The 144,179-nt window shown below is 42.1% G+C and overlaps 2 protein-coding genes across 4 annotated transcripts; one reads left to right on the top strand and one right to left on the bottom strand.

Annotated features, from left to right (window-relative positions):
* Positions 1–49,202: 49,202 nt before the first annotated feature.
* ciao2a (cytosolic iron-sulfur assembly component 2A) lies at positions 49,203–53,316 on the bottom strand. The gene is made up of 5 exons (XM_055934821.1): positions 52,797–53,316; positions 52,192–52,356; positions 50,671–50,720; positions 50,159–50,204; positions 49,203–49,861 (listed from the first exon to the last, which is right to left on the bottom strand). The coding sequence occupies exons 1-5, from the start codon at positions 52,822–52,824 to the stop codon at positions 49,761–49,763; spliced, it is 390 nt and encodes a 129-aa protein (XP_055790796.1). The 5' UTR covers positions 52,825–53,316; the 3' UTR covers positions 49,203–49,760.
* Positions 53,317–53,837: 521 nt separating this feature from the next.
* spg11 (SPG11 vesicle trafficking associated, spatacsin) lies at positions 53,838–140,309 on the top strand. Of its 3 annotated transcripts, none has more exons than XM_055934819.1 (40): positions 53,838–54,281; positions 54,460–54,647; positions 54,881–55,108; positions 55,292–55,490; positions 55,824–55,961; positions 56,143–56,525; positions 57,680–57,825; positions 57,921–58,053; positions 66,548–66,703; positions 67,897–68,075; positions 68,435–68,611; positions 71,310–71,381; positions 71,816–71,943; positions 72,293–72,468; positions 74,742–74,952; positions 81,296–81,499; positions 85,174–85,280; positions 86,316–86,461; positions 101,011–101,181; positions 101,970–102,036; positions 102,230–102,395; positions 104,851–105,059; positions 110,887–110,989; positions 111,264–111,423; positions 112,831–113,112; positions 113,370–113,570; positions 114,649–114,756; positions 116,292–116,457; positions 118,284–118,498; positions 121,699–122,431; positions 124,773–124,918; positions 125,363–125,567; positions 125,906–126,040; positions 132,627–132,760; positions 134,549–134,656; positions 135,144–135,312; positions 135,743–135,819; positions 139,343–139,498; positions 139,724–139,875; positions 139,955–140,309. In XM_055934819.1, exons 1-40 carry the CDS (start codon positions 54,052–54,054, stop codon positions 140,136–140,138), a joined length of 7,248 nt encoding a protein of 2,415 aa, XP_055790794.1. In that variant the 5' UTR covers positions 53,838–54,051; the 3' UTR covers positions 140,139–140,309. The 3 variants fall into 3 exon arrangements, with proteins under 3 accessions (XP_055790794.1, XP_055790793.1, XP_055790795.1); XM_055934818.1 differs by having other exon boundaries at positions 125,903–126,040; XM_055934820.1 differs by lacking the exon at positions 135,743–135,819 and having other exon boundaries at positions 125,903–126,040; positions 139,955–140,044.
* Positions 140,310–144,179: the final 3,870 nt, after the last annotated feature.

Here is a 144,179-nt window from a genome sequence, read left to right as displayed (position 1 = left end):
CTATACAGAATCTTTCCAGAACCTTGATATTCTTAATCTGCTCTCTTCAATTCAAACCACATGCTTTCAATGGGTTTCAAGTCCGGAGACTGATTTTGTGGCTAATTAATCATTTCTTTGTGGATTTTGATGTGTCTTGCTGGAGGATCTACTTGCGGCCAAGTTTCAGCAACCGGGTTTTTGGTTCAAATATCCTGATACTGGTAAATTTCATTATGCCGTTGACCTTAACAAGGGCCCCAGGACCAGTGGAAGCAAAATAGCCCCATAACATCAAAGATCCACCATCGAAATGAGAATGCATAAGCAGAAAAAAAACACATACCTACTAGGGATGTGACAAATCTTCTTAATGGTCACCCCAGCGTGATTTTCTTATGCGTATGATGTCAGAATGCACTCACTGTTTCAAAATCGGATTATTACGCAACAGGACAGTTAACCCATGCTGCCTGCTAATTATCTATAGGCTATGTTGTCAATTTAAAATGATTTTCTAACAGTTTGAATTGAGGTGTGTTCCGCCTTCTCATTAATGAGCATATAAGTATCCCATTTCACTGTTGCGGACAATTTACGAAAGGCTGTATCCATTAGTGAAGAGAACTGTCTTAGTTTCCACTAATGCGATGATGGCAGAACAAGGGCGACAGGAGGCATGCAGAACAAACCATGGTACGCATCGTTCTTGGTAATCTCTATCTGTTCTCTTGCATGCTTCGCAAATACACCAAAGTAGCCTAAAGTTTGCCTCTTTCTCTCTGGTTTTCTTTCAATTGAACAACTTTCCCCAAGCCTTTGTAGCCTATTGTCTAGTTAGGCTATACCACGGAAAATAATATGTTTTATGTTAACTGTGATTTTAATTGTGGGGATTTTGTTATCGTTAAGAATCCTAATTACAATCCTAACGCCTACTAAAAAATATGGTGGTGGATTTGTGATGTTATGGGGTTACATATCAGTATTTGGGGGTCTTTAACCCCAACCAAAGTGTATTTTATGACCTCGTACATTTTGTAATGATTGTGGAAAAGTGTTTTGTGAGAGGTTGGTCTGGCTGTTATGGCATTCAGATTGTGTATTGACCTGTCTATAAGTGGATAGAAGCAATAGATGTGGTAAAGAGGTAATTGAACTGGACCTAAACAATGGAATGCCATGGAAATGCGAAGGAGAAAGATACCAAATCTCCTTATTTCCCCCTAGCAAAATTATTCTACACTAAACAAACATATAAACACAACATGTAAAGTCTTGGTCCCATGTTTCAAGAGCTGAAAGAAAAGATCACAGAAATGTCCCATTCGCACAAAAATCGGATTTCTCTCAAATTTTGTGCACAAATTTGTTTACATCCCTGTTAGTGAACGTTACTCCTTTGCCAAGATAATCCATTCACCTGACAGGTGTGGCATATCAAGAAGCTGATTAAACAGCATGATCATTACACAGGTGCTGGGACAATAAAAGGCCTCTTTAAAATGTGCAGTTTTGTCACACAACACAATGCCACAGGTGTCTCAAGTTTCGGGGAAGCGTGCAATTGGCTTGCTGACGCAGGATTGTCCATCCAGTAGCGATGAGTGGGTAAAATCACTACAGCCTTAGTCTAAAATTGATTACAAATATAAAAAAAATCCTCAGCAATCCACACACAATACCTGACAACGAGTAAAAACAGATTTGTAGAAAGTTTTGCAAATTTATTCAAAGTAAAAAAACTGAAATACCTTATTTACATAAGTATTCAGACCCTTTGCTATCAGACTTGAAATTGAGCTCAGGTGCATCCTGTTTCCATTGATCATCCTTGAGATGTTTCTACAACTTGATTAGTGTCCACCTGTGTTAAATTCAACTGATTGGACATAATTTGGAAAGGCACACACCTGTTTATATAATGTCTCACAGTTGACAGTGCATGTCAAGCCAATTTGTATGTTGCTGATTCATAAGTAAAGGCTGGATTCGTGCAGATAACCAAGAATTTTATGACGTTTGGAATGAGAACTGATGAGGTAATAATTCATTAATAGAAGACTGTACTCGATAAGATATGAAAATATCTTTAGAGTCGTTTCGGGAAATAGACTCTAAGCATTTTCCCGTGGTGTCCCAACTTCCTAGTTAATTAAAGTGTACATGATTCGTTTAATCACGTCATAATGATTATAGTTCTGCTTTTCTGATGTATCAAATACTTATGTCATGCAAATAAATTACTTAAATCATACAATGTGATTTTCTGGATTTTTGTTTTAGATTCCGTCTCTCACAGTTGAAGTGTACTTATGATAAAAATTACAGACCTCTACATGCTTTGTAAGTAGGAAAACCTGCAAAATCGGCAGTGTATCAAATACTTGTTCTCCCCACTGTATATGGTCATCGTGACATCGAAACAATATAGTGTTTTCTGAAGAGAATCTAAGGGCACACGCTTTTGTCACTCAATCAAGGGAGTTTTACGCGTTTCCTAGAGGCAGCATTCCCATCAACCAAGACTCTTTTTTAAATTCAGTAAAGACACTCATGGTAAAATCAGACCAGAGGGAAGACAGTGATGAATTGAAACAGCCCTGTAAATACAAGCACACAACCCATTTAAAAGGATGCATTCAGAAAGGCAACCGAGCAGAGACTTGAAGGAGACTGGAGGGCAAAAGCTACACTCTTTGTTCCACCTCTGTGCCTCCACGTCAGTGTTTCTCAGTGTGTGTGTGTGAGGGGGTGGGGGGCATTACCATCAGGTCAGGACAGGGTTACAGTGAGACCCAAGGCTTGGCAGTTTGATCCCACATGAGACACTGATGATGAACGCATACTGAATATTTTGTTGCTGGCTTGGCTACTCGTGATGAATACATTGGGCTGTGCAAGCGCTGTGGAGAAACATTATTTAACGGTGTAAAACAGTTACTGTAAAGCAGGCTTGCAAGGGCATTTATTTGATTTAAGTATTATTCATTAAAGGGTGTTAATGCACTCTGTAGAAACATACCTTCATAGGCATCACAAAGATCCTATTATATTCAGTCTTTTTATCATCAGAGATAATCTGATGTTATCTATGCCATTGGTTATGACAGTCCTCTCTACCAACTGAGCAAGAGGGAAAATGAAAGCATCTCATTCCAATAACATTTACTGTGTCTATCTGTAGACGTGTTTTATATAGAAACCCTTTTAAAGCTTTGTCTCTCCTATCATCAGGGAGGGGCCTATGTGCTCCTCCATATTCCCGGCCCAAGCAGAAACAGAGGTTGTGTCCCAAATGGCACACTACTTCCTATAGAGTGTGGCAGTATAGAAGTAAGAGCGGCATCTAGTGGTCAAAACCTGATACTTTCACACTAATTCATGGTAAATTTACATATTTTTTTACATTTAAGTCATTTAGCAGACGCTCTTATCCAGAGCGACTTACAAATTGGAACGTTCATACGTATTCATCCTGGTCCCCCCGTGGGAATTGAACCCACAACCCTGGCGTTGCAAGCGCCATGCTCTACCAACTGAGCCACACGGGACCGCAAATAATGCATGCGACTTCAATTACTAATTTCTCTGAACAGGGAAAAATAACCAGCACCAGATTCACAGAGAATACATGACATATGAAGAAGCAATACGCCAAACTACAGCTTCATACTACTTGTCAGACATAGATAACTGATACTGTATACTGGTTGTTGTGGTGGTATTGGCGTGGTGGGGTCCGTGGGAGGCTTTTGGCAATTTTATTCGATTCCCCATGTCTTACTCACTGGTAGGATGAAGTTTTGTCCAAATCAGATGTTTGGTACTATATGTTTTTAATATCACCTGAATCCTATAAATGAAAATGGCCAATTTGGTTGGAATCATTTAGCTTCATTTCAAAATGTTTCAGGAATGCCACTCTTACCTGTTTCTAACTTCAGAAATGATTTCAGAACAATCTGAGACGGTGGGTGTCATGGCTTGCTGAAATTACATGGAACGACTTAAACACCTGTTGCCATTGGCATTCAGTGGACACAGGATTATGTTGATAAAAACAGTCTGTACAAACAAACAACATGTTCTATGACTTCTTTGACTGCGCCATTGCTATGAAGTCACAAGGTAAACACAAATGGGAAATTCTGCTATAAAAATGGTAATGAGAATGGTAATTAGAACAAACAATTTTCAGTCTGCTACTAACTGACTGTGCCGTTGTCAGTAAACCACAACGTGAACACAACATAAGGTCATTTAAATGTTCTCTCTCCACTCGGACTTAAAAAGTACAAAATGTGAGTATTTACATTGTTGTTCCAAATCAAAGCAATGAGAAGAACAGCTTGCACTAGGTTATAAAAAGAGCATGAAGGAACACGGATCACGTTAATCATTACCAAGCAGGCTCTTACTTGAAACACTTCAACCTAAAAGAGGAAGACCACTTAGCGGCGTCATTCAGAACAAGAAATGATGGGGGACTGACTTGGCCATTTGGCAACATCTCAAACGAATTCGCATTTCTATCTGAAATCTGTCAGGTACACAAAGCTACATCATGGACCTTTTGTGTATTGCATAAGAGATAATAAAGCACGACCCAATTTTCTGTATTAAGGCATTTAATTGGTCCTATTCGTACTATTTATTCCTAGCTGATATTGAGTGTGAATTAGAGCCTACTGGATGAAAAATAGCCTGAATGTCACCCTGACATCCAAAGTCACTATGGTGACCTGGGAGTGCAACGTTACCGTGGAAATATGAGCTCTCCAGATGTGGATTTTTCAGGATGCATGCACACATCAAAGGGCACGTGCACAAACACACAGGCACGAATGCACACAGACAAACACATGCACACACAAACTCCCTCAGACACAATTTCGACTTTCCATATACGTAAGGAGACACACTGGATAATATGACTTTTTAAACCAAAAATGTTGCTGCCAGCTGTCAGTAGGCTATTTACTTGAAGAGAAAACATACTTATTCAATTTAGAACTGACTTTCTCTCTGACATAAGAGATAGCAAATGTGGCAGCTGAGCTGACACCAAACTGAGAGGCAGGGAAGTTTAGGCGCCATAGGGACAACTCAGAACCACTCAGGCAGCACTTAGCTTGACTGATGACCTCATTTCATGCTGCCGTGACAAGAAGTTCACAAAACCCCCGGCAGTTGGATGATCAATTGAAATAGCACAACAGGCTGTTGACATTTACGAAAGCACAGAGATAAACAAGATGACTCATGTAAGGTCTTATTTAAAAAAAAAACAAGATTCATATTGAGTAGTGGGGAAATTCAATAAGACATATCCAACTCATATTAATCCTCTATCCACGGCCCAAATCACACTCCCACAGGAATAACAATAAATAGCTTGAGGAGAAGATTTAGACCCGTTGTCATATTTGTCACGTTTTCCTGGCATGTACTGTAAGCTAAGGGGGATTTGATTCCCCAGGGTGTTGGAGGGAAAACAAGAGCACAGTGTGTGTGTGCATGCGTCCCATGTGTGTGTGGGTGTGTGTGTGTGTGTGTGTGGGGGGGGGGGGGGGTTGGTACAGCTGGGAATACTACTGTACTGTATATTTCTGGAATACTGTTGTGTAAATTGCATCATATCACAGGTTGTGCCCGATATATAAAATTGCTCCTGCTCAGGCAGCGCATTCTGGAACACATATATACACGTGTGTCTCAGGGTTTCTAGTTTCTAGGAATACATTTGAGATTTCGGTTGTTGTGATGTGACTTTCATTAATGTGATGACTGTCATTTAATAATCAACTAACTATTTTACCCGATCAAATTAACCATGTAACAATTAACTCATTAGGAATTTGGGGCACCACGGAATAAGTTGTTTAACGAGTTACTATCTCCGAATTAAACTCAAGATGATATATACAGTGCTGTGAAAAAGTATTTGCCCCCTTCCTGATTTTTTTTTTTTTTTGCACATTTGTCACACTTAAATATTTCAGATCATCAAACAAATTTAAATATTACACAAAGATAACCCAAGTAAACACAAAATGCAGTTAAGTGATCATTTTATTTATTAAGGGAAAAAAGCTATACGAACCTTCATGGCCCTATGTAAAAAAGTAATTGCCCCCTAAACCTAATAACTGGTTGTGCCACCCTCAGCAGCAACAACTGCAATCAAGTGTTTGCGATAACTGGTAATGAGTCTTTCACGTCGCTGTGGAGGAGTTGTCCCACTCTTCTTTGCAGATTTGTTTTAATTCAGCCACATTGGAGGGTTTTCAAGCATGAACCGCCTTTTTAAGGTCACGCCACAGCATCTCAATCGGATTCAAGTCCAGACTTTGACTAGGCCACTCCAAAACCGTCACCATATTTGACTGTTGGTATGATGTTCTTTTTCTGAAATGCTGTGTTATATTTTACGCCAGATGTAACGGGACACACACCTTCCAAAAAGTCAGTCTCGTCAGTCCACCGAACATTTTCCCAAAAGTCTTGGGGATCATCAAGATGTTTTTTTGCCAAAACTGAGACGAGCCTTTATGTTCTTTTTGGTCAGCAGTGGTTTTCGCCTTGGACCTCTGCCATGGATGCCCAGTCTCTTTTTTAATTTTTTTTAATTTTATTTTAATCCCCTTTTTCTCCCCAATTTTCGTGGTATCCAATCGCTAGTAATTACTATCTTGTCTCATCGCTACAACTCCCGCACGGGCTCGGGAGAGACGAAGGTCGAAAGCCATGCATCTTCCGAGGCACAAACCAACCAAGCTGCACTGCTTCTTTAACACAGCGCGTCTCCAACCCGGAAGCCAGCCGCACCAATGTGTCGGAGGAAGCACCGTGCACCTGGCCCCCTTGGTTAGCGCGCACTGCGCCCAGCCCGCCACAGGAGTCGCTGGAGCGCGATGAGACAAGGAAATCCCTACCGGCCAAACCCTCCCTAACCCGGACGACGCTAGCCCAATTGTGCGTCGCCCCACGGACCTCCCGGTCGCGGCCGGCTGCGACAGAGCCTGGGGGCGAACCCAGAGACTCTGGTGGCGCAGTTGGCACTGCGATGCAGTGCCCTAGACCACTGCGCCACCCGGGAGGCCCCAGTCTCTTTCTTATGGTTGAGTCATGAACACTGACCTTAACTGAGGCCTGCAGTTCTTTAGATGTTGTTGTGGATTCTTTTGTGACCTCTTAGATTAGTCGTCGCTGCGCTCTTGAGGTAATTTTGGTAGGCCGGCCACTCCTGGGAAGGTTCACCACTGTTCCAAATTTTCTCCATCTCAAGTGCATCCCTGCGCCTTCTTCCCCCACCACCTCAATGCCACGGAGAGGAACTACGATGTGGGGAATAGTGAGCTTCTCACAGTGAAGATGGCGTTGGAGGAGTGGAGGCACTAGCTGGAGGGGGTGGAACATCCATTCATCATGTGGAACAACCACAAGAACCTGGAATATCTCCGTACCTCCAAGCGCCTCAATTCCAGACAGGCTAGATGGCCCGTACTGTTCACCCGGTTGAACCTACCGGCCGGGATGCAAGGATGTCCAGATAACCGGATGTTCGTGCCTGATGGGGTCCACTCCGAAGTCCTGGAGTGGGCCCACTCCTCCGGGCTTGCCTGCCACCCGGCCTTCTGGCGGACCCTGGCTTTTGTGCGACAATGCTTTTAGTGGCCTACTATGGTTCCTGACATCTCCACATTTGTCGCCGCTTGCACGGTCTGTGCACAGAACAAGACTCCTCGGCAAGCTCCGGCTGGTCTCCTCCAACCCCTGCATATCCCTCACCGTCCTTGGTGTCACATCTCCCTGGACTTTGTCATGAGTCTCCCTCCGTCTGATGGCAACACCACCATCCTGACCATTGTGGATTGGTTTTCCAAAGTCGCCCACTTCATTCCTCTCCCCAAGCTACCCTCTGCTAAGGAATTCATGGTGCAGCACCTCTTTCAGATCTATGGACTGCCCTTTGACATGGTCTCCGACTGGGGTCCTCAGTTCTCGTCCCGGTTCTGGAAGGCGTTCTGCACCCTCATTGGGTCATCGGGCCAGCCTGTCCTCCGGGTTCCACCCACAGTCTAACGGCCAGTCGGAGCGAACTAACCAGGACCTTGAGACTACTCTGTGCTGCCTGACCTCCGCCAACACCACCACCTGGAGCCAGCAGCTTGTGTGGGTTGAATACGCCCGCAACACCCTTCCCTGCTCTGCCATGGGCATATCACCGTTTGAGTGTTCCCTGGGGTATCAGCCCCCGCTCTTCCCTGAGCAGAAAGAAGAGGTCGGCATACCTTCTGCCCAGATGTTTGTCCGCCGCTGTCGTCATACCTGGAGGAGAGCCCGATCGGCCCTCCTCATGACCACCTCCAGGTACTTGACGACAAGCGGATCGTCCCCGGTTTCGTCTCGGGCAGAAGGTATGGCTATCCGCCCGGGATCTGCCCCTCCGAGTAGAATCCAAACAAAGTCTCCCCCTGGTTTATCGGCCTGTTATCCATCTCCAAAATCATTAGCTCCTCTGCTGTTCGTCTTCTGTTGCCCCGAACCCTTCGTATACATCCCACCTTTCATGTGTCCAGAGTTAAACCCATGTCTCACAGCCCTTTGTCTCTTCCCTATTATCCCCTGTGTATTTATACCTGTGTTCTCTGTTTGTCTGTTGCCAGTTTGTTTTGTTTGTGAAACCTACCATTGTTTGTTCCCCTGCTCCTGCCCGTTTCTTGCTCCTTGTTTTAGTCTACACCTTGTGTGGAGATTCAAAGTTCTGAACATTTTCAACCGTTGAGCCACAGCTACACATTTTCTGTTCTTAGAGTTTCAACCATTTGTAAAGTTTAGCTCACGCTTCACGTCTGCTGGTCTGGTATGTTATTTCTTAGCGAGTCCTTTTAAGCACTCAGGTCGAAAAGGGTGGTTCCATCACACTGACAGGTGCTTCTGACATCATTCGGGGCATGGCTTAGTTAATGTGCAAAGGACATAAACTATGATCTTGTTAGAAAACAAAATAGTTTAATTGTTCTTCATATTGTCTTAACATCACATTGGATGGAAACTTAACAGCCGAAGAGGGTTTCCATCCTAAGTAACAGTATTTGGTTCATTCAGTTTTTAATAATATCACAAAATGAAAGCAATATGACATGATTATTCTTTACATCTCCACTGACCATTCGTAGCATTTCTATCTTCGAAATATTGTTCCAAAGTTCACTCTTTGGACGTTAGAGTTTTTGGGCGGCAAAATGTCTCTGTAACAAAGACATTCCAATTGTGATACTAGAGACCAAAAGGAGGTGTCTGCTGCATACAATTTACGATTGGCGTGTGGTGTCATAAAACCCCCACACCAATCCCTCCTCCCCTCTGTGGGTGAGAGGGATTTGTAGACACTGATCCATTGTAACCTGATCTTTGGATCCTCACAGGAGAGTCATGACACTGTGTTCTGAATTTTCAAAGATGTTTGACTGAGGTGGGATAATGTTTGTGTCTGTTTGCACATGTGTGTGAAGGTGTCTGTTCTGCCAGATGAAAAAAGTTCTGCTTCCTTGCCAACACTTTACAGATGGTATTTCAAATGACAGGATTAAAGTGTTTTCTAAATACCATAGCTGTCCTCTGCTATTGGGTGAGTAGATGCAAAAGCAATACCGGAGAAAAACATATTGCAACTTAAAACATTTGGCAGCGAAAACAAGCGTTTCTTATTGGACAAATTCAGGTATACCCCTCCCCGTTTCCTTTGTTTGCTTCCGAGTGAATACATTTACATTTAACATTACCCAGAGTGACTTACAGGAGCAACTAGGGTTAAGTGCCTTGCTCAATGGCACAGACAGATTTTTCACATAGTCGGCTCAGGGATTCAAACCAGCGGAATTTCAGTTACTGGCCCAACGCTCTTAATGGCTAGGCTACCTGAATAGAGAGCAATAGTAACGTTGACTTTTTGTCGGCACTAACACCACCATGTTTTGTTGGACAAAGCGTATGAATTTCTTTTGTTTTGTATGGTTTTTAGATAAACGGCGAAAATAGGTTGGTGGTTGACAAAGGCTTAAGAGATCTTATACATTTGTTCTATGAGAATCTTCATCATCTAACATCACTTTCTGTTAATTTTGAAGCATTTATGTAATCATAAAAAGCACATAAAGGCTTTATAATTCCTAAAGATCATGTTAACTGACTGATATAATACCATTGAACAAAACGTACACTGCTCAAAAAAATAAAGGGAACACTTAAACAACACAATGTAACTCCAAGTCAATCACACTTCTGTGAAATCAAACTGTCTACTTAGGAAGCAACACTGATTGACAATAAATTTCACATGCTGTTGTGCAAATGGAATAGACAAAAGGTGGAAATTATAGGCAATTAGCAAGACACCCCCCAAAACAGGAGTGATTCTGCAGGTGGTGACCACAGACCACTTCTCAGTTCCTATGCTTCCTGGATGATGTTTTGGTCACTTTTGAATGCTGGCGGTGCTCTCACTCTAGTGGTAGCATGAGACGGAGTCTACAACCCACACAAGTGGCTCAGGTAGTGCAGTTCATCCAGGATGGCACATCAATGCGAACTGTGGCAAAAAGGTTTGCTGTGTCTGTCAGCGTAGTGTCCAGAGCATGCAGGCGCTACCAGGAGACAGGCCAGTACATCAGGAGACGTGGAGGAGGCCGTAGGAGGGCAACAACCCAGCAGCAGGACCGCTACCTCCGCCTTTGTGCAAGGAGGTGCACTGTCGGCGCCCTGCAAAATGACCTCCAGCAGGCCACAAATGTGAGCAGTGTATAATATCTATAATATCTCCTAAGCCTGTGTTGACACCTCAGGCCTTATTTTCAGCGTTCATTCCAAAACCTTATTATTCCCGGTTAATTTTCCCCGTATGAGTGACTGACTGAACGAACTAGAGGTAACTTACTTCCATTTTTAGGACTACAAACTGGCGAGTTCTGTACACCACAGATGTCACTGTGGTTCTTCTCTAAATTCTGCAAAACAACCCTGTGTATAGGATCTATATCAGCCTGTAGTGTGCTCTGCAAACTTTCTGTTCTCATCCCTGTGTGTCTTTGCCAAAAAGAGGGCCGGCCAAGGGAGAGCAGCTATGTGAGCCAAGTGTTTGCGTGACTGATGGGTTATTGATGTACAGTCGCTAGTGAAAGTCTACACAACCCTTGCACAGTCTTCACATTTGGCATATTCAATTCGATTTTGTTCTGCAGATTTACACAAACTATTCCATGTTTAGAAAGTAAAAAAATAACTATAGAAAACTTTCCAAATTCAAAATGTTTTTTAAAAGGAAGATTGTTTTCACACCCCAGAGTTAATATTTGGTGGAAGCACCTTTGGCAGCCATTACAACTATAAATCACTGAATAAGATTCTACTAACTTTGCACAACTCTTAAGGCAACATTTATTTTTAAAAAATTGGTAAAAATTGCTCAAGCCAACTAAATTTGGTTAGGAATCATTAATGGACAGCAAAATTTTAACCTCTGACTTTCAAGCAAATTTAAGTCAGAACTAAGACTGGACCACTCAGTAACACTCACCACCTCTTGGGAAGCCATTCTGGTATATCTTTGCCATAAACATTTGTGTAGTTGTCCAGCTGAAAATACAACTATCCCAGGGTTAAGTTTTCAGAAGACTGAGGTGAATTTTCCTCCAACTTTTCCCTAAACTTTGCTCCTTTCAAATGTATTTTTATCCTGACAAACTCCCCAGTCCCTGCCGGTGACAAACATAACGATAACATGATGCTGCCACCATAACATTTGAAAATGCAGTGAACATATTGATTTCACTTTGGAGTAGCTTGTGTACGTCGATAGGAGAAATATAAAATGTTATGATAAAAAAAATGAAATATGTGAAGACTGTGCAAGGGGTGTGTAGACTTTCACTATGCACTGTATGCTATAGGCTTGTGGGCATACATCGCATTCTGGAAGTATTCAGGCCCATTGACATTTTCCACATTTTGTTACGTTACATTCTAAAATTGATACAATTGTTTCCCCCCCCTCATCTACACAGAATACCCCGTAGTGACAAAGCAAAAACTGTTTTTTTAAATTTTTTTTGCAGTTTTTAAACAAAAGCCTAAATGTAAAAAAATATAAACGCAACATGCACCAATTTCAAATAAACTACTGAGTTATACAGTTCATAAAAGGAAATCAGTCAATTCAAATAAAATACATTAGTCCCTAATATATTTCACATGACTGGGAATACATACAGTGCCTTCGGAAGGTATTCAGACCCCTTGACTTTTGTCACATTTTGTGACGTTACAGCTTTATCCTCAAATTTATGAAATCGTTTTCCCCCATCATCAATCTACACACAATAGCCCATACTGACAAAGCAAAAACAGGTATTTAGAAATTGTTGCTAATTATTTAAAAAAATATAATAATCATCTCCCATTTGTCTCTGCAGATCCTCTCATTCTCTGTCAGGTTGGTTGGGGAGCGTCGCTGCAGAGCTATTTTCAGGTCTCTCTAAAGATGTTCAAGTGGGTTCAAGTCCGGGCTCTGGCTGCCAGGTTTCCTCCAGACATGACATTTGGCATTCAGGCCAAAAAGTTCAATCTTGGTTTCATCAGACCAGAGAATCTTGTTTCTCATGGTCTGAGTCCTTTAAGTGTCTTTTGGCAAACTCCTAGCGGACTATCATGTGCCTTTTACTGAGGAGTGGCTTCCGTCTGGCCACTCTACCATAAAGGTCTGATTGGTGGAGTGCTGCAGAAATGGTTGTCCTTCTGGAAGGTTCTCCCATCTCCACAGAGGAACTCTGTCAGAGTGACCATTGGGTTCTTGGTCACCTCCCTGACCAAGGCCCTTCTCCTCCGATTGCTCAGTTTGGCCGGGCGGCCAGCTCTAGGAAGAGTCTTGGTGGTTCCAAACTTCTTCCATTTAAGAATGGAGGCCACTGTGTTGTTGGGGACCTTCAATGCTGCAAACATTTTTCGGCACCCTTCCCCAGATCTGTGCCTCGACACAATCCTGTCTCAGAGCTCTACGGACAATTCCTTCGGCCTCATGGCTTGGTTTTTGCTCTGACATGCACTGTCAACTGTGGGACCTTATATAGACAGGTATGTGCCTTTCCAAATAATGTCCAATCAATTGCATTTACCACAGGTGGCCTCCAATCAAGTTGTAGAAACATCTCAAGGATGATCAATGGAAACAGGATGCACCTGAGCTCAATTTCAAATCTCATAGCAAAGGGTCTTAATACTTATGTAATTAACGTTTTTCTGTGTTTTAGGAAAGGGGTCTGAATACTTTCCGAATGCACTGTATCTGCTCTGATGTATTTGTAATATGTGTGTTCGATGTACTTTAATGTAATATGTGTGTAATATCTACTCTGATATTATATATTTGTCATATCAGATCTGAAGTGGTGGAATTGAAAAGCCATGCTGTTTGTGTGAGAATCCCTGCACGGGCTGTGAGCCCAGGTTGAAATGGTACCAGCTTCTCCAAACACAGCACAAATCACTGCATTGGCCTGTCTTGATTCTCCTGACAGTGGATCAAAAGACCCATCAGCTAGGCAAATGTTTGAAGATAGCCAGACCTCCTCCCTCCCACACAAGAGGGGAAGGGGGGCTGTGCCGGTCTTGACACCTTAACACTGGGTCTTAAATTTAGAGACGTTCTCTTTCTTGCCCTGCAGTATTGGGAAAGAAATCCTTTTGTCTACAGAATTCTAACGGCCAAAGAATAAACTGTGGAACGATAGGAATGTTAAGAATGATTTGTGGGATCTAAAGAATAATCCTGTCATATGGTTTATTGTTTTGTGATGTCATTAAGGATGGTATGACAAAGTAACTAACTCCAAAAGTGTATTCATCCTATGTATCAAGTTTGCATCTAAATGTTGTATAAAATATATGATTAAATATGAAAATACTTTGTAAAGATAGCAATGGGATCTAAATGACACAATTGATTTTCATATAAACTTGTGCCCAGTTAGTAACCACGCCCGTGTGAGCACAGACATTGTGTCAGCGTGATGGAATGCCCCCTTTTGGCTAGAGTGCTTAAAAGGACTCGCTAACGAAATCCACATTAGACCAGCCAACACAGAGCGCGAGATGAATGTGACAAATTGTTTAGACTACAGACCAAGCAGACGGACGGTGTAAACCAGACATCACAAATGGTTAAAACTACAAGACCAAAACATGCCAGGTTGCTGCTGGTATGTAAAGTGGTTCAGGAGCTGAACCCTGAATAATCAACCATTGATACCAAAAGAAGTGAGACGTTAGTCTACACATTGAAATGGTGAGAAACATTGAGGCTCTCAACCTCAACACTAGAAGAGAAGAAAACCTCACCTAGGAGACCAGAAATCTTCACAGTCTGCAGCTGTGCATGTGGCCTTAGAACTTTATCTAAAGACACAAGATGGGAAGGAGAATCCCCACAGACAACCATGGGTACATCTGAAGTATGTGTTCTAACAACCACTCCACTACAAAAGAAACATTGTAACCTCTGGTGGACAACCAGAGTCTTACATCGAGCCACTACCCATAGATGGATCGATTGGTTTCAACAGAGAGATGACAGAGAAAGACAGCTACGCGTAAATGTATATTGCATTCTAATCCGAATGAGCGGTGGTTAGGGTGCTAAGTATTCTGGTTACTGTGAGCGTAGTTTCCAAATGTATGTACGATAAATTGACTCTCTTTGTGTTTCTCCCTCGCTTTATCTTTCCCCACCCACTTTCCATTGTGTAACAAGCCGTCAGATCGTGTCAGTCCACTAGGGACTTTTCTCTCATGTAAGTGTGTATGTGTATTCTGTTTTATTATTTGGTTAGTTAGTAAATACATGATTAAATCAATTTGTGTAGTACTGAATATTCAGAAGGGCTAGGGTTCTTGCAGATATCAAGGATTATGCTTCATTCAGAATGAGACTGATGAGGTAATAATTTGCTGTTATAATAATTAACTGTTATTGATGTAAGGTACAGTCCTCTTCTAAAATCCCCCAATGCTTAACTTTCGCTTGGGCTTTGGCCCAGCAGGGTAGGTGGGGTCATTACATGTCATTTCAGTGATCAATGACACCCAGCATCTCTGATTGTTCTGAAATGGTTTCTGCAGTTAGAAACAGATAAGATAAACTACCCTCCACCATTATTTTGCTGAAATATAATTTTATCTCTGAGAAAGTACGCTAATTGTTTGCACCCAAATTGGACATTTTAATTCATAGGATTCATATAATATCCATTTGGATCAAACTTTTTCCTACCAATGTGTAACACATGAGAAATCCCCAAAATAGTCAAAAGCCACCCACAGACACTCCCACACCAACAACCAGTATACAGTGTCGGTTGTCTATGTCTGACAAGTAGTATGTTTCATGGTGATGATTATTTTCCCATTAAGATGATAAATTAGTCATTGAAGTTGTTAGGTTTATGTCCCATCATACATAGTGATGCTACCAAGTTCTGACAACAAGATGGTGGTGTTCCTGCTATTGGGTGAAAAAAAAAGAAATATCCCCCCTCCCCCAATGTTAAAGGGATAGTTCACCCAAATTACATATTGGTTTCCTTACCCTTTAAGCAGTCTATGGACAAGATATGACAGCAATCCATGCTTTGGTTTTGTTTACCTGGCCACTGTTTCAAATGCAAATCTTTTTATCATTTATGCCACAAATCCGATGCAAGTCAATGGTACGGATAATGGTATTTTCACACTTCATACTTTAGGATGTTTTGACATGAAGCGTGAAAATGCTAATATAGGTACCATTGACTTGCATTGGGTTTGTGCCACCGATGCTAAAAAGTTAGTGTTTGAAACAGTCGCCAGGTAAACAAAACCAAAGCATTGATTGCGTTCATAACTTGTCAATAGGGTAAACCAATATGTCATTTTGTAATTTGGGTGAACCATCCCTTGACATTGATGGGGAAAATCCTTAACACTTTATCCACTTAACAGGAACAGCATCATTTAGTAGTCAGAACCTGGTAATAACAGGATGTACGACCTGGTGGTCCGTGGTGTCAAAGCCTTCTGGGTAATATAGCGGCTCCCATGGCTCAGCCTTCTCCAGACCTCCTGGGGTGTAAAGTCAGAGGATGTTCGCTCATGATAATGTGGAAGACGGACGCTACTCCTGCTGAGATAGAAACAGTGCTGATAAACGGACACCAAGCAAGCACAGCACCATGGCCCATCAGATAAGAGAATTTGGCACAGAAAGTAAACAACAGCTGACAGTACATATTCTTATCGATTTAAACAAGACTATAGTTGTGTCAATCTCAAACTGATCGACAAAGCTATGCTATTGTTAGAATGCTGGTATAGTAAAAGGTGACATTGTATGGTTGGATGCACGTTTATCTACAGTATATCAGCAAACTTGCTTGGCTCAAATTAAAATATTATGGGGTAAAAATGAACCACCACACAGACAAATTGCAATGTCAAGCAATTGACACTCAATAAACAGATTGACTGAGATTAGACTTTTAGATTTGCCAATCTCCCCCTAAATTAGCAAACAAGATAGCTACGACAGTTACAATTATGCATGCACAAATGTATGACGACACACTCTTCTTCTCTGATATAATGGCGTTCGCACTATTTTTAATGTGCATGCATGCTGCCATCAACTGTACGGGTAGTTAACTGGATTATATATTTTCTTATCCATTGCACAAAGAAAAAATGAAAACAGACAAATAAAAAAAAACATCCCCTTCCTTCAGTCATAGTCAATCCAAATTACACTCCTACACAGGTTCAGGGTATTCCCTGAAATACTTCATGCTCATTTGGGCAGTACAATGAATCACTTGCGCAATAAATGCCACAAAATTCACCTTCACTATCGATGTATCTGCACCCTTCAATTGATGAACAACATTCGGAATCTCAACTGGCTGCTGGCTCCTGACACCCAAAAGTACTCGTTACATTTTGAATGCTTAGCAGGACAGGAACATTTTCCAATTCACACACATCAAGAGAACATCCCTGGTCATCCCTACTGCCTCTGATCTGGTGGACTCACTAAACACAAATGCTTGGTTTGTGTAACGATGTGCACTGGGAGTCGGGAAGCAAATTCAGGGAGTGAGTAAATTTAATGAATGAACAAAACATAACAAGAAACACAAACAATGCACAGAAATGAAACTGAAAGAATAGCGCCTGGGGAAGTAACCAGAGGGATTGACATTTATAGGGAAGGTAATCAGGGAAGTGATGGAGTCCAGGTGAGTCTGACGCGCAGGTGCGCGTAACGATGGTAACAGGTGTGCGCCATAACGAGCAGCCTGGTGACCTAGAGGCCGGAGAGGGAGCACACGTGACAGTACCCCCATTCACAACGCGTGGAACCAGACGCAGGACGCCGACCAAAATTATGATATCAGGGTTCAGGAGCGTACCGGTCACCTCTGCTGAGGGAGTCGCGGGAAACCTGTCAGTTCGGCTGAGATGCGGGAGTATGGCGAACTAGAGCGCAGGAAAGAGAACATACGTGACGGTACCCCATCCACGTCGTGTTTGGCTTCAGCCGCAGGACGCCAACCAAAGGGGCGATCCCGGGGATCAGGAGCGGACCGGTCACCTCTGCTGATGCGCGGGAACTTATCACTGGCTGGGGCGCGGGAACCTGACAGACTGGCTGAGGCAGGGGAGCCTGGCGATCCGGCTGAGGCATGAGAGCCTGATGAACCGGTGGAAGCAGGGGAGCCTGGCGATCCGGCAAAGGTATGAAAGCCCGACGAACCGGCGGAGGCAGGGGAACCTGGCGATCTGTCTGAGGCATGAGAGCCTGTAGCGGCTCATTCCCACCAAAAACATAAATTAAAAAAAATCTCCCTGATGCTTCCCTTAGGTGAAGTGTTATTCTGTAATGGTGTGCGCTGGGAGTTGGGAAGTACAAGTACAGGGAGTGAATACATTTAATGAATGAACGAAACATAATACAAAACAAGAAACCCGAACAACGCGCAGATATGAAACAGAAACAATAATGCCTGGCAAAGTAACCAACGGGAGTGACATATATAAGGAAGGTAAACAGGGAAGTGATGGAGTACAGGTGAGTCTGATGCCGCGCAGATGCGCGTAATGATGGCGATAGGTGTGCGCTATAACGAGCAGCCTGGTGACCTAGAGGCCGGAGAGGGAGCACACGTGACAGTTTGTAAATGATGTCTGAGTGTTGTGGATAGCCCCTGGATATCCGTAAATAAAAAAAATCTTCCTCCCTCATCTCAATACCAGGGCTGCTTGGAGTGAGATGTGCTATGTGAATTTCAATGCCCCCTGGCATAACCCCTAGACAGCTATTCCCTCAAGAAAATGGTACTGTTTTAAAGCTAATTTCCTGCAATTCAACTTATTTTGACAGCTTAGGCCCCCCCCAAAAAACACAGAAAAACCACAAGCCAGGTGTATTCAGGATGCTTTGAACATTAAGTAAATGGTTGATGGTACTGGGTAACCAGATCATAGATTGCAGACTCTTTGTCCATAGATGCTTTCACGGTGAGGTCACAAACATTTAGTATTTTGTCATTTGGGTTTAGCATCTCTTTAGCCCATTGATAATAATGAAAATTGTTCCACTGATCCAGACCAAGTAATGTAAATAGATAAAATCTCCTGGAGAAAACTCTGCTTCTATTGTCACATCTGCTCCTGCCACGCCCTCTAGTGCTCATCCTGTGTCTCCTTGACCTGCCGCTACTCCCCCAGTGCTCTCTCCCTCTCCCTCTGTGTGTGTGTGTGTGATTGTGTTTTCGGAGACAGGTGTGCTGGAGTCAGAGCAGTTCGCCACCAGCTACAACCTGTTCCATAATCAAGATCTTTACAAATACTCAGTCCTGCCACTTTCACACTGCCAGATTGTAATCTCTGCTCAGTCAGTCTACGTTTCTAGCCGTTTGTTACTGTGATGCATACATGTCAGGTAAAGACACCAAGGGTTGAGGGAATAGGATATGTTTTTCCTAAACAAATGAGGGATTTCGGTAACAGAACTTTAAGTAAGAAACAAGAAATGGCTATAATTATGTTGCAGCTTCAGCACCACGGACAGCACAATAAAACTGTTGCTATGCAATGTACGGTCCATGGTCGCTGAAGCAGGGAGGAGGGAGAGACAATGTGCGCCAGTCACACAGGCACTAGCTGTCAGGCTCCCTCTTGACTCATTTGTGTCTTCATTATTTCATCAAAGAGTGTGCTTAAAGTATCAGACAAGCTCAGCGCATATAGTTGGTTTTATTAAAACACATAGGGTGTTTTTTTATATGGAAAAATACACGTTTTACATTTTGATTGGTCGAAAGAAGAGACACTCTAGATTGCCCAATATTTTTGTTGTTGTTGGGGACAGCCCTACTCCCTAACTTGTAGGCTTACCAAGTACTAAAGGCTTGGCTTGACAATCTCAATATCATTCAACTTTTTGGTGTTTTGTCTCTTACCATTCATCAAATGACCGCTGCCCATTTGGACATATTGATTTTATCAGTTAAAAAAAGACATATAGTGCATTCAGAAAGTATTCAGACCCCTTGACTTTTTCTTAAGTTACAGCCTTATTCTAAAATTGATTAAATAAAATGTTTTCCTCATCAATCTACACACAATACCCCCAAAACAGGTTTTTAGAAATGTTTGCACATTTATCAAAAATAAACTGAAATACCTTATTTACATAAGTACTCAGACCCTTTGCTATGAGACTTGAAATTGAGCTCAGGTGCATCCTGTTTCCATTGATCATCCTTGAGCTGTTTCTACAACTTGATTGGAGGCCACCTGTGGTAAATGCAATTGATTGGACATTACTTGGAAAGGCACATACCTGTCTACATAAAAGGTCCCACAGTTGACAGTGCATGACCAAGAACCCCGATGGTCACTCTGACAGAGCTCCAGAGTACCTCTGTGGAGATGGGAGAACCTTCCAGAAGGATAACCATCTCTCCAACATTCCACCAATCAGACCTTTATGGTGTAGAGTGGCCAGACAGAAGCCACTCGGTAAAAGGCACATGACAGCCCACTTGGAGTTTGCCAAAAGGCACCTAAAGGACTCTCAGACCATAAGAAACAACATTCTCTGGTCTGATGAAACCAAGATTGAACTCTTTGGCTCGAATGCCAAGCGTCATGTCTGGAGGAAACCTGGCACCATCCCTACAGTGAATCATGGTGGTGGCAGCATCATGCTGTGGGGATGTTATTCAGGGGCAGGGACTTGGACAAGATGAACGGAGCAAAGTACAGAGATATCCTTAATGAAAACCTGCTCCAGAGCGCTCAGGACCTCAGACTGGGGTGCAGGTTCACCTTCCAACAGGACAACGATCCTAAACACACAGCCAAGACAATGCAGAAGTGAGAGGATCTGCAGAGAAGAATGGGAGAAACTCCCCAAATACAGGTGTGCCAAGTTTGTAGTGTCATACCCAAGAAGACTTTAGGATGGAATCACTGACAAAGGTGCTTCAACAAAGTACTGAGTAAAGGGTCTGAATACTAATGTAAATGTGATTTTTTTTTTTTTTAAATCGAAACCTGTTTATGTCATTATGGGGTATTGTGTGTAGATTGATGAGAAAAAAACAATTCAATCAATTTTAGAATAAGGCAGTAATGTAACAAATGTGGATAAAGTAAAGGGGTCTGAATGCACTCTATATACACACTACAGAAAGATTTAAAAGTGAACGGGGTGGCACAATATAGTCGGTAACTTATTTCCATTGTGGTCGCAATTTTTTTTTAACATAACCAGGCCTACATACAATTAGGCTACATAGATACAGACACATTACAGAGATGGAGACAAACAAATGCTCAACCTCCAGATTAGTATGAGGGCCAGTTACTGGTGTTGGGCCAGTAACCAAAAGGTTGCTGGATCGAATCCTGAAGCTGAAAAGGTAAAAATCTGTCGCTCTTAACCCCCTGGTAGGCTGTCATTGTAAATACTAATTTGCTCTTAAGTGACTTGCCTAGTTAAATAAAGGTTACATTTAAAGCAAAAAATGTATTTTAAAAGTATAAATCTTACAAGCTTGCTTGGCTGGTCTGTAGCTAATTCTTCAGATGTTTGGGGCTGCTGGTGAACCATCATGTGAAGGCATAATCAAAGTGACACTGGACTAAGCACACTTGCTTAAGGGTGGTTTCCATCCAACTGGAGAAAGATTTTTATGCACATATATAAAAAATCTGTATAAAAACAATATACGCATTTCAGAGTTTCCTTTGACCGTGAAGGTTTTTATTTACCGAACATTTGAGAAATTTACCAGACATCTAGGATCTGACCTGGCACAGCCAGCGCCATCAATCAACAAGGAATATTGGCCAAATGAGCCACATTAACATGTCCTTAAAAACAACCTTTAACAAATTACAAAAACATTATCCCTTGGATATTTATGTGTAGCATATGCAAAACTTCATAGCCTATTTTCTTTTTAAATAGGTTTTTAGGCTACTTTCTTAAAACAATAATTGTCCACCTCATGGTTTAGTTGTCTGAGATTTGATTACAAAATGAATCAGGGCTTTGCATGCATAGACCAAAAGGCTTAGGTGTCCACTGTTTGAAAATATATAAACAAATAAAAACACTGCATGCATTTCTTTCCTTTTTCCTTATTTTTTTTGGCCCATCCATCACCACCCCCCTCCTCAGAAGACAAAAATATTTTTACAGCTTTTTCTTTTATTTTTCTTTGGAATTTTATTAGGATCCCCATTAGATGTTGCAAAAGCAGCAGCTACTCTTCCTTGGGTTCACATGACATAATACAGAACATTAATAGACAAGAACAGCTCAAGGAGAGAACTACATACAAAAATGTTTAAAGGCACACGTCGCCTACATATCAATGCATACTCAAACTATCTAGATCAAATAGGGGAGAGGTGTTGTGCCGTGAGGTGTTGCTTTATCTGTTTTTTTAAACCAGGTTTGCTGTTTATTTGAGCAACATGCGATGGAACGGAATTCCATACAATAATGGCTCTATATAATATTGTATGCTTTCTTGAATTTGTTCTGGATTTGGGGACTGTGAAAAGACCCCTTGGTGGCATGTCTGGTGGGATAAGTGTGTGTGTGTGTGTGTGTAAGTTGACTATGCAAACAAGTTCAAATTTTCAACACATACATTTTCTTAAAAAAATAAGAACTGATGCAGTCAGTCTCTCCTCAACTCTTAGCCGACAGAGACTGGCATGCATAGTATTTATATCAGCCCTCTGATTACAATGAAGAGCAAGTCGTGCCGCTCTGTTCTGGGCACGCTGCAGCTTAATTAGGTCTTTCCTTGCAGCACTGGACCACACGACTGGACAATAATCAAGATTAGACAAAACTAGAGCCTGCAGAGCTTGCTTTTTGGAGTGTGGTGTCAAGAAAACAGAGCATCTCTTTATTACGGACAGACCTCTCCCTATCTTTACAAACATTGCATCTATATGTTTTGACCATAACAGTTTACAATCTAAGGTAACGCCAAGTAATTTAGTCTCCTCAACTTGTTCAACAGCCACACCATTCATTACCAGAATCAGCGGAGGTCTAGAACTTAGGGAAAGATTTGTACCAAATACAATACTCTTAGTTTTAGAGATGTTCAGGACCAGTTTATTACTGGTCATAACACCTACGTTTTTTTCAACAACAGCTTATGGTAAATAACATCAAGGGCTGCACTGAAATCTAACAGTACAGTTCCCACAATCTTCTTATTATCAATGTCTTTCAACCAATAATCAGTCATTTGTGTCAGTGCTGTACATGTCCTTCTCCATAAGCATGCTGAAAGTCTGTTGTTAATTTGTTTACAGAGAAATAGCATAGTATTTGGTCAAACAATGTTTTCCAACAGTTGATAGGTCTGCTGTTAGAACCAGTAAAGGCCGCTTTACCGCACTTGGCCTCCCTCCAGGACTGAGGACAAAGACTTTCTTCTAGGCTCAGATTAATGATATGACAGATAGGAGTGGCTATAGAGTAATCCACTATCCCCAGTAGCTTTCCTTCTAAGTTGTCAATGCCAGGTGGTTTGACATTATTGATCGATAAGAATAATTTCCCCAACTCTACACACTAACTTTACAAAATTCAAACATGCAATGCTTTTCTTTCATTATTTGTTTCTTTATGCATAAATACGATAGCTCACTGTTTGTAGTTTGTATTTCCTGCATAAGTTTGCCCACTAAGTAATTATTAAAATAATTGGCAACATCAAATGGTTGTGATGAATAAGCCATCTGACTCGATGAATTTGTCTTTCCGCCCATAATTTCATTTAAAGTTCTCCCAAATTTTTCTTGGCTTCATAATACAGTTTCTACTTATTTCTTTTTTAGTTTAGTCACATAATTTCTCAATTTGCAGTAAGTCAGCCAGTCAGATGTGCAGCCAGACTTACTAGCCACTCCATCTATTTCAACCATACAGTTTTTCAATTCCTCAATCCATGAAGCCTTAACAGTTCTAACAGTCTGTTTCTTAACAGGTGCATGTTTATCAATAAATGGAAGAAGCAATTTCATTAATTGATCAAGTGCAGTGTCTGGATGCTCCTCAATCACATCAGACCAACAAATATTTTTAACATCATCCACATAAGAGTCACAGCAAAATCTTTTGTATGATCTCGTATACACTATTTTAGGTCCAGCTGTTAGAACTTTGGCTTTCCTGGATATAGCCAGTATATTGTGATCACTGCATCCAATGGGTACGGATACAGCTTTAGAACAAAGTTCTACAGTATTAGTAAAAATGTGATCAATACATGTGGATGATCTGGTTCCTGTAGTGTTTGTAAATACCCTGGTAGGTTGATTAATAACCTGAACCAGATTACAGGCACTGGTCACAGTAAGAAGCTTCTTCGAGTGGACAGATTGATGAAAACCAGTCAATATTCAGGTCCCCAAGAAAGTAGACCTCTCTGTTTACATCACATACACTATCAAGCATTTCACACATATTATTTAGATACTGACTGTTAGCACTTGGTGGACTGTAGCATATCCCTAAAAGAAATGGCTTTAGATGTGCCAGGTGAACCTGCAACCACAACACTTCAATAACACTTGACATAAGATCTTGGCTCTGAATATATACAACAACACATCCCAAAAAGCATTTCTGTCTCTTCTATAAAGGTTATATCCTTGTATTGCTAATGATGTATCAAATTAATTTAAGTGAGTCTCAGAAATGGCTAATATATGAATGTTATCTGATGTTAGCAAGTTATTGATTTAATTACCGTAACCTTATTTCTAAGGGAACATATATTCATATGGGCTATTTTCAACCCATTCCTGGGTAGCTAAAAAAAAAAAGTAAACAAAGCAAGAGAAAAACATATACATTTAGCAGTCCATTAATCAATTGGTGTGTGTGTGCTGAGATCATGTGACACTTAGATTGCACACAGGTGGACTTTAACACACACACACATACATATATATATATACATATATACATATATATATATATATACACACACATACACAAACAAATTTAAACCTTTATTTAACCAGGTAGGCTAGTTGAGAACAAGTTCTCATTTACAACAGCAACCTGGACAAGATAAAGCAAAGCAGTGCGACAGAAACAGAGTTACACATGGAATAAACAAGTGTACAGTCAATAACACAATAGAAAAAAAGAGTCTATATACAGTGTGCAAATGGCATGAGGTGGTAAGGCAATAAATAGGCCATAATAGCAAAGTAATTACAATTTAGCAGATTAACACTGGAGTGATAGATGAGCAGATGATGATGATGAGCAGATGGTGTGTAAGTAGTGATACTGGTGTGCAAAAGAGCAGCAAAGTAAATAAAAACAATATGGGGATGAGGTAGGTAGATTGGGTGGGCTATTTACAGATGGACTATGTACAGCTGCAGCGATCGGTTAGATGCTCAGATAGCTGATGGTTAAAGTTAGTGAGGGAAATGTAAGTCTCCAGCTTCAGTGATTTTTGCAATTTGTTCCAGTCACTGGCAGCAGAGAACTGGAAGGAAAGGCAGCCAAAGAAGGTGTTGGCTTTGGGGATGACCAGTGAGATATACCTGCTGGAGCGAGTGCTACGGGTGGGTGTTATTAACGTGACCTGTGAGCTGAGATGAGGCAGAGCTTTACCTAGCATAGACTTATAGATGACCTGGAGCCAGTGGGTCTGGCAACGAATATGTAGCAAGGGCCAGCCGACTAGAGCATACAGGTCGCAGTGGTGGGTAGTATATGGGGCTTTGGTGACCAAACAGATGGCACTGTGATAGACTACATCCAATTTGCTGAGTAGAGTATTGGAAGTTATTTTGTAGATGACATCGCCGAAGTTGAGTATCTGTAAGATAGTCAGTTTTACTAGGGTAAGTTTGGCGGCGTGAGTGAAGGAGGCTTTGTTGCGAAATAGAAAGTCGATTCTAGATTTGATTTTGGATTGGAGATGTTTGATATGAGTCTGGAAGGAGAGTTTACAGTCTAGCCAGACACCTAGGTATTTGTAGTTGTCTACGTGTTCTAGGTCAGAACCGTCCAGAGTAGTGATGCCAGTTGGGCGAGCGGGTGCGGGCAGCGAACAGTTGAAAAACATGCATTTGGTTTTACTAGCGTTTAAGAGCAGTTGGAGGCCACGGAAGGAGTGTTGTATGGCATTGAAGCTCGTTTGGAGGTTAGTTAACACAGTGTCCAAATAAGGGTCAGATATATACAGAATGGTGTTGTCTGCATAGAGGTGGATCAGGGAATCACCAGCAGCAAGAGCAACATAGTTGATACACTGCTCAAAAAAATAAAGGGAACACTTAAACAATACAATGTAACTCCAAGTCAATCACACTTCTGTGAAATCAAACTGTCCACTTAGGAAGCAACACTGATTGACAATAAATTGCACATGCTGTTGTGGAAATGGAATAGACAAAAGGTGGAAATTATAGGCAATTAGCAAGACACCCCCAAAAAAGGAGTGATTCTGCAGGTGGTGATCACAGACCACTTCTCGGTTCCTATGCTTCCTGGCTGATGTTTTGGTCACTTTTGAATGCTGGCGGTGCTCTCACTCTAGTGGTAGCATGAGACGGAGTCTACAATCCACACAAGTGGTTTAGGTAGTGCAGTTCATCCAGGATGGCACATCAATGCGAGCTGTGGCAAAAAGGTTTGCTGTGTCTGTCAGCGTAGTGTCCAGAGCATGGAGGCGCTACCAGGAGACACCAGGCAGCACACAGGAGAGGAAAGAAAGGACTCCTGTGTTATTGTTAACAGTGGCAACAAGAGGGAGTTCAGTTTTGTGCCAGACAGGAAACATCCAGACCTGGAATCCCAGAAAGGATGTCCTTTTCTTTTTGATCTTTTATTTAAATAAACACCCTTGAAACTGAGCTAATCCGTGTCTGAAATGGGTCAACATCTTGACCAAACCTCCTGGTTTGCCACAGCACGCTCAGTTCAGTTTTGTCTTGTTTGTTTCACAATAAAAAATATTTAGCATCTTCAAAGTGGTAGGCATGTTGTGTAAATCAATTTTAATTCCAGGATGAATGGCAATAAAATAGGAAAAACGGTGAATACTTTTGCAAGCCACCGTAGTCCTCTATGAGGAAGATATAAGTTCCTATCAAGTTCTTGGCTCTTTCGAGAACAGCTACCTTGTCCTTGAACCTCAGGAACTTGACCACTATCAGCCTGGGCCTGTCACCTGGGCTGGTGGTGGGTATTCCAGTTCTGTGGGCGCGCTCCACAATCTTCCTGTGGTCCATCTTCAATTTCTCAGAGATTATTTTCCCTCACTTTGTCCTCAGACTCCGTTCAGGTCTCGTGGAGATTCTGAAATTCCGTCCACAACCATGTTGTTCCGCCTTTATTGTCCCCTGATTTATCCGTCATTGTTATCATGGATTCAGACACAGAACTGATGTCCTCTCTCAATGACTGACAGATTGCTGTCATCTTGCCGTTCTCCTGTTTCAACTCGTCGAGCTGACCCTGAGAGATGCAAACTGTTCTTCAGGTACTGGACCTCTGGTCAGGTCGTTCATTCTTTTATTGGTTGAATCCACAAGTATTTGGACAAAACACTTAGAGCTATTTTCTTGTAACAACTGCTTGTAGAACTCTTTTTTGTTTGTTTAAAAGATCCTTCACATGTGATAGAGACACACCACTGGCACTGTCCTCAATGGTACTCCCGCCAGTTTTGTCTGTCATGGTTGCAAGCAACGTAGGTTACGCCGTTACTCTTCACAGTTCCAGACAGGGCAGTTCAGAAGAAAGATTGAAAACAAAGAGCAGGGATCTAGACAGCCACAAACCTGGGACTGCGGATTGGATGGCTAACCGCATTGCAAGCTGCGTTCAAGCCCTCAAGAAAACCCCGCTAGCTTGATATACAGTACATAGCAAGAATAAAGTAATTTGATATATATTCCATCTAGGTAGATAACACGATGTATAATGTGTAGCTTTTCAGTCAGAACTATTAAACATGAGCTTTTAAAAACAGCCCCCTCAGCTAGTCTCAGTCCATCCCACCTATCTCCGTAAACCACCGTCTTAGGATTTCCATGTGCCATATATTTTTCAACTGAACCTGTCTAATCGCATAGTATCTACAGATTGTAAGTTAGTTAAATATTTTTACAATGTTGATGTATTGACCATGTTATTCCAAATCTCCCAACAGTGCTATTTGTAGAGTTCATTTTAGATAAATGTTGTGATTTTTCAGCCATTCCTGAACCTGTGACCAGAAACAAGCTACATAGCGGCAAATTAGTGTCTCTTCGTAGCAAAATCTACAGAGCTGAGATGGTTGCATGCCACATATACTGTAAATAACATTCGGTTTGTGGCAAGATTTTATATTATGTAAATTTTAAAAAAACTTTTGAATCAAGCATTGTTTTGCATATGAGCTCATAAACCATGTGCCACTCTGTTCACAACGTTGACAATCAGCAAACCGCCCATACAACACCATACATGGTTTGCGGTTGTGAGGCCGGTTGGACGTACTGCCAAATTCTCTAAAACTATGTTGGAGGCGGTTTATGGTAGAAACATTAACATTCAATTATCTGGCAACAGCTCTGGTGGACATTCCTGCAGTCAGCATGCAAATTGCACGCTCCTTCAAAACTTGAGACATCTGTGGCATTGTGTTGTGTGACAAAACTGCAAATTTGAGACTTTTGTCCCCAGCACAAGGTACACCTGTGTAATGATCATGCTGTTTAATCAGCTTCATGATATGCCACACCTGTCCGGTGGATGGATTAGACAAATGCTCAAACTAATTGGAGAGAAATAAGCTTTTTGTGTGTATGAAACATTTCTGGGATATTTTATTGCAGCTCATGAAACATGGGAACAACACTTTATGTTAAGTTTATATTTTTGTTCAATACAATTACTGACTAATAGCTTACACTGAATTGTAGATTGTAAATTGCACAATCAACTATGTCTTGTAAATGAATCCCTACAGCCAGCCTAATTGGACCAGGGGAGTTGACAATCACAATGAGTTCGCAAAAGGTTGAGCCACTTCTCATGTTTCTCACATTGCATTACATGACACTGTTCTTTTTTCAAGATATACTCATGGAACATATGAAGTGAACTACACAGTTGGTATCAAAACATTGGAGAGTGCTGCAACTTGAGAGAGTGAATGCTGTTGTTTAGACTGCTGATCTCTTTTGACCTACCTACTTTTTTAGTAACTAATTATATAGATAGATCTATCTACTGTACACTGCTTTCCTGTATTTATTAAATTGATATTGCACTGTTTAGGAAGAGCTTGCAAGTAAGTATTTCACTGTACCATTTACATCCACTGCATATATCCTGTGCACGTAACAAACTTTGATTTGTATCCATCAGATACTCAGCTCAAAGGGAGCTGTATTTTCCATTACCTTGATATAGCCTCGTTATAAATCTTTAATAAAACAGATCTATTCAAAAAAAAAAAAAAAAATGGATATGAAAATACTACAAACTGAACTCCAAACTGGAGTTTCAGCTGAGCTGCCATCTCTAAATGTATTGTGTTAATTCTCAAAATCTAAATGAACTTTAGGGAACTCAAGAGGGGATATAGAAGTGACAGGGTTCAGTTAAAATAGCATGTTGTGCTTAGAATAGATTACAGGAGTGTTGTCTGTTATCTTCAGTTAGAAGGCTCTGCTGATCATTATCTATTGTAAGAGTTTGCAGGAGTCTGTTATTTATGCAAGAGCCTGTTTGATGTCATATCGAAGTGACAATTTATATTATTTTTCTTTAAAAAGCCTAGAATAACATTGTGTCCTTAAAGCTGTACATACTGTATATTTTCATAAGTAATAAAACATTATTTTGTTTGTCCTGTTTCATTATCTTTTGAGAATGTAGGCTAAATGTAGTTCCACAGTAATACTTCCAAAAATTCATAAACTTCCATCAATTCAATTCAATTCAAGCTGTTCGTTACGTAAGAGCCATATATAAAAGATTTTCCAAACTTTTGTGAGAGCCTTTTGGAAAAGCCTACGCATTATTCTTAATGGTAAATTTACCAGGAAAAGTAGCTCATTTCCTATGGGCTTCAAAAACAGACATTAGCTAGGTTTCTATCCAATTGGCGACAGGTTTTCAATCTGCATAACATAATGCACATTTTCCCACCAGAGATGTGTTCCCATCAAATTGACTTGTGGTGGATAAAAGGCTGTGCGTGATGACATGGCACACAGAAATATAACTTTGGTGGTTAAATTCCCGTAGTGTAGGCAATATCACCTGCGCCATGCTGATCCTCAACATAGGGGGCCCACAGGGATGTGTGCTTAGTCCCCTCCTGTACTCACCCACGACTGAGTGTCCACGCACGACTCCAACACCATCATCAAGTTTGCTGATGACACAATGGTAGGCCTGATCCCCGGAGACGATGAGAACCCCTAAAGGGAGATCAGTGACCTGGCAGTGTGGTGCCAGGACAACAACCTCTCCCTCAACGTTACTAAGACCAAGGTGCTGATCGTCTTAGTTTTCCCACCAGAGATGCGTTTCCATCAAATTGACTTGTGGATAACAGTCAGTGCTTGATGACGTACAGTAGTGCACAAATATAACTTTTACGGTTAAATGTACAGAATAAAAAAATACAAGATAAATGGGTTTCCAACACATTTTCAACTCTCCTGATGGTTATCACAACTTATATAGCAAATGTGCCCACTCTGATCTTGGCATGTGCTGGGCTCCCGAGTGGCGCCTCCAGCATCGCAGTGCTAGAGGCGTCTCTACAAACACCCTGGTTCGAATCCAGGCTGTATCACAACCGGCCGTGATTGGGAGTTGCACAATTGGCTCAGCGTCGCCCGGGTTTGGCCGGTGTAGGCCGTCTTTTTAAATAAAAATGTGTTCTTAACTGACTTGCCTAGTTAAAAAGGTACATTTAAATAAAAAATGAAATATGTGCACTCTAGCCAACAGCTCACAGGGTAGGCTACCTACATGAGATTAATATGGACAAAATATAAATATTTTTATTTGCCAAATGGCTGCCTCGATTATCATGTAACCAGAATAAGACACAATATTTATTGGAAAGTTGCATCATGCACTTTCACCTTCTGTGAAGTTCATCATAACTTATTTAATCTGTAGCCTAAAACTGCATGCTTTCACCGAGTCATAGTGGGAGGACCACACACCATAGCACCACATGACTCCAAGTTTAACTCAATGTGATCGTTATTATATCAATATTTGCACATCAAGGCATTTCCACTGCCATTTCTCACATACTTAATTTTACCTAAACTAAAAGACACCACCTTGTCTAGCGTATTTTGTTTTGTCATCATTTGGAAAGTTTACAGTTGAATTAGCTGTTTCCATCAGGCTTTAACTTGCATAAAAAAAGTTGGATGGAAATAAATCATAAAACTGCAATACCTCTGAAATTACAGCCTGTTACAGAAAGCACATTGAGAAAAGAGATTTGATTGAGACAAATGTCATAGGCTGTCCAGGATATCAACATGACAAAAGAAAGTAATTAAAAGTACTGTGTATGTTGTTTATTCAAAAGGAACCACTCCTAATTATCCTCAAAATAAAATGGAAAAGTTGGCCACTTTTCAAGCAACCAGCTGGCTGATTGTCCAATTTCAGAGCCTCAAATATGTACAGCATTAGTGAAATGGTACCTGCAAAAACAAACAGATTTGAGCACCCTTTTCCAACACTTGTGACAATGATTGTGTATTCAGAGGGTCATGCTTTTTTAACTAAGAAATATATACAGGATTGTTATTTTAAAACGAGGACATTAAAGACCTAGATAGACCACATGCAAATGTTTCAAATATATTATGCTATAGGCAAACCATATTTGGGCCGCGCTCTTCAGACCACTCTGAACAGTACTCAAGCTGTAGCGAACTCACATTTCATCTGACTTGTCTATCAATTCCTAGAATTCCATTGTTTACGCCATGTCAAATGTATTTTCTGGTTCTGTAAAGACTAAAGCGCTTTCTTTCCTCCCTCTGTATTTACCGATTACTTTTCACTACAGATGCGCTTCATCTCAAAGTCCCTCAAAAACAAAGGCAATCACAGGTTGTTTGTCTGAGTGAAGAATTGTCATTTCTCCTCATCTCTTCCATCTGCTCGGACATGCTGGAACCGTATGTTCTGCTCTCAAGCGGTGGCTTCAGTGTTTATTATGTCCAGGTGGTGCCGTTTATCCTTTAGGCAAGGGGAGGTTTCTAACACATATGGTGTAAACCAGAGGAATTGTGATATCCTCTGCAAAGCAATCAAACAAGCAAAAGGACATTTCCTTTTTGACCTAAATAGTTTGTGTATGCACGTAGGCTACGTGTGCCTTTAAAAGAAAATGTATGTAGTTCTGTCCTTGAGCTGTTCTTGTCTATTAATGTTTGGTATTATGTAATGTTTCATGTTTTGATTGTACGCCAGGAAGAGTAGCTGCTGCATTTGCAACAGCTAAATGGGGATCCAAATAAAATACCAAAAATATGAACAAGATGGAATTCTTAGAGCATGTGGAGAACAGCTGGCAGACACATTCAGTCATGTTCAACCTCTCCTTGTCCCAGTCTGTCATCCCCACAAGCTGACCAATATCATTCATGTTCAAAAGAACACTAAGGCTACCTGCCACAATGACTACCGCCCTATAGCACTCACATCTGTAATCATGAAGTGCTTTGAAAGGCTTGCAATGGCACATATCAAATCCATCATCCCAGACCCAATCCAATTTGCATACCGCCCCAACAGATTCATAGACGCTGCAATCTCAAGTGCACTCCACATTGCCCTCACACACCTACAGTGAGCTCCAAAAGTATTGGGGAAGTAACACATTTGTTGTTCTGGCTCTGTACTTCAGCACTTTGGATTTGAAACAATACACTGACTGAGGTTAAAGTGCAAGTTGCCAGCTTTAATTTGAGGGTATTTAAAAAAAAAAATCCATACCGGGTGAACCATTTCGAAATTACAGCACTTTTTGTCCATAGTTCTCCCATTTAAGAGTTAGTACAAATTGACTTGTGTGCATTAAAAATGGAGCACATTCATGTCACACAATGAATACATCAAGCTTGTAATTCTACAAATTTGTTGGATGCATTTGCTGTTTGTTTTGGTTGTGTTTTGGATTTTTTGGTGGACAATAAAAATCTATGGTAAATGATGTAGTCATTTTAGAGTCACTTTTATTGTAAATAAAAATAGAATGTTTCTCAACACTTCTACATTAACGTGGATGGTACCATGATTACAGAAACCTGAATTAATCTGGAATAATGATGAGTGAGAAAGTTAGACGCACAAATATTATACATCCAAGACATGCTAACCTCACCATTACAATAGCAGGGGTTCACATTTTTGGGGGGGTATGATATTTATGCCTCTAACTAACTTTGACTCATTATTATTCACGATTCATTCAGGATTATCCATAGTGGTAGCATCCACATTAAACATCTGAAACACAACCAAAACAGCAAATGCATCCAACAAATGTGTAGTCACAAGCTTGATGTCATCAAATAAAATGTTATTGGTCACATGTACTGAAAACAACAAGTGTAGATTTAGTAAGTAATACTGATGTTCTGCACAATTATCAGTTTCTATTTAGGTTTATGTCGCCCATTCATTGTCAGATAGACACAGTAGGACCCAAAAGCATAATCAGTGCTCTAACTCCCCCGCTGGTCTAGAGCAATGAAGTGGTGACGCAGGGTATCGTACTAAACCACAAATTACCTCTAAGTCCCGCTGCATAATCACAAAACTTTTAGTAAAGCAACACATAAAACAATTAGCTAAGCAAGGGAAGTTGGCAATGTAAACCCCTATGCCCTTGTTTGTGATCGAATTTGCGAGTGTACCATTCTGAAACACCCCATAATTCAATTTGTGATGATTTTACATCCACTATGAAGTCAGAGAAAACTAAAAACTAGCATCTATATGAAGAAGTCAACATACAAGTGTAAGTAAAAATGAATGTAAATAAGTTAGAAATTGTGCTACTAATGCACATGACAGCACGAACATGTTTCTTTAAAGTAATGATGTTTTTGGTTAGCTTTTGGAAACTTTAGCTAACTTTAGCTAGCTAACACATTGTAATTTTCGATTTACCTGATAACGTCGGATGGCTAGCATTCGATGTCTGCGGATGCGTTGTCTTCTTGCCAAGATATCAAATGCAATCTTTATTGACTGTAGCGCATATAAAAGCACACAACAGCTACCGGTGGTTCCATGATGACTGAAAACAGTGGGACGAACGAGTGACACATTTCCGTACTTCATCTTTTATATCATGGCGGTCCGCAAACAAACTTTTCAAGCGCATGCCGCCACCTACTGTGCTGGAATGTATGATCAATCATGAACTGCCCAATCCAATCCTACCATGAAAATACAGTTCTAAACTAAATAAATCCCTGACTACTTCTTCCCCCTCCCCCATTAAACTTTATATCATGCTGAAACACTGCATCCTTACAGGCTGACCACACCGCTCGCGTCGCAAAATAAATATAGAAATCTATGTTATTCAATTATTGCACCGACACTGCGTACTTGCCAACGAGCGTCTGCGTTGCCAAGGGCTAAAATAGAAATCGGTTCTATTTCTGACGCAGATCACGCTGCAAGTCCTGCCTCTCCCATCTCCTCATTGGTTTATAGAAGCAGGTACCCACGTGCCATCTCCTCATTGGTTATACCCACATGGGTGATTGAAAGACAAACGAGGTCAGTGGCGGTAATGCACCTAATTTATGAAGAGATGACTAGAAACGATTCGGTTGACAGTTTTATGTGTGGATTAATTGGCAAAGTAGGGGACCTTGTGCATTTCAGGTAAAATAACAACTCAATGTTTATATCCCAGCTAGCTAAATTGCCATAAATGTTTAATGCGTTTCAACCTGACCCCAAATTAATATAATTGGTTCAGAGTTTGTTTTGATATTTTAACCTGCGTGTCATGATCGCGTTTGGTGTACATAAATACATTTATGCACGATGGCACACGCGTGCAGCCGGTTTGGGTTCCATGTCAGGATTGTTCAGCATGTCAAACATTTCAACTAGAGGTCGACCGATTAATCGGAATGGCCGATTAATTACGGACGATTTCAAGTTTTCATAACAAATCGGAAATCGGTAATTTTGGACGCCGATTTTGCCTTTTTTCTTTACACCTTTAACTAGGCAAGTCAGTTAAGAACACATTCATATTTTCAATGATGGCCTAGGAACGGTGGGTTAACTGCCTTGTTTAGGGGCAGAACGACAGATTTTTACCTTGTCAGCTCAGGGATTCAATCTTGCAACCTTATGGTTAACTAGTCCAACGCTGTAACCACCTGCCTCACGAGGAGCCCGCCTGTTACGCGAATGCAGTAAGAAGTGTGGAGGATGAATCAGAATTAGTTGGGTAACTTAGATACATAAGATGTTTTATTGACATAATATGCTTATGTGAGATACGTGTCATTAGGATGTCTCCCTTTGGACTATACTGTTGGCAGTTGCACATTTCCCTTCTCAAAAAAAGTCACTTGGGGCCCAGAGAGGGGAGAGGTCAGAATGGAACATTGTCTTCATATGTGAATGTATCTGTTAATCACGCCATCCCTTCACATGGTTTAAGGGGGAACCAATTATCTCTTGGCGCCACAATGTCTGTGCACAAGTCACTCCCCTCAGTGAGCTTGTCCAGGAGTGGGGAGAAGAGAGGGTTTAGTTGAGATGGGAGAATATAGATTTGACAATTGAGTTATGCCTTGGATGAGGTAATGTTTTGGTACTATGAAGTACCAGGAACGAGATTAGAACCTCGTCTTAGAGACCAAACTGAACAATAATTTATAGCTAATGCTATCTGGCTATGGGATACTCCTTTCTCAAGTAAGCGGCCCTTTGTGAAGTTTTCCTAAGATCTGTGGTTGGTCATGTAAGTTGAGAGGGGTGTATCTTGGCTATAAAAGATCTTGGTATTCTTTTGTAGGGACTCTCAGAATTCATTAGAGACACTGAATTGATCTGAGAGTCAAAAGGCTATAGTAAAGCTCACATATTATTAAAGATGAAATTTAAGTATAACTCTGGTGTGTGGTTTGTAACTCTCCTCATTTGGTAATACAGGATTTTGCCACGACAGAAGCCAAGGTAAATTGCTAGCTAGCATTAAACTTATAAAAACAATCAAATCATAATCACTAGTTATAACAACACGTTTGATGAGATTACTAGTTTATCTAGCATGTCCTGCGTTGCATATAATCGATGCAGTGCGCATTCGCGGAAAAGGACTGTTGTTGCTCCAACGTGTACCTAACCATAAACATCAATGCCTTTCTTAAAATCAATACACAGAAGTATATATTTTTAAACCTGCATATTTAGCTAAAAGAAATCCAGGTTAGCAGGCAATATTAACCAGGTGAAATTGTGTCACTTCTCTTGCGTTCATTGCACGCAGAGTCAGGGTATATGCAACAGTTTGGGCCGCCTGGCTCGTTGCGAACTAATTTGCCAGAATTTTACGTAATTATGACATAACATTGAAGGTTGTGCAATGTAACAGGAATATTTAGACTGATGGATGCCACCCTTTAGATAAAAAAACGGAATGGTTCCGTATTTCACTGAAAGAATAAACGTTTTGTTTTCAAAATAATAGTTTCCGGATTCGACCATATTAATTACCTAAGGCTCGTATTTCTGTGTGTTATTATGTTATAATTAAGTCTATTATTTGATAGAGCAGTCTAACTGAGCGATGGTGGGTACCAGCAGGCTCGTTAGCATTCAATCAAACAGCACTTTCATGCGTTTTGCCAGCAGCTCTGCTGTTTATGACTTCAAGCCTATCAACTCCCGAGATTAGGCTGGTGTAACCGATGTGAAAATGGCTAGTTAGTTAGCGGGGTGCGCGCAAATAGCGTTTCAAACTTCACTTGCTCTGAGACTTGGAGTAGTTGTTCCCCTTGCTCTGAATGGGTAACACTGCTTCGAGGTTGGCTGTTGTCGATGTGTTCCTGGTTCGAGCCCAGGTAGCGGCGAGGAAAGGGATGGAAGCTATATTGTTACACTGGCAATACTAAAGTGCCTTTAAGAACATCCAATAGTCAAAGGTATATGAAATACAAATCGTGTAGAGAGAAATAGTCCTATAATAACTACAACCTAAAACTTCTTACCTGGGAATATTGAAGACTCATGTTAAAAGGAACCACCAGCTTTCATATGTTCTCATGTTCTGAGCAAGGAACTTAAACGTTAGCTTTCTTACATGGCACATATTGCACTTACTTTCTTCTCCAACACTTTGTTGTTGCATTATTTAAACCAAATTGAACATGTTTCATTATTTATTTGAGGCTAAATTGATTTTATTGATGTATTATATTATGTTAAAATAAGTGTTCATTCAGTATTGTTGTAATTGTCATTATTACAAATAAATAAATAAAATAAAAATTGGCCAATTAATCGGTATCGGCTTTTTTGGGTCCTCCAATAATCGGTATCGGTGTTGAACAATCATTATCGGTCGACCTCTAATTTCAACAGTAACATTTGTTACTCCAAATAGCTCTTCAGCCATCTCCACAATAACCTTCGACCTGGCATTTGTTTGCCACAACCCGCATTGTATTGATAACCTTACCAACAAAAGCTATGAAGTCAACTTTATTCATTATCAAAGTGTCCTTTGACACAGCACATTCATGAGAACAACATTTCTGAACAGGCCTCAAAACCATGCCAGGACCATTAGAAGCGCCAGCCCCGACAGTCAGTCCACTTACAACAGGTATATCCATGCAAGCGCCATCAGTCCTCACTGTAGTTCTACCAATCTGTTTTACGTCCCCTGCATATGATACATCATGACTGATCCTATATCTCTAAGCCTCTCTCTGTACCTGGCATCCACCAAATGCTGCACTGTGTTCTACCCCCAATTACAGCACTTAACCTTCACACTGCTTCCACATTTACCGTAAGCATGTGCCTCTCCACACATCTTTTCTTTCCTTCACACCGAGCAGCTACATTTGGCATTTAAAACCCTGCAGTGCATATGGGACAAATTTTTCCAGCCAAGACTCTCTCAAACATCAGCATCACTGATAAGCTTTCACTTCGACTCTCCTACTGATCAACCTTTTGGTCTCAATCACTCTGCCTCCCTTCACATTCTCTTTAACTTCATCTGTGGACATAGATATTGGGACCCCAGTGATGACTTCCCTCAATCTAGCATAAGCACCAGGGACATAGATTTGAATCTTCTTCCCATTAAGCGTTTCCATAATCTTCTCTTGCTGAGCCAGTCAACACACAACATTATCAATCTACCATTTCCAATGAACCGAGCTCACTTCACCTACCTCTTTCTCTACGGCATTAGTTAGTCAGGTAGGGTGTAAGTGATGCCCTGTGGTCTCAAACACCATCACCAGATTCCACTCCAACACATCATTACTTCCAACCTTGGCCCTCTTCATGATTTATTTTCTAGACGCTCCGCTGCATCATGATCTTTATTCCTATGTCTTTCCACTACCGACCAATCCGGTCCTTAAGCCTCATCCTCAAGCTCCATAACATCAGAACTGACACCCATATTGTTGGGAACTTCAGCACAGCTGTCGCTTCACCAACTTTCTCAAATTACTCCATTTTGTTCGCACTACTCGTCGCCATTTCCGACCAATTCGTTCCTTTTGCTACAGCTGCCTCATTGGCCGAGAGGACCAGTTTCCAGTCACTTCTGAGCGCTTTGAAGTTAACAAAAAACAAAACTCAAACGCATTGCTTCAACAAAAAAACAACAAAAATCAGTATCAACAAACAGTATCCCCTCTCTGTGCGACCATGATACGTCATCAGAAGAGTCTTTTATGTGTTTGGCATGCAGCCAGAGAAACTGAAAAAAGTGCATCCTGAATAGAGGCAGCAAACAATGTACCAGGCCTGCTGTGACTTGTTTGGACTATCAATAAATGTTTTGGTGAATTACATTAATTATTGTCATGACTCTCCTGTGAGGATCCAAAGATCAGGTTTACAATGGATCTGACTTCCATCAGACCCCTCTCACCCGCAGAGGGGAGGAAGGATTGATGTGGGGGTTTTATGACACCTCACATCAATCATAAATTGTATGCAGCAGAGGACTCTTTTTGGTGTTCAGTAGTGGTGATTGGAATCTCTTTGTTACAGACATTTGCCACCCAAAAACTCTAACATCCAAAAGTGAACACTGGGACAATATTTCTAACATCCGAATGTGGGGAATGATGAGACGGAATATGAGAAATTAATGTCAATTTTGTGACATCACTTTTATACCATTTTTAATGACAACGCAAATATTGTAACTTTCACTGTGTATGTCAGGTTTACATCCTTTACATTGTGTAGGAAATATCAAGGATGAAGAGAATATTTTTGTTTAGATAGAAATGTGATTTTAGTTTTCTAACGAGATCATAGTTTTGATGATACTTTGCCCAGTAAGTAGCCACACCCGAGGGAGCTCAGATAGCGTTTCATCATGACATAAACTCCTTTTTAGGAGTGTGTGTAAAAGATGAGTTGAGAATTAACATATCAGACCAGAAGGACTCAAGCTTTAGCTTAGGTCTCCATTGTTTACAACCCTGAAAACCAACATGAGGTGAAGACGACATAGTAGCCTCTGACAATCAATGTTACGGCTGAGTAGCTGTTCTGAGTACTGTATCTAAGAAAGTTAATTTAAGAAGTACCATCCTGTTATTCTCTTCAAATAATCGTCAACTACACTCATCACCACACTGGGGATCATCGACACGGCTGATTAGCTGTCTTCAGAGGACCCCTCTTCCCTGGGAAGTGAAAGTAAACACCAACCTGTCCTGTAGTCTGAAGCAGACTAACAAGGACATTGTGGACAATCAGAGCCTTACACTTAATTCGGGAGAAGGCCCATCAGAAGGCACTCTGCAGCAGGTTCTCATCAAGGATTTGCCTGTATTTGGCTCCATTCATTGTTCCCTTTATCCTTACCAGTATCCCAGCATCCCCATAGCATGATGCTATCACCACGCTTCACGGTTGGGATGGTGTTAGACAGGTGATGAGCTGTGCCTGTTTTTCTCCAGACATAGCACTTTGCATTCAGGCCAAAGAGTTCAATGCATCTTATTAGATCACAGAATATTTTGCCTTATGCTCTGTCTTTCACGTGCCTTTTTGCAAACTCCAGGCGTGTGGTCATGTACTTTTTCTTTGGAGTTGATTCTCTCTGGCCACTCTCCCAAAAAGGCCAGCTTGGTGAAGTGCTGTAGTTGTCCTTCTGGCAGGCTCTTCCCTCTCAGCCAAGGAATGGTTGTTTTGTCAAAGTGGTCATTAACTTCTTGGTCACCTCCTTGACCAAGGTCCTTCTTACCCAGTTGCTCAGATGACCAGCTCTAGGCAGAGTATGGGAAGTTCCATATTTTTTCAATTTCCCAATGATGGAGATCACTGTGCTTTTGGAAACTTTCAACACTCCAGACATTGTTTTATACCCTTCCCCAGATATATGCCGCATTACAATTATATCTGGGATCTCCACAGACTGTTCCTTGGACTTCATGGTACAGTTTCTCATCTGACATGCACTGTCAACTGTGGGACCTTATATAGACAGGTGTGTTTCTTTCTAAATCATGTCCAAACAATTGAATTGGCCACAGGTGGACTCCAATCAAGTTGTAGTGACCTCTCACGGATTATCAAATGAAATTGGATACACCTCAGCTCAATTTGGAATGTCACAGCAAAGGGGTGTGAATACTTATGAAGGAACTGTATGTGAGGCCAGTGTAGAGTGAACCCATGATCCTGGCATTGCTAGCACCATGCTACAGCCACCATACGCTAGCTGTGATTGATCTACACTCCACTGTATTCCACAACCCCTGTTGTACTGTATGTAAATACACTGAGTTAAAAAAAAAAACATTAGGAACACCTGTCCCCAGAGCAAATCAAACTTCTTCCAGAGGCTGAGCCAAGACAACGCCGGCGAAGGAGAGGTACTCGAGGTGGTCTTCTGGTCCGACTTAGGAAGCATGCACACCACCCACCGCTCCCGAGTATTTTACTCACCAACGTCCAATCTCTGGATAATAACATTGATGAGCTCAAGGCGAGAGTTGCTTTTCAGAGACACCAGGGATTGTAACATATTCTGCTTCACGGAAACATGGCTCTCTCGAGATATACTGTCTTGACTCGGTAAAGCCAGTTGGTTTCTCAGTACATTGCACCAACAGGAACAAACATCTCTCCAGAAAGCAGAAGGGTGGAGGTATACGTTTTATGAATAACGACGTATGGTGTAACTGTGATAACATACAGGAACTCAAGTCCTTCTGTTCACCTGACCTAGAATATCTCACAATTAAATGCCGACCGTACTATCTTCCGAGAGAATTTGTCAATAATAGCCACAGCGGTCTATATCTCCGCAAGCAGCTACCACAACGGCCAGCAAAGAACTTCACTGGACTTTATGCAAACCACACATCCCGAGGCTGCATTTATTGCATTTATTTATTGTAGCTGGGGATTTTAACAAAGCAAATTTGAGGAAAATACTAGCGAAGTTCTATCAACATATTGACTGCGATACTCACGCTGCTAAAACCCTCAGCCATTGCTATACTACTTTCCAGAATGCAAATCGGACCACAATTCCATCCTGCTCCTCCCCTACTATAGGCAGAATCTCAAACAGGAAGCACCCGTGGCGAGGACTATTCAACGCTGTTCTGAGCAATCGGAATCCACACTTCAAGATTGAATATATCCCAGTCCGCATGATCAAAACAGAGTAGCTTCAGAAAATAGACACATATACCGATAAGGTGAATGCGTTTATCAGGAAGTGCATAGGAAATGTTATACCCACTGTGACTATTAAAACCTACCCGAACCAGAAACTGTGGAAAGATGGAAGCATTCGTGCAAAATTGAAAGTAGGAACCACCGCATTTAACCAGGGCAAGAAGACTGGGATATGGAAGTATACAAACAGTAGTAAATCCCTCCGCAAAGCATCAAGCAGGCTAAACGTCAGTACAGTGACAAAGTTGAGTCCCAGTTCAACAGCTCAGACATGAGATTTATGTGGCAGGGGCTACAGACAACCACGGATTATAAAGGAAAAACCAGCCACGTCACGGACACCGACGTCTTGCTTCCGGAGAGACAGAACACCTTATTTGCTCGCTTTGAGGATAACATAGTGCCACCGACGCGGCTCGCTATCAAGGACTGCGGGCTCTCCTCCTCCGTTTCCGACGTGAGTAAGACATTTAAGCGTGTTAACCCTCGCAAGGCTGCCGGGCCCTTCAATTTGCTTACCGCCCCAATAGATCCACAAACGATGCAATCCTCACCACACTGCCCTGTACCATCTGGACAAGTGGCATACCTACGTAATAATGCTGTTCAGTGACTACAGCTCAGCATTCAACACCATAGTACCCTCCAAGTTCATCATCAAGCTCAAGGCCCTGGGTCTGAACCCTACCCTGTGCAACTGGGTCCTGTACTTCCTGACGGGTAGCTCCCAGGTGGTGGGGTAGGAAACACCGCTTCCCTGATCATCAAAACTGCGGCCCCACAAGGGGGCATGCACAGCCACTTCCTGTACTCCCTGTTCACCCATGACTGTGTGGCCAAGCCCGCTTCCAACAGAATCATCAAGTTTGCGGACAACAAGAGTAGTAGGTTTGATTACCAACAACTACGAGAGCCTACAGGGAGGAGGTGAGGGCTCTGGGAATGTGGTGCCAGGAAAATAACCTCTCACTCAAAGTCAACAAAACTAAGGAGATGATCGTGGACTTCAGGAAACAGCAGAGGGAGTACCCCCCTATCCACATCAATGGGACCACAGTGGAGAAGGTGGAAAGCTTTAAGTTCCTTGGCGTACACATCACTGACAAACTAAAATGGTCCATCCACACAGACAGTGTGGTGAAGGTGCAACAGTGCCTCTACACACTCTGGAGGCTAAAGAAATTTGGCTTAAAACCTAAAACTTTTACAGATTCACAATTGAGAGCATCCTGTCAGGCTGTATCGCCGCCTGGTACGGCAACTGCACCGCCCACAACCACAAAGCTTTCCAGAGGATGGTACGGTCTGCCCGACGCATTACCAGGGGCAAACTTCCCACCCACCTGGACACCTACAGCACCTGATGCCATAGGAAGGCCAAAAAGATCAACTACCCGAGCCACTGTCTGTTCACCTCACTATCATCCAGAAGGCGAGGTCAGTACAGGTGCATCAAAGCTGGGACCGAGAGACTGAAAAACAGCTTCTCTCTCAAGGCCATCAGACTGCTAAACAGCCATCACTAGCACATCAGAGGTGGCTGTCTATAGACATAGATTAGGAATCACAGGCCACTTTTAGAAATGGATCACTAGCTACTGTAATAAAGTTCCGTATCTAGCATTACTCATCTCATGTGTGTAAACTGCACTCCACACTATTCTACGGTATCTTGGTCACTTTTAAATTGTTTACATATTGCATCACCCATTTCATATGTATATACTGTATTCTATACTACACCAATGACTGTTAAACAGCCATCTCCAGCACATCAGAGGCTGCTGACTATAGACATAGATTAGGAATCACTGGTCACTAAGGAAATGAAACACTAGCCACTTAACTAATGCAAGATACAGAGACTTTATTAATCTCATGTGTGTAAACTGTACTCTATACTATCCTACGGTATCTTAGTCACTTTAATCGTTTGTAAATATTGCATCAGCCATCTCATATGTATATACTGTACTCTATAATATGCCACTATGTTAGTCTAATGCCGCTCTGACGTGTATGTATGTATGTATGTATGTATGTATGTATGTATGTATGTATGTATGTATGTATATGTATATTTCATTCTTTACTTAGATTTACGTGTTTGTTTTGGGTATATGTTGTGAAACTGTTAGATATTACTGCACTGTCAGAGCTAGAAGCACAAGCATTTCGCTACATCCGCAATAACATCAGCTTACATCACCATCCCTCCCCTTTGCCCTCTGAACAGCCTCAATTCATACGGGCATGGACTCTGCAAGGTGTCAAAAGCGTTCCACAGGGATGCTGGCCCATCTTGACTCAAATTCTTCCTACAATTGTGTCAAGTTGACCGGATGTCCTTTGCGTGGTGGACCATTCTTGATACACACTGGAAACTGTTGCGGGTGGAAAAACCCAGCAGCATTGCACACACACACTCAACCTAGGGGGCCTGGCACCTACTACCATACCCAGTTCATAAGGCACAAATCTTTTTGCCCATCCACCTGCTGAATGGCACACACACTTCAGTTCTCTTCTTCTTCTGGATTTGGTACATGGATCGCATCAAACTTTTAGGTGCATACACCTCCACCCACTGTACTGGTGTGCGAGGCCATTCACGGCCTACCTACATTAAATTCTTTGATACAGTAGTACAAAATCAGGACAATTTGCCCAGCCAACTATTACACAACTTAAAAAAAAAACAAAAAAACATTCCACTATTTAACCCTATCCAGTCCTACTCCAGACCAAAGGTCTGAGTGGAATGAACACTACCACTCAACACCCACTGCAGCTGGTCTGCAGTAAATCCTCGCAATCCCAAGTACTTCTCTGCCGCTGCCACCACAAGCTATTTTCTCTGACTTTCGATCCATTTCTGCAGTACAATTGACAACCATGGCTATAAATGCTAAAAAGACCACTTTACTGAATGAAGCACATCTTCCCATCACTCTGTCTCTGCCTACTCACAGGAATCCTCTCAGGATCCCTCACCCTGTACCCATCTTCCTCAACTACTCTTCACTGCTTCAGCTTACAGCACTATCTGTACCACTAACCCTGGTAACCACAATCTGCCTTTCTCTCAGCGGACACCGATCTCCAGCCCTATGGGCGCCACCACAACTAGCACAAATAACTTTCTTCACCGACACCACACATTCCTTCTTCTCATGCCCTCCTGCACACTTCCCACATCTAGGCATCGCCCTCCTACACACCACATGCCCATAAACTTGACACTTAAAACGCCATATGGTATTTGAGGAACAAAAGCTGTCACGGTATAACTGACACTTCCTACCTTAACCTTATCTGGCAAAGACTCTGCATCAAAACACAGCATGACAAACAACGTCTGTTTCCCCACGCACTCCATCGGATCTACGCCTCACCAAACGGCAGATGTCAGACACAAGGAATTTTTCATTTCAATTGCTCAACACTTAATGCCACCCCCGTTAAAGCAGGTCACAATTGTTGTTGCATAATCCGGAGCGCCCGGTCCCCTCTGGGGAGAGTAAACACAATAAATCATCAGAAGTCCACCAAGTTACCTTCACCAACTCAGCCTCTTCTCCACCCAACCTGATACCACATATGGATCAGACAAATTGCAACGATCCATTTTCTCTACAAATCTCACTCCCACTGGGCCAGAATCATTCTTATCATCCTCGGGATGAGGCCCGAACTTGGCGGTCCTCACCCCAGGTACTTCACCCTCACTCCCGGCAGGTTCCATCTCTGAACTACTAGAGCACGTATCCCTCTTTTTGCCTATCTTCCTCGTCACACTACTTCGCTCTACACTCAATATCTTAGCAGTCATCACTCCACCTGCCACCACAGCTAATTCATTCTCACACGTCATGTTCAATTTCCTCAAGGTCTTCCAAAAGTTCTGTGAGATCCTCTATTCGATATTCAAAGATCCTACTTCTCTCATTTATTTATTATAAGTCCACCATATTCTCCTTCTCCAGATCTTCCAGAAGGCTTGCGCAATCCCAGTCCATATGTTGCACGCTTCCTTTTCGTCTTACAGCCCATGTGCCCAATCATGTCAAGGCTGAAAATACCTTATTTAACCAGTCTCCTCCCCTTCATTAACACCGATTGAAATGGATTTAACAGGTGACATCAGTAAGGGATCATAGCTTACAGGTGGTCAGGTGTTTCTAATGTTTTGTACATCATGGTTCACCTGCATTGCATATTCTCTTTCATATTGGTGGACATGGCAGAAAAACAGACTATTGCTAATGGATGTTTGACTATTGTCCCACTTCAGTGACTCAGCGAACCTTGTTCGACCATGCTGTTCGAGAGTTTACTTTCTGTTTCGCTACACAGATTCAAATGAAAGGAGAGCGCAGTGATCGGAATGGTAGATCAGGCTACCTCTCAAATGTTTGTCATTGTGTAGTGTCATGGCAAGGAAATGTGTATGATTTAAAATAATACTATTCTATTAAAATGTCTTACATGTGTAGTTTCACACCTGCTATGTCCAGTTTCTGCTTCAATCCCAGATATGGTGATTAGCTCAACAGTGCCCTCCACTGGAATGGTACCGTCATTACAGAAGGGATACACAACTATTGAAACACGTTACCTGCACTATATTAGTATATATCCCTCTATGTAACTGTTAATAGAGCATTGTTGTCCTGGGAGCCTATTTATACCAATAGGCAGGAAAAACACGTTAGAATAATTTTCCAGCAAAATTACACTGACTTTCCATGTGGCCAAGAGACACATTATACTTTGAGTGGTGAATTTTTATTTCACCTTTAAACAGGTAGTCCAGTTGAGAACAAGTTCTCATTTATAACTGCAACGTGGCCAAGATAAAGCAAAGCAGTGCGACAAAAACAACAGAGTTACACATGGGATGAACAAGCGTACAGTCAATAACACAGTAGAAAAATCTATATAGTGTGTGCGCAGGTGTAGTAAGATTAGGGAGGAAAGGCAATTAATAGGCCATAGTGGCAAAATAATTACAATTTAGCATTAACACTGGAGTGAGATGTGCAAGTAAAGATACTGGGGTGCAAAAGGGCAAAAAAACAAATGCAATACGGGGATGAGGTAGTTGGGTGGGCTATTTACAGATGGGCTGTGTACGGGTGTAGTGATCGGTAAGCTGCTCTGACAGCTGATGCTTAAATGCTAGGGAGGGAGATAAGTCTCCAGGTACAGTGACATTTGCAATTTGTTCCAATCATTGACAGCAGAGAACTGGAAGGAAAGGCAGCCAAAGGATGTGTTGGCTTTGGGGATGACAAGTGAGATATACCTGCTGGAGCGCGTGCTACGGGTGGGTGTTGCTATGGTGACCAGTGAGCTGAGATAAGGCGGAACTATAACTAGCAAAGACTTATAGATGACCTGGAGCCAGTGTGTTTGGCGACTGATATGTAGCGAGGGCCAGCCAACGACAGCATACAGGTCGCAGTGGTGGGTAGTATATGGGGCTTTGGTGACAAAACGGATGGCACTGTGATAGACTGCATCCAATTTGTTGAGTGTTGGAGGCTATTTTGTAAATTATATCACCGAAGTCAAGGATTGGTAGGATAGTCAGTTTCACGAGGGTATGTTTGGCAGCATGAGTGAAGAATCCTTTTTTGCGAAATAGGAAGCCGATTCTAGATATAATTTTGGATTGGAGATTCTTAATGTGAGTGTGGAAGGAGAGTTTACAGTCTAACCAGACACCTAGGTATTTGCAGTTGTCCACATATTCTAAGTCAGAACCGTCCAGAGTAGTGATGCTAGTCGGGCGGGCAGCGATCGGTTGAAGAGCATGCATTTAGATTTACTTGCATTTAAGAGCAATTGGAGGCCACGGAAGGAGTGTTGTATGGTATTGAAGCTCATTTGAAGGTTTGTTAAATGTCCAAAGAAGGGCCAGATGTACACAGAATGATGTCGTCTGCATAGAGGTGGATCAAAGAATATCACCAGCAGCAAGAGCGACATCATTTATGTATACAGAGAAGAGAGTCTGCCCAAGAATTGAAACCTGTGGCACCCCAATAGAGACTGCCAGAGGTCCGGACAACAGGCCCTCTGATTTGACACACTGAACTGTCTGCGAAGTAGGTGAACCAGGCGAGGCAGTCATTTGAGAAACCAAGGCTGTTGAGTCTGACGATAAGAATGCGGTGATTGACAGAGTCTAAAGCACCCATGACCAGCTCGGAAACCAGATTGTATAGCGGAGAAGGTATGGTGGGATTCAAAATGGTCTGTGATCTGTTTGTTAACTTGGCTTTCGAAGAGTTTAGAAAGGCAGGGCAGGATGGATGACACAAAAGAGGTTGAACAGGCTAGTAATAGGAGTTGCAACAATTGCGGCAGATAATTTTAGAAAGAGAGGGTCCAGATTGTCTAGCCCAGGTGATAAGTAGGGGTCCAGATTTTGCAACTCTTTCAGGATATCAGCTGTCTGGATTTGGGTGAAGAAGTGTGTGTGTGTGTGTGTGTGTGTGTGTGTGTGTGTGTGTGTGTGTGTGTGTGTGTGTGTGTGTGTGTGTGTGTGTGTGGGGGGGGGGGGGGGGAGCCAGCTGGAAAACATGGCCAGCCGTAGAAAAATGCTTACTGAAATTCAATTATCATGGATTTATCAGTGGTGACAGTGTTTCCTAGCCTCAGTGCAGTAGGCAGCTGGGAGGAGGTGCTCTTATTCTCCATGACATTTTGGAATTAGTGCTATAGGATGCAAATTTCTGTTTGAAAAAGCTAGCCTTTGCTTTCCTAACTGCCTGTGTATATTGTTTCTTGACTTCCCTGAAAAGTTGCATATCGCGGTGGCTATTCGATGCGAATGCAGTACAGGATGTTTTTGTGCTGGTCAAGGGCAGTCAAGTCAGGAGTGAACAAGGGGATATATCTGTTCTTAGTAATACATTTTTGAAAGGGGCATGTTTATTTAAGATGGTGAGGAAGGCACTTTTGAAGAACAACCAGGCATCCTCTACTGATGGGATGAGGTCAATAACCTTCCAGGATACCCAGGGCAGGTCGATTAGAAAGGCTTGCTCGCTGAAGTATTTTAGGGAGTGTTTGACAGTGATGAGGGGTGGTCGTTTCACAGCAGACACATTACAGACGCAAGCAATTAGGCAGTGATCGCTGAGATCCTGGTTGAAGACAGCAAAGGTGTATTTGGAGGGAAAGTTGGTCAGGATGATATGAGGGTGCCCGTGTTTACAGATTTACGGTTATACCTGCTAGATTCCATGATAATTTGTGAGATTGAGGGCATCTACCTTAGATTGTAGGACAGCCAGGGTGTTAAGCATATCCCAGTTTAGATACCTAACAGTACGAACTCTGAAGATATATGGGGGGGCCATCAATTCACATATGGTGTCCAGGGCACAGCTGGGGGCTGGGGGGGGGGGTCTATAACAAGCGGCAACAGTGAGAGACTAATTTCTGGAAAAGGTGGATTTTTTTAAGTAGAAGCTCGAACTGTTTGGGCACAGACCTGGATAGTAAGACAGAACTCTAAAGCTAACTCCGCCCCCTTTGGCAGAATAACGATGCATTTAGCCATTTCAGGTGAAAAATAACCCCAGCAGAAAAGACATAGAAAGTACAAATTCCCCTCAAAACAAAATCAAGCTTTTTAGGAAGATGTTTTATTTCCTATTTCAATCATGATGTTAGATAAAGATCAAACAAGACAGAATGCAATATACACTGCTGTCCATTCTGGGGCGATTGTTCGAGGGACGTTGCTCAGAAGTCTAAAAACTAACTGGGAAGTTCTCACATTTTCCTGAAACTCTTCATCTTATCCCTTAGTGATTCTTTCATGATTACAATAAACTTGAAGTTGTAATTCTGTGACAGATTTTGACTTATTTCTTTACCATGGTGGTTATTCACAAAAGGATTTAGGAAATTTGAACAGTACCGATAAGGTAATCTCCGACATATCCTCCAGGCACTTGTATAAAAACACACATATTCCATGATGGCTATGATTTTAAGTTGATGGCTGGGTCGCATTCATTAGGGTACACAGTAGCAAAAGGTTTTAAAACGGAAAGCAAAAACTAGCATTTCTAAATGGACAGCTCCAGCTAGTACCTCCCTGTTTCAGTCCATTTTCTTCCAATTGGTGCCTATTGAATACCTTGGTCTAAAGTCCCTGAGATGTCAGTCCCTTGGCTCAGTCATCAGGTTCAGTAACACACTGCTCCACGATGTCACGCAGGTTGGGGTTCTCCATAGCAGCTGCTACTCTCTCCTTGTCGTTGATCTGTTTGTTAACTGTAAGGAAATTTATAAAATCACAATAAGTTTCCTTCTATTGTCAAACTGCATAAATGGGACCAAATGGGTTTGAACCTAGATTGTCTGAGCGCCACAAGTAATGTTATTCCCGCTGAGAAAAAGCCTGAAGGCTTGTAAAATATTACCAATAGGGGTTAATGGTTCACAGAATTACTGGTTTCATAAGACAAATTCTAGTTGGGCTTTTCGTGTGTAAATAGAAAATGTCTTTTTTATTCAAAATACATTGTCTGGAGATATGGATAAGGTGTTGTTTTAAGTAATAACACTTACTATCTTCCTCTGTAGAATGGGTTCCCTCAGATATGAAAATGTCCAACTGTTGAACAAGAACAGATACAATTAAACTTTAAAATAACAATAAATAAGCAATTCATCTGCATGAAGTTGGGAAAACTAAATGTGTGTGTTCCCACAGACAGGTCTAATCAGGGAGACAGCTTGGAGGTTAGCGCACCATACATACAACCAGAGCCAGAAAACAACCACAATGCATTTTCATAGTTCCAGAGGCACCGCAGTATAAACCAAGGCAGCACAAAAGGGGAGAAGATTTTACAACACTGTTTTCCATTTAAATGATTGGCTTCAGAGACTACCCTTGGAAATAAGACAAAGCGCTATGCATCAAAGGTTTGGAAAATAAGACTTTTCTTAATAATAAATCACTGGATGAGAGAACGTGTTCTTACTAGACAGACTAACATTGTGTGCATCAACATTGATTTAGGGATGTTGTATGATAACACTTTTCCTCTAATGGGTGTAATTCCCTCGCTGCTTACCTTGTGTTTAAACGGCAAGCATCTTTGCAGTTTAACTTGTAAGCACAGGCCTGAAACACACGTTACAGAATAATTTACATTGATGTTTTAAGTAGGCAATTTGTGTTTCCCTTAGGATTTTTTTAAGCAGCGGTGGCAGAGTTAGGGGGGGGGTATACATCTATATTATGTATTTTTTTTAAATAGTGTATATCCATAGAACAGAGTTAATTGACCCTGTGGGAAGAAGGCCATGTTACAAAGAGAGTGAAACGTGGGAGTTTCTCATGAGACTGCCATTTAACATTAGTCCCCTTCAGAGAATGATTGAGAACATTCACTGAGTGTTAAAAACATTAGGAACACCTTCCTAATATTGAGTTTCACACCCTTTTCCCCTCAGAACAGCCTCAATTCGCCAGGGCATGGACTCTACAAGGTGTTGGCTGGATGTTCTTTGGGTGGAGGACCATTCTTGACACATGGGAAACTGTTGTGAAAAACCCAGCAGCGTTGCAGTTCTTGACACTCAAATCAGTGCGCCTGGCACATACTACCATACCCCGCTCAAAGGCACTTAAATATTTTGTGTTGCAAAATTCACCCTCTGAACGTCACACATATACAAGCCATGTCTCAATTATCTCCAGGCTTGCAATTCCTTATTTCACCCGTCTCCTCCCCTTCATCTACACTGATTGAAGTGGATTTAACAAGTGACATCAATAACGGATCATAGATTTCACCTAGAATCACCTGGTCAGTCAGTCATGGAATGAGCAGGTGTTCCTAATGTTTCGTACACTCAGTTTGTCTAGACAAAGTAGCTCTAAGTAGATCAATGCTACATTAAGTCAGACCACCTAAGTCAAGTTAGTTGACAACCTTGTGGAGGTAGAAACTGAAACTTGTGGAAGTATAAATGCAAAGTCTGTTGCACTTCAGTCATGCCAGTCTGAGTGCACTAATATGCCGGAGTATTTTTTTATTTTATTTTACCTTTATTTAACTAGGCAAGTCAGTTAAGAACAAATTCTTATTTTCAATGACGGCCTAAGAACAGTGGGTTAATGGTTGGAGAGGTGCTCCAGTTATCCTTCAATAGCCACCGATGCCAGTATAGCTTCAAAGACAACATTGCCCATTGAAAGCATGGCACTTTATCATGTGCCTATTTTATTAAAAAGATAGGAAAAGGGGCCTCATGGACTCTTACATTCTCTGCCCGTGCTGCCAACTTTGAGGTAGACAAGAATGTAGTGGAGATAGTTGTAGCTCTGTAAGAATGGTAGCCTGAGTGTCAGTCTGTTTATGCTATCATGCCAACTCCTTGTCTCTCGTTATGTTTGGCTTGACAGCAACAGCAATGGAAGCAATGGAGATGTCAACAGCACGAACAGATCTGCGACCAGGCTATGAGAATGCCACTGTAGTGTTGTCACATAAAACATTGTATCAGTATGGATGCAAGAGGCTAAATATCTATTTCTGTTCATGTCAGTTATGAACAGTTGTTTCTTATCTGTTGAAACAGAGACACACCGATTAGTGTTGCCAGAGAGCAGTGTGGGACAGTTGGGGAGAACTTGATAATTATGAGATACTCGTCCTCTCCAAGCTCTTGGACTTCAACACATTCTTCACACACGACATTCAATTCCTCCAACGTGTTTGGTTTCTCTGGGTCTCGAATAGTGCGAATGACATCTGGGGGAAAGAAACTGAGGTTGAGGTGGTGAACAAGCACATCACTTAGAATTGTTAACTATTTCAGCTGGTTATACTGACAACTAGCTAGCCATCAGTTGAAATTAGCAGTTGTCTGAATGTTTCATTATCATAGAGAAAATAAGAAATTGTAAAACAATCTCAGATCTTTTAGTGCGGTCTTGCCAACTCCGTTGGTCACTTAGGAGTGACAACGACCAGACTTGTCAACACACAAACTGTTCTGGGACCAGGCTAGATAAATAGTGTTATATCTAACTAATGCGTTAACTAGCAAGTTTGAAAGCCATAACTTGCCTAGTTAAATAAAGGTTCAATCAAATAAATAAATACTAGCACGCAGCCTAGAAAACCTGTCTTTGACGTTAGCTAACTAGCTCTCTAACTAGCTGTATCAAGATGCAAATAAACCAATTTACCGTATACTTCTAATGCTTTCTCTTCCATCTTTTGGGTCCTTGGTGCATTCGTGGTCTGGCAATCCGGTGAACTGCAATACTTTGTGACTCAATGTAACGAAGTGAGACAAGGCTAGACACTATTTCAATTTTCAAATACTCGAGCTTTTTGAGAGACTTTGACATCAGTGTTTTCACGCTCCCCTAAACCAGCAGTGTATTCACAGTTTAATAAAACATACTAGCATATGGATTGGCTCATCAACGCGGTTTTTATAAGAAGACTTAAGCTTTGACATCTGCGTAGGTTGTGACAAACGAAAAGTCGTCACTAGTTAACACAGTAACAAAGTTAGAAACCCCGCCCATTTAAAAAATGCAATCTTAGTTTTAAACATAACGCTAACCTTAACCACAATACTTAACCATGAATAACCCTAACCTTAAATGAATCTCAAAAAGTACATGTTTGTTTTCATTAATTTTTACGATAGCAAAAATGTTCTTTGTGGCTGTGTTATCTAGTGGGAAGTAAAACGAAAGCCTGTGCTGGCTGTTTACTTCCTCCTTCGCATTCAGACGAAAGCAAACGCTGCAAGATCTATGAAAGTTCGGTTTTCTGCTCTGCATGCATAATCATTTAGGAACTTTTATTTTGTGTATATTCATTTATTAATATTTTCAATAATTTGCCTTTAAACGGCAATTAGTGGTGTAAAATATCAAGTTTTCAACCGTGATGCTATCCTTGCTTCTGCTTTTCTTTTAAGTTTTATGGAAGACTACAGCTACTGTATGGGGTATTGGAAAAAAAAAAAAACATATTCCATTGCAGACATACGAAAAACGAATTAAACAACCATCACACTACTTCAGTCACAGATCAAAACACACCCTTACACAGGCTCGTGTGGCTATGAGCAAGGAGCGTTCATCGACAGGATTCCTTGTAATACCTCTGCAGAAAAATACATGAGCACTATCCTTGCTTGATTATTACTGTCTTTAATATATATTTTTTTTCGTTCTCCTATTGGGCAATAGTTAATCAGCTGATACAGAGAACGCATGTCATGTGATTTGTGTCAGGATGTAGGTAAGAATGTTTACGTGAAAGAGGAACACACACATACACGAAAAAGAGAAAGATAATGTCCAAATTGTATTTTAATTGTTCTCTCATTTGACGACAAGTCGACAGCTGAGTATATACAACTGCAAATAGCTAAATTACATGAGATCGTATCAGTTGTAAGGCAACTGGATCAAATTCGACATGATTATGATAAATATGTTGCACAGATCTGAAACTCGAGATAACTGTGCATTAGAAGTCGCTCTCATCCCGGAGAGCAACCTCTGTGAAAATGTTGTAGACACAGCAAAAGCCAAAATGGCCCAAGGCTGCTCCTTGCTCTGCTGCTTGAGTGGTGCTGGGGGGCTGACAGTCGGCGACATTTCAGAGAGCAAGGCACCGGGGAGAACGGTGGATGGCACATATACAGAGTGAGTAAAGTGAGCAAAAAAAAAATGTAAACTGTCATATGCATTTGTTTCCACATTGATGATGGGATTGGTTCACACATCTCGTGTTTCTGTGTCAGTGTGTGTGTCAGTATGTGTGTGCGTGCGTGCTATATCTTCAAAAAGTTCTCTAATCGAATGAATTTCTCGTTGTCTGTAGCTTTGCCTGGGAGGAGGTGACAGTTTACAATGGAGCCCGTGGCAGCCCTAGACTTCTGGCTGTGAGCGCTGAGTTTGAGCTGACACTGTATGAACTGGAAGCAGAGGGCCCTACCTCTGGCCCTCTTGTCTCTGCCTCGGAGTTCACAGCAGATAAGCTACTGCAGCTGGTCAAGGAGAAGGTCCTGAGTACGTCACACCAATGTCTTTATCATTATCAGTTTAATTCAGATTGAAAGTAGTGGATAATATTTGTCTTAAAGACCACACTAGGGTACGCAGAATTAGCAGTTGTGCCTTAAGTTATACTCATTGTTATTTTCGTAGCTTTGAGTGTTATTTTACATACATTCCAACTTTAATCTATCCATATGAATTCGAAACCTATACTAAACTGCACTGCTTGCATTTTGATTCTGCAGGTGTGGATGAGGTGGTGTCCTTGAGGCTGCTGTCCTTTGTGGATGCCAGAAGCTTTCTCGTGCTCAACTCCAGTGTTGTGGTGCAGTTGCAGTGGCAACAAGGGGCTGAACCGGAGACCCTCTCCTGCTGCAGCATCGTTCTGCCCCCCAAATCCCCCCTGGACACATGCACTGACTACCAGCTCTGCAGAGGCATACTCTTTGTGTTGACCACAGCTGGAGTCATATGTATCCTTAGCAATTTCATGTGAAGTAGTTAGCCCTGAGACACAGGGCTGTGCCGACTTCTATGGCGTCTAGCCATAACTGTCATAGGAGTCTTCAGGCATCTCTCACGACTAATTTGTAGTATCTTACTCTGATCCTGATTGTCATTCAGTATACTGCTCTATCTTTAACACAGTGCTCCAGATGTGTTTGACAGTGCTGAGGGGAGGAAGCTGGCCAGTGTAGACCTGCCCTCGTACCGCACTGCTGGGCTGGGGGAAGACGAGCCGTCCCCCTACCTGGACTCCTTCTGTCTCCTCCAGGTGTCTCCTGACCTGGGTACTGCTGTTGCTGCCACTCAGTCTAACACTGCCTTTGCTGTCGACCTCAACCACTACTTCAGGTATTTCAGCAGTAAACAGGGAAGAACTATCACTGAAACTCGCCAAGATGGTTTACAAGATGGTTTTCAATCTGTTCAGTCCACCTGGATGTCTCACAATTGGTATTTTCTTGATTCCTTGCTTCCTTTTTCTTCGCCTCTTTCCCAAAAGCATTCAAGGAGAACATCCTTGGTTCCTCCCTTGGTACTTTTTCCTTCAATGCATTTTTAGAAGGAGGCGAGGAGAGAGGAAGCGAGCCATCAAGGAAATGCAAATTGAGAAGGGTTTCCGATGAGCCCCTTCTTCCTCTGATTGACAGAAGTTGTTGTGGTTTTTTCCTGTCGTCCTGGTAGGATGTACCCAGAGCATCTGATGTGTCGGGTGGTCCCCAGTCGCCCTCCACTCAGGCCCCAGGGTCCCTGTGACGAGGACAGCCTCTCCAGCTCCACCTACAGCCACACTGTGCTGGGCACCTCTTTCAGCACTGACCGGTAAGAGGAAGAGCATAGAATAGAACAGAATAGAATACTCTATTGTCAGTTTTGTACATTGCATTTTAGTTAAAGGGGAGTGTATTGCATACCATTTTTTGTTTTTATCTTTAATCCCCTGAAAGTTAAATGGGGTAAATAATTCTTTGTTTTCCTCTCTCCTCCTTCCTGTTATCTCCAGGTCCTGGGAAGCTCGGCTGACTTCTCTGTACAACAAGGCCAAGGCTACCCCTCCCTCTTCTCCTCAGACTCCGGGGGCTCCTTGGTTTAAGGATTTCCCCCACATCGAGTGTGGGCGGGCAGCTATCGCTGCCAAGCTCTCCCAGAGCAGAGTCCCATCAGGGGGAACCACCATGCAGTTCTCTGTGCCCGACACAACTGCCCCAGTGCTGCTCTCTGTCTCTGAATTCTCCACTGTGTTGACCTTTGTCTCCCCTGGCAACAGTGAGACAACTGTGGCCTTCTGGGATCTGCAGTCCCAGAGTGTTACCTACCACCGGCCCACCTCGCCCACCGTGCCTATCCAGCGTACCGCAGAGGAGCAGCTCAGCCTGCTTCTGAAGAGTGAGTAAGCTACTGAACAAATATGAGAGGTGTTTAGTGTTCCTGAGTGGTCCTGTATCAGCCATGACTCACATTTGCTTGAAAATCAGAGACAAGGTTTGAATATTGCTGTCCATCAATGATTCCCAACCAAATTTACTGAGCTAGATCAATTTTGATGAAAAAAAAGGTAACTTTTCAGTTTGTCGACCAGTATAACGTACTATGTGCCAGGGTTCGACATTAACGCTTTCCGCTTGCCAGGACAAGTATAAAACCATGGTCAGACAAGAAGAAAATAGATTAAAGTTGTTCGAATGGACAAGTAAAAAGAAAATCACACAAACGCGCAATGTGTTGCACACTGTTCTCCCAATCTCTGCAGAGCGCATCGGACTATAATATTGTAGGCCTGCATTGACAGGGACGAGCAGAGATTCAATCATGCAGTCAGAAGAATGTGTTTTTGTGATCAAAGCGAGCCTAGTCGAGTGTACACATTTGTTGATATTCATTGCTAGTTAGTGAGCCCATTTATAGCACATTTTTTGTCAGAATTAAGGCTTTTTTGTCAGAATTAAGGCTCAGTACCTTTCTCCTCGCTAGGTGAGGTATTGAACACAGGAATGTCAGTTATTTTTGGGAAAATAAATATTACTTGTTAAACAAAATTTCTTTGAGCAATTGTTTTACCGGTATAATAAAATAATATAATTTCCCAATTTTTTGTGTGCATAAAATATAGCTCAGTATTTTTGTTATTTATTTTATACAGCAATTTTTGCTCATCTTTATCAATGGTGTCAATAATTTCAGACCCCACTGTAGGTTGTGCGAAGTTGGTTGAATCTTATTCTAAATGATTCACAGCTGTAATGGCTGCCAAAAGTGCTTCTACCAAGTATTACCTCTGGGGTGTGAAGACATGCAATCTTTATTATTGCACAATTTTTTTGTATTTTTTATTAATTTGGGAAATGTTCTATAATATTCTTTCACTTACAAAATGTGGATTAGTTTGTGTAGATCGGTAAGAAAAAAATCAAATGCAATACTTTTTAGATACAATTTTTACAGAAGAAAACTGCAAGTGGTGAGTAGACTTTCACTAGGCACTGTATGTTTTCGTTATTCATGTGTGTATGGATATTGAGTGTAGCTCTTGTGTGTTGCAGCGTCAGGCCTGTCCCTGGTGCTGTTTGCTGTGTCACAGGAGGAGCTGCTCAACAGACTAATGGTATTTGGCAGTGCTGGCACAGTGGACTCTCTGTGTCACCTTAATGAATGGGGCCGCTGCTCCATCCCCATTCACGCCCTGCAGGTAGGAGGCCTGGGCCTGTTCAGTTGGTTAAATGGTTTGCTTAATTTCACAACAGTACGTACTGAACGACACATGCCTTTGTCTTGTATTTGTAGGCTGGTCTGAAGAACCACCAGTTGGACACAGTGGATTTCTTCCTGAAGAGCAAAAAGAACGTTCTGACTCCACCCTCTGGGTATATTCTACCTGACCAATCAGCGGCCATCTCAACCCAGAGCCAGCTGAAGAGTAAGGCCTTTACAATCAATTTCATATTAGTCACATAAAGCCCTAGAATCCTAATATAAATACTTAGTATTATTGTAATTGTATGCCATAGTAATTAATACTAAGTACAACTTTGACATGCATCAAATCTAATATTATTTGTCACATGCGCTGAATACAACAGCTTACTTACAAGCCCTTACCCAATAGTGCAGTTCAAGAAATAGAGTTAAGAAAATATTTATTACATTTAAATAAAGTAACACAGTAGAATTGCATAACAATAACAGGGCTATATGTAGGTAGGGGTGAAGTGACTATGCATAGATGATAAACAGTGAGTAACAGCAGTGTTAAAACAAGGGGGGGGATTTCAATGTAAATAGTCTGTAGAACTTTTGGAGGATCTGGGGACCCATGCCAAATCAATTCAGTCTCCTGAGGGGGAAAAGGTGTTGTCGTACCCAAGACGACTGTCTTGGTGTGTTTGGACCATGATGTTGATGCTACACTATTTTATGTCTTTGTGCAGGGGCGCCACCTTCCTGTTATTTTAAGGGATTATCAGTAGCCCAGGCTTCTTTAAGATTTCATTACATGCTTTATGAATTTCAATGTGCAATTGATGTTTGTTTATTTTTCAATAATTATTCACTCAATACATACACTTAGGTTGGAGTCATTAAAACTCGTTTTTCAACCACTCCACACATTTCTTGTTAACAAACTATAATTTTGGCAAGTCGGTTAGGACATCTACTTTGTGCATGACACAAGTAATTTTTCCAACAATTGTTTACAGACAAATTATTTCACTGATAATTCACTGTATCACAATTCCAGTGGGTCAGATGTTTACATACACTAAGTTCACTGTGCCTTTAAACAGCTTGGAAAATTCCTGAAAATGATGTCATGGCTTTAGAAGCTTCTGATAGGCTAATTGACATCATTTGAATCAATTGGAGGTGTACCTGTGGATGTATTTCAAGGCCTACCTTCAAACTCAGTGCCTCTGCTTGACATCATGGGAAAACCAAAATAAATCAGCCAGAAAATTGTAGATCTACACAAGTCTGGTTCATCCTTGGGACCAATTTCCAAACCCCTGAAGGTACCACATTCATCTGTACAAACAATAGTACGCAAGTATAAACACAATGGGACCGCGCAGCTGTCATACCGCTCAGGAAGGAGATGCATTCTGTCTCCTAGAAATGAACGTACTTTGGTGCGAAATTGTGCAAATCAATTCCAGAACAACAACAAAGGACCTTGTGAAGATGCTGGAGGAAACAGGTAGAAAGTATCTATATCCACAGTAAAACGAGTCCTATATCGACATAACCTGAAAGGCCGCTCAGCAAGGAAGAAGCCACTGCTCCAAAACCGCCAAAAAAAAGCAAGACTACGGTTTGCAACTGCACATGGGGACAAAGATTGTACTTTTTGAAGAAATGTCCTCTGGTTTGATGAAACAAAAATAGAACTGTTTGGCCATAATGGTCACATTGTTATGTTTGGAGGAAAATGGGGGAGGCTTGCAAGCTGAAGAACAACATCCCAACCGTGAAGCACGGGGGTGGCAGTATCATGTTGTGGGGGTGCTTTTCTGCAGGAGGGACTGGTACACTTCACAAAAAGATGGCATCATGAGAAAGGAAAATTATGTGGATATATTGAAGCAACATCTCAAGATATCAGTCAGGAAGTTAAAGCTTGGTCGCAAATGGGTCTTCCAAATGGACAATGACCCCAAGCATACTTCCAAAGTTGTGGCAAAATGGCTTAAGGACAACAAAGTCAAGTTATTGGAATAGCCATCACAAAGCCCTGACCTCAATCCCATTGAAAATTTGTGGGCAGAACTAAAAAAGCGTGTGCGAGCAAGGAGGCCTACAAACCTGACTCAGTTACACCAGATCTGTCAGGAGGAATGGGCCAATATTCACCCAACTTATTGTGGGTAGCTTCTGGAAGCATACCCGAAAAGTTTGATCCAAGTTAAACAATTTAAAGGCAATGCTACCAAATACAAATTGAGTCTGACATTTCACATTATTAAAATAAAGTGGTGATCCTAACTGACCTAAGACAGGTAATTGTTACTAGGATTAAATGTCAGGAATTGTGAAAAACTGAGTTTAAATGTATTTGTATACTTCCGACTTCAACTGTACCTTTGAAATATTGCATGGTGCAAATAGTGTACGGTTCAAGTGACACCTTTCATCCATTTGTCATGTTTATGTAATGTAGTATTGTGTTGCAAGGTCAATACACTTTACTGAGTTATAAATCCTTCTGAAAATAAGGCATACATTGATAATTAAATTGAAAGCTACAATGTAATGGTTAACAATGTGAGGACACTCTAGGTTGTAAATGCAAGTAATCTGAAAATCCAATACCATGCATGACAATTAAATGCTTGGGGAACACAGACACATGAACAGAAACACGCACAGCACACACATGGGGAGAGTTACGACAGTAATGATTCATATTGTGCATTGTCACATGGGAGCTATTGGGCCGACAGTGTGTCGTATCATCCTCGCCTCCTGAGTCCTTCTTCGATCGTTCTATTGTAGGTAAAGCGTTGGAGCCCCTTAATCTAGCCCACTGGGAGTGGCTGACAAACAGGAAGGAACAATTATTGGTATTTTATTAGGATCCACTACTCTTCCTGGGGTCTACACAACATAAAACATGTCATAATACAAAAAATCTATAAACAAGAACAGATCAAAGACAGAACTACATAAATTAAATAAATATCACACACAGACAAACACACACACACACAAATGTGTATTTAAATGTGTCTGCGTTCCTGTATGTGTGTGTACTAGTATGTAGGGCTGGGCAGTATACCGTATTTTACGATACACCGGTATTTGCACGGACTGGTTTGGGTTTTTACTTTACCTTCTATAATGGTATTTTAATGTTTGGTTTGTTAAATGTGATATGCCGTGTGTAAAGTCTATTTTTATAGGTTACTCCGCTACTTGAGTCATCCCTCTCCGCTCTCTCTCTCCATGCTGCTTTCCACACAGACCTGGTCCCACCCCCTGCCACTCAAGGAGCGCATTTGTTGTTGCTTGACCACGAGACCCTTTCGTTCAGTCTGCATGGTCAATGCAGCACATGCAACAATGTTGACGACAACAATGTTGTTTCTACTTTGATCTTAATATAAATCCACAAGCGTTCTATAATTACAATATTAGTTTGTGTTTCTTACATCTGCAAACAGCTAGTTTGTAATTTCTTAGCAAGTTAAGCTAAACCATGTTAGCCACTAATGCTAATCGCTAGTTAGCTGGCTAGTCAACGGGCTATTAAAAGTAGAGGTCGACCGATTATGATTTTTCAATACCGATACCGATTATTGGAGGACCAGAAAAATCTGATACCGATTAATCGGTCGATTTAAAAAAAATATGTATTTTAATATTATTATTATTTATTTTTTATAATAATGACAATTACAACAATACTGAATGAACACTTTTATTTTAAATTAATATAATACATCAATCAAATCAATTTAGCCTCAAATAAATAATGAAACATGTTCAATTTGGTTTAAATAATGCAAAAACAAAGTGTTGGAGAAGAAAGTAAAAGTGCAATATGTGCCATGTAAGAAAGCTAACGTTTAAGTTCCTTGCTCAGAACATGAGAACATATGAAAGCTGGTGGTTCCTTTTAACATGAGTCTTCAATATTCCCAGGTAAGAAGTTTTAGGTTGTAGTTATTATAGGAATTATAGGACTATTTCTCTCTATACCATTTGTATTTAAATACCTTTGACTATTGGATGTTCTTATAGGCACTTTAGTATTGCCAGTGTAACAGTATAGCTTCCTTCGCTCTCCTCGCCCCTACCTGGGCTCGAACCAGGAACACATCGACAACAGCCACCCTTGAAGCATCGTTACTCTTCGCTCCACAAAAGCCGCGGCCCTTGCAGAGCAAGGGGAACAACTACTCCAAGTCTCAGAGCGAGTGACGTCACCGATTGAAACGCTATTACCGCGCACCCCGCTAACTAGCTCGCCATTTCACATCGGTTACACCAGCCTAATCTCGGGAGTTGATAGGCTTGAAGTCATAAACAGCTCAATGCTTGAAGCATTGCGAAGAGCTGCTGGCAAAACGCACGAAAGTGCTGTTTGAATGAATGTGTACGAGCCTGCTGCTGCCTACCATCGCTCAGTCAGACTGCTCTATCAAATATCAAATCATAGACTTAATTATAACAAAATAACACACAGAAATATGAGCCTTTGGTCATTAATATGGTAGAATCCGGAAACTATCATTTCGAAAACAAAACGTTTATTCTTTCAGTGAAATACGGAACCTTTCCGTATTTTATCTAACGGGTAGCATCCATAAGTCTAAATATTCCTCTTACATTGCACAACCTTCAATGTTATGTAAAGTTACAAAAAAATCTGGCAAATTCGTTCGCAACGAGCCAGGCGGCCCAAACTGTTGCATATACCTTGACTCTTCGTGCAATGAACGCAAGAGAAGTGACACAATTTCACCTGGTTAATATTGCCTGCTAACCTGGATTTATTTTAGTTAAATATGCAGGTTTAAAAATATGGTTAGGTACAGTCGTGCAACGATTGTGCTTTTCTTAACCTGTCTAGGATCAGCGTGGCGCTAGCGGCACACCCCCCCCCCCCCCACTGAAAAACCAGTGCCGCGAAATTCAAAAAAAATATTTTTTTAAAATATTTAACTTTCACACATTAAAGTCCAATACAGCTAATGAAAGACACAGATCTTATGAATCCAGTCAACATTTCCGATTTTTAAAATGTTTTACAGGGAAGACACAATATGTAAAGATGTACATCTATTACCTAAAAACACATTAGCATATTCCACCATCTTTTATTTGTCCACCAACACCAGTAGCCATCACCAATTCGGCTAAACTAAGATATTTATAGCCCCTAACCAACAAAAAAACTCATTAGATGACAGTCTGATAACATATTTATGGTATGGGATAGGTTTTGTTAGAAAAAAGTGCATATTTCAGGTATATGGCATAGTTTACAATTGCACCCACCATCACAAATGGACTAGAATAATTACAATGAGCAACGTGTTTACCTAACTACTAATCATCAAACATTTCGTAAAAATACACAGCATACACGAATCGAAAGACACAGATCCTGTGAATACAGACAATATTTCAGATTTTCTAAGTGTCTTACAGCGAAAACACAATAAATCGTTATATTAGCTTAGCACATAGCAATTAGCAGCCCAGCATTGATTCTAGCCAAAGTGAGCGATAAAAGTCAACATCGCCAAAAGATATTAATTTTTTCACTAACCTTCTCAGAATTCTTCCGATGACACTCCTGTAACATCACATTACAACATGCATATACAGTTTGATCGAAAATGTTTATATTTAGCCACCAAAATCATGGTTAGACAATGTGAAATGTAACTCAGCTGGTCAGAATTTGTCCTTGCGCCACTTAGACAGTGATCTACTCTTATACATAAATACTCATAAACGTGACTAAAAAATATAGGGTGGACAGGGATTGATAGACAATTTAATTCTTAATACAATTGCGTTATTACATTTTTTAATTTATCCTTACTTTTCAATACAGTTTGCGCCAAGCGAAGCTACGTCAAAAAACATGGCGTCCTAAGCCACTAAAATGTTTCGACAGAAACACGATTTATCATAATAAAAATGTCCTACCTTGAGCTGTTCTTCCATCAGTATCTTGGGCAAAGGATCCTTTCTTGGGAGAAATCGTCTTTTGGTGGAAAGCTGTCCTCTTGCCATGTGGAAATGTCAACTACGTTCGGGATGAACTGAAAAGCGTTCCCAACTTTTCACATCGTTGCAAAAATAAATGTCCCAAAATCGCACTAAACGGATATAAATTGCTATAAAACGCTTTAAATTAACTACTTTGTGATGTTTGTAACTCCTATAACGAGTGAAAAGATGACCGGAGAAATATAACAGGCTAAACTAATGCTTGGAACAGGAGAGGGTCGGTGTCTTCCACGCGCGTTACGCAGCAAGAAAAGACTTGCTAGCTAAAGGTTTTTTTCATTTGTAGTGCCTGTGAACGAGCAATCGAGCCCGTTGGAATCGTCATCACGTAAAGGCATCCAGGGGAAGACGTAAGAAGTGTCCGTATAGTCATAGCAACGACAGTGCCCGTTTAAATGACTTCAGAAAAGTGGCCAACGTTTCTCAAATCTGACTCCATGTCAGGGAAATTGCTGTAGAATGGGCTCTGTTCCACTTAGAGACAAAATTTCAACTCCTATAGAAACTATAGACTGTTTTCTATCCAATAATAATAATAATATGCATATTGTACGATCAAGGATTTTGTGGGAAGCCGTTTAAAAAATTAGCCACATTAGCATAAATAGTCTAAACAGCGCCCCCATCCCCAACAGGTTAAATCATCCCCCGTTTGGCGAAGTTGGCTGTCTGTGTTAGGAAGAAATAGTCTTCACACAGTTCGCAACGAGCCAGGTGGCCCAAACTGCTGCATATACCCTAACTCTGTTGCAAGAGAAGTGACACAATTTCCATAGTTAAAAGAAATTCATGTTAGCAGGCAATATTAACTAAATATGCAGGTTTGAAAATATATACTTGTGTATTGATTTTAAGAAAGGCATTGATGTTTATGGTTAGGTACACGTTGCGCACCGCATAGATTATATGCAATGCAGGACACGCTAGATAAACTAGTAATATCATCAACCATGTGTAGTTAACTAGTGATTATGATTGATTGATTGTTTTTTATAAGATACGTTTAATGCTAGCTAGCAACTTACATTGGCTACTTACTGCATTCGCGTAGCAGGCAGGCTCCTCGTGGAGTGCAATGTAAGGCAGGTGGTTAGAGCGTTGGACTAGTTAACCGTAAGGTTGCAAGATTGAATCCCCGAGCTGACAAGGTAAAAATCTGTCGTTCTGCCCCTGAACAAGGCAGTTAACCCACCGTTCCTAGGCCGTCATTGAAAATAAGATTGTTTTCTTAATTGACTTGCCCAGTTAAATAAAGGTGTAAAAAAAATAAAGAAGAAAAAAAAGGCCAAATCGGTGTCCAAAAATACCGATTACCGATTGTTATGAAAACTTGAAATCGGCATATTCTGATTAATAGATCGACCTCTAATTAAAAGTACTCAGTCAGAGCAAACGTAGCTAGCTAATACAGCCTAATCCCGGTGCTGGTGGAGGCTTAAATCAGCATGTTGTTTGTGCAACAGTATCTTCTAAATCAAAGAGGAATAGGCGAAGCATGAATATGTTGGCTATATGAATAAAGATTTAATATAGCCAAAGATTATAGGGTCCCCTAGGAAACACTGAACATCACTTTGGGTCCTACCCTGTCACAATAACTCCATGGCATTTTCATTCATTGTCATGTTTTCACACTGTATTCAAAGTGCCCACTGTTATTTATATTTTAACTATAGGATTATAATAAACATTCTATTTCCATGATTCCAAAAGTTCACCAATCTAAATCGCATTTGGTTAAAAATAAGGCCTAGTATTTTTGCCCATATCGTGGCAGTGTGGATTGATCTCAGATGAGTGCAGGAAATGCAGAAATTGATGGAAATGCAGGAAATTATTTTAGGTTGAAGTTGAATTGAACAGTATAAAACAATCAGAATGGAGAAAGACCCATTTGAAATAATTTTTGAATATATGTGTTGCCACCCTAGGGTCACGCACTACTCATGAAGCAAATGTAGAACTTTTATTAATCAAAATTATAAAATACCGTCAAATACAGTAAAAAAATTGAAAAATACCATGATATGATATTTTGGCCATATCGCCCAGCCCAACTGGTATGTGTGAGCATACAGTTTGTGTGTGTTTGTGTGAGAGAGAAAGGAAAGGGACTATACCGTAAGATACCTCATGCGATGTCAGCTAGAATTACTGCTCCTAATAGTAATTGCCTTCTCACATGATGTCTCACTGTAGTCTCATCACAGCCTAGTAATTGAAATTGTGTGCATGCCCCCCCATGCATTTAATTTGTTTGTGTGTGTGTGTGTGTGTGTGGTTGATGTTTTCTCCTACTGACTAGAATAAATGTGTTCAACCTCTGTAGTGTATTATGGGCTTCATATGAATAATCCTGGCGTGTATATGTATAAAAAAAAATAAAAAATGTATGGGTGCCTTCAATGGGTAGGACATTGTAATTACCAGAATGTAATGAATAGAACAGTAGCAAACACAGCCATTACAATGGCTAAATTTCCCCCGTTTCTTCCTCCACTGCCCTACACATATGACCTAGGTACAGATCTAGGATCAGCTTCCACTCCCCCAATCCTACCCTTAACCATTAGTGGGGAACATGCAAAGCTGAATAAAGATCAGCTTCTAGAGACAACTTCATCCTACTCCAGATATGACAGTATGAGTGTTTCTCTCTGTTCCTGTAGATGTCCAGGATCTGTGTCCGGCTCTGGACCTTCTGCGTTGTGCCATCAGAGACAATCATACTGAGGCCCAGAGCCGACAATTTTCAGAACAGCTGCTCAGCATCACCCTGGCCTTCCTCAACACACAAGTCAGGGGCGTCCTCTCCGCCACAGAGGGTAAGACACTTCTCTCGCCGCGTTCCCCATGCTTTTGAATGCGCTGCTTGCATGTTAAACCCAGTTCCATTGCTACACACGCCAGTAGATTCTGGCTAACAAACTTTCAAAAAACGTTTGGGATAAAATGACATGTACATTTTAAAAAACTTTCTAAAAGGTGAACAATCCCTTTAAGATTTTTGAGGGGACACTGCATCAACCTGCTTAGCTACAGAATCCAGTTGCTGTAAGCATGATGCATTAGGAGTGCTGCCTCACTGAGCAGAGTCATGGTCGAGTGGTATCCCTCCGGCTCTAGGGTCATGTACTACAACTCTGGAGACTGGGGTTGAAAAATATAACAAAAAAATTCAGTTGACATTAGAATTTAGTTTGCTTCCACATGCAACGATATTACGGAGTTACAGTTTATATAAGGAAATCAGTGAATTGAAATTAATTCATTAGGCCCTAATCTATGGATTTCACATGACTGGGCAGGGGCGCAGCTGTGGGTGAGCCTGGGAGGGCATAGGCCCACCCATTTGGGAGCCCAGCCAATCAGAATAGGTTTTTACCCACAAAAGGGCATTATTACAGACAGAAATACTCCTCAGTTTCATCAGCTCTCCGGGTGGCTGGTTTCAGACGATTACGCAGGTGAAGAAACCGGATGTGAAGATCCTGGGCTGGTGTGGTTACACGTGGTTGTGAGGACGGTTGGACCTATTGCCAAATTCTCTAAAACGACATTGAAGGCAGCATATGGTAGATAAATGAACATTCAATTCTCTGGCTACAGCTCTGATGGACGTTCCTGCAGTCAGCAAGCCAATTGCACACTCCCTCAAACTTGAGACATCTGTGGCATTGTGTGTGACAAAACTTCACATTTTTGGGATCTTTTATTGCATCTCATGAGACATGGGACTAATACTTTACATGTTGCGTTTATATTTTTCTAGAAAAGTCTATAGAAATAGAAACTCCAGCACACTGGTGACCTTAATGCTTCATAAATGTAACAGATCTTATATTTCAGTCTCAATAGGCCTTCATCAGGGATTTGTACTGATGTTATTAGGAGATCAGGACCAAACTTGAGTTTGTATGGTCTATGTTGAATCATGATACGGTCTGATGATGGTGCGTGTTTCAAACTTTCAATAACACAGAGGTTTCTCCCTATTCTCTAATGTCTTTCTTCACAGAGCTGGATGAGAACCTGCAGGAGTGTGTGGAGATCTTGGATAGTTATGTTTCGGATCTGCGCACCTTCATGAAGAGGTTTCCCTGGCCAACAGGTGGCGACACTTCCACCCTTGTCCCATCCCCCATACCTGTACCTGAGGAGGTGGAGAATGATGACTGGGGTTCCCTCTCTTCTGAGGTAAAAACACAGTGAAGCTTTCAGAATAGTTACTTTATTGTCGATTCTTCGACTCAAATTAATTAATTTGCTGTCACAATTACACATATATGCACACACACACACACACAAAAGGAGCAGATTGGGCATGAATCCTCAGCGACATCCTAGGTGGGTCATCATGATAACGGCTTGAATTTATGTCACACTTTTTAACTATAGGCCTCAAAGCACTTGCCATTTTGCTAGGGTAACTCTTCTCATCCACCATTCACAACAGACATTTTGCACCAGAATGGTTCTCCCCAATTGGCTATAATTACATAATTATCTACAGTAATGACCAGATATCCAATTTCTGATACTGTGTGTGCGTCAAGGAGGTGGTTGAGCGGGCAGTGCTGACCAAGCAGATTCCCCGGGCCCAGGCCTACCTGAGGAGCCAGAACAGGCCAGATCAGCGGCTGGAGGAGTTGAGAAGTACGGGGCTGCGTCTGGCCTTCGACTGCCTCACACACAAAGACCTGGAGCAGGCCACTGCACTGCTCAGGAACATGGTGAGACTATGGCTACGTTCGGTTGGCTTTCACTAATCCATTCTGGAAGGGTTCTGTATGGAGGAATGGTCTACGATCCCTCCGAATACGTTCTCCAACTCATACAACCTTTTAGAAAAAGGCTCATTGCCGTTATCTCACAAGGTGAGGTATCGAAGGGTTTTGAAAACTGGGGTGTCAAAAATGTTGTCTTCTACCTTTTTGAGAAGAAAAAAATATTACTTGTTTAACAAAATCTCTTTCTCTGAGCAATTGTATAAAATAATTGAATTTCCCCAAAAAATGTAGCATACAATATAATAGCCCAGTATTTGAATTTATTTTATACAGTCATTTTTGCCCATCTTTGTCAAGGGTGTCAATAATTTCAGACCCCACTGTTGGTTGCCCTTAGAGTTGTGCAAAGTTGGTAGAATCTTATTCTAAATGATTCACAACTGTTACGCCCAAAAGGGCTTCCTTCAAGTATTACCTCTGGTGTAATCTTTATCAAGGGTGTCAATAATTTTAGGACCTCACTCTATATGTCATTTAGCACAAGCTTTTATCCAACGGCACTTCCAGTCATGCATGCATTTGTTTTACGTATGGGTCGTCCCGGGAATTGAACCTACCATCCTGGCGTTGCCACCACCATACTCTACGAACTGAGATACAGAGGACCAACTCTATGTAGACAGACATTTTACAATATGGAGATGGTTAAACAATATGACTCAGCATATTCGTAGTTAGACAACGATGAACAATGGTAACGATATAAGAAAAAATAAAATAAACAATATAGCAGCGAGCAGCAATGAACGGGGTTCAGAGGATGATAGAAAGGACTCAAGATCAGTTGAACAGCAAATCAAGCACTCTATCATGTAGGAACAATCTTCCTTTATGTGCAATCATAAGTCTAAATACAACATGTGAAGTGGATCGGATGAACGGTTCATGAGGAGAAGATGATTGCAGATCATATTTAGCATTAGCGTTACATATGCAGTTATCAGTTATTAATAGTTTCCTTGTTTTTTAGATATCAATACCAAATTCAGTGGGCTTCATCTTAGGGATGTCCATGATAGCGATGACAAGTTTCAAGTTGATAGGCCACCGTGGAGTGGATTTCCAATGGTTTAAATTGACACGTAAAATCCGATTTGGATTTGTCAACTCAGACATCTCTTAGCCAATCCCTTGGCTTTTCTCAAACTAAGTTAAGAGATGGACCTGTTACTTATCGTTCATGAGAATACGTTTTCCCAAGATGGAGGAGAATCTTTCCTGATAGAACTTATGAAATGTGGTCAGCATTAGAAAATACACTTACATACAAAGTTTTAAGTCTCTAGGTCAAACAGGGCGGTGAATAGGAGGGTTTAAGTGAGATTGCAGAGCAACCTATAGGCCAGTCGTGCCATTCTTTTTCTATAAGTTATTCATGGCCTCTAGTTTCTGTGTGCCAAATTAGAAAAAAACAATCTATGCTTGAGTTATTTGACTATGTCAAATATATTTATTTTTAATCTAAGAATAGCAACAGCTTTGCTGTGAACCCATAAAAAAAAGGTTTTCAACTTGGATAAATCTCACAATTACCCTTGGACAAAAGAACTCAGGCATATTTAAGGAAGCTGATCTATAACATATTTAGACAAGTTACGATGCAATTTCTACATGATTAAAAAAAAGTTAACCCGTAGCTACAAAGAAAAAATTGTCAACTTATATATGGCTAAAACCTAAACTCAGAAATTATAACCAGATCCAAGAACCTATGATCCAGAACCCTATGTCACCTGACAAGAAATCAGAGAACCTTTTTGAGAACTGGGATACTGCTTCTGGCAATTGAATTAGGTAGGTTCAATGCCATAAATAAAGAAGGGATTGGCTATGGGATTGGCTTATATTGTTGGCAACATGTAAACTATATCCAATGTTTATTGAAAACATAAATATATTTGCACAATGAGCACTTGTTGTCTCTCAAATACATCGTTGCAGTTGTTGGAAAGCTAGCTAGCAATTTTTTTTACTATGTTAGCATAGACGTGACATCAGTCTAACACCTCAGAACCAAGACATTTTATCATCACTAGATAAAACGAGTACTGTACTAGCTCCAGGGTGCCAATAATTCTGTCCATGCCATTTGTCTTTATTTCTTTTATAAAACCGTTAAACTTAAAATAAAATTGGTTCTACAGTGTTGAAAATCCAAAGTTTTTTCAATTTCATCTTGTTTTAGAAGAAATGTGGGATTTCTTTTTTAATGCAAGGGTGCCAATATATTTGTCCGCAACTGTATGTATGTACGTATGCATGTACTTGTGAGCATATATAAGTATGATCATTTTCTTTGGATACAGCAAATACGGTGTCTTATAAGCCCATGTGGGCTGGGCATCATGAAGATGCATGACACTATAGTATAAACAACCAATTAATCAATCATATAACATTACTTGACAGTGGTTACACTGCATGACTATTTTACATAACACACAGACAGAGCTTTGCTATTCAATTGTGCCCAGAGTCTGCGAAAACAGGGATGATGTTAGCATCTCACTCACACCCCATGACCAAGCAGGAATGTTGGTGTGTCCTCCATGACTAAATGGTAATTTCTCATGCAACTGAAACAGGAGTCTCCTTGTTTTTTGTTGTTGTGGATAAAAAAGCCGACGTTCTCTGTTTTCAGGGTTTCAACGTAAAGAAGCAACTGCATAACATATGCCTCTACACAGATGACCGGGACCTAAGGGACTTTGTGGTAAGACCAGCATTTTGAGCAAATGGGATGATCACATCTAACATTGGCTTTCATTATTTGGATGATTTGACTGTTTTTAAAAACTCATTCCAGCCAGACAAGGGGTTAGTTACACTGCATTGAGTTTAAAAACATAGTCCTTGTCTCTTTATGAACTCAGTACCTTTTGCCAGCTTCAAATGCGCTATTTCTTTTATTTAACCTTTATTTAACTAGGCAAGTCAGTTAAGAACAAATTCTTATTTTCAATGACGGCCTAGGAACAGTGGGTTAGCTGCCTTGTTCAGGGGCAGAACGACAGATTTGTACCTTGTCAGCTCGGGGATTTGAGCTTGCAACCTTTCGGTTACTAGCCCAACGCTCTAACCACTGGGCTACCCTGCCGCCCCACTAAGTCTGATTTAGATTTTGGGATTGTCAATTACTGTGTGCAGGTGGAGGAGTTGTCAAAGCAGAGCTATTTGTCTGATGAAGAGACACAGAGGGTGGAATTCATCAAACAGATTGAGGCTTTGTGTGCGGTGCCTGAGACGCGCTCCACAGACCCTGTGGGCAGACAACGGTACGAGGCAAAACAGACTATTTACTGCATTTGGTTTTTCAGTTTTATCTTCATGTACTTTTCTCCTGTCAGGATTTCTGACACTGTATCCACCTGGGTCGTGTTCTTTAGTCACCAAACAGAAGAAAACACATAAAAAGGGAGGGACTACCTGGACTTGCGTGTCCTAATGAACATGGCCCTGGATGCCAGTAGTCATTTTTCTCTGCTTACATGACATGACATTTTAACATGTTAGCAGTAAACAGTTTTTATTTTTTTTGCTCAATCATTTATCTTTAGTCTTGCTCTATGGCAATCACTTCCTGTTTCAATGTAGCTTACTGTACTGTGTACTGCTTTCTCTCAGGGTTCCTCAGATGGCCCAGACAAACCCAGGGTCTAAGAGCCTGCTGGAGGAGCTGGTAGACCAGAGAGGCTCCCAGTCAGAACAGACACTGTGGAGCTCGCTGCGTCTGGACTGGGTCAGACATTGGGACCACAACACCCAGAGAGCCATCCTGCTGTCACGCCTACAAGACTCGGGTAGGACTCCTCTTAACCCTGCATTCACACCCTACATGAGTAATTGTAAGTATGAGATCCCGACTTGGAAAAACATTCAGCTTTCAAGTGGTAAATACAAGTTGGAAACTCGTATCATCTATGGACCCCGACTTTCCCGTCATGCTGAACTCTGACTTCACCTACCACAGAAATGAATATGATGACAGCATTTTCGGCACTTAAACAGATAATCCACTCCTATAATTAAACTCCTGTCAATTTGGTTATAGTCTATGTTCTATGAGTGGGTAAAACATTTATTTTCACCATTATTTAACTTCTAAGTGGTCTGTTTGTGCAATCAGGAAATTGGGTTGTGCCACGTCGTCATGATAAATGAATCATGAGAATTCCAAATGATCACATTTTCATAACACTTAAAAATTAAAAATACCTGCACTCCCGATCGCCATATCAGCTCTGCTTCTAGCTCCTAAGCAACTTTTCACAAGCATTTCGCTTCACCCGCAATAACATCTGCTAAATATGTGTGTGTGACCAATACAATTTGATTTGATTACATGGTATGGGCATACTTGTCTAGAACACATACACTACCGTTCAAAAGTTTGGGGTCACTTAGAAATGTCCTTGTTTTTGAAAGAAACGCACGCCTCAATTCGGTCTTATATAGAAACAGTTTTTATTGTATTTTTATATTTTACAAAAGTAGAGACTCTGGTATGGTATATCATACACTGCAGTTGAGGAACAATGGGAAAGTAATTCTGCTTTGAAAGTTGATAAACTTGTAACCCCACTTTTAAGAAAATGGGCCTTGAATGTTTTGGTACACCTATTGGAGAGCTCTTCTTTGTCTACACCCATTATGCATTGTTCACACCCTCTTAAGCCTTTGTCCCACCCATCTCTTTAAGGATTCACATGTGAAGCCATGTGCTAAACAGAGTGAATAGTGTAGTAAACAACCAAATATTTCACGACTAAAAGTGGTGAAAGTAGTAGCAAAAAGTAGTAGTACAAATACACTTTATCTAGTTCTTGGCCTATCTCCTAATCTGACTTTGGTGCAGGTCATGCTGTTATTCTTATTACAGTCTCTGGTAAACACACTATATCAAATCAAATCTATGTTTATTTGTCACATGCACAGGATACCGAAGGTGTAAACGGTACAGCTAAATGGTTGCTAAAATAGAAAGTGTCCAGATAACAATGATAAAATATTCATACAATAATTGTGTATTATTCTTACCCAGGCACACTTGTCTAAATTGATGGGTCATGTGAAAGAAATACTATAACCACCCCCCCAGCTAAGTGGATGGGTCACTATTGTCTCGACATGTAAACATGTACACATGTTAATGAAATACAATAGATGGCCGTAATCACCAGCAAGCTAACGTTCGCTAGCTACCTAACAGTACGCTTTAACTTGCAATGAAAATGACTTTCTGACTAAATTAGAAACGTATACTATCTGAAAATGTAGATAGACACTTACTCGTAAAAAACGGATGAACGCATCACAGGCAGACTGCTACCCCTTTAACTCCATTTTGTTTGTAGTTACAGCTTGTTTGGCCTGCGTTGTGTCAAGTCACTCCGGTTCACACTCACCGTAGTTGTAGTCCATTACAACAAAAATTCAGGTCAGCAATGTTGTTGAGAGCAGTCCAACGTTAGGTCTTTTTAAAAAACCTGCGGTAGCCAGGAATACCTCCACATACTGAGCAGCTCACGTTATAGACAGAAGCACGCTACATCGCAGACCAGCCCGAACTCCTCTCGGCATGTCCAGCCCATCCATTATTTCAGCCAAATATGGCTAGCAGGAAGGTTCCTCACTTTTTCCATGGCTAAACCAACTAGGCTCATAATTATACAATTGTATTCATATTTACAGATGGCATACACGTTTGTTATTAAGGCACATGAAAGTTTACATGTTCCAGATGGCATTTCTGCCAAAGAACGCATTTTGATTTAAAAAAAATAATATATATATTATTTTAAATTGCCTCCTGTGAAGTAGTGACGTGCGACATACGACTCAATTCTTGAAAAGGGACACAAATTGTACATGTGCAAATCATACTTTACGTGCCCGTACACTTATGTCTCGAATTACTTTCATATCTTCCGCTCATTAACTACAACTGTTGTGTGGAAGGGTGATATTTATGAAATATTACGTTTTTCTTCAAATTCAATACTGTATTGAGCAGTTAAATGAACAGTTGACACTATTTTGGTCAATTCAACCTGTGTTTATGTTTGACCAGCAGCTGTCAGTTCCTGTGACCCAGGGGTCCTGTGGTCATACCTCACCTCCCACCACGACCAGCAGAGGGTCACCGAGTGGATTGAGAGCCTGGCCGCCCAGAACGGTGACCCTTCCAGCGCCTCCCAGTGGCCCGCCCTCACGGCAGAGGTGGTCAACAACAACACCCGGTGCAGCGCCCACATGAGGAACCACATCCTCTACATGTTGGCCAGGTAGACCCTATTCTGGGATCAGCTTTGTCCTGTTTGAGGACAGTAAAGTGTTAACTATCTGTTCATCTCTCGTGGATGCATGTAAGATAGGATGGTATCGTAAGACTCCCTAAAAACACGGTACTTCGCCCGGGTTACGTCTTAGTGGGCGTGGCTTATACTGGGTACAGTGCACTTTTTTGTATTTATTTTTATTTAACCTTTATTTAACCAGGCAAGTCAGTTAAGAACAAATTCTTAGGCGAACTTTGTGCCCGATGCGCATTCATGTCAAAACGTTTTACCAGACACAAACTCCGTCGACACGAAGTGATGGTGAGTTAAGATTATTTACAACAGATATTTTGTAGGCACTAGTGTTGCACTGTACACTGAAGCTTGGTTCATTACTAGAATTTGTGAAATCAACTATAGTGTATGTGATGTAAACAGAGAGGTCTACTTTCTTGGGGACCTGAATATTAACTGGTTTTCAACATGCTGTCCGCTCAAGAGGAAGCTTCTTCACTGTGTGAGAACCAGTGCCTGTAATCTCGTTCAGGTTATTAATCAACCTACCAGGGTGTTTACAAACACTACAGGAAAAATATCATTCATATGTATTGATCACGTTTGTACTAATACTGTAAAACGTTGTTCTAAAGTTGTATCCTTACCCATTGGATGCAGGGATCACAATATAGTGGCTATATCCAGGAAAGCCAAAGTTCCATAAGCTAGGCCTTAAATAGTGTATGAGATCATACAAAAGATTTTGCTGTGACTCTTATGTGGATAATGTTAAAAATACTTTTAAGTCTGATGTGATTAATAAAGTGCTTCCAGACGCTGCACTTCATGAATATATGACATTTCTTCTTCCAACTTTTGATAAACATGCATCTGTTAAAAAACTGACTGTTAGAATTGTTAAGGCTTCATGAATTGATGAGGAATTGAAAAACTGTATAGTTGAAAGAGATCGGGCAAAAGGAATTTCTAATGAATCTGGCTGGACATCTGACTTACTGCAAATTGAGAAATTATGTGACTAAACTCAATAAAAAGAAAAAGAAACTGTATTATAAAGCCAAGATCAATGATATACAGTGCTATCAGAAAGCATTGAGACCCCTTGACTTTTTCCACATTTTGTTACATTACAGCCTTATTCTGAAATAGACACAAAAAAATATTCAGAAATCCACACACAATACCCCATTATGACAAAACGAAAACAGGTTTTTAGAAAATGTATTAAATATTGTTTTTAAACAGACCTTATTTCCATAATTATTCAGACCCTTTCCTATGAGACTCGAAATTGAGCTCAGGTGTACTTTTTCCATTGATCATCCTTGATGTTTCTACAACTTGATTGCAGTCCACCTGTGGTAAATTCAATCGATTGGACATGATTTGGAAAGACACACACCTGGCTATATAAGGTCCCACAGTTGACAGTGCATGTCAGAGCAAAAACCAAGCCATGAGGTTGAATTGTCGCTAGAGCTCCGAGACAGGAATGTGTAGAGTCACAGATCTGGGGAACAGTACCAAAACATTTCTGCAGCATTGGAGGTCCCCAAGAACACAGTGGCCATTTGATGTCTGGTGTGATGAACTTTGCTCGTGTTGAAGGTTTTGTTTTAAAAGGGGACACTACATTCAAAAGCTGTGATTCAAAATCAACCAGTAGTATGTCCTGCTACCATCCATCTCCTGAAGGCAGTGAGGTTCTCTGTTCCTTTTAGTGGGTTTCCCCTGTTCCTTTTACCAGCTAATGGTTTTCACATGGTCTTGGTCAAGTGGCATGCATTAGAACCCGTTTTGTGTTTTTGGCAGGACCAGGAAGTCTGAGAATCTTGCTAATGTTAGATGGTAGAGCTTTCAAGTCTCAAATGTGGATAGGAATCCACCTTGCATAGTTTGTTCTGTCCAGTGCAAAGAACCAATGCCTTGAATGTTCCAACATAAAGACCAAAATCTCTAGTTATGTGTGTACAGACAAAAATCATCACTAGTCTTTCAAATTCAAGAACAATGTTCCAGAACTGGAATGTTGAATACCTGCTTTCCAAGTATGAAAAGAAGTGCATGTGGATTCGAACAGCCAAACATCTTTCAGGAATTTTGACAATGAACATAAAGTAACTTGATGACCGTGCCTGGTTTTGGTCAAGTGTGCTGCCACTCCAGCAAATGTTTACCCAACACCTTACAACGTTCCCTGTTGGTCCCTGACCATTTTCCCTCAGGACGTTAGCTGGGTAGCTGTCTGGAATTAATATTATATGTTGACTGTTTTGTATACCTTTAGCTAGCTAACCAACAAGACCTAACATTTTAAGTGAACAAAATCTGTGGCTAGCTTTTTTTTGACAGAACACCCATGTCTGGTTTAAAGTCTTGTTGCAATTACACATGTTCCCAATCAATTAGCTACATAATGTAACTCCTAGAGTGTGTTGGCAATTCTATCTGTAAGGTTACTCAGTCGGTCGAGCAGTGATTCAAACATAGATTCAACCACAAAGACCAGGGAGGTTTTCTAATGCCTCGCAAAGAAGGGCACCTATTGGTAGATCGGAAGGGAAAAAAGCAGACATTAAATATCACTTTGAGCATTGTGACGTTAACTTGTTAGGGCTAGGGTCCTTTTTTTCTGAATTTCCGCCTGACTGATGTGCCCAAAATAAACTCCCTGTTACTCAGGCCCAAAAGCCAGGACAGACATTAAATATGCCTTTGAGCATTGTGACGTTATTAATGACACTTTGGATGGTGTATAAATACAGCCAGAGAGGAAGTAAACAGCAGAGAGGAGAGGAAGGAAACAGCTCAGGGATTTCACCATGAGGCCAATGGTGACTTTAAAACATTTACAGAGTTTAATGACTGTGATAGGAGAAAACTGAGGATGGAGCAACAACATTGTAGTTACTCCACAATACTGACATAAATGGTAGAGTGAAAAGAAGGAAGCCTGTGCAGAGTTAAAAATGATCAAAAACATGCATCCTGTTTGCAACAAGGCACTAAAGTAAAACGGCAAAATAATTGGCAAAGAAATGAACTTCATGTCTTGAATAGAAAGTGTTATGTTTGGGGCAAATCCAACACATCACTGAGTACTACTATTCATCTTTTCAAGGATGGTGGTTGCTGCATCATGTTATGGGTATGCTTGTGATCGGCAAGGACTGGGTTGTTTAAAATAAAGGTAAACCCTAGAGGAAAACCTGGTTCATTTCAGTCTGCTTTCCAACAGACACTGGCAGACAAATTCACCTTTCAGCAGGAAAATAACCTAAAACAGAGGGACAAATATACAGTCGTGGCCAAAAGTTTTGAGAATGACACAAATATTAATTTTCACAAAGTCTGCTGCCTCAGTTTGTATGATGGCAATTTGCATATACTCCAGAATGTTATGATTGATCAGATGAATTGCAATTAATTGCAAAGTCCCTCTTTGCCATGCAAATGAACTGAATCCCCCAAAAACATTTCCACTGCATTTCCGCCCTGCCACAAAAGGACCAGTTGACATCATGTCAGTGATTCTCTCGTTAACACAGGTGTGAGTGTTGACGAGGACAAGGCTGGAGATCACTCTGTTATTTGAACTCAATCAGCATGACAGACTGGGAGCTTCAAAACGAGGGTGGTGCTTGGAATCATTGTTCTTCCTCTGTCAACCATGGTTACCTGCAAGGAAACACGTGCCGTCATCATTGCTTTGCACAAAAAGGGCTTCACAGGCAAGGATATTGTTGCCAGTAAGATTGCACCTAAATCAACCATTTATCGGATCATCAAGAACTTCAAGGAGAGCGTTTCAATTGTTGTGAAGAAGTCTTCAGGGCGCCCAAGAAAGTCCAGCAAGCGCCAGGACCGTCTCCTAAAGTTGATTCAGCTGCGGGATCGGGGCACCACCTGTACAGAGCTTACTCAGGAATTGCAGCAGGCAGGTGTGAGTGCATCTGCACACACAGTGAGGCGAAGACTTTTGGAGGATGGCCTGGTGTCAAGAAGGGCAGCAAAGAAGCCACTTTTCTCCAGGAAAAACATCAGGGACTGACTGATATTCTGCAAAAGGTACTGGGATTGGACTGCTGAGGACTGGGGTCAAGTCATTTTCTCTGATGATTCCCCTTTCCGATTTTTTGGGGCATCCGGAAAAAAGCTTTTCCGGAGGAGACAAGGTGATCGCTACCATCAGTCCTGTGTCATGCCAACAGTAAAGCATCCTGAGACCATTCATGTGTGTGGTTGCTTCTCAGCCACAGGAGTGGGCTCTCTCACAATTTTGCCTAAGAACACAGCCATGAATAAAGAATGGTACCAACACATCCTCCGAGAGCAACTTCACCCAACCATCCAGGAACAGTTTGGTGACGAACAATGCCTTTTCCAGCATGATGAAGCTCCTTGCCATAAGGCAAAAGTGATACCTAAGTGAATCTGGGAACAAAACATCGATATTTTGGGTCCATGGCCAGGAAACTCCCCAGACCTTAATCCCATTGAGAACTTGTGGTCAATCCTCAAGAGGTGGGTGGACAAAAAACAACACAAATTCTGACAAACTCCAAGCATTGATTATGCAAGAATGGGCTGCCATCAGTCAGGATGTGACCCAGAAGTTAATTGAGAGCATGCCAGGGCGGATTGTAGAGGTCTTAAAAAAGAAGGGTCAACACTGCAAATATTGAGTCTTTGCATCAACTTCATGTAATTGTAAATAAAAGCCTTTGACACTTATGAAATGCTTGTAATTCTACTTCAGTATTCCATAGTAACATCTGACAAAAATATCTAAAGACACTGAAGCAGCAAACCTTGTGGAAGTTAATATTTGTGTCATTCTCAAAACTTTTGGCCTTGACTGTACACTGGAGTTGTTTTCCAAGATGACATTGAATGTTCCTGAGTGTTCTAGTTATAGTTTTCTCTTAAATCGGCTTGGAAATCTTTGGCAAACCTTGAGAATTGCTGTCTAGCACTGATCAACAACCAACTTGACAGTTATAATGTGCAAATATTGTACAATACAGGTGTGCCAAGCTCTCAAACCTTGTTCACATTGCAGGCCTTGATGCTCAAATCCGTTTTGGAATACTGCCTGTCCAAACAGCAAGTTACAAGTGACCAAATCGGATTTGTGTATGTTCAGACAGCAGTCATTTGCTGACATGGCTACCTTAGTTGTCATAGTGACAACAGGTGTGTGCGCAGGGATGTAGGTTAATTGGTGGTGGTGCTCGTGGTTCCTATCACTTAGAAGTTATGTAGCAAGCTTAGGTGGCATCAATGCCTGCCATGAACGTTTGCCAGTTGTTTTGAATGTTAAAATCATAATGTAAGAACACTTTTAAAGTCATTTTTGGCTAGCCACAGCAGTCAACTAGCTAGCTAGGTGGCTGTTTAGCTTTCTGGCACATTCACTAATTTGTTTCTAAACAATTAAGAAGCTAATTGGCTACCACATGTTATTGTCATACTGTCAATAGAGTACCTAGCAACAAACAACATATGCCAAGAAACCGTCTAAAAAAAACACTTCAGGGCAAATAAATCAGATTTGACTGTTCAGATACAAGTCGCATGGCCAGGAATCAGATTTGCCTTCAAACCACCTGCGAAAGTGATCTGAAATAAGGATTAAAATATCAGATTCCATGTGCTTTTTGGTTGTTCAGACTGCAGGAAAAATAACAGATTTGAATCAGTTATGCAAACCTTAGATTTGAGTCACTTCAAACTGCCAATGTGAACAAGGCTTTAGAGACTTAACCCAGAAAGACTCACAGCTGTAATCGCTCCCAATGTCATTCTAACATGTATTGTCGCAGGGGTGTGACTACTTTATGTAAATTAGATTTCTTTATCTAATTTTTAAATAAAATTGCCAAAAAATCTATAAACATGTTTTCACTTTGTCATTATGGGGTAATGTGTGTAGATGGGTTAGAAAAAAACTAAATGTAATCAATTTTGAATTCAGGCTGTAACAACAAAATGTACAATAAGTCAACGGGTATGAATACTTTCTTAAGGCACTGAATGTTTAGTAGGAGAAAAACTGTAGCCAAGACCTCAAAAATAAAGGTAATAATGTATTATGTTGAGCGGCTTCGTTCTGGCTTAGTAGGCTTACTTGCGAGGCCATTGTAGTAGAAGCAGAGAAGCAACCTCACAGCAAAAATGTAGGGAAGTTTCGGCCTCTTGTGGCCAAACTGGTATTGCACCCTACACTGTTGAATACATGTTATGAATAGTCATATACGGTATATTACACTAGATATGTATGAAAGCTATGTTAGCTGCTAACCTCCATCACCCACCACTCTCTTTGCAGGAGAGGAGTGTTCATCCAGGCCGAGGTGGCTGATTTTGAGCAGCTGTTGTGGAGGCTGGGCCAGGCAGGTGGGGTGATGCAGGCCAGCCCACCCATGCCCCAGTACCGCTCCCCTCAAGGACACGACTTACACACACGCTTCATCCACCACTGCCTGGACAACGGCCTTCGCTACCTGCTCTACACCTACCTGGAGCACAACAGGTGAGAAAAGGGACAACCAATACTATTCGCTAGGAGGAGGCTATGACTGAATCTCAAACCGAACACTTGGCCCCTGAGCACTTTCTCTCGAGTGGCCACTTGCTGATGTGTTCAGTGTTTCCAAAAATGTTTCAGTGAGAATTGCTACGATAGCCTGGCTGACCCGAGTCACTCGACTCACAGTGAAGGAGAGCTGTGACACGCTGGTCTGGATAGGAGGTCATTGTAAATGCAGTAATTGCGCAGTCGGTGGTGACAACAATTTTTCCAGTGAGAATCACTATTGGCTCCTTAATTTGTCGCTAGATGACGTTTTGCCATTGCCGCGACAATGTCACAGCACCAACTCGCCTTGCTGCGGCACAGGTGCGGGCGTCAGTTTAGTATGGCAGTCCCCATACCCTAGCTCAAGACCAACAATTTAAAGTAGGCCATTTTTTTGTCGAAACTAAAATCATTCCAATTCTCAATTTAACATGCAACGACTGTTTAGAGTATTTCTTGGCTGGCTAGGACCATGGAGAACATTGCTCGGCCTGGGCTCCTTTTCTCTCACTTTTAGAAAGCAGAGAGTGGGCCAGTTTGTTTTGCCGGTCAGCTGTTTAGGCAGTGCGCCGATTGCTTTGAATATGATGTCGGCAGTGTTGTTATCTGATAGCCAGGGGTTAGTTGAATTGGGAGGTGGGGGAGACCTATTTGGTGACCATTTGAAACCAAAAGCTATTTTATTGATATTAAAATATAGTTTGTAATAGCTGTACTTGATATTTTCATTCATTCACCCAGTAAGTTAGTGCAATTTTGGTTTCATGTATTGGTATGAAAATAAGCACAACTGAACAACTTGCTATTTACAGCATTTCCCAAAAATATACATGTCCTGTTTTTGGCTTCAAAGACAACAATTGTAGGTTATAACATAAACTCAGCAAAAAAAAAGAAACGTCCTCTCATTGTCAACTTCGTTTATTTTCAGCAAACTTAGCAGGTGTAAATATTTGTTTGAACATAAGATTCAACAACTGAGACATAAACTGAACAAGTTCCACAGAACTGGAATAATATGTTCCTGAACAAAGGGGGGAGTCTAAATCAAAAGTAACAGTCAGTATCTGTTGTGGCCACCAGCTGCATTAAGTACTGCAGTGAATCTCTTCCTCATGGACTGCACCAGATTTGCCAGTTATTGCTGTGAGATGTTACCCCACTCTTCCACCAAGGTACCTGCAAGTTCCTGGACATTTCTCGGGGGGAATGGCCCTATCCCTCACCCTCCGATCCAACAGGTCCCAGACGTGCTCGACGGGGATTGAGATCCGGGCGCTTCGCTGGCCATGGCAGAACACTGACATTCCTGTCTTGCAGGAAATCACGCACAGAACAAGCAGTACGGCTGGTGGCATTGTCATGCTGGAGGGTCATGTCAGGATGAGCCTGCAGGAAGGGTACCACATGAGGGAGGAGGATGTCTTCCCTGTAACGCACAGCGCTGAGATTGCCTGTAATGACAACAAGCTCAGTCCGATGATGCTGTGACACACCGCTCCAGACCATGACGTACCCTACACCTCCAAATAGATACCACTCCGGAGTACAGGCCTTAGTGTAACGCTCATTCCTTCAAATATAAACGCAAATCCGACCATCAATAGAAAGGCCTCTTTAGTGTCCTAAGTTTTTAATTGCCAACCGTCTGTAAGCTGTTAGTGTCTTAACGACCGTTCCACAGGTGCATTAATTGTGTATGGTTCATTGAACACGCATGTGTTTAAACCCTTTACAATGAAGATCTGTGAAGTTATTTGGATTTTTATGAATTATCTTTGAATGACAGGGTCCTGAAAAAGGGATGTTTTCTTTTTTTTGCTGAGTTTATGTGCATTGTAGCAGTGACTGAAAGATAATTGAGATAATGCAAATCATTAATGATTACTTAGTTGGGAAAGAAAAAAAATACTTATTGCTGTAGGACTACTTCATCATCACACTGCCTGCATCCCTAATCCCTACCTCTAGCCTACTAGCCCAAAGACAGGCAGATGGCGAAATTGAGTCGTTTCATCTTACTGTACAAAGGCAGTGTATGCAGCTGGCTATACACTCGTAGGGTACAACATCGGGAATTAGCATTAGCCATTCTAGCATGGTGGTGGAAAATAGGGAAATATTTTCCCCGTTTTTTTTTTTCTTCACCGCCATGCTATTAAATTGTGTTAAGGAGAGAATGTTTTCAGTACAAACCGGTACATGGGGGATACGAGTGTATAGCCAGCTGCATACACTGCTTTTGGAGGGTAAGATGAAATGTGGGTAGATGCTCAATTCGCCCGCCTCATTCTCACAAATGTATCCCGCTGAAAAACTATCCCGGAGTTTTTCATTCAACATGTGGCATTGAGAAATAGGTGCTACAATACCTTTTAAGAAATACTGCACCTTCAAGAACAAAACTCCTTAGCTAGATGTAAACTTGTGCGACTAAAGCCGGGCGTGCACTGCACGATTTTGGCACCAATTTAGCTGTCCCAGACATGTTTTTTGAGATCGGAGACAAACTCCCCATGTCGTTGCCTACTCAACGCTCGGCCGTCATCAACGCTTGTTTAATAAGAGCAGGTCAGAGACAAAATCTGAGGGCTACCGATCCCGTCGTTGTCAGCACGATGCTCTTGTAGAGTGAGATGCAACGTGTGACAAGTTTTGAGTACGGTGATCAGAAATAGCCAGTGAACTCGCCAGTAAGATGATGACTTTGCATCACCCAGAATGTGTAGACTGTCAAGCAGGAGCGATGACTACTACTAGTATGCGTTTATACTTTTAGATGCCAAATTGTAAAATTGTTACAGCTCTGAAGTTCACAAGCATTGTTATTACATTAAAATTGTATTGGCTAGATATTTCAACTCTGTATGGCAAGCGTGAATGACTGAAAATGTTTGAGGCAGCTTTGAGCCACAGCTTGTTCTAGCTACGTTAACAATCTATTCATGTTGTCACATCATTGTTTTCGCGAGACAGCGTGGTATCGAGCATCCTCATGATGCAAAAACGTTTAAATAATTACAGATTTCTCGATGATTCATTCAGACTATTTTGAGGGCGGTAGGAACCCCAGCGGTTTGAGCATTGGGCCAGTAACCAAAAGGTCTCTGGTTCAAATTCCCAAGCCAACAAGGTGAAAAATCTGTATTGTGCCCTTGAGCAAGGCACTTCACCCTAATTTGCTCCAGGGGTACCGTACTACTTTGGCTCACCCTGAAAAAACAATTTGCTCTGGTGTGTGTGACAATAAAACAAATATATTTTTCTTTTGTAGTGGCTTTGTTGTTGCTAGGTAACACGCTAAGATTCGTGGTTAGAACTTGCTGCCTCGGGAGCCGAGTTGGCACAGGCTGCCCACTTGGTCGAGAGGCTGCTGAAAGACACAGTGGAGCCCTCGATCACTCGTCAACTAACCGTTGAGATTGACTTGTGTTCGGTTTGAGATTCACCTAATGTATTGTATTACTTGTATTAGGAGCTTACTGATCTTGGTTTTGAAAGTATTTTCAATTGTCAAACAAACAATCTCCAATGGAAGCTATTTGTGGCTCAGATGACACTGCATTTGTGAAATATACTGTATGTTTTTATAGCTCGTGCTCCATCTTTGTTTTCTTTCTTTGTATCAGGTTGACACCCAGGAATTGCCCTGCTCTAGCTGATAATGGTCTATATGAAAGTCACCCGTGGTTTGAAATGCTGGTGAAAATGCAAGAGATTACCAGAGACCTCTCAGGTATGGCAGTTTTAGTGATGTGGTGATGGGTTCTGATTTCTTAACCTTTCAAATCATGAAATATACTTATTAATTTCACTGAGGGAGAGAGGATAATGTATAACGTTTACATTATGTCAGGATATGTTATTGTTAGCCATCGGGGATCCTATGGGAGGAGAAGAGACAGTCTGGTACCAGTCACCATGACAGCCATGAGTTGGGGAGGAGTGAGGAATTTGGGCAGAGGTCAGGTTAGATGAAGTGAGGAAGAATATATATATATATATATCACTAATCTTCTGGATAGCAATAGAGGTGTATTGGCTGTTCAGATGTGTAAGAAGGGGCTCAGCATAGGAGAAAGGGTTAAATGTCAGTGTTTGTGTGAATATGTTTTATGTCTTATGCAGATGTAGGACCCAGTGGGTGAATAAACTTGGTTTGAGCTTGATTAAGCATCCGTGAGTTTTTTAGTCTGTTTATTTTTAACCTAGTAGTGGTATGTCATGTTTTATTGTTGGTTAAGGTTGATTTATAGTCCGTCTTACGAAATGTCTCTAGACCATTAGAATGCGACAATTGTCATTGGCCAAAACTACATTGAATTTATACTCATGCCGGCTGTCTGTAGACTGTCGATGCGACTGTCATTTTCCTTGTTGCATAGGCATGAAATATTTTAGACTTTGAACCTGTCGTTGGGACCATTGTTAGGATAACCTGATTTTGACAGCATCAAGAAGTTCTACATTTCTGTTCAAATAAAAGTTGTCTACAGTCTAAACATTGTCAGATATGTTCGGGTCATCATTTGAACTGTCTAGCAAGCTAACAACGAACTCAAACACTGTTGGAAAATTGCTTTCGGTTTCCTGGCTTGCTAGATTAGCATATCGTAAATATTTTGTTTAACTGATGGGTTTATTGGTATAGAGCAGGTGTGCTATTTGGAACACCAGGCTGCTGATGTCATGCAGTCCTATTTGTTTTTGACATGTAGTTTGACGAGTCATTAATAACCATTAAATAATGGTATGTCTCTGTCCTGTATAGATCCAGAACGCGTGTTCCAGGCCAGTCTGACCAGTGCCCAGGTCCTCATCCCAGGCAGCCAGGCCATGGTTAGCAGCATGCTCCTGGAAGGACACAGTCTCCTGGCCCTTGCTACCATCATGTTTGCCCCGGGTGGCATTGACCAGGTCTGGACCTTTTCTCTCCTTAAAAGCCTTATATATGGTAACTGCGTGATGCTATGTGATAACTGCACGAGGGTATCTCACCTTATAATTCTTCCTTCAGCGATTTCCTAGGCAGGAAACAGGAATTTCATGCATAAGTTTGTTTTATTTCCCACAGTGGACATTTTTGGAATGCGGTGATCAGGCTGGTTCCACCAGGCTATTTGCCAAAAGGTGAACAGCTCCATCAGTGCAAGACACACCTAATCTATTGACTCATACAGTATAGTAAAATGATCACAACAAAACAACCAACTTTCAATGCTCATATTTTTATTGGGTATGCCCATTGACTAGATATGACGTGTGTAAGGTGACACCATTCATTCCTATGTGAAGACTCAACAGTGCATTGAAATCAAATTAAGTCGGTTAAAGGTGCAATATGCAGAAATCACTCCGCTATTTACTGATTGCAAAAATTCTAATAGTTTGCCTAATTTCAGTTTGTGGCAAAAGTAGAGAATCATTGTATCTTCTAAATCGCTGTGCTATATCTTTTCAATAACCAAATATATTGTATTTTTAGCTGTTTGAAGCTAGTGTACAAAACCGAAAGTAAAAAACAAAAACATAAGCATGGGAAGCATAGAAATGGTGCACATAAGAACAGATCTATTGCTTATTAGACTTTCTTTCAATGCGAATGACAGATCTATAATTCCCATTTCTATGTGAATTTGGTCAGGTCAGCCTTAAAGTTACATATTGCAGCTTTTAAGATGGCGTCTCATGGAGACATAACATGCACAATTTGAGGTACTCCAGGTAGTGATGTTTCAGGCTAGCTTAGTGCTGCCCCCTTTCATTGAATAACTCAAGTAGAAGGCCTACCGGGGTACTGCAGGCTGTTATTATATAGTAACTAAATTATCCTTATACAGTTTTTGCCAAATATTTTGGCACCCTTGCACTTTTGTTAAATAATTTCCTATTTGTTTCAAAATAAGTTAAAATGAAATATTAAATATCCATCCACACGTCTTGTTATTGGATTTTCTACATTGCAGAACTATTTTCTACATTTGCATGTCACGAAAATCAATTTTTCAAAACATTGATTCAAGAGTGATTTTTGTTTTGTTTTATTGTGATAACACACCCAGTGGTCAGACTTACCAAGAATAGTTTATCAAAATACATATAGTTATTTCATGGATTTATTTACAAAAAACACTATTCACACGTATGACAGATGCACATTTTGCATAGATTTACAGATAAAATGTCACTTAAAATCAAAATTACACAAGATCTAAAAGAAATCCCCTGGACAGGTCTGGCTATTAGTCCTAAGAACCAGTGTGTGGAATAATGTAAATGTACCTCCTTTGAAGGCTGAGAAAAAATACTTAGCGCATGGTAAACCAGTCATTTTGAGAAAATGGCAGATAAAGATAGGTGAATGCAATTAACATTTATTTTCCATAAATATGTCTGCTTTTGTAACATGAATTCATCTCTTATGTTATTTCTAAATTGACAGTTAATACACGTTTTACAAATACACTAGCACATCTAATACACTGGTTTTAAGTAATAGAGAATGTCTTTTAAATACTGGTTTGTTTGGTAAATATGCATAGTGTTGGGCAAATGCGCATAGCACCTTGCTCAATTTGTCATTTAAAAGGCTGGTGAAATGTAAGGCCCTCTTTAAGTTGTTGCTGGTGCCTGTTGACTTTTTTGACTGCCTTAGGACCTGCACTACGCTTGACACACACTGTTGAAGCAGCATCAGCTCTCACAATACGCATCTCATCATCCTCCCTGATCGCATCCAGTGTCACCAAAGTGCTGTCAAGCCACAATCTGTCCATCACCTTTGATATAATAGTGGTACCCTTGTTGAATGTGGTTACTGCCATACTATGGCTGCTGCATCAATGCGGCTTTTGCCCACAAGGGGGCATCTCGACCATATTACGGAGTTTATGCATTCTGGGTTCCTCCATGTTGCATTCTTTTGAGGAGGTTGTCATTTGACATCCTATGGTATACAGGCACCATTTTCCGTGCAACCTCTCGATTACAAAATGCCTGGCCTGGATGGTTTTTGTGACTGGGTGGATGCTAACCATTTTCTAGGGCTCGCTGGTACCAGCACCAAGATGACGACCATCTGCCGTGATTAGGGGTTTCGTCTGTTGACATGGAATGGAGAAGACCAGCCCAGATGGTAGTCTTCATGCTCTCTACATCACCCTTGATGTCAAGAATTGCACTCCTGTAATAGTTTTGTAGACTCTTACATTTTAGTGAAGTAAGTTTCCCTACACCTCTGCCCCCAAGGTGTATTTCTGCACTAAGTTTACATAGAGACAGTGGCTTGAGAAATATTCACCCCCCTTGGCATTTTTCCTGTTTTGTTGCCTTACAAACTGAAATTAAAATACATTTTTGGGGGGTTTGTATCATTTGATTTACACAACATGCCTACCGCTTTGAAGATGCAAAATATTTTTGGGTGAAACAAACAAGAAATGAGACAAAAAAATGGAAATCTGGAGCATTCACCCCCCAAAGTCAATACTTTGTAGAGCCACCTTTTGCAGCAATTACAGCTGCAAGTCTTTTGGGGTATGTCTCTACAAGCTTGGCACATCTAGCCACTGGGATTTTTGCCCATTCTTCAAGGCAAAGCTGCTCCAGCTCCTTCAAGTTGGATGGGTTCCGGCGGTGTACAGCAATCTTTAAGTCATACCACAGACTCTCAATTGGATTGAGGTCTTAGCTTTGACTAAGCCATTCCAAGACATTTAAATGTTTCCCCTTAAACCACTCGAGTGTTGCTTTAGCAGTATGCTTAGGGTCATTGTCCTGCTGGAAGGTGAACCTTCGTCCCAGACTCAAATCTCTGGAAGACTGAAACCGATTTCCCTCAAGAATTTCCCTGTATTTAGCGCCATCCACCATTCCTTCAATTCTGACCAGTTTCCCAGTCCCTGCCGATGGAAAAACACCCCTACAGCATGATGCTGCCACCACCATGCTTCACTGTGGGGATGGTGTCCCCCGGGGTGATGAGAGGTGTTGGGTTTGCGCCAGACATAGCATTTTCCTTGATGGCCAAAAAGATAATTTCTACTCTCATTTGACCAGAGTACCTTCTTCCATATGGTTGGGTAGTCTCCCACATGCTTTTTGGCAAACACCAAACGTGTTTGCTTATTTTTTTCTTTAAGCAATGTCTTTTGTCTGGCCACTCTTCCATAAAGCCCAGCTCTGTGGAGTGTACGGCTTAAAGTGTTCCAATGGACAGATACTCTAAACTCCGCTGTGGATGACTCCTTCAGGGTTATCTTTGGTCTCTTTGTTGCCTCTCTGATTAATGCCCTCCGTGCCTGGTCCGTAAGTTTTAGTAGGTTTGTTGTGTTGCCATATTCTTTCAATTTTTTCATAATGGATTTAATGGTGCGCCGTTGCATTACAATCTGTAATTTAAATGTATTTTTATTTGGATTTCAAGTAATGGACATACACAAAATAGTTCAAATTGGTGAAGTGAAATGAAAAAAAACTGAAAAGTTGTGAGGGCATTTGTATTCACCCTCTTTGCTATGAAGTCCCTAAATAAGATTTGGTGCAACCAACTACCTTCAAAAGTCACATAATTGGTTAAATAAAGTCCACCTGTGTGCAATCTAAGTGTCACATGATCTGTCACATGATCTCAGTATATAAACACCTGTTCTGAATGGCCCCAGAGTCTGCAACACCACTAAGCAAGGGGCACCACCAAGCAAGCGGCACCATGAAGACCAAGGAGCTCTCCTTCCCGTAGTTGGAAGTGAATCCTCTCTTGTGCCAAGTGCCATCAAACGATAGATAAATGTCTATGACAGCATTGTCATCCTCCCTCAGCTACTCTGCTACGTCTGGATCTACAGTATATCTGTATGTATATCTGTATGCTCTACTAATCTGGTTTGCAGCACTCTCCAAAGATTACATCCCTCTCTGAATCTCTCTAAAGTGGAAAAAAATAATTGCTTATTACGGTATCTATCGTAACTGCAGGAGTAAATATCAGCATGCATTTACCCTATGTTAATATCAGCATCTCAGCATGTATTTCTGTAGGTAAATGTAATATCTCAGTAATCATACAGTAATCTACTCTGTGTGTATGTGACAGTATGTATGTGACAATCTCATTTTTTAACCGAGTTATATACTGCTGCTGGCAGTGAGAGAGTAGCCAGTATGACATGATTTTTGCAGCCCAATATTAATATTGATAATTCAGCAATGCAAGGCCACCCTTATGTTTGAGTCTCTGTAAAAAGGTATTGCGTAATAGAGGGGTCCTTCTATTACAATATGATTCATCCTTAACCTGTCTAGGACTGGGGTGCCGCTAGCGGCACTCCTCCCACATCCCACTGAAAAGGCAGAGCGCGAAATTCAAAAAAAGTTTTTTTTTTTAATATTTAACTTTCAGACATTAACAAGTCCAATACAGCTAATGAAAGACACAGATCGTGTGAATCCAGCCAACATGTCCGATTTTTAAAATGTTTTACAGGGAAGACACAATATGTAAATATGTAAATCTATTAGCTAAACACCTTAGCATAAGACACCATCTTTTCTTTGTCCACCAACACCAGTAGCTATCACCAATTCGGCTAAACTAAGATATTGATAGCCACTAACCAAGAAAAAACCTCATCAGATGACAGTCTGATAATATATTTATGGTATAGGATAGGTTTTGTTAGAAAAATTTGCATATTTCAGGTAGATATCATAGTTTACAATTGCACCCACCGTCACAAATGGACTAGAATAAATACATAGAGCAACGTGTATTACCTAATTACTAATCATCAAACATTTTGTAAAAATACACAGCATACACTAATCGAAAGACACAGATCCTGTGAATACAGACAATATTTCAGATTTTCTAAGTGTCTTACAGCGAAAACACAATAAATCGTTATATTAGCATACCACATGTGCAAACATTACCAGAGCATTGATTCTAGCCAAAGAGAGCGATAACGTAAACATCGCCAAAATATATTAATTTTTCACTAACCTTCTCAGAATTCTTCAGATGACATTCCTGTAACATCATATTACAACATACATATACAGTTTGTTCGAAAATGTGCATATTTAGCCACCAAAATCATGGTTAGACAATGACAAAAGTTGCCCAGCTGGTCAGACAATGTCGTGTGCCATATTAGACAGTGATCTAGTCGTATACATAAATACTCATAAACGTGACTAAAAAATATAGGGTGGACAGCGATTGATAGACAATTTAATTCTTAATACAATCGCTGATTTACATTTTTTAAATTATCCTTACTTTTCAATACAGTTTGCGCCAAGCGAAGCTACGTCTAACAAAATGGCGTCATAAGCGATTAACATTTTTCGACAGAAACACGATTTATCATAATAAATTGTTCCTACTTTGAGCTGTTCTTCCATCAGAATCTTGGGCAAAGAATCCTTTCTTGGGTCTAATCGTCTTTTGGTCGAAAGCTGTCCTCTTGCCATGTGGAAATGCCCATTGCGTTCGGCATGAACTGGAAACCTGCCCAGAGATTCACAGTGTCTCAGAAATAAATGTCCCAAAATCGCACTAAACGGATATAAATTGCTATAAAACGGTTTAAATTAACTACCTTATGATGTTTTTAACTCCTATAACGAGTAAAAACATGACCGGAGAAATATTACTGGCTACACTAATGCTTGGAAAAAGAGCAGGTCGGTGTCCACCGCGCGTCCGGCGCAGCTGGAAAAGAGTTCCTACCTACACGTTTTTTTGTTTTATAGTGGCTGTGATTGCGCAATCGACACCATTCAAAGCGTCATCACGTAAAGGCATCCAGGGGAAGACGTAAGCAGTGTCTGTATCCTCATAGCATTCACAGTGGCCTTTAAACTGACTCCAGATCAGGGGCCAAAATGTGTGAAATCTGACTCCATGTCAGGGAAATTGCTGTAGACTGAGTTCTGTTCCACTCAGAGACAAAATTTCAACGGCTATAGAAACTAGAGACTGTTTTCTATCCAATAATAATAATAATATGCATATTGTACGAGCAAGAATTTAGTAGGAAGCCGTTTAAAACTTACACGATTTCCAGAAATAGTGACAACAGCACCCCCTAGCCTAAAGAGGTTTTAAGAGTCGATTGACACTCACATGCCTCAATCAAATTAACATAATACAAAAATCCCCATCAAAATCTGTCTGTTTAAACTAGAGAAATCTTTTTTTATATATATATATATGGGCAGTGTGTCAATCCACCTCATCCGCCTATGTCGGCCTTCCGCAAGCAGTGGAAAGTGGCAGAGCTACAGCGCCGTTTGTCAGACCAGGAGACATCCTGAAAACGTCTGAACGGTTTGGCCTACAAAATATGAGCACAAACTAATAAACAAACTGATATGAAAGATGAGTCTCACGAACACGATGGTGTTCTCCGTTTTGCTCTACGACCCCGATCAGTGTAACGGGACTTGTCTGAAGGTAACCCGGTACCGTTTTTTTGTTTTCATGTATGGAATTAGGGGTTAAAAAAAAGGGGTTAAATGTGTCCAAAAATATATAGATGTTCCTGAGCTTTCTTATATTGCTGTCACGATCGTGTGGGGGATTGACGGACCAAAATGCAGCTTTTGGAAAATAAGCCATCTTCTTTTATTATAACACGAAGATGAACACGACACAAAACACTTTAACAAAACAACAAAACGACCGTGAAGCTACAAACGTTGTGCACAAACATACAGGCTACTAACGTTCTTACATAGACAATTACCCACAACCAATGAGAGCCTATGGCTACCCTAAATAAGGCTCCCAATCAGAGACAACCGAAATCAGCTGTCTCTAATTGGGAACTCATTCAGGTAACCATAGACTCTCCTAGACAACTAAACATACATAGACAACACTAGAAACATGTACTCCACACAAACCCATATACTATACAACAACCCCTTTACCATAAACACCCAAAACCAACAAAACAAAAACATTCCCCATGTCACACCCTGACCTAACTAAAATAATAAAGAAAACAAAGAATACTAAGGCCAGGGCGTGACAATTGCCTAGATATAGGATAGACACTTCAAAACCGTATTCCTTATTATTTAATGTGTTATTCAATGCGTTTCTATGGGCTATAGTAGTGATGGTCAAATTCAATATTTTATTTTAAAAAATGGGTCCTAAACTTCAAAATCAAATAGCTAAATGATTCATGGTATGACCATTCTTAACAAACACCATATGTTATCTTAGTAGACCATTTGAAGACAGGCGATGGCCTGTTAAATGCATTATTAATCTCTGAATGACCACTTGATATACAATCAGATTGAGTGCAGATTTGTGAAATTAATCGAGATGCAGTAGTTTGACACAGTTGACGGGCTTAAAGTTTGTTTGCTTGTTAACCAAATGACGGATCTTCAGAAGCATAATCTCAACCGGATTTGTTGATAAGAGATCAAGTCCATTTTTTATTTAAGCGTCTTGTTCTGTAGCTCTGGTGAGGGGTGCTCAATGTACTGTTGGTCTGTCAGAAAGATCTCCCTTTTGATATCCATTTTGAAGTCCTTGGATCGCTTTTTATTACTGTTGGCTACATAAATGATTGCCCTCTAATATACACTTTCAAAGTTTCCCATAAATGGCTGGGTGAAGTGTCTTCTGATTTTTTTACTTCTAAGAAAAGCTGTACCTGCTCTGAGACAAAGTTAATGAAATTCTGCTCAGAGAGCAGCACAGAACACCATGTTTTATGAGGCTTATTTTTCATGGTAGTACTGACGGTAGCACTAGGGGAGCGTGATCGGATATGACTAGATGCAGTTTTATCATCAACAACGGAGGAGTCAATATGTGAAAAATAGTGGTGGACTGGAGAGAAAAAATTGTGTTGTTTTTCTGTGGGATTTATCTGCTGCCACAAATTAAAGACACCAAACTGTTCCAAAGAAGACATAATATCCTGAGCTCTGTGGGATAATGGCATATTATTATTTGTTTACGGTGGAGTACCGGATTCAAAAAACAATTAAAGTCCCCACCCAGAATCAGATAGCGGGAGTTCAAATCTGGTAATAGAGAAAATAATGATTTGATAAAGTTGATGTCATCCTTATTCATAGCATAGACATTCGCCAGCACTACAGGCCTATTATTAAGTTATCCCGTAACAATAACACGCCTGCCATCTGGATCGGAAATAACATGTGAGGAGACATTACTCTTAATCAAAATTAAGAGCCCTACTTTGGTAACCTGGGCAGAAAGCCTGCCCTTTCCATGAACTGTTTAACCGGGTGTCGCCTGATGGTCGGAGATTAATCTCTTGAAGGAATTGCTATCTTTGCTTTCAAGTTATTCCCATGAGTTAATACCTTGTAATGCTTCAATAAGTTAACTATTCCCTTCACATTCCATGACACACATGTCATTTCTCATTCTTTGTTACCCTTAATACTGCTTGTGGTCGCCTTGTGGTACATGGCCCTATGCTGGTTCAGCGTAGGTATAAAGCAAAAATATATCAAAGTAGAAAAAAGGCAGTACACATTAGTCTTGCATCGGTTCTGATACTCGCGTTTCCTTGCGGTTAACCCGCAAACAAATCAGCTGGCAGGTGGAATAAAAAATAATTTCAACCAGCGTGTCGGCTCGCAGTTCTAAAAATGTATATTGCCATTTGGAAGCATTTTAAATCTAAATATTATTTAAAAAATGTACAAACCCAGGAGCTTGTTGGGTTGAATAGTGTTGCGAATTCTATTATGTGAATGGTGAGGCAGACGAATGACATCATCAGTGTGCATCATGTGATTTTAACCAATTATGAATAGGCATTGTCTACAAATTGGTTAATGATGCCATTGGAAACACTTATCTTCCTCTATCTTTTTTACTACAAAACATAGAAACGCGCCATTGGTGCTGGAGAGGATGAATATGAAGTTGAAAAAAGGTGAAATTTCCCTTTTAAATTAAAATAATATATTTTTTACAAACCCAGGAGCTTGTTGTGTTGAATAGTGTTGCGGATTCTATTATGTGAGCGACAATGCAGAACTAGCCGAGACTACCAGCCACCTAGCTCATGCGAAAATAGCCAACATAACAGGAGAAATAAAAAGAAAGGTTATGATGGTGGATTACACCATCGTGGAAACAGGTAATGTGCAAGTGAAATCCCCAATTTGGAGGAATTCATTGGATTCATTCCTTCATTCATTCATTCTGTTGTCATTGTGGACAAGGAGGACAACAACCTGGTAGTTGGACAGCCTGCAATAGTACAAGCAGGTATTTGTTTAAAATAATTAAGTTAATTATTACATTCATTCAGGCTTTCGTCCATTTAGACCATACGCAGGCCGTATAAAGTTCAAACCTATGTGGCTGGTTAAAGGCTGACTAGTGTTAGGTTCTAATTTTCCGAGTAAGAACTAGACGGGCACTATGGAAGCTTAAACCAAGTTTATTCTTCCCAAAGGATCGAACAGCTGAACAGACAAAAACATGTTTACATTACTGGTGGTATTTGTACCCCACTTTGGATGGAGTCTCTTCCTCGCTAAACATTGTATCTTCATTGCTAGGCAGGAAAATAAGTGATACGGGCAGTAAACGGTTATTTTTCCCTTAACGTGACCTGACCTGACCTCAACTCCCTTCATCACTAATCCATGGCTCTCTCCCCTTATCAATGCCTGCCACGTGATCGCTTTCCCTACACTCAGTACATTCCAAGCATAATTGCACACACTATATACCTTCCTCCTACAGATTAACACACTATATACACTGCTCAAAAAAATAAAGAGAACACTTAAACAACACAATGTAACTAATTTCCACCTTTTGTCTATTCCATTTGCACAACAGCATGTGAAATTTATTGTCAATCAGTGTTGCTTCCTAAGTGGACAGTTTGATTTCACAGAAGTGTGATTGACTTGGAGTTACATTGTGTTGTTTAAGTGTTCCCTTTATTTTTTTGAGCAGTGTACCTTCCTCCTACAGATAACCATTAACTTCTGGTGTAGACCCTCTAAACCTAAGTGCCCAATATTTCAATAGGATACCTGATAATTAACCCTATCCCAAGTTTAGGAGTTAGAACCCAGAATCCATCAGTAGCCAATAGCCTACTAAATATACAGTGCATTCGGAAAGCATTCAGACCTCTTCACTTTTTCCACATTTTGTTACGTTACAGCCTTATTCTAAAATGGATTAAAATGTTTTCATTCCTCATCAGTCTACACGCAATACCGCATAATATGCCATAAAAACTGAAGTATCACATTTACATAAGTATTCATGCCCTTTACTCAGAACTTTGTTGAAGCACATTTGGCAGTGATTACAGCCTCGAGTCTTCTTGGGTATAACGCTACAAGTTTGGCACACCTGTATTTGGGGAGTTTCTCCCATTCTTCTCTGCAGATCATCTCAAACTCTGTCAGGTTGGATGGGGAGCGTCACTGCACAGCTATTTTCATATATTTCCAGAGATGTTCGATCCGGTTCAAGTCTGGGCTCTGGCTGGGCCAGTCAAGGACATTCAGAGACTTGTCCCAAAGCCACTCCTGCGTTGTTTTGGCTGTGTGCTTAGGGTCGTTGTCCCGTTGGAAGGTGAGCCTTCTGCCCAGTCTGAGGTCCTGGGGGAGGTTTTCGGACTCCGGAAAAGGCGCATCTGCATGAGCTCCGAACAGGGCAGATCAATAGGCGCAACCAACGGACGGGGTAGAGGGTTGCGAACTTGACAACTTCACGATGACTTGCGGGCAATGGGTTCTAAACAACAATTACAATTTTAAAAAAACATGAAAACATGTTTGGGGAGAATTATACCACCACCCAGTGCTTAATGTGTAAATTGGGAGGTGCTGGGGGAACACATTAGAAGAAAAATCACTTTTCTAATAAAGCATTGCTTGCATTATCATTGCTTTTGCATACTGGCATAGACCAGTAGAGTAGAGAGAGGTGCTTGCAGAAGTTGCGCTCATGGGGAACATTTTTAGTGGTCATGGGTCACTTTTATAAAAGCATTTCATACAATTCTACATCATTTTAGATGACTGGAGACTTTAGCACAAAGGATCAAAATGACAGGTTATACCTTGATACTGACAAATTGTGAATCTGAGTTCAATGAAAACGGCCTCGTCTTAAATCCATCAATAGCCTTTGGAGACACACATATTGTACAATATGAGGAGGATTTTATAGTCCTAAAAAAGCTATCCAGTTTCACTGACTCGCCCAATGTTGCGCAGCTCACTCACCGGCGATGGCCAATGCGCTAAGCCAAAAGCTTATCTCTCTCTTGTTTTACTTTGTAAAACAATGCTGTTCTCTCAAAAGGTCTATTTGAAAGTTGATAACTTGGTAGCCTACAGACAGATTAGTCTTCTCTTTTCAGCAGGATCTGTGTTTTCCTGCTGTTGTATATGAAATCTCGCCAAAGGCCTGTATTGGCTGACAGCAGTAATTCCATAACTTTGGCAAATGTATTTCAATTTATCAGTGGTGCTGCGATAGCTCCAGCACCCTTAACGCTGCGATTCTGTAAGTAAATAAATGATTAAGTGCAACGCTGGAGAGATGAGAGTTGCATGCTCATTTCTATCAGAGCAGGGAGAGACATCATAGAACGTGAATCTCATTCTGGTTCGGTGAGAAATACAGGCACACATCTCTCTCTCACCACAGCAATGGCCACGCGTTGGTCTATATAGGCTACAATGTTGTGCAAACCATGAACCCGGGCCAGCCCAACACTATTCAAGTCTTAGAATATCAGGCACTGTTTTCACATTACGTTTTTTAGGGGGCAGCCAGGAGAACTACAGAGGATCAACTTGAATTAACTCTGATTTGTTTTTATTATAATTTTTACTTTGCAAACAGTAAAAATAACGTTTTATGTTACGAGAGGTACCGGATCCTGGCAAATGGATTCCAGAACGAAACGATCCGAAACTGAGGTGCCGAACAGGATCTGGCTCAAATGAAGCACTGCCACCATCCAAAAGGGCACTTTAGATACTGGGAAAGCAAAGGGGCTTGTGCTCTGTACAGGTAGAGCCCTATCTGTGCACTTCCTGACCCACAGCTCCCCATGTACAATATGAAAACAGCATTTCCCACCCCATATGCTCTGTAGCTGGGGTTCGCCTGGCTCCCCCTCCCCTCCGAAAGAAAATCAAAATGGGTTAAATTTACAAAGAAAATGTATACTAAACGTATTTCATAAATTGTTTTTTTAAAGAAGCAAAAACTGTGGAAAAAGGAAGAGAGTCATGCCTATATGTGTTGGCCACTTTACTAATGTTTATCTGTTCCTTTATAAAACAACAAAACAATCGTACAGTGTTATGAGGAAGATAAACCGACACGGAAGTAAACCTCATGGTATGTTTGTCCTGAGAACGGACAGGCACATGGATAGCACATTTAATGTGCAAACAAAACAGTGTATAATTCGCCTACTGTTGTTCGTATGTTCCTTGACCCCACCCACCCCGAGACACACAGGCACAGACACACGCATACAAATACACATTGATTTTGTATTGGAGATACCTGTATGCGGTAGTAGAGTACACTTAATGTGTTATGAAATGTAATGTCATTTTTTTATTGTGTACAGTCATGGCCAAAAGTTTTGAATGACACATATTCATTTTCACAAAGTTTGTTGCTTCAGTGTCTTTAGATATTGTTGTCAGGTGTTACTATGGAATAATGAAGTATAATTACAAGCATTTCATAAGTGTCAAAGGCCTTTATTGACAATTACATGAAGTTGATGCAAAGAGTCAATATTTGCAGTGTTGACCCTTCTTTTTCAAGACCTCTGCAATCCGCCCTGGCATGCTGTCAATTAACTTCTGGGCCATATCCAGACTGATGGCAGCACATTCTTGCATAATCAATGCTTGGAGTTTGTTAGAATTTGTGGGGTTTTGTTTGTCCACCCACCTCTTGAGGATTGACCACAAGTTCTCAATGGGATTAAGGTCTGGGGAGTTTCCTGGCCATGGCCTCAAAATATTGATGTTTTGTTCCCCGAGCCACTTAGTTATCACTTTTGCCTAATGACAAGGTGCTCCATCATGCTGGAAAAGGCATTGTTCGTCACCAAACTGTTCCTGGATGGTTGGGGGAAGTTGCTCTCAGAGGATGTGTTGGTACCATTCTTTGTTCATGGCTGTGTTCTTAGGCAAAATTGTAAGTGAGCCCACTCCCGTGGCTGAGAAGCAACCCCACACATGAATGGTCTCAGGATGCTTTACTGTTGGCATGACACAGGACTGATGGTAGCGCTCACCTTGTCTTCTCCGGACAAGCTTTTTTCCGGATGCCCCAAACAATCGGAAAGGGGATTCATCAGAGAAAATGACTTTACCCCAGTCCTCAGCAGTCCAATCCCTTTACCTTTTGCAGAATATCAGTCTGTCCCTGATGTTTTTCCAGAGAGAAGTGGATTCTTTGCTGCCCTTCTTGACACCAGGCCATCCTCCAAAAGTCTTTTTTGAGTGGTGCTTGGAATCATTGTTCTTCCTCTGTCAACCATGGTTACCTGCAAGGAAACACATGCCGTGGTTTGTGCGTGCAGATGCATTCACAACTGCCTGCTGCCATTCCTGAGCAAGCTCTGTACTGGTGGTGCCCTGATCCCGCAGCTGAATCAACTTTAGGAGACGGTCCTGGCGCTTGCTGGACTTTCTTGGGCACCCTGAAGACTTCTTCACAACAATTGAAACGCTCTCCTTGAAGTTCTTGATGATCCGATAAATGGTTGATTTAGGTGCAATCTTACTGGCAACAATATCCTTGCCTGTGAAGCCCTTTTTGTGCAAAGCAATGATGGCGGCACGTGTTTCCTTGCAGGTAACCATGGTTGACGGAGGAAGAACAATGATTCCAAGCACCACCCTCCTTTTGAAGCTTAACTCTGTTATTCGAACTCAATCAGCATGACAGAGTGATCTCCAGCCTTGTCCTCGTCAACACTCACACCTGTGCTAACAAGATAATCACTGACATGGTGTCAGCTGGTCCTTTTGTGGCAGGGCTGAAATGGTGGAAATGTGGAAATAGTGGAAATGTGGAAATGTTTTTGGGGAATTCAGTTCATTTGCATGGCGAAGAGGGACTTTGCAATTAATTGCAATTCATCTGATCACTCTTTATAACGTTCTGGAGTATATGCAAATTGCCATCATACAAACTGAGGTAGCAGACTTTGCAAATTTAATATTTGTGTCATTCTCAAATCTTTTGGCCACGACTGTATATAACTGCCTTAATGTTTCTGGACCCCAGGAAGAGTAATGGGGATCCTTAATAAATACAAATTCAGCTCCCAACCCCAGCCCACAGGGATTTTCGAAGGACGAAACGAGCACACTCACAAACACCAGGATTGGTATATATGAAGTTTGAGTTTTCCTGTCTGTGTGTTGTTTAGGTGGTGAGTCAGGGGGAGAGGGCTGGGAGCTCTGTGTCTAGGGTGGACCCCCAGCTACTGAAGATGGCCCTGAGCCCCTACCCCAAGCTCAAGGCAGCGCTCTTCCCTGTGAGCGGACCACGAGGGACCACCGCCACCACATCCGATATCTCCGTCTACCACCTCATGCAGGTACTCTACCACATCCATACCGTCCAGATCATGTTTGCTGTTTTCAAATCATACGGTAACTTACCACATGCATAAAGGAACTGAATAATAGGGTTTGATCCTGAGTATACCAGTAGCATTCAGCTCATCACTGAGCAAACAAAGGCCCTAGGCTCTAATCATAGCATTATAGAGAACCACACTAGCATCTTCACAGCACATTACACCCAAACTCTGCATTCACAGCATGGCACACTACACACTATCACAGCTTCGAAGGTAAGCTTTGATTTTGAGTGTGTATTAGCAACACGTCAGCCTTGAAACTCATCAACGTGTCTGCATCAGGTAGCTTATGTCTGGTCTGGCCTGCACTTTTTTGCTGCGGTACGGTAATTGACTTTTCACCGCTTAAAGGTTAAACAGCCAGCGCTCGGACAGCTAGCTTCCCCTCAGGCTACAGACAGCAGGGAGCAATCACGTTAATGAGTGGTGGACATGCATGGCTCCACTTTTATCCTCGTGAGGTATGAAACCAGTGCACTAATATGTTGCTGGAAAATAGGTTGAGATATGTCAGCCCATCCTTCCACAGTTTCAATAGGGTATAATTAAAGTGACGAAACCTGTGGAGTAGGCTGAGCAATGTGCTTTTAAAGGAAATGTTGTTTGTCCGAAACGGAATATTTGTACGGCACTTGTTATGGACTGTGTACACGGTGGTGTTACGTGCAATGTAAATAAAGACTTTGTATGCAGCGGAAGTATTTTTGCAGACAATTTATTTCACTTGTCTTTCCTTTCCTTAGTCTTTACATCCATTGGATCCATCTCGACTGTTCGGGTGGCAGTCTGCCAATACACTAGGCTCCACCGGTAGGTATTTCACTAAAAGAACATGGAAAATATATATTTTTTAAGCTCACTTCTGAATATCAATTTATGCTCTTGTAACTCACCTAGCATAGGATGACGTACCCTAGGGTTTAACTAAGGCTGTAGATTGTCTTGGTAATAATTTGTGTCTTGAAAACATTGTGTGATATGTCATGTTTAATTCCCCCAATAGAGACCTCAGTGGAGCTGCCCCATTTCTCTAGTCCTCACCTCGTCAGTAAATACGCCTTCATTGAGAACCTCGACTTCCTGTACTATCTGCGTCACGGACGACCATCGTTCGCCTACGGAACGTTTCTCGTCCAACAGCTAGCCAACTCCAACGAATTGAAGTCACAGTGAGTATATCAGACTCTGTTAGGAAATATCAAATGACATCAGAGTAACATAGACGTCACACTACAAAGACAGTATGTTTTGCAGGAAGCTGAGTACATCCCCAAAAACATCTTACCTCAGGACATGATGACTATGCCTGGAAACAAATAACGAAGCACTCAGATGTCTACAATGATCTTTGAGGTTTATCAGGGACAAGCAGGCCGGGCTAGATTTCGAAGTGTCAGACGCCTTCCTCCTCAGTGCCTTAACGACACTAACCAAACTATTTGAAACTTGTTTAACATAAAAATAAGAGGCTTGGGCAAGCACTTATCCTTGTTATATTTTCCCCTCTGTTGTCGTTGTTACTCTTAGGTGGCACACATCATTTTTTATATATATATATATATATATACACACCTTTTTTTACTCCCTTTTCTCCCCAATTTTATGGTATCCAATTGGTAGTTACAGTCTTGTCTCATCGCTGCAACTCTCGTACGGACTCGGGAGAGGCGAAGGTCGAGAGCCGTGCATCCTCCGAAACACAACCCAACCAAGCCGCACTGCTTCTTGACACAATGCCCATTTAAGCCGGAAGCCAGCTGCACCAATGTGTCGGAGGAAACACTGTGCACCTGGGTACCATGTCAGCGTGTACTGCGCCCGGCCCGCCACAGGAGTCGCTAGTGCACGATGGGACAAGGACATCCCTGCCGGCCAAACCTTCCCCTACCCCGGATGACGCTGGGCTAATTGTGCGCCACCCCATGGGTCTCCGTCTCCCGGTCGCGGCCGGCTGCGACAGAGCCTGAACTTGAACCCAGAAACTCTAGTAGCACAGCTTTAGACCACTGTGCCACTCAGGAGGCCCTGGTGGCACACATTTTGAACATCCAAGTTCTCTCTTGCAGTTTTTTCACTTCAAATGAACCCCTTTATTGTGCACCATATGTTCTCATTATTTCATTTGAGCCTTTATTCTGCCTGTTGAACATGTTTGCCTGGAACATGATTTTACTTTATGTTATACTGTAGTATGTCGGTCAGGTCGTTTTGTATCAATTCAATCACTTTTTGACCATACACCTTTTTAAATTTGAATGAAACTTTCCATACACGTTTGCCCATTGTTGAAGTGGTTAAAAAAATACTTTTTGGACCTGAATACTGTTAGTTTTTACTCTGTTTATTTAGAACGGACAACTAGTCAAAGCTCAAACCAAGTGTATTCACCCACTGGGTCAAACAGCTGCAAACAGCTGTTTCCCCTAGCACAAGTATTTATATGCCTTTTAGGCAGTCTCCTCCTTTTCTCTAAACACTATATCTTTGTTGCTAGGCAGGAAGTGATGTGTGTAATAAACTGTTCCTTCTCCCTTCCTCTGACCTGACCTCGCCCCCCATTCCTCACTAATCCACAGCTATCCACCCTTATCAGTGACCGCAGCCATGTACATTCCTTCTACATATAACCATTAACTTCTGGTATAGGAACTATTTCAAATTACAACCCAACAATACCAAAACATTCAGGAGATCGAAGTGCTCAAAGTTGACCCATTTTGCATACCCTACCATGTGACATCCATGTCTTAATCACTGAAAAAGATAAATCATTGAGTTTGATATAATTTGAAGGTTTACAAACAGGGTTTGCAAAGTATTAGATGATATCTATTTTTATTCAAGTTTATTAAAAAACATGTAAACTCTAATTTTCTTCATTTTTGCATATGTTGTAGCTCAGACTATTTTACATCATCTGAGGTGTTTGTGTGTTTAATGCCTGTCGCCGGTTAAGACAGTATTCTCTTGAATTCTTCTACCATGGGCAAACATGTATAGAAGATTTCGTTCAAAAAGCGATTGAATTCATATAGGACGACCCAATATAGAAGTCATGTACACTGAGTGTAAAAAACATTTGGAACTCCTTCCTAATATTGAGTTGCACCCACTTTTGCCCTCAGAACAGCCTCAATTTGTCGGGGCAAGGACTCTACAAGGTGTCGAAAGCATTTCACAGGGATGCTGGCCCATGTTGACTCCAATGCTTCCCACAGTTGTGTCAAGTTGGTTGGATGTCCTTTGGGTGGTGGACCATTCTTGATACTCACGGGAAACTGTTGAGTGTGAAAAACCCAGCAGCATTGCAGTTCAACACAAACCAGTGCGCCTGGCACCTACTACCATACCCAGTTCAAAGGCAATTCAATATTTTGTCTTGCCCATTCACCCTCTGAATGGCACACACACAATCCATATCTCAAGTGTTTCAAGGCTTAAAAATCATTCTTTAACCTGTCTCCTTTTTATCTTCACTGATTTGAAGTGGATTTAGCAGGTGACATCAATAAAGGATCATAGCTTTCACCTGGTCAGCCTATGTCATGGAAAGGTGTTCCTAATGTTTTGTGCATTCAGTGCACATTGTATTGTAATATGTTGTATGTCTTTTCCCCACGTCAGGCTCAGTCATGCGGCGGAGCAGGCCTACAGCCTGGCCATGCTGCATTTCAGCATTCCCTCTGTGGCAGCTGCATGTGTGTGTTTCTGCGAGCTCCTGGGTGTGTGTAGCCTAAAGCTGCGGGTGGACCTCAAAGCCCTCAGTCTGATCCTCCGACTCCGGAGCCAGAGGCCGGGAGGAACGAGCACATTCTCCCTTAAAGACTTATTGGGTAAACCTACACATACACACTTGTGTAGGGTTTTTTCGCTGCAGCCGCAATAACATCTGCTAAATAAATATACAGTTAAAGTCAGAAGTTTACATACACCTTAGCCAAATACATTTAAACTCAGTTTTTCACAATTCCTGACATTTAATCCTAGTAAAAATTCCATGTCTTAGGTCAGTTAGGATCACAACTTTATTTTAAGAATGTGAAATGTCAAAATAATAGTAGAGAGAATGATTGATTTATTTCAGCTTTTATTTCTTTCATCACATTCGCAGTGGGTCAGAAGTTTACATACACTCAATTAGTATTCGATAGCATTGCCTTTAAATTGTTTAACTTGGGTCAAACGTTTTGGGTAGCCTTCCACAAGCTTCCCACAATAAGTTGGGTGAATTTTGGCCCATTCCTCCTGACAGAGCTGGTGTAACTGAGACAAGTTTGTAGGCTTCCTTGCTTGCGCACGCTTTTTCAGTTGTGCTCACAAATTTTCTATAGGATTTTAAAATTTATTTTAATTTTCGTTTCACCTTTATTTAACCAGGTAGGCCAGTTGAGAACAAGTTCTCATTTACAACTGCGACCTGGCCAAGGTGAAGAAAAGCAGTGCGTCACAAACAACAACACAGAGTTACACATGGAATAAACAAAAAGACTATATACAGTGTGTGGACTGTGTATGCAGTGTGTGCACCTCAGTGTGCACTGAGGAAGTAAGATAATAGGCCATAATGGTGAAATAATTACAATTTAGCAATTAAACACTGGGGTGATAGATGTGCAGAAGATGAATTTGCAAGTAGAGATACTGGGGTGCAAAGGAGCAAAAAATTATAATAACAATATGGGGATGGGGTAGTTGGGTGGGCTATTTACAGATGCAATGATCTGTAAGCTGCTCCGACAGCTGATGCATAAAGTTAGTGAGGGAGATATGAGTCTCCAGCTTCAGTGACTTTTGCAGTTTGTTCCAGTCATTGGCAGCAGAGAACTGGAAGGAAAGGCAGCCAAAGGAGGAATTGGCTTTGGGGGTGACCAGTGAAATATACCTGCTGGAGCGTGTGCTACGGGTGGGTGCTGCTATGGTGACCAGTGAGCTGAGATAAGGTGGGGCTTTACCTAGCAACGACTTAGATGACCTGGAGCCAGTGGGTTTGGCGACGAATATAAAGCGAGGGCCAGCCAACGAGATTACACAGGTCGCAGTGGTGGGTAGTATATGGGGCTTTGGTGACAAAACAAATGGCACTGTGATAGACTGCATCCAATTTTCTGAGTAGAGTGTTGGAGGCTATTTTGTAAATAAGATCGCGGAAGCCAAGGATCGGTAGGATGGTCAGTTTTACGAGGGTATGTTTGGCAGCATGAGTGAAGGATGCTTTGTTGCGAAATAGGAAGACGATTCTAGATTTAAATTTGAATTGGAGATGCTTAATGGGAGTCTGGAAGGAGAGTTTACAGTCTAACCAGACACCTAGGTATTTGTAGTTGTCCACATATTCTAAGTCCGAACTGTCCAGAGTTGTGATGCTAAACGAGCGGGCAGGTGCAGGCAGCGATCGGTTGAAGAGCATGCATTTAGTTTTACTTGCATTTAAGAGCAGTTGAGGCCGCTGAAAGAGTGTTGCATGGAATTGATGCTCGTCTGGAGGTTAGTTAACACAGTGTCCAAAGAAGGGCCAGAAGAATACAAAATGGTGTCGTCTGCGTAGAGGTGGATCAGAGAATCACCAGCAGCAAGAGCGACATCATTGATGTTAACAGAGAAAAGAGTTGGCCCGAGAATTGAACCTTGTGGCACCCCCATAGAGACTGCCAGAGGTCCGGACAACAGGTTGGTGAACCAGGCGAGGCAGTCATTTGAGAAACCAAGGCTGTTGAGTCTGCCGATAAGAATGCGGTGATTGGCAGAGTCGAAAGCCTTGGTCAGGTCGACTATTACGGCTGCACAGTATTGTCTTTTATTGATGGCGGTTATGATGTCGTTTACAACCATGAGCGTGGCTGAGGTGCACCCATGACCAGCTCGGAAACCAGATTGCATAGCGGAGAAGGTACGGTGGGATTCGAAATGGTTGGTGATCTGTTAACTTCGCTTTCGAAGATAAGACAGAGAATAGATATAGGTCTAGGGTGTCTTCCCCTTTGAAGAGGGGGTTTACCTCGGCAGCTTTCCAGTCTTTGGGGATCTCAGACGATACAAAAGAGAGGTTGAACAGGCTAGTAATAGGAGTTGCAACAATTGCAGTGGGTAATTTTAGAAAGAGAGGGTCCAGATTGTCAAGCCCAGCTGATTTGTAGGGGTCCAGATTTTGCAGCTCTTTCAGAACATCAGCTATCTGGATTTGGGTGAAGGAGAAATGGGGGAGGCTTGGGCAAGTTGCTATGGGGGGTGCAGAGCTGTTGACCGGGGTAGGGGTAGCCAGGTGGAAAGCATGACCAGCCATAGAAAAATGCTTATTGAAATTCTCAATTATCGTGAATTTGTCGGTGGTGACAGTGTTTCCTAGCCTCAGTACAGTGGGCAGTTGGGAGGAGGTGCTCTTATTCTCCATGGACTTTAAAGTGTCCCAGAACCTTTGGGCGTTTGTGCTACAGGATGCAAATTTCTGTTAGGAAAGCAAGGCTAGCTTTTTGAAACTGCCTGTGTATATTGGTTCTTAACATCACTGAAAAGTTGCATATCGCGGGGGCTATTCGATGCTAATGCAGAACGCCACAGGATGTTTTTGTGCTGGTCAGGGGCAGTCAGGTCTGGAGTGAACCAAGGGCTATATCTGTTCTTGGCTCTACATTTTTTGAATGGCGCATGCTTATTTAAGATGGTGAAGAAAGCACTTTTACTTCTACTGATGGAATGAGGTCAATATCCTTCCAGGATACCCGGGCCAGGTCGATTAGAAAGGCCTGCTCGCTGAAGTGTTTTAGGGAGCGTTTGACAGTGATGAGGGGTGGTCGTTTGACGGCGGACCCATTACAGACGCAGGCAATGAGGCAGTGATCGCTGAGATCCTGGTTGAAGACAGCAGAGGTGTATTTAGAGGGCAGGTTGGTCAGGATGATATCTATGAGGGTGCCTGTGTTTATGGATTTGGGGTTGTACCTGGTGGGTTCCATGATAATTTGTGTGAGATTGAGGGCATCTAGCTTAGATTGTAGGACATCAGCATATCCCAGTTTAGGTCACCTACCAGTACAAACTCTGCAGATAAATGGGGGGCAATTAATTCACATATGGTGTCCAGATCACAGCTGGGGACTGAGGGGGGTCTGTAACATGTGGCAACAGTGAGAGACTTATTTTTGGGAAGGTGGATTTTTAAAAGTAGAAGCTTGAACTGTTTGGGCACAGACCTTGATACAATGACAGAACTCTGCAGGCTATCTCTGCAGTAGATTGCAACTCCACCCCCTTTGGCAGTTCTATCTTGGCAGAAAATGTTGTAGTTGGGGATGGAAATTTCAGAATTTTTGGAGGCCTTCCTAAACCAGGATTCAGACACGGCTAGGATATCAAGGTTGGCGGAGTGTGCTAAAGCAGTGAAAAAAACTAACTTAGGGAGGAGACTTCTGATGTTAACATGCATGAAACTAAGGCTTTTACGGTTACAGAAGTCAACAAAAGATAGCGCCTGGGGAATAGGAGTGGAACTGGGGGCTACAGGGCCTGGGTTAACCTCTACATCACCAGAGGAATATAGTAACAGAGCCTATTGAGACCACATCGGGCGATCACGTCGGTAGTCCAGTCGTGATGGATCGGCGGGGCTCCGTGTCGACAATACAGGGTCCAGGCCAATTGGCAAAGGAGATATTGTAGCCCTAGAATTAGCATTGGCCTAGCTTGAGGCTAGCTCAAGGCTAGCTGGTGCTAGCTTCGGGACAGAGGCGTTAGCTAACAGTAACCACTGTTTGCAGCTAGCTAGCTGCGATGATCCGGAGTATTGATCCTGTGTAATGATCCAGTGCGGTAGGAATCCGGTGATATGGTAGAGAGAAGCAGTCTGATATGCTTTGGGTTGATATCGCGCTGTGCAGACTGGCAGGTGATTGTCCGAGCTAAGGCTGTCTGATTCCGGGGGGAAAAAGGCGAGGACCGCTAGCCGTGGCTAACAAAGACTAGTAGCTAGTTAGCTGGCTTGCTCCTGATGGAAGTTCCAGTTATAAGGAATAAAAATAGCAGTTCTGTATCACATTGGGTGAGGCAGGTTGCAAGAGTCTGGTGATATGGTAGAGAGAAGCAGTCCGATATGCCTGGGTTGATATCGCACTGTGCAAGACTGGCAGGTGATTGTCCGAGTTAAAGCAGGCTGATGCCGGGGGGAAAAAAGGCCAGGATCGCTAGCCATGGCTAACAAAGACTAGTAGCTAGTTAGCTGGCTAACTCCTGATGGAAGTTCCAGTAATAAGGAATAAAAATAGCAGATCCGTACCACATTGGGTGAGGCGGATTGTAGGAAAGTATATTTATTTCATAGATAGAAAGTGAGATTAAGATATATACGTCCTACTGCGCTGCCGTCTTGAATTTTGAAAAAAAAAAGATTGAGGTCAGGGCTTTGTGACGGCCTCTCCAATACCTTGACTTTGTTGCCCTTAAGCCATTTTGCCACAACTTTGGAAGTATGCTTGGGGTCATTGTACATTTGGAAGACCCATTTGCGACCAAGCTTTAATATCCTGACTGATGTCTTGATGTTGCTTCAATATATCCACATAATTTTCCTTCCTCATGATGAGTCCATCTATTTTGTGAAGTGCATCAGTCCCTCCTGCAGAAAAGCTCCCCCACAACATGATGCTGCCACACCCGTGGTTCACGGTTGGGATGGTGATCTTCGGCTTGCAAGCCTCCCCCTTTTTCCTCCAAACATAACGATAGTCATTGTGGCCAAACAGTTCTATTTTTGTTTAATCAGACCAGAGGACATTTCTCCAAAAAGTACGATCTTTGTCCCCATATGCAGTTGCAAACCGTAGTCTGGCGGTTTTGGAGCAGTGGCTTCTTCCTTACTGAGCGGCCTTTCAGGTTATGTCGATATAGGACTCGTTTTACTGTGAATATAGATACTTTAGTACTTGTTTCCTCCAGCATCTTCACAAGGTCCTTTGCTGTTGTTATGGGATTGATTTGCACTTTTCACACCAAAGTACGTTCATCTCTAGGAGACAGAATGCGTCTCCTTCCTGAGCGGTATGACGGCTGCCTGGTCCCATGGTGTTTATACTTGCGTACTATTGTTTGTACAGATGAACGTGGTACCTTCAGGCATTTGGAAATTGCTCCCAAGGATGAACCAAACTTGTGGTCTACAATTGGCTGATTTCTTTGGATTTTCCCATGGTTTCAAGCAAAGAGGCACTGAAGGTTGGCCTTGAAATACATCCACAGGTACACCTCCAATTGACTCAAATTATGTCAATTAGCCTATCAGAAGCTTCTAAAGCCATGACATCATTTTCTGGAATTTTCCAAGCTGTTTAAAGGCACAGTCAACTTAGTGTATGTAAACTTCTGACCCACTGGTATTGTGATACAGTGAATTATAAGTGAAATAATCTGTCTGTAAACAATTGTTGTGAAAATTACGTGTCATGCACAAAGTAGATGTCCTCACCGACTTGCCCCTAATCGTTGACGGACCCTTTTTGTTGACAAGAAATTTGTGGAGTGGTTGAAAAACAAGTTTTAACCTAAGTGTAACCTAAGTGTATGTAAACTTCCGACTTCAACTGTATGTATGTGACCAATACAATCTGATTTTATTTGCAAAGACACACACACACATCACACAGTGACGTTTGTTTGACCTTTTCTGTGTTCCAGCTGCTAAAGGTAGTAAGCTGGTGGAGAGGGAGACCGCGGAGGAGCTGCTCTTTGACTTGGAGGAAGCTGTGAAGGACAGTTTGGAGAGGAAGGGCATCAGCAGGTTAGACACAGGCCCATTCCCAAATCCACCTGTGCCTTGTGGAGATCTGATGGGTAAAAGCAATATGGTGAAAGTTACATCTCGCATGTCACAGGGCAAGGTGGAGATGTGACCGTATTGCTTACACCTGTCAAATACTTTCGGATCTCAGCAATTGCATAGGGGCGAGAGGAGGGGGCGAGAGGAAACACTCTCATACGGGAAGGAAATATATCCCATAGTTTTATGCACAATTGGTTGTGTGAGTCTGTTCAACTCTAAATGCCCTCTCCAGGTCATCCTATGAGGCAGGTCAGGAGTGGGCTCTGCCCATACAGTTTTGCCAGCTACATGCCCTGCCCCTGAGCAGTGTGTACCCGCAGGACTGTGCAGCCGACAGCCAGTGGCTACACTTCCTGCTCTTTGTCCAGCTGCACAGCTACCCCCCTCAGCAGGTACATCTCCACCACGGCCAAACACACACATGCTAAATCTTTAAAGGCCCATTCGAACACTTTTGAACCTCCTATTCATTATCTCCAGCACCATACCAATCAGTGTGTGAAAACAGCACATTTCTACATTTTTACGTTAACACTCTGATTTAATGAGTCTGTCATGCAGGGGTTTAAGTTCTCCATCACTGTGACAAATGTCCATCATATGTGACTCACCACCTGGATTCAGTCTTATGAAGCAAAATTTGAAATTGGATTTTTGACATTGGGTAAAAGTAAAGACTCAGAGCTACAAAATGGTATATCATAAACAGAATTTTTGAGGAACAATGGGAAAGTAATTCTGCTTTGAAAGTTGATAAACTCACTTTTGAGAAAATGGCCTTTGAAAGTTTTGGTACCTAGTGGAGAGCTCTCCTTTGTCTACACCCATTCAGCATTGTTCACACTCTCTTAAGCCAGCCCCACCCATCTCTCTAAGGATTCACATGTGAGGTCATGTGCTAAACAGTGAGTAGTGTAGTCAAGATTAAGACTAAAAGTGGTAGTAGCCTACAATAACGATGCAGAAACGTGCCATTTCCACATATGTAAACACTGGTATGGTGCTGGAGATAATGAATATGAGGTTTGAAAATTGGTGGACTTGCCCTTTAACTATCATTAACACCCCACTAGAAAACCCTTCCAATGCAGCCGCGCTTTTATCTCAATTTCAAATCATTTCTGGGTAACAATGAAGTACCTTACTGTGGTTTTGAACATTTTAATTGATAACAAAGAAACAAAAAAACAAAAATAACTCCTTAGCAAGAGCACTTTCTCAAGGCCTAATTGGACAAGCCTAATGGGAGGGATATGCAACCTGAAAACTGACTGTTATTGGCAGAGCGGTATGAAACTCTTTGTTATTGGTCTATTAACTTGCACTGTCTGGTGGTGTTGCCAGGCAGGCTGAAACTCCATCCCACCGAAACAGGATGAAATTTCAGGCGGTCTTTTCAAACAGCTCTTACACTAAAAGGCAATTATCATAATTTTCACAAATTCACAGTGTTATTCCGACCTCGTTGAGTGGAAATGTATATATAAACCACAGGAAATTAATTTTCGACTGCATTGGGCCTTTAATAACCCATACAACTGAAGGATTCTACCATACCTACCTTCTCTGTTCACTCTATAATGGGATGAAAACTGCCCTCAGGTTCTCTTCCTCTGAAGATCCCTATCAGGGAAATATGTTATTTGAATTAAATTGTATAGCTACAGGGGCCTAAACTGTAAGGATTGTTCTCTAGATGGAAAATAAAGACGGGTGATTTCCAATCGCCCCCTTGTCTGTGGTACTGTAGCGATTGTATGTTTTCAGTTCTTCCCTCTTTCCCTACTTGTGATTGACAGGTGAGGTCCCTGGCGACCCAGTTCAGCCCAGCCCTGCAGGCCCACCTGACCCTGGCCTTCCAGAACCTGCAGCTCAGCTCTCAGTGGCGGGTGGGGGAGGTGGAAGACGGGGAGGCCCAGGGTCAAGTCACCCTGCCCAGCGAGGAAGCCTCCGACCCCCCCAAGGAGCTGTTCCAGGTGCTGCTGCAGAGCCAGGAGCAGGTCAGCCCCTGGAGACACCTCCTGGGGGAGGCCCTGGCACAGCACTGCCCCACGCTCACCACACTAGCTGCCTGTCATCAGGTGGGGCTCTGTCTGTAAGGATTCTCTGTCTATGAGAATTTGTATTATACGGCTTGGTATAAAATTCTGAAGTGTATTGACTTTCTCATTGCATTGACATTTGTGTCATCCATGAACTTTGTAAGAAAGTGTATAAAGTTGCACTTTACACGATCTACTTTGTATCTGGACTTTATTTACCTGACTGTGTGTGTGTTTGATTGCGTGCGTCTTTCTCTGTACGGTGTGTGTGTGTGTGCCATGGATTGGATTGACAGGAAGCCGACCTGCTCCAGTGCCTCTGCGTCTGGGTCCTGACCTCTGTGGATGAGGTCATTGCCACAGAGGCTACCGCCCACCTGGAAGAGAGCCCGCAAAGTCATGAGTGGAACCTCCACGACCTGTCAATCATCTGGAAGACACTGCTGAGGAAATGCAGGATCAGGCCTCTCATACGAGGCTTCCAGCTCTTCCAGAGGGTAATTCAATAGAACACGTGTGATACATATCATTGTAGGTCTTGCAAATTACCTGCCCTTGGGAAGAAAAAAAAAATCTCAAATCTCCCATTGACACACATGCATGATTTAGACGAAAGTATGCACACAAATATAAAGTTAGGATTCTGGCCCAAATCTAAATGTTTTCCCCCAAGGGCAGTTAATGTGCAGCAATTTAACTGACAAGGCCTTATTCCATTTTGCGGTCTGAGCACTACCATGCTATAGGCCGAAACTCAACAGATTATTTTAGAATGCATTGTTTTGAATGATAATATCCCAACCGAAGCAGGGCGGGCGGGCAGTGAATACTCTGTCCGCTCAATTAGAACACGTCTTTATCCTTGGCGCTGTAGTCACAAAACAATTATTATTATTTTTCAAGCACATTTGAGAATGACGTGCATCTGAGACTAGAGAATGAAACGAGGCACGACATCACAAATGTATTGAATGTAAGGAAGAAAAAAATATCAGTCGGGTGAACATTTTAAAAACGGTTCTATTATACGCTGAGTATACAAAACATTAAGAACTATGTCATGGAAAGAGCAGGTGTTTTTAATGTATGTTCTTAGTGTATATTGAATAGACTACATGCAAATGAGGTTGCAGCAGGCTTAAGATGGGCGGGACTTTCCACTATTCCCTGTCAATCACTAACCGATGAAACCAATAGAAATGGCTTTAAACTTTCATTTCATTCAAGCGATTGAAAGCACGTAGATGGTTGCTTGCCTATCCAATCCCTCGTTATTATTTGCGTGTCATTTATTGGTGTCCTTCAGGCTTAGTCTATTAGAATACTAATCTACCTGCACGGCAGCTTCCCTCCTCAGAAGTGACCCGAATGATATGTCCTCGTCGGCAATTTTGCGCTGTATGCATAATCTTCAAACAGCTTCAAGGCTTAGACCAGCTCGTCTCATTAACCCGGCAGACATCATGGGAGGTCTGCCTCATGTACTATGGCTGTCATGTCTGGCTCTGCATGAGTTTGGGTGGTCTTTTATCACATTTCTCTCTCTCTCTCTCTCTCTCTGTGTGGGTGTGACAGGACTCTCCCCTGATCCATGTGTTGCTCATGTACGAGCTGTGCTACGACTACAAAAACTACCCTGAAGCCAAGAAGAAACTCATTGAGTTCCAGAAATGCCTGATCACGGTAAGCTCCTTCACCCCTCTGCCTCTTCTTTCCACTCCCATTTCCCACACTCACTGTCCAACTCTCCCGAAAAGGACACCAACTGACTCTGAAGTAGAGCCCGACCGATATGGGATTTTTAGGTCCGATAGCGATTTTAGGGAGGCGAAAAATGCCGATTATATGTTTTTTTTAAGGGTGGAATGAACAACTCAACTAAATATGAACATTAACATTATTTAAGAACATTTTATTTGTGGTTTACATGCTAACCACCAACAACAACGATATCCTCTATAAATACGAAAGTAAACACAAAACACTTGTTCAGTTTATCTTGGTACAACTTAAAGATTTGTCTATCTATGACGGTGAATAAGACTGCATAAGTGTTTGTGCTGAAGCACAACAAGCTAATAAACAAGAACGGTTTAATGAATTGAACATTGTCTTAAAGTAAAGGCCACTCCGGGATGCTGGCCTTCTAGGCAGAGTTGCAAAGAAAAAGCCAATATCTCAAACTGGCCAATAAAAATAAAAGATTAAGATGGGTGAAAGAACACAGACACTGGACAGAGGAACTCTGCCTAGATGACTGGTTGTGTTTATGCCACATTAAAAGGCATAGGATAGGGGAAGCTTTCCCTAAAGTAAATTTAATGAAATTGCCAAAATTATATAGCCTAATTAGCTTTTCTTTCAAAAACAAGGACATTTCTAAGTGACCCCAAACTTTTGAATGGTAGTGTATTTGACTGCAAACCAATTCAGTTTTTTTAATGGAAACGAAATGGACTGTGTGCATGTACTGTAACGCGTCGTGCAGGGCGGATTTGTTAAATATTTTTTTATCTATGTCCGTGCGGATGACGTTCCATTAGAAAAGTAGAGCGTGTCCGTGTCATGTCCCTTTAAGTCTGACAGGTTGGTTATGGGGGAAATTGATGCCCTCCATTGTCAGGACCGGGGGGAATTAAAGGGGTGCGTGTGTCTGACCTTGCCCGTCCTGTTTGGAGATGTCATTAGAGGGATGAATTTGGTGCCACACATGCCAGCGAAGCCACAAGGCCAGGGCCAATTTATCGAGTGTGTCAAGCACAACAGCTCTCATACCTCAGCGGTGACGTTGGCTGTAATCTTGTGTTCAGGGCCTGGCCTCTTGCCGTCTTTTGCTCTGTGTTTTGAGATAGTCACCAGCCCAATTCACATTGTTGCACACAACCTTTTGTGGCCGTAGTCTCACCAAGTCCTCCCTCTCGATGACCATAGTTAACTTTGATGTTCTTTATTTATTTAATTCCTGTATTCACTGTGATCTCCTGTCCTTGTGAAAGGTACATGCCCTCATGTCTGTTACTTTTCATTATCCTCTATTGTAGTTAATGGAAGAAATGAGGACAGGAAGACTTTCTAGCATGAATGTTTGATGTGTTCTGTGTACACGAGAGGTTATACAGCCATAGTTCCTATGAGGTATGTGTGTGTTGCATGTAGGCCAATCTCAATTCTCTTTATTCTTTCATCTTTCCCTTATCCTCTCTCTTTTTCTCTGACAGCTGAGGAGCAGTGGTGCTCATGCGCCAGCAGGCCTCCCTCTCCAGTGGGTGGAGTGCCAGGCCTCAGTCCTCCTGTTGACCATGATGCAACAGTGCTCCACACAATACGAGCTGCGCAGACTACTGCAGCTGCTCGCAGACATGGAGCGCCTGCTCAAGTCTAACGGTGAGACACCAGTATTAACACTGTAGTAACACCGAGTCTTCAGCTGTTGTGTTGGATCATCATATTTAGCGAATTAGCTGTTAATTAAGTGAGACTTAACCTAAATGACGTCCATAAGAGTTTGGTCATTAGTGTTGCATTGTATCCAGAGCAACGATCTCTGTGTTTATTGTAAGCCCGACTTCTCCTCATAACACTGTGCAAACAAAGTGTCGCTTAACATTGACTAAAACTATGAAGACAGATATTTTTACCGTATGATTACCACTGAACCCTCCAGGTATGGTTGTGACGTGAGCAGGCAGAACGCCTTTTCATCAAGGATTTAAATCACTGTCTTCCACTTGTGTGAGGTGTTGAGAATACTGTATTATTTTTTGTAGCTTATTGTCTGACTCAGACACTTCATGTTTGAGTCTGTATCTGTATTAGAGGTCGACCGATTATGATTTGTCAACGCCAATACCGATTATTGGAGGACCAAAAAAGGCCGATACCGATTAATCGGACGATTTTTATTTATTTGTAATAATGACAATTACAACAATACTGAATGAACACTTATTTTAACTTAATATAATACATCAATAACATCAATTTAGCCTCAAATAAATAATGAAACATGTTCAATTTGGTTTAAATAATGCAAAAACAAAGTGTTGGAGAAGAAAGAAGTAAAAGTGCAATATGTGCCATGTAAGAAAGATAACGTTTAAGTTCCTTGCTCAGAACATGAGAACATATGAAAGCTGGTGGTTCCTTTTAACATGAGTCTTCAATATTCCCAGGTAAGAAGTTTTAGGTTGTAGTTATTAAAGGAATTATAGGACTATTTCTCTCTATACCATTTGTATTTCATATACCTTTGACTATTGGATGTTCTTATAGGCACTTTAGTATTGCCAGTGTAACAGTATAGCTTCCGTCCCTCTCTTCGCCCCTACCTGGGCTCGAACCAGGAACACATCGACAACAGCCACCCTTGAAGCATCGTTACTCGTCGCTCCACAAAAGCCGCGGCCCTTGCAGAACAAGGGGAACAACTACTCCAAGTCTCAGAGCGAGTGACGTTTGAAACACTTTTAGCGCGCATCCCGCTAACTAGCTAGCCATTTCACATTGGTTACACCAGCCTAAACTCGGGAGTTGATAGGCTTGAAGTCATAAACAGTGCTTGAAGCATTGCGAAGAGCTGCTGGCAAACGCACGAAAGATAAACTAGTAATATCATCAACCATGTGTAGTTAACTAGTGATTATGTTAAGATTGATTGTTTTTTATAATATATGTTTAATGCTAGCTAGCAACTTACCTTGGCTTCTTGCTGCCCTTGCGTAACAGGTAGTCAGTCTGTCACGCAGGCTCCTCGTGGAGTGCAATGTAAGGCAGGTGGTTAGAGCGTTGGACTATTAACCGGAAGGTTGCAAAAACGAATCCCCGAGCTGACAAGGTAAAAATCTGTCGTTCTGCCCCTGAACAAGGCAGTTAACCCACTGTTCCTAGGCAGTCATTGAAAATAAGAATGTGTTCTTTAACTGACTTGCCTAGTTAAATAAAGGTGTAAAAAAAATAAAAAATAAAAAAAATACGCCAATTGGTGTCCAAAAATACCGATTACCGATTGTTATGAAAACTTGAAATCGGTCCTAATTAATCGGCCATTCCGATTAATCGGTCGACCTCTAATCTGTATGCTTGTTAATCACCGTCTTCTGCTTGCGTGAGGTATTGAGAATACAATATTGTAAACAGGATTTTCTGGTCGACTCATGGACTTGACCAGTCTTTGCTGCTATGTATGCATCGGTCTCTTTCTCTGTGAGCAGGCCCGGACTTCAAGAAGCTCAGCCTCCTCAGCCAGGTTCTCCAGGACACCTCGGTGTCTCTCTCTCCCAGGCTGCTTGAGAGCTATTCCCCTGACATCCTGCAGGGAGAGTGCCAGAGCATGTTGGAGAAGTTGCAAGACAGCGGCCTGTTCCACAAGGCCCGCCAGGTGGCCGAGCTGGCAGGGCTGCCCATTGACAGCCTGGTCATCAACGAGGTGAGCTCGTGGGTCCTCAGTGCTCATCAACTATATCATGTGCAGCCTGTTCAGTGTAAACTCAACTCTCACTGCCCTATACCTTTGGTATATTTAATGTAAGTTGATTTGGTCTAGACTCTACAGTGCCTTCAGAAAGTATTCACATCCCTTGACTTGTTCCACATTTTGTGTTACAGCCTGAATTTAAAATGGATTACATTTAGATGTTTTTGTCACTGACCTACACACAATACCCCATAATGTCTAAGTGGAATTGTGTTTTAAGTTCATTAAAAATGAAAAGCTGAAATGTCTTGAGTCAATAAGTATTCAAACCGTTTGTTATGGCAAGTCTTACTAAGTTCAAGAGTAAAAATTTACGTAAGAAGTCACATAATAAGTTGTGTGAAATGAGTGTTTAACATGTATTTTTCAATGACTCAGATTCAACCACAAAGACCAGGGAGGTTTTCAATGCCTCGCAATGAAGGGCACTTATTGGTAGATGGGTTAAAAAAAAAGTGAATATCCCTTTGAGCATGGTGAAGTTATTAATTACACTTTGGATGGTGTATCAATACACCCAGTTACTACAAAGATACAGGCGTCCTTCCTTACTCAGTTGCCGGAGAGGAAGGAAATCACTCAGGGATTTTACCATGAGGCCAAAGGTGACTTTAAAACAGTTACAGAGTTTAATGGCTGTGATAGGAGAAAACTGAGGATGGGTCAACAATATTATAGTTACCCCACAGTACTAACCTAATTGACAGAGTGAAAAGCAGAAAGCCAGTACAGAATAAAAAATATTCCAAAACATGCATCATGTTTGCAACAAGGCACTAAAGTAATACTGCAAAAAATGTGGCAAATAAATGCACATTTTTTTTCTGAATACAAAGTGTTATGTTTGAGGCAAATACAACACATTACTGAGTACCACTCTCCATATTAAAAATAAATATATGGTGGCTGCATCATGGTATGGGTATGCTTGTAATCATTAAGGACTGGGGAGTTTTTCAGGATAACAAAGAAGTGGAATGGAGCTAAGCACAAGCAAAATCCTAGAGGGAAACCTGGTTTAGTCTGCTTTCCACCAGACACTGGGAGATTAATTGACTTTTCAGCAGGACAATACCCTAAAACACAAGGCCAAATCTACACTAGAGTTGCTTACCAAGAAGACAGTGAATGTTCCTGAGTGGCCAATTTGATAGAGCTTGAAGAATTTTGAAAATAATAGTTGGCAATGTTGCATAATCCAGGTGTGGAAATCTCTTAGAGACTCACCCAGAGAGACTCACAGCTGTAATCGCTGCTATAGGTGCTTCTGCAAAGTGTTGACTCAGGGGTGTGAATACTTATGTGCGGTGCATTCAGAAAGTATTCAGGCCGCTTGGCTTTTAAAACATTTTGTTATGTTAAAGCCTTATTCAAAAATTGATTAGATAGTTTTTTTTCCATCATCAATCTACACACAAGAAAAGTTTCAATTTTTTTGCAAATGTTTTAAAAATAAAAAACAGAAATATCACATTTGCATAAGTATCCAGGCCCTTTACTCAGTACTTTGTTGAAGCACCTTTGGCAGAGATTGCAACCTCAAGTATTTTGGGGTATGATGCTACAAGCTTGGCACACCTGTATTTGGGGAGTTTCTCCCATTCTTCTCTGCAGATCCTCTCAAGCTCTGTCAGGTTGGATAGGGAGTGTCCCTGCACAGTTATATTCAGGTCTCTCCAGAGATGCTCAATCCAGTTCAAGTCCGGGCTTTGGCTGGGCCACTGAAGGACATTCAGAGACTTGTTCCGAAGCCACTCCTGCCTTATCTTGGCTGTATGCTTAGGATCATTGTCTGGTTGGAAGGTGAACCTTCGCCCCAGTCTGAGGTCCTGAGTGCTCTGGAACAGGTTTTCATCAAGGATCTCTCTGTATTTTGCTCCGTTCATCTTTCCCTTGATCCTAACTAGTCTCCCAGGCCCTGCCACTGAAAAACAACCCCACAGCATGATGCTGACATCACCATTCTTCACAGTAGGGATGGTGCCAGGTTTCCTCCAGGCGTGACGCTTGGCATTCAGGCCAAAGAGTTCAATCTTGGTTTCATCAGAACAGCGAATCCTGTTTCTCATGGTCTGAGTGTCTTCAGGTGCTTTTTGGCAAAGTCCCAGCGGGCTGTCATGTGTCTTTTACTGAGGAGTATCTTCCGTCTGGCCACTCTACCATAAAGGCCTGATTGGTGGAGTGCTGCAGAGATGGTTGTCCTTCTGGAACCTTCTCCCATCTCCACAGAGGAACTCTGAAGCTCTATCAGAGTGACTATCAGGTTCTTGGTCACCTCCCTGACCAAGGCCCTTCTCCCCGAATTGCTCAGTTTAGCCGGGAGGCTAGCTCTAGGAAGAATCTTTGTTTGTTCCAAACTTTTTCCATTTAAGAATGATGGAGGCCACTGTGTTCTTGGCGACCTTCAATGCTGCAGAAATTTGTTAGTACCCTTACCCAGATCTGTGCATCGACACAATCCTGTGTCGGATCTCTACAGACAATTCCTTCGACCTCATGGCTTGGTTTTTGCTCTGACATGCACTGTCAACTGTTGGATCTTATGTGAGTGCTTGTGAGTGCTTTTCCCAATCATTTCCAATCAATTTAATTTACAACAGGTGGACTTCAATCAAGTTGTAGAAACATCACAAGGATGATCAATGGAAACAGGATGCACCTGATCTCAATTTCGAGTCTCATAGCAAAGTGTCTGAATACTTATGTAAATAAGGCATTTCAGTTTTTTATAATTAATATATTTGCCAACATTTTGAAAAACCTGTTTTCGCTATGTCATGATAGGGTATTGTGTGTAGATTTGATGAGGAAACAAATTATTTTAATCCATTGTAGAATAAGAATGTAACGTAATAAAATGTGGAAAAAGTCAAGGGGTCTGAATACTTTCCGAAGGCACTGTATATGAGATATTTCTGTATTTCATTATCTATAAATTTGTTGTTTCTAAAAACACTATCAATGTGGGTATTGTGTGTAAATGGGTGAGAAAAAAAAGATTTAAATATTTTTAAATTCAGGCTGTTACACATCAAAATGTAGAATAAGTCAAGGGGTATGAATACTTTCTGAAGGCACAGTACATGATGAATGTTTTGAGACGGGGACCATTGTGGCTTGACGCTCCTTCTGATATCCCTCTTCTGGTAAAGTTACTCCAAGACCTCAGTGCCCTGAAGGCCAAGCGGCACTGGGAGAGGAGGGAGACCCGGGTGTCCTTCTGGAGAAAATGCCACGAGCAGTTCAGGACTAACAGCACTGATCCTGGGGCCGCCTCAGAGTTCTTCCTGGCCCAGGCAGGTGCCTCTGAGCCTCACCGGGGCTCCGTGGCCGAGACAGAGCTGCTGTGTGTCCAGGAGAGGTGCCTTCTCCTCAGCCTGGCCGGCCACTGGCTGTCCTTGCTCACCCAAGCTCCCCTGGTACGTCTCGAGGACCTGGAGAAGCAGCTGTGGACAAGCCGAGTGCGCCAGCAAGTCCTGCTCACCGCCATGGAGAAGGAGAGCATGTTCGCCCTCCCGGCGCCCACCATAGCCCCCGAGGAAAACTCCTACGAGGCCCTGATCAGGGAGTTCTCCTTCTCCAAGATGGCAGTGCTCAACGAGCCCAGGTACCTGAGCTTAGACGGCCTGCCCAGCTTCTCCCCTGAGGAAGAGGGTGGGGAGGAGACTGGGTCGGAGGAGCAGGGTGCTCTGGCTATCCTGGTGGGGCAGCTGTTGGACGATGGGTGTATCCACGAAGCGAGCCGTGTGTGCCGCTACTTCTCCTTCTGCTCCCGGGACATGTGGGTAGTGCTGCACTGCCGAGGCCTGGCCTCAGGCGAGCTCCAGGCTGGCCTGCAGGACATGCTCACCTATCAGGGCCTGCCCAAGAAGAGCATTCCCAGCTGTAAGCTCCACACGACCCTCAGTTAACCTGTTTGATGCATGTCAGAATTGTTCCAAATCAAATCAAATTGTATTGGTCACGTACACATATTTAGCAGATGTTATTGTGGGTGTAGCTTAATTCTTGTGTTCCTATCTCCATCAGTGCAGTAGTATCTAACAATTCACAACAATACACACTAATCTAAAAGTAAAAGAATGGAATTAAGAAATATAGAAATATTAGATTGAGCAATGTCGGAGTGGCATAGACTAAAATACTGTAGAATAGAATACAGTATATGCATAAGAGATGAGTAAAGCAGTATGTAAACATTATTTAAACATTATTGAATTGACTTGTGTTCCATTATTAAAGTGGCCAGTGATTCCATGTCTATGTATATAGGGCAGCAGCCTCTAAGGTGCAGGGTTGCTAAACCGGGTGGAAGCTGGCAAGTGATGGCTATTTAACAGTCTGATGGCCTTGAGATAGAAGCTGTTTTTCAGTCTCTCGGCCCCACCTTCACCACCCAGGAGGGGCCCGTCAGGAAGTCCAGGACTCAGTTCCACAGAGCGGCGTTCAGACCTAGGGCCCAAGCTTAATGATGAACTTGGAGGGTACTATGGTGTTGAACGCTGAGCTATATTCAATGAACAGCATTCTTACATAGGTATTCCTCTTGTCCAGATGGGATAGGGCAGTGTACAGTGCGATGGCGATTGCATCGTCTGTGGATCTATTGGGGCGGTAAGCAAATTGAATTGGGTCTAGGGTGTCAGGGGAGGTAGAGGTGATATGATCCTTAACTCGCCTCTCAAAGCACTTCATGATGACAGAAGTGAGTGCTATGGGGCGATAGTCATTTAGTTCTGTTACCTTTGCCTTCTTGGGTACAGGAACAACGGTGGACATCTTGAAGCAAGTGGGGACAGCAGACTGGGATAGAGAGAGATTGAATAAATCCTTTAACACTCCAGCCAGCTGGTTTGCGCATGCTCTGAGGATGCAGCTAGGGATGCTGTCTGGGCCGGCAGCCTTGCGAGGGTTAACACGCTTATTATTATTATTATTATTAACACGCCATATTCCCAGTCACTTTGCCATGGTTAAATGTGGTGGTTCGCGCTTTCAGTTTTGCGCGAATGCCGCCATCTATCCACTGTTTCTGGTTTCGGTAGTTTTTAAACAGGTTTAATCTCCTATACACTTCCTGATGAACTCAGTCACCGTATCCGTGTATTCGTCGATGTTACTCTCAGAGGCTACCCGGAACATATCCCAGTCTTCATGTGCAGAGGTCACAAGTTAAAAAACACTCACACACATCCAAACACCAGTGCCAAAAATGTTAACAACCCTCTGAAGAATCAAAACGACACTCACATACACCCAAACAATTCAAAGATTGTCAGTAACAGTCACAACACCTACATAGTTTATAGTGAGGTACAAAAGTATTTGGACAATCACAGTTTGTTGGTTATTTTGGCTCTATACGCCAGCACATTGATACAATGACAGTGTGGTTAAAGTGCAGACTGATAGCTCAGGTGAATCGTTAAGAAATTACATCACTTTTTGTACATAGTCCCACCATTTTAGAGAACAATTCACTTATGTCTATTAAAGTAGTCAAAAGTTTAGCTTTTGGTACGATATTCCTAGCATGCAATGACTACATCAAAACAAACTGCAAATGCATCTGTAATTTCTAAACTGTTCAACCGATATGGATTAAAATACCCTAAAAGTGGCCTCCCGAGTTGCGCAGCGATCTACATCGCTGTGTCACAACCGGACGTGACTGGGAGTCCCATAGGGCGGCGCACAATTGGCCCAGCATCGTCCAGGTTTGGGGATGGCTTGGCCAGGGGGGCTTTACTTGGCTCATTGCGCTCTAGCGACTCCTTATGGCGGGCCAGGTGCCTGCGGGCTGACTTCGGTCGTCAGTTGAATGGTGTTTCCTCCAACACATTGGTGCAGCTTCCGGGTTAAGCGAGCGGACGTTAAGAAGTGTGGTTTGGTTGGTCATGTGTTGGAGGACGCGTGACTCGACCTTCGCCTCTCCCGAGCCCGTTGGGGAGTTGCAGCGATGAGACAAGAACGTAATCACGAACTTGGGGAGACAAAGGGGTAAAAAAAAAAATTACATACCCTGAAATTAACGCTGACAGTCAGCACTTTAAGCTCATAGTCATTGTATTATTTCAAATCCAAAGTGCTGGAGTACAGAGACAAAACAACAACAAATGTGTAACCGTCCAAACACTTTTGGTCCTCTGTCTAGCCTTTTGCATTATTGACATATCCCCTCTTTGAACGCTGTCCATCTGTTTCTCTGTGAATGGCCCCACTCCAGCAACCAGTTTTAGCAGCCTGTCCTCCTTTGTGATGGTGCCCTCCCCAGAGGACCAAACGGTGACTCAGCTCCAGATGCTGGTGGATAAATGTCGCCACGGAAAGAGCTACTGCAAGCAGGTCCTGAGTCTCTACGAGCTCTCCAAGGTACTCCCCTGTCTTTTCCGACTTTAACATCGAAGTTGCTGCCTTTTCAGACCTAAACAACAGACTGAGCCTATTTCTGCGAAGTCAATTGAAGTTATGTACATTGCTGTGTGTTCATGAGAGCATTGTTGTTGTGTAGTATTTTTTATAATGTACTGTATTAATACCCTAGATTTTAATATACAGGATCAGTGATTTCACTCTCTAATCTATTCAATTTCTACATGTCGTTATGAGTTGAACTTGGTCGTGTTCATTAGGGCGCACAAAGGAAGATGTTTTAAAAAACGGTTTGGAACGGTTTGGAACATAAAATGAAAATGTGCTTTTCTTATTGTACAAGTGCAGGTATATGCTCACTATTTCAATCAGTTCTTCCATTTGGTGCCCAATGAACAAAACCTTGATCATGGTAACCTTTGACCCTTTGATACCGCTACCTAGGAGCTGCAGTGTTCATACAGTGAGATCTCAGCTGAGGAGCCTCAGGCGGTGCTGTGTAAGGTGCTACTGTCCCAGCAGCCGGAGCGCTATAAGAAGGCCCAGGCCTTCATCAGTGTGCAGGGCCTGCAGCCTGACACCGTGGCCCAGCTTATATCCACCGCCGTGGTCCAGGGCCTGTTGGCCTCTGCACAGGACGGAGAGACTGGTGAGAGGAATGGTGGATTGGTTGATTGATGGATATGGCTGTTTAAATGCAACTAACCGCCCCTCTAGAATATTTTTTCACACTTTTAAATCCCTATTCATATATTGAATATGTTGTGGTTATTTTGCCTACTATAACCCAAATTTTAGTCAGACGGATTCATTTTTAGTCCTACGGTTACAGGAAATGTATAATCGTAGCTAAGAGCTCAGATGATTGGTTACAACGCTTTAATATGCACCTCCTGCGCTATCCTTGCTATTGGACTTTATTACTGTCTTATTAAACCCTGAGTCAGACACAACGACTGTAGTGATTGGTGTGTGTGTTCACAGCAGAGAAGCAGATGTTCAGTCCAGAGGAAGGGAGAGAGTCCTTCTTGCAGCTGGCCAAGCTGTGTGGGGACCCCAACCTGGTGGGCATCAAACTGCTGGACCACATCCCCACTGTGCCACTGGGAGAGCTCGGTTGCAGTAAGATATACTCAATAGTAGGGCTGTGACGATACCAGTATCGCAATATTTTTTTCCATGGCGGAAAAAAAAAAAACACGAAGCAGACCAAACACTTTGGTCCTTTAAAAACCTGCTGTATGTAAAATGTGTGTGCTAGAGCTTGGAAAATAAATACATGTGACTCTGGATGACAACATAATGACAACACTGCGATGCTGATATCATCCCGGCCCTACTCAATACTACAGTAACACTCTCACAGTAGTGACAAACACTGGATAACACAGGCTGTTCTCTTATGGGAATGAAATTATTCCAGTCTATTAGCTGAGTCTTACTTCAGACACTAAATACTAGATAAACACTCTGTCATAGTACTGTAGTGGTAAACAATGGTAATATAGTATTATCATGGAATTATTCCACTCTATTTAGCTAGTCAAGCCATAGTTTTTTAAAAACCCTTGTACTAGTGGGAACTGGCCTATATGGATAGGGCTACATTTAAATGTTTCTTACAGAAGAAATATGAAAAGCATGTGCATAACCATGGTAGCAATCGAAAGGGAACCGTTTGGAGATCATGGAGAAATGATTATACTAAAGGTGAGGACACAACAGTTATTCTGACACTGACTGAATCCAAACGTAACACTGTTGATTTTATGTGCATTTTACATTTACTGTACTTTTCACCGTATTTGTTGGTAACAAAATCTGAAAATACTTTGGATACATTCAATAACATGATAAGAATATTCACGGGAAATTTTGTGGTAGGCGCAACATAAGACAAAAAAACAAAAACGGTTTGAGTGAGCGGGGTAACTGGTGTCTCCAAATGGCTACACACCTCTCCAAAGAGTGCACAGTTCCTACGTACAGTTGAAGTCGGAAGTTTACATACACCTTAGCCAAATACATTTAAACTCAGTTTTTCACAATTCCTGACATTTAATCCTAGTTAACAATCCCTGTTTTAGGTCAGTTAGGATCACCACTTTATTTTAAGAATGTGAAATGTCAGAAAAATAGTACAGAGAATGATTTATTTCAGCTTTCAGCTTTATCGCCTTCCGCAAGCTTCCCACAATAAGTTGGGTGAATTTTGGCCCATTCCTCCTGACAGAGCTGGTGTAACTGAGTCAGGTTTGTGGGCCTCCTTGCTCGCACACGCTTTTTCAGTTCTGCCAACAAATGTTCTATGGGATTGAGGTCGGGGCTTTGTGATGGCTACTCCAATACCTTGACTTTGTTGTCCTTAAGCCATTTTGCCACAACTTTGGAAGTATGCTTGGGGTCATTGTCCATTTGGAAGACCCATTTGCGACCAAGCTTTAACTTCCTGACTGATGTCTTGAGATGTTGCTTCAATATAGCCACATAATTTTCTTGCCTCGTGATGCCGTCTTTTTTGTGAAGTTTACCAGTCCGTCCTGCAGCAAAGCACCCCCACAACATGATGCTGCCACCCCCGTGCTTCACGGTTGGGATGGTGATCTTCGGCTTGCAAGCCTCCCCCTTTTTCCTTCAAACATAACGATGGTCATTATGGCCAAACAGTTCTATTTTTGTTTCATCAGACCAGAGAACATTTCTCCAAAAAGTACGATCTTTGTCCCCATGTGCAGTTGCAAACCATAGTCTGGCTTTTTTGTGGCGGTTTTGGAGCAGTGGCTTCTTCCTTGCTGAGCAGCCTTTCAGGTTATGTCGATATAGGACTCATTTTACTGTGGATATAGATACTTTAGTACCTGTTTCCTCCAGCATCTTCTTTGCTGCTGTTCTTGGATTGATTTCCACTTTTCACACCAAAGTACATTCATCTCTAGGAAAAAGAATGTGTCTCCTTCCTGAGCGGTATGACGGCTGCGTGGTCCCATGGTGTTTATACTTGCGTACTATTGTTTGTACAGATGAACGTGGTACCTTCAGGCGTTTGGAAATTGCTCCCAAGGATGAACCAGACTTATGGAGGTCTACAAAAAAAAATCTGGGGTCTTGGCTGATTTTTTAAAATGTTCCCATGATGTCAAGCTAAGAGGCACTGGGTTTGAAGGTAGACCTTGAAATACATCCACAGGTACACCTCCAATTGACTCAAATAATGTAAATTAGCCTATCAGAAGCTTCTAAAGCCATGACATTATTTTCTGGAATTTTTCAAGCTGTTTAAAAGGCACAGTCAATTTAGCGTATTTAAACTTCTGACCCACTGGAATTGTGATACAGTGAATTATTAGTGAAACAATCTGTCTGTAAACAATTGTTGGAAAAATTACTTGTGTGTCACGCCCTGGCCTTATTATTCTTTGTTTTCTTTATTATTTTAGTTAGGTCAGGGTGTGACATGGGGAATGTTTATGTTTTGTTGGTTTTGGGTGTTTATTTGGTAAAGGGGTTATGGGGTGTAGTAGATGGTTTTGTGTTGAGTGTATATGTCTAGAGTTGTCTATGTTGGTTAGTTATCTAGGAGAGTCTATGGTTACCTGAATGAGTTCCCAATTAGAGACAGCTGATTTCGGTTGTCTCTGATTGGGAGCCTTATTTAGGGTAGCCATAGGCTCTCATTGATTGTGGGTAATTGTCTATGTAAGAACGTTAGTAGCCTGTATGTTTGTGCACAACGTTTGTAGCTTCACGGTCGTTTTGTTATTTTGTTGTTTTGTTAAAGTGTTTTTGTGTCGTGTTCATCTTCGTGTTAAAATAAAAGAAGATGGCATATTTTCCAACTGCTGCATTTTGGTCCGTTAATCCGCCACACGATCGTGACAGAATTACCCACCATAGGACCAAGCGGCATGACCAGCGGCAACAGGAGCAATACAAGGATTTATGGACATGGGAGGAAATTTTAGACCGGGAGGTACCAGGAGAATATAACCGCCCCAAAGCTGAGCTGGAGGCAGCGAAAGCAGAGAGGCGGCGATATGAGGAGCTAGCTCGGAGGCAGGAAAAGGAACCTACAAAGGATCTGGGTTACACTACGTGGGAGGAGATCGACAGGTGGGCGATCAACCCAGGGAGAGTGCCGGAGCCCGCCTGGGATTCTCTGGCGCAGTGCGAGGAGGGATACCGGCGAATGGAGGCAGCACGACGAAGCGGTAGGAAGCCTGTGGGAAAACCCAAAAAATTTCTTTGGGGGGGCTTAAAGGGAGAGTGGCGAAGTCAGGTAGGAAACCTGCGCCTACTCCCTGTAATTACCGTGGAGAGCGAGAGTACGGGCAGACACCGTGTTACGCAGTAGAGCGCACGGTGTCTCCTGTACGTGTGCATAGCCCGGTGCGGGTTATTCCACCTCCCCACACTGGCAGGGCTAGATTGAGTATTGAGCCGGATGTCATGAAGCCGGCCCTACATATCTGGCCACCAGTGCGTCTCCTCGGGCCGGTTTACATGGCACCAGCCTTACGCATGGTGTCCCCGGTTCGCCTACATAGCCCGGTGCGGGTTATTCCACCTCCCCGCACTGGTCGGGCAACGGGGAGCATTCAACCAGGTAAGGTTGGTCAGGCTCAATGCTCAAGGGAGCCAATACGCCTGCACGGTCCGGTATTTCCGGCGCCACCTCCCCGCCCCAGTTCAGTGCCACCAGTGCCTACACCACGTAACAGGCTTCCAGTGTGTCTCCAGAGCCCTGTTCCTCCTCCACGCACTCGTCCTATGGTGCGTGTCTCCAGCCCGGTATCACCAATTCCGGCACCACGCACTAAGCCTTTTGTGCGTCTCCAGAGTCCTGTGCATCCTGTTGCTGCTCCCCGCATTAGCCCTGAGATGCGTGTCCCCAGTCCGGTACCACCAGTTCCGGCCCCACGCACTAGGCCTAATGTGCGTCCCCAGGGTCCAGTATGCCCTGTTCCTGCTCCCCGCACTAGCCCTGAGATGCGTGTCCCCAGCCCGGTGCCACCAGTCCCGGCACCACGCACCAGGCCTACAGTGCGCCTCAGCCGGCAGGAGTCTGCCGTCTGCACAGCAATGACTGAACTGCCCGTCTCCCCAGCGCCATCTGAGCCATCCGTCTCCCCAGCGCCATCTGAGCCATCCGTCTCCCCAGCGCCATCTGAGCCATCCGTCTGCAATGAGTCTGCAAAGCCGCCCGTCTGCCATGAGCCTGCAAAGCCGCCCGTCTGCCATGAGCCCACTGAGCCGTCCGCCAGACAGGAGCCGCTAGAGCCGCCAGCCAGACAGGAGCCGCTAGAGCCGTCCGTCAGACAGGATCTGCCAGAGCCGCCAACCAGACAGGATCTGCCAGAGCCGCCAACCAGACAGGATCTGCCAGAGCCGCCAACCAGACAGGAGCAGCCAGATCAGTCAGCCAGCCATGAGCAGCCAGATCCGTCAGCTAGCCATGAGCAGCCAGATCCGTCAGCCAGCCATGAGCAGCCAGATCCGTCAGCCAGCCATGAGCAGCCAGATCCGTCAGCCAGCCATGAGCAGCCAGATCCGTCAGCCAGCCATGAGCAGCCAGATCCGTCAGCTAGCCATGAGCAGCCAGATCCGTCAGCTAGCCATGAGCAGCCAGATCCGTCAGCTAGCCATGAGCAGCCAGATCCGTCAGCCAGCCATGGGCCATCCCTCAGTCCGGAGCTGCAGTCCTTCAGTCCGGAGCTGCAGTCCCTCAGTCCGGAGCTGCCATTCTTCAGTCCGGAGCTGCCCCTTACCCTGGTGCTGCCCCTTACCCTGGTGCTGCCCCTTACCCTGGTACTGCCCCTTACCCTGGTACTGCCCCTGATCCTGGTACTGCCCCTTACCCTGGTACTGGACCTTAGTCCGGAGCTGTCCCTTAGTCCGGAACTGCCCCTTAATACAATGGGGTTAATGTGGAGGGGGGTCGTTTGGAGGAGGCCTAGGAGGTGGTTAGGTACTGTGGTGACGTGGGGACTACGACCAGAGCCGGAGCCGCCACCGTGGAGGGGAGCCCACCCAGACCCTCCCCTAGACTGTGTATGGTGCGCCCGGAGTTCGCGCCTCAAGGGGGGGGTTATGTCACGCCCTGGCCTTATTATTCTTTGTTTTCTTTATTATTTTAGTTAGGTCAGGGTGTGACATGGGGAATGTTTATGTTTTGTTGGTTTTGGGTGTTTATTTGGTAAAGGGGTTATGGGGTGTAGTAGATGGTTTTGTGTTGAGTGTATATGTCTAGAGTTGTCTATGTTGGTTAGTTATCTAGGAGAGTCTATGGTTACCTGAATGAGTTCCCAATTAGAGACAGCTGATTTCGGTTGTCTCTGATTGGGAGCCTTATTTAGGGTAGCCATAGGCTCTCATTGATTGTGGGTAATTGTCTATGTAAGAACGTTAGTAGCCTGTATGTTTGTGCACAACGTTTGTAGCTTCACGGTCGTTTTGTTATTTTGTTGTTTTGTTAAAGTGTTTTTGTGTCGTGTTCATCTTCGTGTTAAAATAAAAGAAGATGGCATATTTTCCAACTGCTGCATTTCGGTCCGTTAATCCGCCACACGATCGTGACATTGTGTCATGCACAAAGTAGATGTCCTAACCGACTTGCCAAAACTATAGTTTGTTCGCAAGAAATTTGTGGAGTGGTTGAAAAACGAGTTTTAATGACTCCAACCCAAGTGTATGTAAACTTCAATTGTAATTACAATGCACTTTTATGACTCAAAGAAGAGTCTTCAACTATAAGGTACTGGTTTGAGCTCTCCTTCCTGTGCCGTTGAGGAACTAGAACAAGCACACTTGTAGTTGTTTTCTCTGGAACACAACCCTGCGTCCCCGCCTTCTCACAATCACTGTTGTTTACACATTCCAAAATTTCCGCATTCCATTATCAATCGCAATCTGGTAAGGTGGGCGTCATTTGAAAGCGTGCTCTATTGCCAGCATGGTTAGCTACGTTACAAAATATGATCTTACAGTGTTAGGCTTTCGCAAGGAAATTCGGAGAAGCCGATCATAATTTTGGTGCGCATATAATAGTCACGAGTGCATTCAGGTGAGCGTTCCCCACCAACTTTCTTCACAATACGACAAACATAGGCTTGTTCAGAACAACCCAGGGTATGACGCCATGTCATCTTGTAACTGTACATCAAGCATACAGTAGTGATCATAAACGTTGACACTGTATATGACACGTTTTTTGATATGGAAACGTTCAGTGCACATTTGGACTATCGGGTGTTTGACTTGCTTGTATGACATAAAGGCAATATTTATTATAATCCTCAACGTCTCATCTTTCAAAATACATAGAGTCCTCTTTATTTACACTCAGACAACAAAACATTTGCAAAAGTTTCCCAATTAGTGGGAGAGATGGGGGCAACATCTTGTCACGTGCGGTGTTCAAGTTCAGAATCGCTGTCAGTAAAAACCAATATTGAGACATTGAGACCTTGAGCTCTGACGTCATGTGTAGCGTGTTATTGTACAGCCACCGCGTTAAAATTTAGGCGCTTATCAGTGTGCAAAATCTGCTATTTCGAACCTGTATACGGGTACGTATGTAAAGAGCTACCAATGGAAATGAGTCATGCCAACCAGTTACTAATTAATTTGCAGTTTAATGCGTTGCAGTGTATTGGTGGATAATATCATGTATCACGATGCATAATATCTAACTCTCCCTCTTGTTGTATAGCGGTGGAGCTGTTGATTCTGGCCCACGACTGCTTCAGTCTGACCTGTAACATGGAGGGCATAGTGAGGGTGCTGCAGGCCTCCCGCCACCTCAGCCACGCACACCTGGCCCACAGCGAACACTACGGCCTGCTGGTAAATCCCTCTGCCTGGTCACACATGGGCCTCCTTCCCAGTCATTGTATCATAATTACATCGTAATATATGTTGATGGCTTTGCAATGAATTACCTGGTGAGATTTTACTATAAACCAATTGCTCCAAATTAATGTACAGTCGTGGCCAAATGTTTTGAGAATGACGCAACTATTAATTTTCACGAAGTTTGCTGCTTCAGTGTCTTTAGATATTTTTGTCAGATGTTACTATGCAATACTGAAGTATAATTACAAGCATTTCATAAGTGTCAAAGAATTTCACTGACAATTACATGAAGTTGATGCAAAGAGTCAATATTTGCAGTGTTGACCCTTCTTTTTCAAGACCTCTGCAATCCACCCTGGCATGCTGTCAATTAACTTCTGGGCCACATTCTGACTGATGGCAGCCCATTCTTGCATAATCAATGCTAGGAGTTTGTCAGAATTTGTGGGTTTTAGTTTGTCCACCCGCCTCTTGAGGATTGACCACAAGTTCTCAATGGGATTAAGGTCTGGGGAGTTTCCTGGCCATGGACCCAAAATATCGATGTTTTGTTCCCCGAGCCACTTAGTTATCACTTTTGCCTTATGGCAAGGTGCTTCATCATGCTGGAAAAGGCATTGTTCGTCACCAAACTGTTCCTGGATGGTTGATGGTTGAGAAGTTGCTCTCTGAGGATGTGTTGGTACCATTCTTTATTCATGGCTGTGTTCTTAGGCATTGTGAGTGAGCCCACTCCCTTGGCTGAGAAGCAACCCCACACATGAATGGTCTCAGGATGCTTTACTGTTGGCATGACACAGGACTGATGGTAGCGCTCACCTTGTCTTCTCCGGACAAGCTTTTTTCCGGATGCCCCAAACAATCGGAAAGGGGATTCATCAAAGAAAATTACTTTACCCCAGTCCTCAGCAGTCCAATCCCTGTACCTTTTGCAGAATATCAGTCTGTCCCTGATGTTTTTCCTGGAGAGAAGTGGATTCTTTGCTGCCCTTCTTGACACCAGGCCATCCTCGAAAAGTCTTCGCCTCACTGTGTGTGCAGATGCACTCACACCTGCCTGCTGCCATTCCTGAGCAAGCTCTGAACTGGTGGTGCCCCGATCTCGCAGCTGAATCAACTGCAGGAGATGGTCCTGGCGCTTGCTGGACTTTCTTGGGCACCCTGAAGCCTTCTTCACAACAATTAAACCGCTCTCCTTGAAGTTCTTGATGATCCGATAAATGGTTGATTTAGGTGCAATGTTACTGGCAGCAATATCCTTGCCTGTGAAGCCCTTTTTGTGCAAAGCAATGATGACGGCACGTGTTTCCTTGCAGGTAAACATGGATGACAGAGGAAGAGCAATGATTCCAAGCACCACCCTCGTTTTGAAGCTTCCAGTCTGTTATTCGAACTCAATCAGCATGATCTCCAGCCTTGTCCTCATCAACACTCACACCTGTGTTAACGAGAGAATCACTGACATGATGCCAACTGGTCCTTTTGTGGCAGGGCTGAAATGCAGTGGAAATATTTTGGGGGGATTCAGTTCATTTGCATGGCGAAGAGGGACTTTGCAAGTCATCTGATCACTCTATATAACATTATGGAGTATTTGCAAATTACCATCATACAAACTGAGGCAGCAGACTTTGTGAAAATTGATATTTGTGTCATTCTCAAAACTTTTGGCCAAGACTGTACTGTAAGCATGGTGGTGTCAGTTCATGAGTACTGTTTTTCTCTTTTCTCCGTGCATATGTATGTGTGTGTGCGCTCACCTTGTGTTGACCCCTTCAGGTGCGTCTCCTAACTGGCATCGGCAGATACAATGACATGACCTACATCTTCGACCTGCTCAACCAGAACCACCGCTTCGAGATGCTGCTCAGGAAAAAAGTGGAGTCGGTAAGAGGCGCACACACACGGATCTGTCTCTCTCTCACACACACAAACGCAGAAACTGCACACACACAAACACAGATAGAGATCGCTCTTCCCAAAACAGTCTCCGTTGAGTTCTGACAGAACACCCACAGAGACACAACAGACCTGCCAGACCGAGAGGCATCTAGTCATTGTATTTTAGTTGAGACAGGAAATATATATATCACAGGGGTTGTGTGCATGCTGTTTTCCGAGAACACCATGCTTTAGATGTGTAGGACTGTCTCGGAGTACCAGAATTAGGACAATAGGAAAGGATATTTTCCTTTCACGTTGTCCTTTCCAGGACAGCTCCAGCAACTATTGGATGCATAACCAAGCCAGCCCAGTACAGCTCTGCTTGGGTCGGTTCAGTAATGTGAAAGGGGGATAAAAGTTGGTGTGTTTTGTAGTGCTCTTGTTTATACGTACAGTACGCTAGTATCTAAACGGTGTGTGTGTGTTGCAGAACTTCCGGCTGAAGACGGCCCTGCTGGACTACATCAAGCGGTGTTTGCCGGGGGACAGCGAGAAGTACAACATGGTGGCCCTGTGCTTCAGCATGTGTAGAGAGATAGGAGAGAACCACGAGGGAGCCGCCCGCACCCAGCTCAAACTGATCGAGTCCCAGCCTTGGGGTGAGCTATGACAAGGCCTACAGTTATAGTATGAGGATCACTACAGTTACAGTATGAAGTCAGACATACTATATATGTGTGACGTATATAAAGAACATGGTATAGTGGCTGAGGTGAATACATTTTTCAATTCTGGATATGAAAACAGTAGACAATTGTCATTTTATGAATTGAATGTCAAATCACTTGAGTCAAAAACTGAACTGACCCCAACCCTGGTGTCAAGGGATGTGTTTTTCAGTATTGTAGTATCTTTCCTGTTGTATAGAGGGCAACTTCTTAAAATAGACTGTTGTGAAGTTTTTCTGTTGCTTTAACTTTATTTGCACCTGAATGTAGCCTGTGTGTGAGTCATTGACACAAACGCAATGAAGAGCTGCAGGACATGCAGACAGTGTTTTTCACTCACTCCCTGCTCATCCCATAACAGCAGTGACCCCTGAACTCAAAAGTTCCTTGATAAAGGTTCTTACTCTCCTGAAGGATGCTGCAGAGAGCTATTCTAAGGTATTGTTATCCCTCCAACTGTCAAACACAGGTCCTCTGTTAAGTGTTGCTTAATGCTAGAAAGGTCTCCTTGGACCCCCCTTTGTGCCAATGACACATGTTTTGGACATCAACATTCGAACAAGTAGATTTAATATATGCTATCCGAATACGAAACATTAGAATACGAAAATATATTTTTTAAAGAACATAACATTTCATTACTTTATGTTACTGTACAGCCTTATTCTAAAACAGCCTTATTCTAAAATGGATTACATTTTTGTTTTGTCATGAATCTACACACAATACCCCATAATAACAAATCAAAAACAGTATTTTTGAATTTTGTTTTTGCAAATGTATGATTTTTAAAAAAAAAAGAAGAAAAAAAAGGAAATATTACATTTGCATAAGTATTCAGACCTTTACTCAGTACTTTGTTGAAGCACCTTAGGCAGCGATTACAGCCTCGAGTCTTGGGTATGACGCTAGAAGCTTGGCACACCTGCATTTTGGGAGTTTCTCCCATTCTTCTCTGCAGATCCTCTCAAGCTCTGTCAGGTTGGATGGGGAGTGTCGCTGCACAGCTATTTTCAGAAAAACATCCCCACAGGATGATGCTGCCACCACCATGCTTCACCATAGGGATCGTGCCAGGTTTCCTCCAGACGTGACGCTTGGCATTCAGGCCAAAGAGTTCAATCTTGGTTTCATCAGACCAGAGAGTCTTTTAGGTGCCTTTTGGCAAACTCCAAGCGGGTTGTCATGTGTCTTTTACTGAGGAGTGGCTTCCGCCTGGCCACTCTACCATAAAGGCCTGATTGGTGAAATTCTGCAGAGATGGTTGTCCTTCTGGGAGGTTCTCCCACCCCACAGAGAAACTCTGTAACTCTGTCAGAGTGACCATCGTGTTCTTGGTCACCTCCCTGACCAAGGCCCTTCTCCTCCGAGTGCTCAGTTTGGCCGAGCGGCCAGCTCTAGGAAGAGTCTTGGTGGTTCCAAAGTTCTTCCATTTAAGAATGATGGACGCTACTGTGTTCTTGGGGACTTTCAATGCTGCAGACATTTTTTGGTACCCTTCCCCAGATCTGTGCCTCGACACAATCCTTTCTCTGAGTTCTACGTACAATTCCTTTGACCTCATGGCTTGGTTTTTGCTCTGACATTGTCAACTTCGAAGACATTCAACTGAAACCCATTACCTCGTCACGACACTTTGATCCAGGGAAAAGCTTCCATTAGACACCATGATTCGACTTCTAATAGCGAGGACAGAACTGGCACTACCGTGGACTTCTTACCTGGGATGTCTAGTTGCACAGTTGTCAACTGTAGGACCTTATATAGACAGGTGTGTGCCTTTCCAAATCATGTCCAATCAATTGAATTTACCACAGGTGGACTCCAATCAAGTTGTAGAAACATCTCAAGGATGATCAATGGAAACAGGATGCACCTGAGCTCAATTTCGAGTCTCATAGCAGTGGACCTGAATACCCTTGTAAATATATATATATATTTTTTACTGTTTTCGCTTTGACATTATGGGGTATTGTGTGTAGATTGATGAGGAAAAATAATAATTGAATCAACTTTAGAATATGGCTGTAACGTAACAAAATGTGGAAAAAGGGAAGGGGTCTGAATACTTTCTGAATCCAGTGTATGTAGGGTGTCCACACACTAGTACTGAGCGAAGACAGTACAGTGTGAGGAGAACAGAGATAACGTTAGATGGTTGTCTGACTGGCTGGCTGCGACTGCCTGAGCAGAGATGAGATGATGACTCTAAGGAATTAAAAATGATAGTCTACAGAATTGCAATATTTGATTATTTCCTATTTTTCTATTTGGACCTGACAGAGCCAATGGAATATTTTCAATGTTTTGGCAGTTGAATGTCCACTATTTTGGGCTTTGGAATTTCTATTAAAAAGCTCTAATCATTTTTGTAATTATTCATAATGCATTTAATATTAATCGAAAACCGTGATATTTTTTTTAATAATCTTGTCAAAACTGAACTGAAAAAGCACTAATGGCTCAGTACGACCACCCAATCTACCCAGAGTGGCTTTGGTGATGAAATTTCACTTCTTTATGTTATAAAATACATTTTACCAAGACAAATATGATGATTCATGTTCTACGTTGTTCAGTGGGGTCTCACTAACATTTCATTAACAGTATATCCAAATAGTCGGATTTCCTAACCTAATACATTCGATAATAATCACAGAGCTCTGTTGACGAGCGTTGCAGCTTTCTCGCAGCAACTTTTGAGGATTGCACATGTTGTGGTCGTCATCTTCAAAGTTGTTTCTACGAGTCGCCAAAGCTAAATTAGCATGGCACAAGCTGAATTAATTGTGAAAGGCTTTGAAAATAAAAAGATTCCGGTGCGTTCAGTGCTCCGTTGACATTTCACAGAGATATGCTTGTTTTTGTGAGAAAATCTTCTAAACAGGAATTTCTCATTAATTTGGAAAGCTTATACTAAAATATGAAAATACTATCCCACCTCTATATGGTTTTATGTCCTGCGGATTCGAGTAGAAAGATGACGAGTTCAACGGGAAACGTGAACCTGTGAGGTAGCAATCGTTCTCGCACATCATCCAGCCTAGCTGACGCGATGCTGTGCAATTTGTATTATTTTGACAGCTTTTTTTTCTCTGGCCTCCACTGATTTAGTCACCCTAATTTTGGCCACCCTACAAGGGTAAAAATTCTTTGAACATGAGGTTTGGACCTGTGTGGGTTCCATATTTTGCGCAGAGGGAGGGAGTTCCCGTCTCGCTTTGTTCATGGTGCCTACCAGGCTTGTTTTTTGTGCATCGTTCGCTTCCCCTCGCTCATAAACTCTCCCATTCTCCCCCTTTATCATACTTTACTTCATTTATTTCATCTGTTATATGTAAAAAAAAAAAAAAAAAAAAAATCGGTATAGTTTAGGTTCAGTTTTGAGGCAATTATCGGGGTAATTATCAACTGGTCATGGCGCCTTCAACTGTCGGGAAAGCCATTAAAAAATGATATGTCCTCCTAAAACTGGTTATAACTCAAATCAAATGTTATTTGTCACATAAAAACAGGTGTAGACTAACAGTGACTTGCTTACTTACGGGTCCTTTTCCAACAATGCAGAGTTAAAGATAAAACAGGTAATAGAAATAGTGACACAAGGAATAAATACACAGTGAATAATGAATAACAATAACGAGTAAAAAATAACATGGCTATATACAGGGAGTACCAGTACCGAGTTGATGTGCAGGTATACAAGGTAATTGAGTTAGCTATGTACATATAGGTATGGGTAAAGCGACTCCAGTTCTGTTTGTGATTTAACACACTGTCGTTGTTAGAATGTTTATATAGACTTATTTAACATTTACATTTGTTTTGCGTCATTATTATCTGGGTCTTTCTAGTGTTAATTGAACGTGAGTAATAGCTTTGCAGTGGAGATAAAAACGTTCTGTGTGTCTGTGTGTGTACGCGTGCACGCATATGCATGCGCGTGTGTGTTCTCCCTCAGGACTCATGTGTACGCCAGGCAGCACGTTGTGTCAAAATGGCAAAGCTGACCACACTCCAGCTCCACTTCCTGAACCACGGTCAAGACCAACGTGTCATCAACCTGCGCCAATCAGATCTCCTTGGTGCCATTGTGGCACTGCCCCGCTGTTACCAGGTAATGGCACTAAATGTAACCGTGTTATACTAAATCAGTTATCCAAATGCTAGACTTGTGGTACGGGCGCTAATGTAAGAGTGGGAGCAAAAATCAATTATCCCAATCCTAGATTTGGGAAGGATGTACTGAAATGTAGATTGATTCCCAGTCGTATGTCATAATGAGATGTAGCTAAGCTTATTTTAAGCTATTATTTTAAACTGTTGTTTCTCTTGTCTCTAGGCTTTTGTGTTGTCGGAGGCCTACGACTACAGTCCAGACTGGGCGGAGGTGCTCTACCAGAAGGTCATCCTCAGTGGAGACTTTGCTTACCTAGAGGAGTTCCGACTTCACAGGCCACTCCCCGCCTGCCTGTTTGAAGACATATCCCAAAAGTAATTTCAGATGATTTCCAGAATTAGGAGGGAATATCTTCTTGCTGATATTAATCCTTGGTCTGGTTCTACCTTTCAGATTGACTCACAACACGCCTCCGAGCAGTGCGGGCCAGAACCTGAAGAGACTATTGCAACACTGTGATGACGTTTACACCTACTACAAGCTTGCGTATGAACACAAGTTCTTCGACGTGGCCAACATGTTACTTCAGGACTCCAAAACAAGCAGTTACCTAAACGACAGGCTGGGTACTAGGTAGCTGATTCGAAACGGCACTGCCCCTGTCAAATACCTCCAAATACGCATGTGGAATTTTTTACAAACTCTTTTCTATAACATCTTTCATGGAGATGAATAGTTTCACGAAATAATGTTTTATTTTCTCCATGCAAAATCACTGACTAACTGAATAAATCTCGTATTGATTGAAGCTACAGACTTCTGTCTTTACTTAAACACGATTGAGTAGTCACACACAGGCTGTTATTATAGCTGTTGTTGTGATGTCTACCCCTCTTCCTAACCGAGGTAGACAAAGTAAATGATCCTAAATTGTAATAGAGTTAGGGTTGCAAAATGATAGTAACATTCCCAAAATTCCTGGGAATGCTGGAGTATTCAGGATTTTCATTTTTTCCCCCACTTGATTCCAATAAACGTTTAACCAGGATTTCTGTAAAACCTTGAAATTTTACGAAAGATACCGGAAAGGTGCCACCCTAAGTGGAAGACTTGGTGGACTGTATATTCTTTGGTTTGGTATTGCTTAATGTGTTCACTCCCAGGTGCTGATCGGGGCACAGATGACAGTAAAGTGGATTACAGTTTTGTGGTGGGTTTAATAAAGATGAGGATTCACACAGTATAGGGCAAAGCACAGCACAGTGTAGGATGTTTATGGCTTGATTGACAGCTTGAGTGTTAACCAACTCGGTTGTGTGTGCTCTGAAAATACAAGAGGGAAATAAAGACACAATAGTGAATCATAGATAAAAACTTAAGACAATCTCCAATTCACTATACTAAACAATAAGAAGGTAACCACATGGTAACCACATGGCTATAACATCTTGATGCTATTCAAGACTATACAGCGGTATACAACATGACCGTGCCTGCAATAATTGGAACCAAAAGCGCGCCGCTGCACATGTACTCTAAAGCAAAGCACTGCCATCTTCAGTGCAATGCCACAACTCATGAACTCGAAATGGGAAGAGTGAGGTGTTCTCTCATTTATTTCTGGAAATAGCTAGCAAACTAGCCAACTTTAGCCAGTTAGCTTAGGTGCTTGAATGTGGTTGAGAGGTCACAATGCTCGGATCAGCCCTACTCTTTGGCCAGAGCGTCCAGCGTGATCTCTGAACGCTCCGAGAGTGAACAGCTCTGAGTTCACGAATGGCCCAGATCGCACACTGATACACTGGAGGCAATTTACAAACACACCCTTAGCTTCTTTTTTCTCTAACTCTGAGCTGGAGATCACCCAGAATGCTCTGCTCCACTTCACTAGTAGCCGGAGCTACAGCTCTAATATGATGAACTACTATTTCTTCACAGCCTTTCGTACACAAATCGTAGACTTTGGGAAGAATGCACTGAAATGCAGATTGTCAGTTTCAATGACCATGATTCCCTCTGACTTTCTTAGGTGCCCTTACAAAGCAATAAAACATGCCATGATATATTTGTCACGTACCAAGGGACGTACACTGAGTGTATTTAACATTAAGAACACCTTCCTAATATTCAGTTGCAGCCTCAGCCTCAATTCATCGGGGCCTGGACTTGAAAGCCTGGCCCATGGATGGCTCCAATGCTTCCCACAGTTGTCAAGTTGGCTGGATGTCCTTTGGGTGGTGGACTATTCTTAATACACATGGAGAACTGTTGAGCGTGAAAAACCCAGCAGTGTTGCAGTTCTTGACACAAACCGGTGCGCCTGGCACCTACTACCATACGTTGTTCAAAGGCATTTAAGTGTTTTTTATTTTTCCCATTTACCCTCTGAATGGCACACATACACAATACATACACAATACATGTCGTAATGCTTAAAAATCCTTCTTGAACCAGTCTCCTCCCCTTCATCTACACTGATTGAAGTGGATTTAACAAGTGACATCAATACGGGGTCATAGCTATTACCTGGATTCACCTGGTCAGTCTATGTCATGGAAAGAGCAGATGTTCTTAATATTTTGTGCACTCAGTGAATGTTAGTCATCAAACTGTGTTCGGCAACGTCCATAGAGGATTTTCCAGGATGCCTCCCAAATGACACCCTATTCCCTATACAGTGCATGACTCTTTACCAGGGCCCACATGGTACCACTTGGGATGAAGCCCTAAACTCCACCAGTGATACAGGGTTAATATCCCCCCCTTGGTTGGGGTGTTTGGGGTCCGCTGTCCCCGAGGGGAAGACCCCTCATGAATAAACATGCTGTGTCCTCTCCAGACACTGCGATAGCATGGCTTTGATGAACTACTAGAATCAATGGGCCGCCAGCGACAAATCCTGCAAGGTTGGATAATGACCTTGTCTGGTTTGATTAATAATTACAGGATTCACCAGGAGAGGGGATGGATGTTGCAGTACTGGCCATAGTCACTAGATGCCACTCTATGGTGCTTATAGGTTATACACTACATGATCAAAAGTATGTGGACACCTGCTCGTCAGACATCTCATTCCAAAATCATGGGCATTAATATGGAGTTGGTCTCGCCTTTGCTGCTCTAACAGCCTGCACTCTTCTGGGAAGGCTTTCCACTAGATGCTGGAACATTGCTGCGGGGACCTGCTTCCATTCAGCCATAAGAGCATTAGTGAGGTCGGGCACTGATGTTGGGTGATTTAGGCCTGGCTCGCAGTCGTCGTTCCAATTCATCCCAAAGGTGTTCAATGGGATTGAAGTCAGGGCTCTGTTCAGGCCAGTCATGTTCTTCCACACCAATCTCGACAAACTATTTCTGTATGGGACCTCACTTTGTGCACGGGGGCATTGTCAAAATGAAACAGGAAAGGGCCTTCCCCAAACTGTTGCCACAAAGTTGGAAGCACAGAATCGTCTACAATGTAATTGTATGCTATAGCGTTAACATTTCAATGGAACTAAGGGGCCCAGCCCGAACTACGAAAAACATCCCCAGACCATTATTTCTCCTCCAACAAACGTTATAGTTCCTCTGTCGGACTGCCAGATGGTGAAGCGCGATTCATCACTCTAGAGAACGCGTTTCCACTGCTCACAGTGTCCAATTGTGCACGAGCTTTGCACTGCTCCAGCCGATGCTTGGCAGTGTGCATGGTGACCTTCGGCTTGTGCATGTTCTTGTGCTGACGTTGCTTCCGGAGGCAGTTTGGAACTAGGTAGTGAGTGTTGCAACCGAGAACAGAATTTTTATGCGCTCCTGCACTCGGCGGTCCCGAGCTTGTGTGGCCTAGCACTTCGCGGCTGAGCCATTGTTGCTCCGAGATTTTTTCACTTAGCATATTTTTTGTTTATTGGATAGGATTAAAGATGGAGGAGAGAATGTGCTGAACTAGCGGTGGGAAGGATTGAACCCATACTGCAGCGTTAGACTGCTAGACCACCCTAGGTCACATGCACTGATAGGTTAGCTGCTATCAGTATTCACGTTTGAAAATACCTTTTTGTTACTCCTTTAATTAATAATGAATGACTTTGCATTCTGTGGGTTTATTGATAGTAGGCTCCTATTTCAGACTTAAGTTTTTCTCATGAATTAATTTTCTCATTGCATCAATGCTTACTGCATAATTCAGTGTGCTGAGTCGTCAAAGTATGTATGTATAGATGTGTGTACGTTTGCAGAACATCTACATTTATTAGACATTCCCCTGATGATGTGTTGAACGGAAGACTGGCGGGAATCAAATGTGAACTTGAGCCTCCCTGAGATGGAGAAGAGATAAAAGGAGCATTTTGTTCGGTGTTGATCTGTCGCTCTATGAAGAGCTTATTTTTTGGCGTTGTGAGTTAACAACGTTGAGGTGATGATTAGTCATTAAGAAGATGATCCCATTATTTGACAATGATTATGTTATGGTTCATGCTATATGGGATCATTGAGACGTCCCTACCCTAAACCCTAACCTTACCATAACCCTTACCTAGCCATTTTACATTCCAACTTCAATGGGGTAGGGACGTCCCAAGAATCCCACGTTATTAGTCCCACTTGTATTAATATGGTTGTCAACAACAGCACCCATTTATTCCAACCTTTAATCCGTTACTTAGTAACATTTTGACATGTCAGTGGCAGTGCA

This window comes from Salvelinus fontinalis, chromosome 9, assembly GCF_029448725.1.
Source record: "Salvelinus fontinalis isolate EN_2023a chromosome 9, ASM2944872v1, whole genome shotgun sequence".
NCBI classification, from domain to species: Eukaryota; Metazoa; Chordata; class Actinopteri; order Salmoniformes; family Salmonidae; genus Salvelinus; species Salvelinus fontinalis.
The sequence above is the reverse complement of the archived record's forward strand: the minus strand, read 5'-3'. Positions and strand labels throughout refer to the sequence as shown.

What these genes read in the sequence shown, in the direction of transcription:
- ciao2a (XM_055934821.1), bottom strand. Translation starts at nt 52,824, where the DNA reads ATGGAAGAGAAAGCATTAGAAGTATACG. An exon ending in GAAAGCATTAGAAGTATACG is followed by an intron (nt 52,357 to 52,796) that starts GTAAATTGGTTT and finishes TCTTTCCCCCAG; the next exon opens with ATGTCATTCGCACTATTCGA. An exon ending in CTCTCTGGCAACACTAATCG is followed by an intron (nt 50,721 to 52,191) that starts GTGTGTCTCTGT and finishes CGTGTGTTTCAG; the next exon opens with GCCTGTGCTTACAAGTTAAA.
- spg11 (XM_055934818.1), top strand. Translation starts at nt 54,052, where the DNA reads ATGATTATGATAAATATGTTGCACAGATCTGAAACTCGAGATAACTGT. An exon ending in GGGACCTAAGGGACTTTGTG is followed by an intron (nt 71,382 to 71,815) that starts GTAAGACCAGCA and finishes TACTGTGTGCAG; the next exon opens with GTGGAGGAGTTGTCAAAGCA. An exon ending in ACTGGGAGAGCTCGGTTGCA is followed by an intron (nt 126,041 to 132,626) that starts GTAAGATATACT and finishes CTTGTTGTATAG; the next exon opens with CGGTGGAGCTGTTGATTCTG.